This window comes from Pongo pygmaeus, chromosome 22 (genome assembly GCF_028885625.2).
Source record: "Pongo pygmaeus isolate AG05252 chromosome 22, NHGRI_mPonPyg2-v2.0_pri, whole genome shotgun sequence".
NCBI lineage: Eukaryota > Metazoa > Chordata > Mammalia > Primates > Hominidae > Pongo > Pongo pygmaeus.
In genome coordinates, this window is record NC_072395.2 from 21,668,743 (window position 1) to 21,812,921 (window position 144,179).

At 39.2% G+C, this 144,179-nt stretch overlaps 2 protein-coding genes and 2 pseudogenes across 2 annotated transcripts; 2 read left to right on the top strand and 2 right to left on the bottom strand.

Annotated features, from left to right (window-relative positions):
* Positions 1-11,955: 11,955 nt before the first annotated feature.
* Positions 11,956-51,427, bottom strand: LOC129027747 (zinc finger protein 285-like). The gene is given in 6 exon segments (XM_063659615.1): positions 11,956-13,008; positions 13,010-14,001; positions 18,761-18,875; positions 27,383-27,454; positions 39,421-39,461; positions 51,352-51,427. Coding segments are annotated over 6 exon segments (1,947 nt in total). The 3' UTR covers positions 11,956-12,357.
* Positions 51,428-60,840: 9,413 nt separating this feature from the next.
* On the top strand, positions 60,841-90,497 carry LOC134738978 (uncharacterized). Its single transcript, XM_063659902.1, has 2 exons — positions 60,841-61,217; positions 89,977-90,497. The coding sequence occupies exons 1-2, from the start codon at positions 60,847-60,849 to the stop codon at positions 90,218-90,220; spliced, it is 615 nt and encodes a 204-aa protein (XP_063515972.1). The 5' UTR covers positions 60,841-60,846; the 3' UTR covers positions 90,221-90,497.
* On the top strand, positions 67,507-68,304 carry LOC129027755 (uncharacterized; annotated as a pseudogene).
* A 3,590-nt stretch (positions 90,498-94,087) lies between the features above and the next one.
* LOC129027752 (protein FRG1-like) lies at positions 94,088-111,930 on the bottom strand (annotated as a pseudogene).
* Positions 111,931-144,179: the final 32,249 nt, after the last annotated feature.

Here is a 144,179-nt window from a genome sequence, read left to right on the forward strand (position 1 = left end):
CCATATTCTCTTCAACTAAAGTCAATACAAATCCTCAACAAGTTTCCCTCTGAAGAGAAAGACAAAAATAAATAGCAGAAAATATGCAAAAAGAGAGATTAAAATATGGAAACCATCATAAAAAATCAGATTCTAGACTGAGTACAATGGCTCATACCTGTAATCTCCAGCACTTTGGGAGGCTGAGATGGGAGGATTGTTTGAGCCATGGAGTTTGAGACCAGCCTGGGCAATGCTGTGAGACCTTGTCTCTGAAAAAAATCCATTAAGGTAAGCTAGGTATTTGAGACCACTTTCATCTCAAAAAAAGTTGAGGTGGAACTTGCCAATTCCTTAAGGTAAAAACCTGAGAAGCTGATAGTTGGAGTCTAGGACATGCTAAAGATGGGGTGGATAACCATGGTTTAAAAAATCACTTGGGGTACGGTGGCTCACGCCTGTAATCCCAGCACTTTGGGAGGCCAAGGTGGGCAGATCACAAGGTCAGGAGATTGAGACCATGCTGGCTAACACGGTGAAACCCTGTCTCTACTAAAAATACAAAAATTAGCCAGTTGTGTTGGTGCGCACCTGTAGTCCCAGCTACTCAGGAGGCTGAGGCAGGAGAATCACTTGAACCAAGGAAGCAGAGCTTTCAGTGAGCCGAGATCATACTACTGCACTCCAGACTGGGCTACAGAGGGAGACTCCGTTTCAAAAAAAAAAAAAAAAATCACTTGGGTTTTGTGTATGGAAAACCAAAGGGCTGCATCTTAGGTGTAAAGTTGAAAGGGAAGTAGGCCCAACCTGGCAGGTATTCAAACCCAAATCCAAGTCAACTCAATCCCTAACCCTGTATTGCTTGTAAATCTGGCAGAAATAAATAAAATCCTCTATAGAGATCCTAAGCATCCAATTATTTTTTAAACTTTTTATTTTAAAATATTCACAGATTCATATGAAATTGAAAAGATAGTAAAAAGAGGTCCCATGTACCCTTCACCCAGTTTCACCCAATGATTATACTGTCCTTAATTAAAATACAACATAAAAACCAGGGAATTATATTGACGCCATGAATATGTGTAGTTGTATGTTATCACTTGTAGACTGATATAGCTACTACCGCAATCAAGATAAATAACTATTCCATCACTGCAAAGCCCTCCTTCTTGCTACATCTTGATAGTCACACCCAGTCCCCTCCCTTCCACTATTCCTGATATCTAGAAACAACTAATCTGCTTTCCATCTCTACAATTTGGTCATTTCAAGAATGTTATACAACCAGAACCATAAAATAGATTCACATTTTTCACTTAGCATAATTATCTTAAGATCCCTCTAAGTTGTGTGTGTATCAATAGTCCATTCCTTTTTATTGCTGAGTAGTATTCCACGGTATGGATGTACCACGATTTGTTTAACATTTACCTATTAGGGAACATTTTGGTTGTTTCCAGTTTTTTGCCATTATGAATAAAGCTACTATGAACATTCATGTACAGGTTTGTGTGCATTTGTTTGTGTATGTAAGTTTTCATTTCTCTGGAGTACATGTCCAGGATTGAAGTTATGGGGTTGTATGGTAAGGATATGTTTAATTTTTTAAGGAACTGCCAAACTGTTTTCTGGAGTGGTTCTACTACTTTACATTCCCAACAGAAATTTATGAGACTTCCAGTCTCTTTACATCCTTGCCAGAGTTTGACATTGTTGCTATTTTTTATTTTAGCTGTTCGAATAGATGTGTAGTGATATTTCATTGTGGTCTTGATTTATATTTACCTAATGACTAATGACGTTGATTATCTTTGCATGTGCCCCTTTGTCATAGGCATATCTTTTTCAGTGAAGTGTTTGTTTAAATCTTTTAGCTTAAAAAATTGGATTGTTTTCCTATTGAGTTTTGAGAGTCTTTATGTGTTCTCTATACAAGACTTTTACACATATATGATTTGCAAATATTCTATCATTCTCTAGCTGGTCTTTTCATACCTGTGTAAGAATTATGATTTTATTTTTTGAAAATTATTTTTTTAAAAGTTTTGGGGGTCCCACAGAGATGCCAGATAGATTCATGTAACAAATCCAGTTAATGTTTGTCACCAGAAAAGTACACCTCAGTGATGGTCTTAAGCCCAGTTGCATTGTTTCTTGGCTCCCAGAGGTAAATACAAAGTGGCAATAGAAATTTGTTGATCCTCTGTTTTTCTCATTTTAATTTTCTTCTATTTTTGTCTTTCATTTTTGTTCTGTTTGTGTTCACTTATGGCTGATAAATTTTCACTATCGCTGGCAAAAATAATGGGGAATTTTTTATGATCTTCTTTTTAAAGTGACTATCAGTGCTGCTCCCAATGTTCTCAACTTTTTAAGAAACTGTCCTTGTCAAAAGGCTTACAGTCTTAGACAAATTTATATGATACATTTCTTCAGCTGCTGCAAAATATGATTCAACTAACTCATTATCAGTAAATAACTTTTCTTGCTTGACTAACAGATTAGCCACTCTAAAACTAACTTTGGTTATAGCCTCATTTTTATTTGTTATTTTATAGAAGTAATTCTGCTTTGATAAGATATTCCATTTTAATTTTTTTATTTTTGGCCATAATTGTCTGTGATTTGGAAATATTGGGATACATTTTTAATCTGGCAGTATTAATGCTATAATTTTTCTTCTTGTACAGCTGTCACTGCATAACAAACACAATAGTCAGCCTAGCAAAATAATCTACACTTTACTATACCTTAAAAGCATGACACTCAAAATTTGATTTTCTCTTCTTGTTTTGACACGATGTATATGCAAAATAAATAAAATATCATAGTAGAGTGATACATATGGCACTTAAAAATCTGCTAACTTGTAATAACTGTGTTACTGTGATTTATGATACCCTGAGTAGAAGTATGAAGTGATGAGAGCATTATATATGGTCTCTATCATAAGTACACAACTGTACCAATATAACATGAAAACAGCCATAGACAATATGTAAACAAATAAGCATGACTGTGTCTCAACCAAAATTTATGAATGCTGAAATTTGAATTTTGCATACTTATCATATGTCATAAAATATTCTTCTTTTGATTTTTTTGAATATTTTAAAATGTAGGCTGGGTGTGGTAGCTCACACCTGTAATCCCAGGACTTTGGCATGCTGAGGAGGGCAGAATGCTTGAGCTCAGGAGTTTGAGACCAGCCTGAACAACATGGTAAAACCCAATCTCTACAAAAATGCAAAAAATTAGCTGGACATGGTGGTGCATGCTTACAGTCCCAGCTACTCAGGAAATTAAGGTAAGAGGATTTTTTGACCCCAGGAGGTTGACACTGCAGTGAGCCAAGATCATGCCACCACACTCCAGCCTGGGCGATGGAGTGAGACCTTGTCTCAATAAAAAATGTAAAAGCCATTATTACTTCATGGGGGCATACAAAAACAGTCAATACACCATATTTAACCATTAGGCCAGAATTTCCCAGCCACTGGCTTACTCCATCTTTCCCAGAACCAGAATTCCAAATTGATCTATAAAGTCAACACAGTATCAATCAAATTTAGAGCAGGCTTTTTGCTGAAACTAATATTAAGACTTACATTGAAATGCAAAAAACTGCCAACTAAGAAAAACTAGAATAGTCAAAATTGTTTTGAAAAAGAAGAACATCATTAGAGGAATAAGAGTATCAGATTTCAAAACTTGTTCTAAAGCTCCTGTAGTCAAGACATAGTAATAGCTTAACAATATTTATATAAATCAGTGGAATAGAAGTGATTCCAGAAAATAGAGCCAAGTATATATGATCAGTTTATTTTCGGTGCAGCCACAAACATAATTCAATGGGGGAAAGTTGTTTCAAAAAATAGCACTGGAACAACTGGATGCCTATTCGAATATTATGAACCTCAACACTTACCTGACATCATACACAAAAAGAACTCAAAATAAGTAACAGACCTAAACAAAAAGCTAAAACTACAAATGTTATACAAGAAAATATAGGATAAAATTTTCAAAACCTTGGGATGGGCAAAAAAAGATTCCATAGGTGGGCAAAAAAAGATTCCATACGTGGGCAAAAAAAGATTTCATAGGTAGGCAAAAAAGAGAAAAAAATCTAATTTAAAAAGATAAATCAGAACTTCATCAAATTAACTTACTCTCTTAAAGACATTAACAAAATGAAGAGGCAAGCCAAGACTAGCAAAAAATATTCATAATGTATTTATCTGAGAATGGATTTGTATCTAGGCTATATTAAGAAATCTTACAACTCAACAATAAGTAAACAAACCACCAAAAAACAAGCAAAACTTTCAAAAGTTCTTTTCCAAAGAAGATATAAAATGACCAATCATCACATGATAAAACGACTGATAACCACATCATTACTTATCAGGGAAATGCTAATTAAACCACAGTGAGATGACACTACAAATAATCCCAATGACAAAAAATCCCAAGTGTTGCTTAGCATGTAGAACAATTGATCTTGCATTGACTGCTAATGGAAGTATAAAGTTGTATAGTTATTTTTAGAAATGGTAAAGTTAAACATACACTTAGCATATTCACTGTTACTTGCCTTGTACCAAAAGTATCATTCTTAAAGATATGAGATAGTGGTTTGAGAATAAACAGAAATGGGCCGGGTATGGTGGCTCATGTCTGTAATCCCAGCACTTTGGGAGGCCGAGGTGGGTGGATCCTGAGGTCAGGAGACCATCTTGACCAACATGATGAAACCTCCTCTCTACTACTAAAAATACAAAAATTAGCTGGGCATGGTGGCTGGCGCCTGTAATGCCACCTACTCAGGAGGCTGAGGCAGGAGAATCACTTGAACCCAGGAAGTGGAAGTTGCAGTGAGCCAAGATCGTGCCACTGCATTCCAGCCTGGTGAAAGAGCAAGCCTCTATCTCAAAAAAAAAAAAATGATCAGAGATTTCAGTAATAAACATAAAAGTTAGGAGACTCTAGGAATGGATATACCTAGTGTAGTATAAATGTGACCTTTAAGATCAGTAAATAAAAAAAGGACTCATCAATAAATGTTGAAAGCCTTGACTATCCAACTGGAAAAAATTAAAATTAGATTTGTGCCTGACACCACTTAAAAGATATTCTTCATGTTTTTAAAATAATTAGTGCCTGGGAGTGTGGGAAAGTTTTCTTTTAAAAAATCATTATACAAAAATTTCATAAACACATGGAAATTTTAACCACACAAATTTTTTTAGCTAAGATGCCCAGGCTAGAGTGCAGTGGCTATTCACAGGCACGATTGTAGCACCCAATAGCCTCAAACTCCTGCCCTCAAAAGATTCTTCTGCCTCCCAAGTAGCTGGGACTACAGGTATGTTACAGGTATGTGCCGCCCCACACAGCCCAAACACATAAAGATTTTAAGTGAACAATAAAATACCTCATTCTTTATGTTAATAGACAAGGACAGGCAATTCTTCATAAAGATAACATACACTTAGCTTATGACAGCAATTCAACTCCTAGGTATTTACCCAAGAGAAATCAAAGCATATGTCTGCAAAAACGTGAATACAAGAATATTCTTAGTAGCTTTATTCAAAATTTCCAAAACCTGGAAACGAATGTTCACCAACGTGAGAATGGGCAAACTGTGGTAATTTCCTGATTACTCTGAACATAAAAAGAAGACTGACAGCATAATAATATAAACGAACTTGAAAACATTATGTTAAATGGTGGCAGCTTCTATAGAAAACAAAATGGCAGATCCTGAAAAAATTGAAAATGCAATTACCATATGATCCAGCAATTCCACTTCTGGATATGTGTCCAAAAGAATTGAAAGCAAGGTCTTGAAGAGATATTTGTACTCCTACGTTCATAACAGCATTATTCACAGTAGCCAAAAAGTGGAAGAAACCCAAGTGTACAAAGGAAGAAAATTCTGACACATTCTACAACACAAATAAACCTTAAGGACATTATGGTAAGTTAAATAAGCCAGTCACAAAAAGGCAAATATCGGACAGGACGTGGTGGCTCACGCCTGTAATCCCAGCACTTTGGGGGGCCGAGGTGGGCGGATCACAAGGTCAGGAGATCAAGACCATCCTGGCTAACATGGGGAAACCCCGTCTCTACTAAAAATACAAAAAATTAGCTGGGCGTGGCGGAATGTGCCTGTAGTCCCAGATACTCAGGAGGCTGAGGCAGGAAGATGGATTGCGTGAACCCTGGAGGCGGAGCCTGCAGTGAGCCAAAATGGAACCACAGCACTCCAGCCAGGGCGACATAGGGAGACTCCGTCTCAAGAAAAAAAAAAAAAAAGTCAAATACTGTATGATTCCATTTATGTGACCCAGAGAAGTCAAATGCATAGAGACACAAAGTATAGTGGTTGCCAGTGGCTGGGAGCAGGGGAAAATTGAGGGTTGCTCTTGAATGGGATAGAGTTTTAGTTTTGCAAGATAAAATGAGTTTTGGAGATTGGTTTTGCAGCAATGTAAATGTACTTAACACTACTAAGCTATACATTTAAAAATGGTTGAGATGGTAAATTTCATGTTATGTATATTTCACCAGTAAAAAATTGTAAAAAGCTGAAAGCATTCCAGGTAGCTCTAGTTTGCATCTAAGATTAAGAGACATTTATTTGCATGAAAAACCAAGGATCTGAAAGTAACCAATTTATGAGCTCACAAGTTAGCCTGACAGTCTCACAGATGCTGGCACAAGACAAGAGACTCCTGGCTCTGAGACAAAGGACTTTATTAGTCACAACCACAGCAGTAGCCAGAGTGTCATTCTTTGTAATGGTTTTTGGCATTCTAATGCCATAGAGTGACATGGAAGGCCAGGTGCTGCAGGCCTAGCGGGCTGTGGAATAGAACCCTAAGCTTAGGAAACCTGAATCTTTTATGATAGCCCGTGGGAAAAAAACCACTGCCCTTCACCCTAGAGGGAGACACTGCCTTCACTAGAGTGGGCCATAAACAAATCTACTGCTCTAGAGGGAGACACTATATTTTTGTTCCCTAACATGCACCTTTGAAGAGACAGTGGGGAACAAAGGTGACCAGTGTCTCCACTGAAAGACATGCAGAAAAAGAGAAGTAGACACTTAAGTAACCATAGTGTCTGCAGAAAAATAAAAGAAAAAAATAGGGGAAGTAGATACAGAGAATGAGTGGGGAGTGAGGAATAATAACTAATGTTACATTCTAATTCAAAGCCAGTTGACTTCAGAGGAAAAAGGCCAATTCTGAGGTTACATCTCCTCTGTGAGTGGTATGCTAATAAATGTTTAATAAATGGCTCTCCAGAAAGAAAAGTGTGTACATTATAGAAGTTTACTATAAATTTTACTAACATAGAATGCTTTTAGAACACCATTTATAAACAATAATAAAATATGCAATAATCTTTATTATAAATTACTAATTTAGAAAACCATGTTGAATGAAAAAAAGCCAAATACAACAGTATATTACAGTATGATTTCATTTATATATAGTTCAAGAATAGGCAAAACCAACATATGGTTATAGAAAGCAAAACAGTGATTATATCCTGTTTTGGAAAGAAATGAAGGGAAAGGGGCAAAAGGGAAATTTGGAGGCAAAGAAAATGTTTAACATGTTGAATGGGCATTATTTACAAGGATATGTACATTTGTTAAAACAAATGTAGTTAAAGTCTGCACTTTATGTAAATTATACCTGAACAACATGAGTTAAAAAAAAAGAAAAGACAGATCAGACACCTTTGGTAGCTGTTACTATGTGCTTCTATGGGCAGTCTAGTGGAGGCATAGCCACTGATCCCAGTCTGCCAGCTGCATGTTATTTGTATTTATTGCCTACAATTGTATGAAGAACTAGTGTTAAGTAGCCAGTGAACCCAGCATCAGTTATTAAAATTACTATTATTTCTCCAACATATTTCAAGGCTGATAAACTGACTCACTGTATACATGTGGATCTGTTTTTGTGCTCCTTATTCTTTTCCATTGATCTATTCTTTCTCTCCTGAGATAATACTACACTGTATTAATTATAGAACATTTATAATAAATGTTGATCTCTGGTAGTGTAAGTCTACCAATGTTGCTCTTCATCAAATTTTATAATCACACATAAGGGACTTTTATTTTTTTTTTTTTTGGAGACAGAGTCTCTCACTGCCACCTGGGCTGGAGTGCAGTGTTGCGATCTCGGTTCATTGCAACCTCTACCTCCTGGGGTCAAGCCTCAGCCTCCGGAGTAGCTGGGATTACAGGTGCCTGCCACAATGCCCAGCTAATTTTTTGTATTTTTAGTAGACATGTGGTTTCACTATGTTGGCCAGGCTGGTCTCAAACTCCTGATCTCATGATTCACCCGCCTCAGCCCCCCAAAGTGCTGGGATTAGGACTAAGTTTTCTAGGGAAAACATATAAGCCACGGGTCTGGAAGAGAACGCACAGGACCATAATTTATCAAACCACTTGAAGAAACACCAGGGCCTGGGTGAAGCAGAAGGTAGACCACACCTCACCCCTATCTTTTTATCCTTCTTAAAGAGCAATTGTGAAGGCATCCATGTTGGTGAGGAAACAAATTGACTATGCAGGTAATCTGGAACACTTAACTAGAGCAGACAATCTGGCTTTAGTTGTCAGATCAAATGACTAATTGATCTGACAGATTGAGTAAAGCAGACAATCTGGCTTTAGTTGTCAGAGCTTCACAGAAGTTGCATGAGAAAGCCTGGTTCTAACAACTCCCATCAGAAAGAGAAAGCCGCTGGGAAGTTGAGCTCATGTAAAGCCCTTCCCACTGAGGAATGTGGGAGTCTGAGGCTCCAGAGAGCTCCTCATCTAGGCATCCCAAAGAGAACTCCCAGAATTACCTTTGTACAATTCTGGTCTTTGCACACAATTGTTATTGTGAATGAAACATTTTGGCTACATTTTATAAAAGACTCTTACATAGTAATGCTATGAATTTTCATGTGCCAATTTTGTGTGAAACCAATTTTTTGACCTGATAATTTTAAAACAGACTTCAATTGGTCAAATTTTACAGGCAGATTTGAATTTTATAAGTAAATAACATTATTCTCTAACATAAAAATAGTACCTTCTTTTTCCTTCCAACGATTACGTCTCAACATTTTTTATCTTGTCTTAATCCCACCGCATGAATCTGGGCCAGTGTTGTGACTTGCTTTAATCATTAGAATGTGGTGGAAGTATCATTGAGCCTGTTCTCTGACGAGGCCTTAAGAGATGACAGCTTTTGCTCTTGAAACCCTGGCACTATAGGACCAACACTAGATTGGTCTTCTGGAGGATGAGAAACCATGATGACAGAGAGAACTTCGTTGTCTCATCTATGACTATCATAAAACAGCCAGGACCAGATGAGCCATCAGCTGAATGCAGATGCATGTACAAAGCCCAGTGAAGATAATCTAGCATGTCCCACACCAGAACTGCCCAGCTAAGGCCAACTGAACTTGCCAGCTCACACATCATGAGCTAAATAAATTTGTATTTAGAGCTACTCAGTTCTTGTGTGTGTTATGAGGCAGAAGCTGATAAGCATATTTAGGATAAATTATACATGAGCAGAGTCTGTTATGCTTTTATCAAATCATTGGATTTGACATGCTCATATTTATTTAGGATCTCTGCATCTACATTTTTAAATGAGTTTGGCTCCCACTGATTGGGAGCTAGACTAATTTCTGCTTTTTCCATGCTACTTTGTTACAAGAGGAAAAGCAAACAATGTTATGAAGTAGGGAGACAATCCTGTTAGCATCATTTATTTAAAAACCTTAATGTGATATGCAAGGGCTGCTCCTGACCAAACTGGAGGATTGCCTGGGACACCTCCACCAAGACTGAGGGCTGATTCTGTCATGAGGGAATGTTGCACCCTTTGTAAACCCCAAAAGCTTCCTGGGAAAATGTGTATCCCAGATTTTTTCTCTAACCTACTGTTTGCAAGTAGGAAGACTGGAGTATGTGGTGGACATGGACAATAATATGTGGACATTTTTATAGATCTAGATCATTGTTGATGGAGCCATGTTATTCCATTATATGGGATGTCTTAATTTACTTAATCTCTTATACATGAAGCTTCAGGTTGTTTACAGTCTTCTCATTGCAAAATTCTTAGAATATATTTCTTTCTGAAACCACATTTTTCCACTCATGTAATTACATCCTAAAAATACATTCTGAGAAGCAGGATCATTGGCTCAAAGACAATGCAAATTGTACATCTGATACATATAGACAAGATCCTCTCCAGCAACTTTGTACCTGTATTTTTTCCCCACCAACTTATGTAAGAACACTCATTTCCTCATTTCTACTGACACAGAATTTTTAAAATACTTCACTCTTATCCCCCTTATCAGTAAGAAAATGATGCTTCAGGGATGGTTTTATTTGCACTTGAATGACTATTCTATTTACAAACTATAACTGGCAGGAAAATGTAATGAAGGAAAAACTAGGAATAAACCATGATCCAAATGAAGAAACCTATAAGTCAATTAAAACAAAAAAGGACATTGTTTTTGAAGAAAAAATAAAAGACATTGTGGTCTGAGTACAGTGGCCCACACTTGTAATCCCTGCACTTTGGGAAGCTGAGGTAGGAGGATCATTTGAAACCAGAATGAGACTAACCTGGGAAACAAAGCAAAACCCCATCTCTACAAGTAAATTTTTTAAAGAAAACATTAGCTGAAGATGGTGGTATATGCCTGTAGTCCCAGCTACCTAGGAGGCTGAGGCAGGAGGATCACTTGGGCCCAGGGGTTCAAGGCTATAGCAGCGAGTCATGATCAGGCCACTGCAGTCCAGCCACCTGGGTGACACAATAATACCCTGTTTCCAAAAAAAAAAAAAAAGCAAAGAGATCTCCTCTCGAATTCATCTATTATCTCCCATTAAATGACAATTTTGGGAGGAAGTTGACAGAAAGAGCATCCTTTAAAAACCCATTATTATACAAGTCTGCTGAGAAGAAGACTGCATCAGTCTGCAATGAACACTGTTGGTTTTTTACATGTTATTGCTCACTTTAGTAAATGTTAGTTTTATTCAATTAATTTTATTAAGACTAACCACAGAACACCTATTCTAGTTAATTTTTAATTGCATTTAAGGTGTAAGCTGACAAATTTATTCAGCTCCCACACTATAGGGTTTCTTTATTGTATGAGATTTCTTACATCTGTGGGTTGTACTTTTCAGTAAAGTTTTACCACAGTTATATCATCTTGAACATTTCTCTTTGGTGTACACATTAAAGAATGAAGGTTATCACTGGAGAAGTCCCATCCATACCATTTTAGATGGTTGCACTGCCACATCAAGCCTTAAAGACTTAAAAGCTTTGAACTCTGAATTACAGTGTTGCTTCTGTATGTGGACAATGAAACATATTGCTATAACAATATGTTTGACATTCTGTATGACAATGAAACATATTGCTATGAAATCCCTCCATGCTAGTCAGGATGGCCTAGGCAATGCTGCAGTAACAAATAAACCACCAAAAATCTCAGTGGTGAGACACAATGAATTTTTATTTCTTACTCTAAAAAGAAATACAACACAGATCAGATAGCAACCTTCTATCGACCCAGTCTGGAATAAGCAGCCTCCAAGTTCACCTTGGCAGGGATAGAGAAGCCTGAGTTTGTTTGTAATGGCTAGACCTGAAAGTGGTTTGTATCACTTTTGCTCACACTCCATTGGCTAGAACTCAAACATGGGCACACTCTTAACTGCAAGAGTTACTGAGAAATAGAGTTTTATTATTTGCAAGGAAATGGAACTAGTGTGATAAACACAGCACTGCCTTTGCCACACCCTTCAAATGCCACTTCTGTAGAGCTTCTCGCGTGTGCAGAGAATCTCATGGAAAACCTGAGTACTAATGTTCTTTCATAGTAAGAGCACCGGTTTCATTTCTGAGCACACTTTGGAAGGTTCTTCATACAGAGAGTATTGTTCTGTTGGGGACTAAAAAAAACTAAGGACTTTGGCTAAACTGAAGACCTTATCATAATCATCCCAATTAGAATTTTCTTTCTGGACACACCCTTTAATGGAAATTTGACCTCTAACTACAAACACTACCACAAACCACCCATTTGTCAGGAGTAACCTACTTTGCCATTGTAGCATACAGAAGTACTTGAAATCCACAAGCCTTGCCTGGCACACTCCAATGCTGTGGGCTGACATTATCGATGGCAGTGTCCCTGTCTTTTGCTCCCCCAGCCCTCCCACAGGCTGAGTAAGCTTCTATTATCTGGAATACAGTGTGGCTTCTGTTTTCCTAATTTAACTCTGGCTTACTATGTTTATAATGTTTCTCTCTGCTCATGTAGTCTTTGATGAGTCAGAAGGTCTTTGCCATGCTCACAATGTGTGTACTGTGTCTCATCTATATGCACTCTCTGTTGGGCAAGGAGGTGCGAATTACGACTGAAGCCCTTACCAGATGCCTTACACTTATAGGGCCTCTGTCCTGTGTGGACTCTGAGATGAACATGAAGATCTGAATTCCAGCTGAAGCCTTTACCACACTCATCACATTTATATGGTTTCTCTCTGGTGTGGTCACTTTGATGGAAGTGAAAATATGAACTGTAACTAAAGCAATTTCCACACACTTCACATTTATATGGTTATTCTCCAGTGTGAACTCTCTGATCAGTGTGAAGAACAGAGCTATAAGCAAAATCCTTTGCACACACATTGCATTTGTATGGTTTCACCCCTGTGTGGACTCTCTGGTGAATGTGAAGCTGTGTACTTTGGCTGAAGCCCTTTCCATGCTCACCACACCTATAAGGTTTCTCCCCTGTGTGAAACCTCCAGTGGAGTTGAAGAACGGAGCTTGAACTAAAGCACTTGCCACACTCACTGGATTTGTAAGGCTTCTCTCCAGTGTGGACTCTCTGATGGATAAGAAGGTTGGAGCTCTGTTCAAAGCCCTTCCCACACTCTTCACCATTTGTAGGGCTTTTTCCCTGTGTGTACTCCCTGATGAATACAAAAAAGTGACCTAAATCCAAACGCTTTCCCACATACATCGCATTTGTAGGGCATTTCACCTGTGTGGACTCGATGATGGTTGTGAAGGGAAGAGTTGCACCTGAAGCCCTTGCCACATTCTTTATATTTGTAGGGATTGTCTCCTGAGGGGAATTTCTGACATCTGGGAAGGTCTGAGCTCTGTTAGCAGCCTGTAGGCCATTCGTAGAATTCATAGGGAGTCTCTCCTGAGTGGGTTTTACAATGAACGATAAGATATTGGCTCTGACTTAAGTTCTTTCCGTGCTGGTCACATTTATAAGATTTTTCTCCTAGGTGAGTGCTGTGATGGACACGAGGATCTGTATCATCTGCAAAGGCCACCCCACAGTTATTACATGTGAAAGGCTGTGGTAAAACATGGGCCGCATGATGTTGTTCAACTGTTGATTTCATACTCAAGTTTTTCCCACAGTTGTGGTGTCTACCAGGGTCCTCCCCTTTACGTTCTTGGGACTCATGATGATCACGTGAGGTCCAATTGAGGCTGTCATTATGCCGAGCACGTCTGTACAATTTCTCTTCCACGTAAATTCCCTTATATCTTCCCTGAGATTTCTGGGGCTCGGTCATTATGTTGGCTTTCCTCCAAGTTTCTGGGGTAAGAACCTGTGTCAGGCTTTGCCGTGCTGTGATATCTTGATTTTTGATAATGGCATTTACTACATAGTTTCTGTTTTCAGAAATCTGAAGAGACATGCCTGCCCACTCTTCACAGAGGGAAACACCTTCTAAATGTGGGGAACACTGTTCTTTAAGGTTCATGATATAATCCTGACTCACTCTTAAATCCTGGATCCTTTGTTTCCAAATCTGCCAGCAATGAAGCGCTTCTGGAGAAAGGTAATTTAACCCCTTTTCCTGAAGATTCAAAATGTTGTTTTTAATCCCATCTCTCATGAGAAGAAAGAGAATTTGTGAATCACCTGTCCAGAGGTTTTGAGAAAATGAAATATGATGGGGTGGGAAGTTGTCCCTGGCTTCTATTGACATGAGAAATAGTTAGAGCCACAGTAATTCTAACCTGAGCTGCCAATTAGAAGTCAACTATTGTAGGGAAATTAAGAGAAATCTTGGCCAGGTGCAGTGGCTTATGCTTGTCATAGCAACACTTTCAGAGGCTGAGGTGGGAGGATCACTCAAGCTCAGGAGATCAAGACCAGGCTGGGCAGTATGGTGAGATCGCATCTCTACAAAAAATTTAAAAATTGGCTCGGTTTTGCCTATGATCCCAGCTACTTGGAAATCTGAGGTTGGAAGATTGCTTAATCCTGGGATGCAGAGGCTGCAGTGATCCAAGATTGTGCCACTGTATTCCAGCCTGGGTGACCGAGCAAGACCTTTCCAACCCCACGCAGCAAAAAAGAATAAAAGGAAATCTTAGGAAAAATTTATGAAGGAAGAAATTCACCTCTCAGCTATAAGAGTAGTCAATAAAAAGACTTTAATAATCTTGCTACAAAAGGTATGGGAAAGGCTCCCATTTTATGTAGTATATGTGTGTATAGAAATAATACATATTGATGGAGTGTTTTTTATATGTTGGGCAGAGTAAGGGACACAAAGTGTCACAAGAGGTTTCAGAAACATGCAAGTCCTGTCTCCTGATGGCTTCCCTTCTTTCACATCACTGTCATATGGAGGACTATCATGTATGTTTGTGTACAACTTGCACAACTGTACAGGGTGAGCCTTAAGGGGATGGGGATAAAAAGGCATTGGGGATTGAAATAGGGATAAACATTGTGAAACATGGTCCTGGCATTGTGCGGGGATGCATATGTAAACCTCTGAGACAAGCTTTAAGAGACATCCTTTTTATGTTCCCCGAGGTTCTTTGTCTTCATGAAAAGATAGAGAGCACTCAGATCCTATAATCCATTTCCTTAAGTTCTGACCTTTTAAATTATTGCAGAATCTCAAACAGCCATGACTATGAGAATGGGGAACAGATACTGTGGCTCTGTTAATGGCCTGGCACCCAGGGAAGCAAGACTGTGGTATATAACAAACAGGGGGCTGAGGCCGAAGAGGATGATCATATTTTTTGGACCCTATGATGGGTTTCAAAATGGCATGAATATCATGGTCAAGTCCCACTGGATACTGCTTCTGGTTTAAGGTCCTTTCTGGGTTGTTTTATTGAAAGTGACTTTAGTTTATAAGATAGTATCAGGGAAAGGGAGACCATGAGCTGACCCAAATGGGCTTTACGCAGTGGTTTCCCAATTGTTCTGATTGTAACCCACAATAAAGTCAGCATTGTGACTCAGTAGGAATAGGTACGAACATCAACACAGACTGCTCACTAAAACAGAAGTTTTATCAGCTGATACATACGATGTGCAATGCACTTTGATAAATTCTTTTGTTTTCTGTTCTATTAAACTATTTTTGCTTTTTAAAAATTGCTAGTTATGACACAGTAATTTGATTTCAGGACTCACCAAGAGGGTTTTATCCTGCAGTTTGAGAAACAACTGCAGGGATATGCAGATTTATGTAGAAGGTCCTGTGTCTACAGATTACACTTTGGTTTCACAAGGTTATTTATTAAAAACACAGGACCAACTAGTTCAACCCTTGTGGAAGTCAGTGTGGCAATTCCTCAGGGATCTAGAACTAGAAATTCCATTCGACCCAGCCATCCCATTACTGGGTATATACCCAAAGGACTATAAATCATGCTGCTATAAAGACACATGCACACGTATGTTTATTGCGGCATTATTCACAATAGCAAAGACTTGGAACCAACCCAAATGTCCAACAATGATAGACTGGATTAAGAAAATGTGGCACATATACACCATGGAATACTATGCAGCCATCAAAAATGATGAGTTCATGTCCTTTGTAGGGACATGGATGAAATTGGAAATCATCATTCTCAGTAAACTATCGCAAGAACAAAAAACCAAACACCGCATATTCTCACTCATAGGTGGGAATTGAACAATGAGAACACATGGACACAGGAAGGGGAACATCACACTTCGGGGACTGTTGTGGGGTGGGGGGAGGGGGGAGGGATAGCATTGGGAGATATACCTAATGTTAGATGACAAGTTAGTGGGTGCAGCACACCAGCATGGCACATGTATACATATGTAACTTACCTGCACATTGTGCACATGTACCATAAAACCTAAAGTATAATAATAATAATAAAATAAAAAATTAAAAAAAATAAAATAAAATTTAAAAAAACCACAGGACCTAGGGCAAGATTAGGAGAGCTCAAATCCTAGTTCTTCTTATAAGCTGTGTGATCATGGGAAAGTTATGAATTCTGTGACTCAGTTGTTTCATCCGTTGATATGGTTTGGCTGTGTCCCCACCCAAATCTCGTCTTGAATTGTAACTCCCATAATTCCCAGGTGTCATGTCCCATAATTCCCACATGTCACAGCCCCCACACAGATTCCCTACCAGGGAACTACGTAGTGGAGCTGTGAGAAGAGGACCACTGTCCTTCAGACACCAGAATGCTAGATCCGACAGCTTTCACCGTGTGCCTGGAAAAGCCACAAACACTCAACACCAGCCCACAAAAGCAGCCGGAAGGGAGACTATACTCTGCAGAGCCACAGGGATGGAGCTGCCCAAGACCAAGGAAACCTATCTCTTACATCAGCGTGACCAGGATGCAAGACATGGAGTCAAAGGAGATCACTATCGAGCTTTAAGATTTGACTGCCCCGTTGGATTTCAGACTTGCATGGGGCCTGTAGCCCCTTTGTTTTGGCCAATTTCTCCCATTTGGAACAGCTGCATTTACACAATGCCTGTACCTGCACTGTATCTAGGAAGTAAGTACATTATTTTTTTTATTTTGCAGGCTCATAGATGGAAGAGTCTTGGCTTGTCTCAGATGAGACACTGGACTGTGCAATTTTGAGTTAATGCTTAAATGAGTTAAGACTTTGTGGGACTGTTGGGAGGCATGATTGGTTTTGAAATGTAAGGACATAAGATTTGGGAGGGGCTGGGATGGGATAATATGGTTTGGCTGTGTCCCCACTCAAATCTCATCTTGAATTGTAACTCCCACAATTCCCATGTGTCATGGGAGGAACCCGCTAGGAGGCGATTGAATTATAGGGGCGGGTCTTTCCTGTGTTGTTCTCATGATAGTGAATGAGTCTCATGAGATCTGATGGTTTTTAAAAGGAGATTCTGAATGGGCGCAGTGGCTCACACCTGCAATCCCAGCACTTTGGGAGGCCAAAGTGGGTTGGTCAAGAGATTGAGACAATCCTGGCCAACATGGTGAAACTCCGTCTCTACTAAAAAATACAAAAATTAGCTGGGCATGGTGGCACATGCCTGTATTCCTAGATACTGGGTTGGCTAAGGCAGGAGAATTGCCGGAACTTGGTAGTTGTAGGTTGCAGTGAGCCAAGATAGCACCACTGTACTGCAGCCTGGCTACAAAGCCAGACTCTTTCAAAAAAAAATGGGGTGGGCGGTTTCCCTGCACAAACTCTTTTCTCTTGTCTGCCACCATGTGAGACGTGCCTTTCACCTTCCACCATGACTATGAGGCCTCCCCAGGGATGTGGAACTGTAAGTCCAATACATCTCTATCTTTTGTAAATTGCCCAGTCTCGGGTATGTCTTTATCAGCAGTGTGAAAACAGAGTAAAACGTCCATAAAAGGGGGATAATAACAGTAACTATCTGTATTAGTCCATTCTCATGTTGCTAATAAAGCCATACCCAAGACTGGGTAATTTATAAAGGAAAGAGGTTTAATTGACTCATAGTTCCATGTGGCTGTGGAGGCCTCACAATCATGGCAGAAGGTGAAGGAAGAGCAAAGGGACATCCTACATGGTGGCAGGCAAAGAGAAAGCCTGTGCAGGAGAACAACAATTTAAACAACCATCAAATCTCATGGGACTTAGTCACTCTCATAAGAACAGCACGAGAAAGACCCCTGCCCCATGATTCAGTTACCTCCTACCAGGCCCCTCCTACAACATGTGGGAATTATGGGAGCTACAATTCAAAATGAGACTTGGGTAGGGATATAGCCAAACCATATCTCTATCTCATAAACTAAACTTAGATAACCCATAACTGTATATGAACCTCTGAGAAATGAAAACGAGGTTAGATATTTATCAAAAAGTAATCAAATAAGCCAACACTTAGATTAAACTTACTACGTACCAGTAAGTGTTGGCTATTGTAACTGCCAACCAAACCAAAGTTCTCCCTTGGTTCCTTTCACACTAGTTTATCCAAAACATTGGATAAACATTGATTTTTCTGCAGAAGCAACCCATAGATCAAGGTTCTTGGTGATGTGTGAATTTTATAAGTCTCATTCTGAGAAATATGACGAAGGAATGAGAGCCTAAATATGTGATTAGGGGAGGGAGGGATTACTAACTGCAGTGAATGCCCACAGGCCAGGGGTATGAGATTTGTGGAGAGCTCCCTCACAAACCCATCACAAGGGGCCAGATCCTCACATTGATCTGTAAAAACTCATTAACTTCAGGGTTCTAACCTGCACATGTATCTCTTAGGAGTTTTCTTTCCAGTGGTTAAAGTTTCTCTTTGTGATCTAACTGGAGTTTTCTATCTGGTTTGAAATGATGATTTCATGACACAGGTCCAGTGGTCTGATGCTCAGTTACTCACCCACTGAGATGAGGTTCCTGAAGTTTTCCAGCATCACATCTTGGTACAGGTTTATCTGGGTTTTATCCAATAGAGCCAGCTCTTCCTTGGCGAAGACAACAGCCATGTCCTTGAATGTCACCCTTTCCTAAAACATCAACCACATGCCACATCAATCATCCACAAAAATGAGTGGTCTTAGTCTGTTTGGGCTGCCTTAATAAAATACCACAGTCTGATTAGGTTAAACAAAATAAACTAATTTCTTACTGTTCTGGAGGTTGGAAAGTCTAAGATCAAGTACCACCAAGATAGGTTTCATTCAGGTTTCTTCTCTTGGCTTGTAGACAGCTGTCCTCTCACTATGTCCTTACATGGCAGAGGGAGAATGAGAGCAAACTCTGTTGAGGCTCTCTCATAAGGACATTAATCCTATTGGATCAGGGATTCCCAAAGGACAATATTAATCAAATTATAAAATACGGCCCAGGAAATAGGCACAGATAAATCTATACTAAGGTTTTGTGCCGATACACAAGTCTAGTACTGTTCCATGATTTCATTTCTCATCACACACCAAGATTTGGTATTTTCACTTTATCATGGCAGATTAATCTATTTTTATCATGTTAAAAGGAACTAAGAAGACAGGGAAACTAAAAGCCTGGCTCCTAGATTCAAAAAGCATAATAGAGAAAAGGGAGATTATTAGGATAATTAAGAACACTTGGATATGCACTAGGTATTAAAAAATAGGGTATCAATGTGAAATTTCTTGAGTATGTTAGCAGTAATGTGGAAATGTAGGAAAATGCTCTTACTCTTAGGAGATACAAGCTGAAATATTTAGGGATGAATTATAATAATGTCTGAAATTTATCCCCAAGTGGGTCATCAAAATAAAATATAGATATGTGTGTTTATACGTATATTATGCATAGGTTTGTGGGTGATTGTTAACAACTAGTGAATCTAGGTGAAGATTACACATTACGCTATTATTTCATTTTCCTGATAAATTGAAATTTCTCAAAATAAAAGGATGTGGGGAATAATCTGATATTAATAACCCTCTCCTAATCAAGAAACCAATTTTTACATAAAATATTTCTATCGTTGCATATATCAGACTGCTCAGAGTTAAGTATTTACAGATATGTTCTCTCAATAGACTCTGCATCTCTAAATAACGCAGAGCTTTCAAACGAAAGTTGTAAGCAGTTACAAAGGACTTCACAAAGAATATGTTCCTAACAATTGTCCAATTACCAAAATCTGACAATGATTAAAAACAAAATCTAGGGGAGTCAGCACGGTTGTCCTAATAGCATCACTCTCTCAGTAACACTACTGTATGCCTTCTTCTGTGCGAGGCAACAAAATTGAATTGGAGTTAATCATTCAGGAAATACAGATACCCTGAAGTCTACTTGGGGTGTTCAAATGTAGGGAGAAGCGGTTAGGGATAGAGGTTCACCCAGCCTACACCCCATTCTCCCTTCTCTGCTTCAACTATAGAGCCTGGGAAAACAAAACACTCATTTCTCCACCACCCTTGTAGCTGGATGGATGCCTTGTAGGAAGCCTAGGCAGCGATTGTCATAGGATGCAGATACAAGGACAGCCCCAAAATATTAAGAAACCAATTTTTTCAACGAATAAACACTTGCAAAAATCTATAAATATTTTCCTCTCTGAAGCATTCTTGTATAACCATCTATGAAGTATTCTTGTAAAATCTCGAACCTGAATCTATTCAAGCATCTGGTGCTTCCACTTACAAGAAAAACTGTGGATAGAGTAACACATTGAAACACACAAAAAGGAAGCAAACAAATGCATTCCAAATGTAGGAGAGAACACAGGACACCAAACTTGGTTTCTACAACAAGTCAATAGCAGGAGAGAATAAAGTAGAGGGGCAGATTTCTCTAGATTAAAAGAGATTATGAGACACAACAACCAACTATAAGATAGTATAGACCTTGGTAAGATTCCATTTTAACAAACAAACTGTTAAAATTTTTTTGAGATAATCAGGGAAATTTTGTTATTGTCTGGGTATTAGATAATAACAAATAATTATTGATTATCTCATTAGTCAATTTTTACAGAAATATATACTGAAATGCATAGAAAATGTGGTAAATTAGATTTCTGTTTAGAAATATCCTCTTCCAGTCTATCATTGTTGGACATTTGGGTTTGTTCCAAGTCTTTGCTATTGTGAATAATGCCGCAATAAACATACGTGTGCATGTGTCTTTATAGCAGCATGATTTATAGTCCTTTGGGTAGATACCCAGTAATGGGATGGCTGGGTCGAATGGAATTTCTAGTTCTAGATCGAAAATGTGGCACATATACACCATGGAATACTATGCAGCCATAAAAAATGATGAGTTCATGTCCTTTGTAGGGAAATGGATGAAATTGGAAATCATCATTCTCAGTAAACTATCGCAAGAACAAAAAACCAAACACCACATATTCTCACTCATAGGTGGGAATTGAACAATGAGAACACATGGACACAGGAAGGGGAACATCACACTTCGGGGACTGTTGTGGGGTGGGGGGAGGGGGGAGGGATAGCATTGGGAGATATACCTAATGCTAGATGACGAGTTGGTGGGTGCAGCGCACCAGCATGGCACATGTATACATATGTAACTTACCTGCACATTGTACACATGTACCATAAAACCTAAAGTAAAATAATAATAATAATAATAATAATAATAATAATAATAATAATACTAAAAGAAAAAAAAAAAGAAATATCCTCTTCCATGCTCACCAATCCCACTAAAGGACCAGAGTGTGTTTTCTTACTCCTTTTAGTTTTGACTTGGCAATGTAACTTGCTCTGGCTACCAAAATGAAGCAGAAGTGAGAATGTGCCATTTCTAACCTGAGACTTGACAGATCTCATGCGTTCACTTGCTCTCTTGTCCCTCTGTCTTCACTATGAGGACACACCCAAGCTAACCAAAACCAGCAGAGTGCCACCAAATATTCATGGCATTGGCTTTAGGTCCAGGCCATAACCATTTAGGACAGTGTTATGGGGGCTGGAAAAATGGTGACCTGGGTGATGTAGTGGTGAACACTTGGTAAAATGTTGCTGTAATTTAGAAGATAGAAAATGTACCTAATGAATCTTGGACTTGGGCAAGATCGTTTCCAGCCAGAAGGATAAAAGTGTGAGCTCATTCATTTTAGTTGCATATATAATTAGGTACTATACAAAAGTGACATGCTCAGAGAAATACCAATACAGTGTAAAATAACCTGCCTCTTTAAAATACTCTGGGAAAGAAAAAACTGAAAAAGAGATTAAGCAAACCTCTTTGGCAAAAAGTTAATCGTTGAAACTGCATGATGGGTAGTGCAAATGGAGGCTCATAATACCATTTGTTCTTTTTGTGTACTTTCATAATTAATTTTTTTGTGATTAAAGGAAAATCCTTCCTCCACACTGTGATGGTCTTTTTAATGTGACAACTTGGCTAAGCTACAGTCCTCAGTTATTGAATCAAACAATAATCTAGGTATTGCTATGAAGATAATTTGTAGATGTGATTAAAGTCCATAATCAGTTGACTTTAAGGGAGATTATTCTAAGGAATCTGAGTATGTCTGATTCAAAAAACTGAAAGGTCTTATGAGCAGAGCTGAGGCTTCCCTGGGAGGGTGAGAAATTCCACCCATAGACAGCGGCTTCAGTCTGTGTCTAAGAGTTCTGGCCCACCCTTCCTGAGGGACTGCCCTGTGGATTTTGGACTTGCTTAGTTAGCCCCCATAATCATATAAATCAATTCCTTACGATAAATCTCTTAATATATATCTCTTACTGGTTCTGCCTTGCTGGTTGAACTCTGATCAATACATACCCATTCAAAGCTTGTTACTTTTCGAACGAGACCACTGACATTTAGAGTATAGTCATGTATACTCTGCCCATGCACTCAGATGCTGCGGCAACACCAAATTGCTATAAAAGTTTCTGAACTTACTGTTGATTCTTTTTTCCTTATGGGGCAGTGATAAGCAGTTCATGGACTGGTACTTGTGCATGAACCACACCTAGAGTAGCACCAAAGTAGACATCTTGAAATCTGTGAGTTTGTTTCTTCACTTCTATAAAGGGAGTCAAACCACCTGCCTCACAAAGTCATTATGAGCAAGATGAAGTACCTAATACATAGTAGTCACTCAAAAAATGCTGACCTCCTTTCAGAAAAGAGAAGTGTCTGGTTCCTCAGAATGAACAGTATATTTAAAGAGAAAGAAAACCTTAACTTCCCTGGAACTTAATCATACCATCTTCCCTTTCCAAAGGAAAGGGCAGGATTCTGGAAAAGCAGAACTGCAAAGAAGAAAGAATCCATGAGATCATGGATTCAACAAGTTATAAATGAACATTGGTTCCTTCCTTATCTGTACAAATTTCTTACAATTCCTTCTCTCCCTAGGTATCGTCTCTTCTTGTTCTGAAAAGACTGAACTCCCACCTCCTCAAGACTTCCCTAGATTTGTCCCCAGTCCCTCAATCTCAGACCACTGTGTAACTCCTATCTCTCTCCTCAAGCTTTTGGGTCAAAACCTGCACATTCCATTCCTTTTCTCAGACTTGTGAATGAACTGACATAATCTACATCTGAATTACGCTGGAAAAAAGGCTCCAGAATTGCTGAGTAAGGGAGCTATCTCAGGGCTGGGCACGGTGCCTCACGCCTGTAATCCCCAGCATTTTGGGAACCTGAGACGGGTGGATCACTTGAGGCCAGGAGTTCTAGACCAGCCTGGCCAACATGGTGAAACCCTGTCTCTACTAAAAATACAAAATTAGCTGGGCTTGGTGGCAGGCACCTGTAATTCCAGCTACTCTGGGGACTGAGGCAGGACAATCACTTGAACCTGGGAGGCAGAGTCTGCAGTGAGCTGTGTTTGCACCACTGCACTCCAGCCTGGACAACAGAGACAGACTTTGTCTCAAAAAAAAAAAAGGAAAAAAAAAAGAGAGCAATCTCAGGATGACAGGGGTCTTCTGCTATTTCCACTTTCACATGCAAGACTTGATCTTGTATGGCCAGGCCTGTGGCCTAAAGAACTTGTGATTAGCGAAGATATACAAATTAAATCCCAATTTTTATTATTATGTTAATCAATAATACAAATTTTTAAACATCTACATCTTGACTCTTGGCTTCCTGAACTATCTGTCCAGCACCCATTCTATCCATTGCTTTTGCAAATATTGATGACACACCTATGACATATAAGACACATCGTCTGCTCTGGAAATGCTCACGGTATACTGAACTATACATGTTCTCAGACTGCACGTAGACCAAAGTAGATAGACAGACCTTCTAAGCTTGCCACTTCATATACACTAAAGTCCCTGCCTGTTCTGCTTATATCAGTGGATTCCCTTGCCAATTAGCTTCCAGTTGGGTTTAGCCAATGGGGAAAGCCAGCAAGAGATCCAGGGAAGAGAGAAGAGTGAAGTCAGAATATTTATTCCCACAGGTTTTTCCCTAGAGGTTGCTGTGGAATGGCTATGTTCCATATCCATTGACCAAAGTTCATGGCCACCATCAGGCAGCTGTCATCCCATAAATCTTTCTTCACATTTTAGTGACTGCCTCCTCCCTTAGCTGTTCAGTCCTAAAGGCAGTAAGTTACCCTGCTATCACTAGCTCTGAAATATTGCAATACCCTTTGTTGATTACCACAGCCTGCCTACAACTTTATAGATTGTCCCTTTATTAAGCTCTTCTCAAATTACCCATTTTGAGTGTTCTGCTTATTTTTTGTTGAGATTCCATCTGATAAACCCTGTAAACACAATTGCCTCTCGCCTTTGTGGAGAAATTTACTGTATAAAATTGCCACTTTAAGCAGTGTGGAAACTCCAAAGATTAAAAAATAAAAGCCAAAAACCACGTTTCTGCCTTCTCAGATAGTCCTTCTCACACTATCTGTGATAAAGGGCTAGTTTTTATATTATTATTACCGTTACCTTCAGTCTGTCACAGACTGATATTTTGGTAAGATACAGTAAAAATAAATTACTGGAAAAAGGAAATTAAGAAGGTATGCAAATTAAAGCCCAATTGTTATTATTATATTAATCAATAAGACAAAATTTTAAACATCTACAATCAACTTCTCAAATTATCTAGTCACAGACCAATATCATTTATTGGCACTGGTCTGCTGGCTACCATTTGAATTGCAGCTCATAGGGTTATAGAAACAGGTTAATAGAATATGAAATGTCTCTTTGGTAAATCCTTGGACTCTTTTTCTCTCCTTTACTACCTTTAAGAGACAACATTAATCACTTCTTATCTTGGGCTCCAACAAAGGCCAAAATAAGGAATGTTCAACTTATTAATACAGCATGAATTACATCATTTCACAATAGTTAAAACCTACCAAGGAAACACTCCTCCTTTCCCCTGTCAAAAAACTACAAATCCTAAAAAAAAAAGAAAGAAAAAAAAAACTGTAGTCTTTTATCCACTGTACTTGCTAAGAATCTTATCATTTAACAAGCACTCAATCAATGTTTCTTAATATTAACAAATGCACAAATAGAATTGGCTTGGATATTATACATCAGATGCACGTGCAAAGACATAAACTCACCCCCTACTTCCAGTACCTGTTCTCACTTAAGAGCCAATAATGGGACAGCTTTATTTTCAAGCACACATCCACACACATGCAGTCACACATATATGGTTGAGGGATTGGTTTCCTGAATTTCTGGCTTCAGACACTCCCTGCCTGTATCAACTACGGGCCATGGCAGGAACCAGATGGCACATTCAAATTTGAGGGGAGTTTAATAAACAAACGGCTTACAATAGTGTTGGCTGGGGGTAAGGAAATCAGAGTGGATAAAGCTCTATCCTGGGAAGTGACAAGGAGGTGCCATTATGATACCTGGGCCTTAAGAGGTAAGGGGAGGGAGCAGTCCCTGGAGCCTGGAACTGAGAGGACTGTGTGGCCAGGGCCACCCAAACCATGACCTGTCTTTTAGAATGGCAGCTAATCTGTGACAATCCTGCAGAGAGAGAACTGGGGGACAAGATCCTCCAACTCACACTTCTTCTTCTCTCCAAACTTTCCTGTTGAGACTTCCCATTGGCCAAAGACAAGCAAGGCCAGAAGGCAATGGCGGCCTTTCAGGGCAGACAGCAGGGTGGAAAAGGTGGGGAGCCAAAGGCATGGGACACATGGCACCTCAGGATTCTTGTTTTTTCCCTATCTGCCAATGTCCCCACAGCTCTCTCACACAAATGCCTTTCTCATCCCTCAACCTGACAACTACTCTGATCTGAGGAATACATCACGAATGAGACCAGATGCCCATATCAACCTCTTCAGGGAATGAAGACCTAGAGGAAAAGTGCAGCTGAATCTGGAACTGCAATTGTCCAGAAACACGATCAGAAATGAAATAAATGCTGCTATTACACCTAAAATAATTAACACTAAATCTCTAACTTTATCAAATATACAGAGAGCGTTCAAGCTTCAAACTTGTTGAGTGTAATTTAACAACTTACATTTGCTCATGTGCTTTATAATACTCAAATTCCGTCCTCCCTGGCTCACAGCATGTGACGTGAGAATGGAGTTAATAATTTGGGGCAGTTCTTTTCTTTTCTTTCTTTTTTTTTTTTTTTTTTTGAGACGGAGTCTCGCTTGGTCGCCCAGGCTGGAGTGCAGTGGCGCCATCTCTGCTCACTGCAAACTCCGCCTCCCGGGTTCACACCATTCTCCTGCCTCAGCCTCCTGAGTAGCTGGGACTACAGGTGCCTGCCACCATGCCCGGCTAATTTTTTGTAATTTTTTTTTCAGTAGAGACGGGGTTTCACCGTGTTAGCCAGGATGGTCTCGATGTCCTGACCTCGTGATCCACCCACAGTGCTGGGATTACAGGAGTGAGACACCGCGCCAGGCCTGGGGCAGTTCTTTCCAATATGTATTCGGTGACATTAAACTCCAGAGTTATTACAGTCTGAGTTGTTTCTTTATTGCCAGAAGCCGGAAACTCTGCCCTGAAGTCAGAAATGCCCCAATGGAGTCGGAGCTGCCAAAATCCAGAGTTCAGACCCAAGACAACTCCCCATCCAAGAACCTAGGGGTGCTGAGCCAGAATCGCCCCCACCAAATTGAGCGAGAATAGCCCAAGCCATCTTCTCTCTCCAGAGACAAGCTGCTTAAGCAAATCCCTCATCCCATTCAGGGAGACACAGCCCCAGTCGTTACTCCCAAACCCTGAACCAGCAAACTTCTGCCGTCATCCAGAGATGCACTTTCCAAGACTGACCCTAAGACTCGACCCAAGGTGGCACAGCGCAAGTCGCTGTCACGAAACGTGAAGATGCACGTTTTGTCAAACCCAGGGCTGCTCCCCAAACCCAGCCCAAGCGCTTTCCATCCCATCCCGGGTAGGTAGGGGCCGCTGAACTTCCCCAGCCTACCCCATCCACGAGGCCATATCATTGGTCACTAGTCCCCTCTTCCACTCCTCCTACTTCAGTCCACAGGGACGGGTCAAAGCTGCACATCCTACACCCCTACTCCTGGCTACACTTCCGAGAGGGGCGCGGTCCCGGCGGAACTCACCCCAGCATCCCAAACAATGTCGCCCGCAGCTAGCGTCTGGTACCACGGCGCATGCGCAAGGAGGCCTATGGACTACAATCCCCAGAAAGCCCTGAGTGCAGCCGTGGCCATTCGCAAGGCTACCAGGGTGATGGTAGCCTTTGACTTCCGTGCATTTGGAAGTCCTTTGACTCCCGTGCATTCATCTAAAATAATGACAACCATAATAACGATAAAGTACTGAAATGTTAAATAAATCACTATCAACGACGAAAAGAAAAAGTTTCAATATTTTACTACTTGGAAATGAGCACTTTACCATTTTAGTGAAGACTTTTATATGTTCTTATTTTATAGGCATGTCTTTTAATGTTAAAACCACGAAATTTTTCAATTAAAATTCACTTAAATATTTCCATCCCCGCCCACCATCATGTTTTGCTTCTGTTGATGAAGACTCCGCATAATCTACACTTGCGATATAACATAGCCCTGTAATTTGTTTCCTAGTCTCAGAAGAAGCAGAATGAATTAACAACCATTGTCTGAATCCTTAACAGCGGAATTACAGGAGTACTCATTACAACATAACAAGAAAACGCGGGAAGTTTTCAGATTCTTTTTGAAAATTTCCCCTTGTTTGGACTTGGGCTTTATTTTACTTTATGTTATTGCATTTAAGATTTAAGATCATTAAAAAGTCAGGAAATAACAGGTGCTGGAGAGGATGTGGAGAAATAGGAACACTTTTACACTGTTGGTGGGACTGTAAACTAGTTCAACCATTGTGGAAGTCAGTGTGGAGTTTCCTCAGGGATCTAGAACTGGAAATACCATTTGACCCAGCCATCCAATTACTGGGTATATACCCAAAGGATTATAAATCATGCTGCTATAAAGACACATGCACACGTATGTTTATTGTGGCACTATTCACAATAGCAAAGACTTGGAACCAACTCCAATGTCCAACAATGATAGATTGGATTAAGAAAACGTGGCACATATGCACCATGGAATACTATGCAGCCACAATAAATGATGAGTTCATGTCTTTTTTAGGGACATGGATAAAGCTGGAAACCATCATTCTCAGCAAACTATAGCAAGGACAAAAAACCAAACACCGCATGTTCTCACTCATAGGTGGGAATTGAACAATGAGAACACATGGACACAGGAAGGGGAACATCACACACTGGGATCTGTTGTGGGGTGGGGGGAGGGGGGAGGGATAGTATTAGGAGATATACTTAATGCTAAATGCGTGCAGCACACCAAGATGGCACATGTATACATATGTAACAAACTTGCACGTTTTGCACATGTACCCTACAACTTAAAGTATAATAATAATAAAATTAAAAAACATTTAGGATTTCTATTAAAGAAAATTTTGTGTACCCTAATGGGGTAAGAAAATTGAATAAGAATTCTATTAGAGACTCACAGTTTTAGCCTGCAGGAAAGCCCTGATAATGGGTAAGAACAATCTCTCTCCTAGGAATGGTCGCCTGGTAATGCTGGCAGAGGCTCTGCTTGGAATATCTGGCTGGCATTCCGTTTTCCACGCACCCTCAAGCTGTAGGGGTCATGAGGCAGTTCCAGTCCTAGAATAGACAGGGAAGTGAAGACCCCCACCCCTAGGCAATGGGCAGGAAATGGTTGAATAATATCCAACTATAGCTTGACATTGCAACTTAGGGCACATAAAGGGACAGTGCAATTCTTTTGGCTTATCTCTGTCTTTTGATGTTTACATGTTTGATGTTCTTATATATTGCTCTAAGTTGAAGGATTACTTGATTTAATTTGACATACTTGAATTTTAAAAAACGAGTTCAGGAACATTTTTATTTTTGACCTAATACAAGGTTAATTTTTGTGACATCTGTGTCTCTTGGAAAACAATGTGTGTTCTCTATCAGAGGGATATGCATACATTTATATTTTCACCAGACTTGTTAATTGTTTCTATTTAAATTTCCTGCGTGCTTATTTGTGATTACTTAGATTTTTTCATTATGCATCTGTCAATGATTGAGAAGTTCATGTCAAAAAGGCTCCCAGGCTGGGCGTGGTGGCTTAAGCCTGTAATCCTAGTACTTTGGGAGGCCGAAGAGGGCAGATCACGTTGTGAGGCGTTCAAGACTAGCCTGGCCAGGATGGTGAAACCCCGTCTCTACTAAAACTACAAAAATTAGCCAGGCATGGTGGCAAGCACATGTAGTCTCAGCTACTTGGGAGGCTGAGACATGATAATCGCTTGAACCCGGGAGGTGGAGGTTTCAGTGAGCCAAGATCATGCCACTGCACTCCAGCCTGGGCGACAGAGCGAGACTCTGTCTCAAAAAAAAAAAAAAGAAAGAAAGAAAGAAAAAGAAAAAGAAAAAAATGTCTATAATGGTAAATTTGTCATTTTCCTCTCTATAGCATTAGCTTTATTTATTTATTTATTTATGTTTTTGAGACTGAGTCTCGCCCTGTTGCCCAGGCTGGAGTGCAGTGGCACCATCTCAACTCACTGCAAGCTCCACCTCCCAGGTTCACGCCATTCTCCTTCCTCAGCCTCCCGAGTAGCTGGGACTACAGGTGCCCGCCACCACGTCTGGCTAATTTTTTTTGTATTTTTAGTAGAGACAGGGTTTCACCGTGTTAGTCAGGATGGTCTCCACCTCCTGACCTTGTGATCTGCCCGCCTCGGCCTCTCAAAGTGCTGGGATTACAGTCATGAGCCACCGTGCCCAGCCTACTTCTTTTTTCAAAAGTCGTGTTATTAGGTACACAAGGGGCTTTACTTTTTAAAAGTGTTATTAGGTATGGAAGTGGTCTGTTCCTTATCTGAAACACTTGGGACCAGAAGTGTTTCAGATTTTTTATTTTTTTTCAGATTTTGCAATATTTGCGTATGCATAATGAGATATCTTGAGGATGAGACCCAAGTCTAAACGCAAAATTCATTTCTGTTTCCTATACAACTTATACACTTACCCTGAAATTAATTTTATAGAATTATATGATTAATTTTGTTCACAAGGTTTGTATACAATGTTTGGTGTGCATTGAACCATCAGAAGCAAAGATTGCCTTCATCAGATGACCAAAGAAAAATCAATTAATGAAAAGACGAGAAAGAAAGCAAATATTTCAGGTGTGGAAATTTCCTCTTGTGGTGTCATGTTCACATTCCAAAAGTTTCAGATTGTGGAACATTTTGGATTTTAAAATTTAGAGATGCTGAACCTGTAAGTTTCACAATGGTCATATCTTCTTGATGGACCAAAAATTTCATTAACATTTTAAGTACTTTGTATTTTCATCTTGAGTTTACTTTTCAGTGCCAACTGTACCTGCTTTCTTTTCATTAGATTTCATCTAGTATTTATTTTTTCACTTTGTCCTAAAATTAGCATTTTTTACCTTGTTATTTATATACTCTTTATTATTATAGTTATTTTTAAATGTTACTTTTACCTAATCTAAGAGCTTGTCTTTAGTCTGAAAATACACACTTAAATGGGTGTGTTAGGAACAAAAGAGACAGTGCTTGTATAATTGATCTAGGAGCTCCTCCTAATTCCCAACTACAGAACAGTGACTCTGGCCTGCAATTCTAGTTGATCAAGCAGCTGAGGTGGGAGGATGGCTTGAGCATGGAAGGTTCAGGGTGCAGTGGGCTATGATGGTGCCACTGTTCTCCAGCTTGGGTGACAGCATGAGATTTTATGTCTAAAAAAAGAAAACGAAAATGAAAGAGTAGAACAGTGACCCTCAAAGAGGAAGGAAATAGCCTCCCAAAGACTCTTTTGAATTGTGTGAGTGATCTTTGCTTGCTCCAGTGACTGGGGTATGAGTTTAGTATGAAGAGGTAAGGAATGCTAAACATATTGCATCTGTAAATTAATTCTCTCAACAAAGAAGTCATCCATTCAAAACACCCAACAGTAACCCCTTGAAAATCAGTGCTCTAAAGGAAATAAAATGAACAATAACAACCTCAATCAAATAAAAGGAGGTAAAGAAATGATTGAATCAATAAAGAGAAAGTCAGACTGCTGCTGTTTGCTGATGATATGATCATATACCTAGAAAACCCTAAAGACTCCTTCAAAAAGCTTCTAGAACTCAAAAATGAATTCAGCAAAGTTTCATGATACAAAATTAATGTACACAAATCATAAATCTGCTGTACACCAACAGCAACCAAGCTAAGAATGAAATCAAGAACTCAATCCCTTTTACAATAGCTGCAAAAAAAAAAATACTTAGGAATATTTCTAACCAAGGAGGTGAAAGACCTCTACAAGGAAAACAATAAAACACTGTTGAAAGAAATCATAGATGACACAAACAAATGGAAACACATCCCATGTTCATGAATGGGTAAATCAACATTGTAAAAATGACCATACTGCCAAAAGCTGTTTACAAATTCAATGCAAGTTCCATCAAAATACCAACATCATTGTTCCCAGAACTAGAAAAGACAATTCTAAAATTCATATGGAACCAAAGAAAAGCCCACAGAGCCAAAGCAAGACTAAGCAAAAAGAACAAATCTGGAGGCATCACATTACCTGACTTCAAACTATACCATAAGGCTATAGTCACCTGAACAGCATGGTACTGGCATAAAAATAGGCACAAAGACCAATGGAACAGAACACAGAACCAAGAAATAAATTCAAATACTTGAAGCCAACTGATATTTGACAAAACAAACAAAAACATAAAGTAAGGAAAGACCCCCTATTCAGGCCAGGCACGGTGGGTCACGCCTGTAATCTCAGCACTTTGGGAGGCCAAGGCGGGTAGATCACAAGGTCAGGAGATGGAGACCATCTGGGCTAACATGGTGAAACCCTGTCTCTACTAAAAATACAAAAAAATTAGACTGGCGTGGTGGCGAGTGACTGTAGTGCCGGCTACTCGGGAGGCTGAGGCAGGAGAATGAATTGAACCAAGGAGGCGGAGCATGCAGTGAGCAGAGATCCCGCCACTGCACTCCAGCCTGGGTGACAGAGCGAGACTCCGTCTCAAAAAAAAAAAAACAATTGTTGCTGGTGTAATTGGCAAGCCACATGTAGAAGAATGTGAATGGATCCTCATCTCTCACCTTATACAAAAATCAACTCAAGATGGATCAAAAACTTAAAACTTGAAACCATAAAAATTCTAGAAGATGACATCAGAAAAACCCTTCAAAACATTAGCTTAGGCAAAGGCTTGATGACCAAAAACCTAAAAGCAAATTCAATAGAAAAAATGATAAATAGGCGAGACTTAATCTAAGTAAAAAGTTTCTGCACAGCAAAAGAAACACTGAGCAGATTAAACTGGCAATCCACAAAGGGGGAGAAAATCTTCACAATCTATACTTCTGAAAAAGGATGAATATCCAGAATCTAGAAGGAACTCAAACAAATCAGCAAGAAAAATATGAAGAATCCCATCAAAAAATGGACGAAGGACATGAATAGACAATTCTACAAAGAAGATATACAAATAGCCGACAAACAAGAAAACATGCTCAACATCACGAATGATCAGGGAAATGCAAATCAGAAACACAATGCAATACCACCTTTCAGCTGCAAGAATGGCCATAATAAAAAATTTAAAAAATAATAGATGTTGGTGGAGATGTGCTGAAAAGAGAACACTTTTACATTTCTGCTGGGAATGTAAACTACTGCAACCACTATGGAAAACAGTGTGGTAATTCCTTAAAGAACTAAAAGTAGAACTACCATTTGATTCAACAATCCCACTACTGTGTATCTACCCAGAGGAAAAGAAGTCATTATATGAAAAAGATAGTTGCACAAACGTTTATAGCAACATAATATGATGTTTTATAAATATAAGTGATAAAATTCCTCAATTAAAAGTTTATTAGAGTTCATCAGTGTGGATATCATCTCTCCAAATTAAAAAAATATTTTCTGTTCGTTGCTTTGGTTTTTGTTTGTTTGTTTTGCTGCATGGTCTTGCTCTTTTGCTTACTGCAGCCTCAACTTCCTGGGCATGAGTAATCCTCTCACCTCAGTGACCCAGGTAATTGGAACTACAGGTGTGCACCACCATGCCTAACTGATTTTTAAAAATTTTCTTATAGAGTCTCACTGTGTTGCCTAGGGTGGTCTGAAACATCTGTGTTCAAACAATCCTCCCACCTTGGACTGAAAAAATGTTGACATTACAGGCACAAGCCGTCATGTCTGGCCAGAAATGTTTTTTTCTTATTTTTTCTTATTTTTTTTTTTTTTTGAGACAGAGTGTCTTGCTCTTTTGCCCAGGCTGGGGTGCAATGGCACGATCTTGGCTCACTGCAAGCTCCAACTCCCAGGATCATGTCATTCTTCTGTCTCAGCCTCCAGAGTAGCTGGGACTACAGGTGCCTGCCAACACGCCCGGCTAATGTTTTTTTTTTATTTTTAGTAGAGATGGGTTTTCACCATGTTAGCCTGGATGGTCTCGATCTCCTGACCTCGTGATCCACCCGCCCTCTCCTCCCAAAGTGCTGCGATTACAGGTGTGAGCCACCAGGCCTGGCCCAGAAAAATGTTTTTAATAAGCTTTCTTCCTTTCTTCCCCTCTCATCTCCCATATTTATGTCTTCTAGAATCTTAACACTAAATTTTCTTTTTTCCTCACATATTAACAATTATTTAGATTTAACCTTAAGATTTACTGTGTATTCTTGCTTGTTGTACATACTGTACATCTTCCTCTAACTTGAATTTATTTATTTTTCTGGACAGTATTCTTAAGATTTTTCAGACAGTCTGAAGTTGGTAAGTTCCTTGCGTCCTTTTGTCTTATGTCTTCATTCTTCCCTCACAGCAAATGTTGGCTTGCCTGGGCATATAATACTTAGTCACAAGTTACAGTTCTTCATAACTTTGAAACATTAGCTCTCTCTCTTTTAGTTTTTATTACTGATGAATACTATGATACCAAATTAATTCTTCAATCTCTAATAGGTTATATTTGGGTTTTACTTTTTTTCTTGAGACATTTAGGATTTTTTTCTTTATCAGCTGAAATTTTACCATAATTTAATTTGATGAGGTTTTTGCTTCTTCCTGTTAAACACTCAGCAGGATATTTCAATAAGAATCTCAAATCTCTCCTTCAGGTCTGGGATATTTTATTTTATTTTATTTTTTTTGAGGTTTTCCTCCCCATTATTGTATATTCCCTCCCTTTGTGATACTCTTATTATCCATATGTTGGTTCCTTCTTTCATGTCTCCTAATATCCATCATATACCCATCATATATCCTATTGTGCCATCTTCTTGCATTACTCTCTGGAATAATCCCTTGCCTAATCTTCCAGCTCACTAATTTGCACCTTCAGCAATATGCATCCATTATTATGCCCATCAATTCATATTTTTGTTTAAAATTCTGAAATAAAATTATTGTCAACTTAGACCCAGTAATAGTTATGCAAACTATAAATTGCCTAAATGGAAAAATACTGGGATTCAGAAAATGTACTTCCTATGTACTCTTTATGTACTCTTAAGTGCAGGAGAAGTAACCCTCATGCTGTTACTTGATTACGTGCTACAGCAAATGAGGTAATAATTTAAGAAAGAGGAAGACTTAGCATCTAGGGAGTGGGAAATTCAACCCCGGATTTTTTTGCTGGATCACAGCGAAAGGAAGTCCCAGGAGACTGAACCAGACTGTAATCAGGCCAAGATGGTAATCAGCCCTCAAGGAAGGATAAAGATGGGGGGATCCAGGAAGGGGGAATCTGGAAAAAGGAGACTCCATACATTATAGAGCATATTTGAAACACTGAAAACTTGGAGAAATAATAACTATATATAATGTACCAAAAAAGCATTTAGAAACACCAGGAAGACAAAAACTGTATGAGTGGTAGTAGAATCATAACCTCCCACATGGCTTTATAGTGGATAATATTAATATAATTTATATTAATGCATATTAATATAATTATACTAATTGGTACAATGCTGCATTATACTAATGGAGACAATCATCCGCACTAGTGATACAAGTGGTGTCATGTGCTATTGGTAGGTCAAGTAAGATGAGAGATGCTGAAAAGTGACTGCTGGATTTGGCGATGTAATCTTAACTAGAACAGCTGTGGGGAAACGTGTGTGCCAGACAAGATGATGTGGAGGTTGTAGGAAGCATGAATGGAGTGAGTTTTAAAAGAATTGGAGGAGAGAAACTGAGGCAGTGTCTCTTGACAACTTGTGGTCAAGAACAGAAGTGAAAGGAGAGAGGGTAGCTAGGAAGGCTAATGGAATCAAATACCATTCCATTCCTACCAAGACTGGAGATGTTAACCAAGTTCCTAAGTTGATGGAAATGCACTGAAAGAGAGTGATGCTTGTGATGCTGGAGAATTGAAGGGATAGCAGCAGGAACAGAGTACTTGACTAGGCAAGAAGAGATGGGATCTTGGGCACAAGCTGAGGGGATTACAGTTAGAATCAGGCACAGTCCAGCCATGGTGACATGAAGGCATAAGAGGATTCAGTGAAAGAAATTTGCTAGATTTCATGGTAGAAGGTGGCATACTTTTCCTGAATGATTTTATTTTCTCAGTGAAAGGAGAAGCAAGGTCATGAGCTAGAAGGGAAGAGGGAGGAAGAGGACAGGGAGAGATGTTTGGGAAGAGATGTAAAAGTGGGAAATGGTCATTCTGGTAAATGGGAGGCTGAATAGTCCAGAGAAATAGAGTAGGATTGCCTGGAAGCAGTGAGCACTGGCTCATTGTTCATGGCCTGAAATTTAGAGGAAGACCAGGTAGCACAATTGTGTGTTTTTTCCTCCAGCCACTGCTCAGGTAAGTTTGTGACACATTTTCTTGCTGTTGTTGTTTATTTTGATTTTTTGAGACAGAGTTTTGCTCTTGTTGCCCACGCTGGAGTGCAATGATGCGATCTCGGCTCACTGCAAGATCTGCCTCCTGGGTTCAAGCGATTCTCCTGTCTCAGCCTCCTGAGGAGCTGGGATTACAGGTTCCCACCACCATGCCTCGCTAATTTTTGTATTTTTAGTAGAGATGGGATTTCACCATGTTGGCCAGGCTGTTCTTGAACTCCTGATCTCAGGAGATCTACCCACCTCAGCCTTCAGAAGTGCTGGGATTACAGGCGTGAGCCACCATGCCCAACAAGTTTGTGATAAAAATTTGCATTTAATAAGGATAAGAGTTTGGCCACAAGAACAAGAGTGATAATGGAATGAGAACTCAGGATATATAAAAGGTTGTGGTTATAATGCACTATGGATTGGGTATGGAGGAAAAAATGGGAACATGAAATATGTGATAAAGTCATAGAAATTCATGGGCTTATGAATTGAAGTTTCCCTCAGGACAAGGTATTGCTGGAGTTGGGATACTAGAGGGAAGGATGCATAAACTTCAGGGATGGGGTTGCAGATAGATCATGGAAACTGAGGTTTTGATTTTTTTTAAAATAAGGACTAGTGAATGGCCATGGAGGAGGATGAATGCAATAGGATGAAGAACATCATTTGCCTTCCAAAAGTGACAGAGACATTGACATAAAATGAAAAGATACAAAGGTTTTGAAATACAAAATTCTGTAAATATTCATGTATACATAATTTTTTATCACAAAGACCAGAAAAAAATGCATGGCTTTTGTTGTGGGTTGAATCGTGTGCCCTCCCATCCCAAAAATATGTTCAAGTCCTGACACCCAGCACCTATGAACATGACTTTATTGACCAACAGGATCTTTGCAGATATAATCAAGTTAAGATGAGACCACATTAGCTTAGGGTGGACCTTAATGCAATGATTTCTGTCCTAAAAAACAGAAGAAACTTTGGACACAGACACACCCAGAGGGAAAACTGCCATGTTAGGGTGGAGGCAAAAACTGGAGTGATACAAGCCAGGGGATGCCAAAGATTGCTGGAAACTGAGGCTAGGAGGAGACAAGGAAGAATTCTTCTCTAGAGCTTTTAGGGAGAGCATGGCCCTGCTGACACCTTGATTTCAGATTTCTATTCTCCAGAACTGTGAGAGAATTAATCTCTGTTGTTTGAAGCCACCCAGTTTCTGGTACTTTGTTACAGCAGCCTGAGGAAACTAATATAGTTTTCAAACATGCATTAAAAAGCACTGAGAAAGTAAAATGAAGAACAAAATATAGACGACATATGACAGCTCAAGAATTATTTTCTGTGGGAGATTGCAGAAGTGACCAAATCCTTCACTCTTGACAATGTGACATTGTAGCCCCTTATTTCTTCAAGAGCTGAAGTCTATTCCCCCATTCCTTGAATGCTGGCATTGTGACTTGTTTTATCTGACAGAATGCACACCTCTGTTCAGTCTCTTGGACCATTGTGACTGCTATGACTTCGTGAGCATGTGACCTGCTGGAGAATAAGACAAAGTGGGGCAGAGTTCCAAGTTGAGGGTCCCACCCCACCTCAGGACCCAGCTGCTGCAGTTGACAACGATGCGTGAGTTCTATTTTATGCAGTGTTAACTTAGAAGTTGACTCAGCTGCATGCTTGAGCCTGGCTGAGGCACACTCAAACTACTGATTTATAGAATCATGAGTTAAACACATGGTAGGTTTTGTTTTGTTTTGTTTGTTTGTTTGTTTTTGAGACAAGGGATCTCCTGTCTCAGCCTCCTAAGAGGCTGGGATTACAGGTGCATGGCACCATATGCAGCTAATTTTTGTATTTTTTCTAGAGACAGGGTTTTGCCATGTTTCCAAGACCGGTCTCGAACTCCACTGCCTAAGCTTCCCAAACTGCTGGGATTAAAGGCCTGAGCCAACTCGCCTGGGTCAAATGGTAGTTTTTGAATGCAATAGATAACATTTGTCCCAGAACAGAAACCATGTAGGTCACTTTCATTGATCATAATGCAATTAAATTCACAAAAGGACATAAAGAGTGTTCTGTAAGTTATTTATTCACCTCAAGATTGAAAGGAACCCGAGGACACTCTTTAAATGCAGGCTTGGATTAAAGAGGAAATCAAAATAATAGTCACATACTATTTGAAAATAAATAAAAACAAAAGAAGTACATATCCAAAACAGTGGAAAATAGCTTAAAATCATACTCGGAGGAAAACTTGTAACATTGGTTAAACTTATGAAACACAAGAGTGAAAATAAATTAACTTAACTTCCATTTCAAGAAAGTGGTAATAACAGTGGTAGCTGATATGCATTGAGGGTTTGTGTGTTCTAAGTCTTTCATGTGTATTACTTCATTTAATTCTCATGTCACGCCATAAAATGGGCACTTATATATTGCTATGTTATGGATGAGGACACTGAGGTACAGAGAACAGCATGTCTAGTAAAAGGCAGACCAATTACTAAACAATCAAGTACAACAAACTGAGAGGAAGTTTCCAGAGCTCAAGCTTTTTTTTTTTTTTTTTTTTTGACAGAGTTTTGATCTTTTTGCCCAGGCTGGAGTGCAATGGCACTATCTCAGCTCACTGGAACTTTTGCCTCCTGGGTTCAAGCGATTCTCCTTTCTCAGCCTCCCAATTAGCTGTGATTATAGGCATGAGCCACCATGCCCCGCTAATTTTTTGATGTTAGTAGAGATGGGGTTTCACCAAGGTCGTCAAGCTGGTCTTGAACTCCTGACCTCATGTGATCCACCTGCCTCGGCCTCCCAAAGTGCTGGGATTAGAGGCATGAACCACTGCGCCTGGCCCCATGCTCTTAACACTGAACTATCTATGTCTCAGATATACAGATGCAAAACAAAACCAGAGAAAGTGGAAAGCAGATAATACAGAAGAAACAGAGGTGAAATGAAGAATATAATACTCAGGGAATATGTAGAGAATGCAAATATATTTAACAAGCAGTATAAATGCTAAATAAAACAACAACCTCAGAAGAAACCTAAGGTTCATAGCCAAATAGGAATTCCATTCTGAATGCTCTAAGAGAGAAATAACACAAACCTACAATGAGGTGATTATTAGAATAAACTTTTCCAGAGAGCAGAATGTGTTAGGAGCTTCTTAACTTATTACATTACTTCCACAAATCCTCGTATAATCTTGATAACCAAATTATACCCTAAAAGAGCAACAACAAAAACAACAATAACAACAAAAAAACAAAAAAGCCAGAAAACTAAAGGAAAATGTCTCAATGAATAGAACTGCAAAATTTTATGAAAGGCAGCAAACAAAATCCATCAACATATTAAAATTATTACAGTACAACAGTAATGCATGGAAATTCATCATTACTTCATTTAGCAATATAATTCATCTTATTAAGAAATATTACTTTCTAAAACATATCACCATGAAAACAAATGTCAATCAACAGGTTAAAACTAAATTTCTTGTTAATACATATAACAGAAGAAAAAAGATCAAAACCTAGAAAAAAATACACACAAAGAGTTCATAAATAAGATGAATACCTAAACAGAAAGAAACAAGGAGAAAATAGCAAGGGGAATACAAAGGAATAAGCTTATAAGAGGATGAAGAGGCAGGGAGAGATGGCTCACACCTGCAATCCCAGCACTTTGGAAGGCCAAGGCAGGAGGATAGCTTGAGCCCAGGAATTTGAGACAAGCCTGGGCAACATAGTGAGACCTCAACTCTACAAAAAATTTAAAAGAAAGTTATCAGGTGCAGTGGTGCACACCTGTAGTTCTAGTTACTCAAGAGACTGAGGATCGCCTGAGGCTCTAATTGTACCATTGCAGTCAAGCCTGGGAGACAGGGTGAGATCCTGTCTCAAAAAATAAGAGGATGGCCAATATCTCCTACCTGGAAAAATTAACATAATGTAATGCCATAACTGTTCACCTGATGGAAAAAGACTAAAAGGATTAATAACAGCCAGGTTTTTTTGTTTGTTTGTTTTTGTTTTGAGATGGAGTCTTGCTCTGTCACCCAGGCTGGAGGGCAGTGGCATGTGATCTTGGCTCACTGCAACTTCAACCTCCCAGGTTGAGGTAATTCTACTGCCTCAGTCTCCCAAGTAGCTGGGATGACAGGCGTCCACCACTTAAGCAAAAACAAACACACAAACCCCAAACTCTATTCCTAACTGTACACAAATATATGTGTAAATATATAGAAACCGATCTGAAACAACTAAGGTGAAATTGTTAATAACGGTGATTTTGGGAGGAAAATGAAAGTAACAAGATAGAGGAGGTTGATATAGCAATAGGGACTTTCATTTTAACTTAAAAAAATAAAACATAAGCAAATATTATTTTAAACATGCATGTAATTTGCATTAGCAAAAAGAGAAATGAAGTCCCAGAAATATGCCGACATTTAAGAAAACCCTAGTGATGTGAAGTCATTATCCTCAGCAAACTAATCCAGGAACAGAAAACCAAACACCACGTTCTCACTTACTGTGGGAGCTGAAAAATGAGAACACATAGACACAGGAAGGGGAACAACACACATTGAGGCCTGTCATGGGGTGGGGTTGGGGGAGGGAGAGCATTAAGAAAAATAGCTCATGCATGCTGGGCTTAATCCCTAGGTGATGGGTTGACAGGTGCAGCAAACCACCATGGCACACGTTTACCTATGTAACAAATCTGCACATCCTGCCCATATACCCCAGAACTTAAAAATAAAACAAAACAAAAACAAAACGCTAGCGGTAAAATAAAGTCTCAAAATGAAAAAGTGACAGACCAATTTTTGGTTCAAATAATGGTTTTCAACCCAGGTGTCATAAAGTAAAGACAAAGAATTTGATTACATATTGCAATTAAGACATACAGCAAATGACTAGAAAAATTATTCTCAACACATATGACGGTTAGTAGCTAATTTCCTTAAGAGGAAATGGTCACAAAACAATGAAGGGGGGAAAATGAACACATGAAAAATGGATGAACAGCTAGGCCTTGTGGTGTGTGCCTGGGGTCCCAGCTACTCAAGAGGCTGTTGCAGGGGAATTGTTTGAGCCCAGGGATTGGAGGCTGTAGTGAGCTGCGATTGGACCACTGCAGTTCAGCGTGGATGACACAGCAAGACCTTGTCTCTAATTTTTTTTTTTTTTTTTTTTTGAAACGGAGTCTAGCTTTGTAGCCAGGCTGGAGTGCAATGGCGCCATCTCGGCTCCCTCCAACCTCTGCCTACCGGGTTCAAGCGATTCTTCTGCCTCAGCCACTTGAGTAGCTGGGACTACAGGCGCCAGCCACCACGCAGGTAATTTTTGAATTTTTAGTAGAGACGGGGTTTCTCAATGTTGGCCAGGATGGTCTCGATGTCTTCACCTCGAGATCCGCCCGTCTCGGCCTCCCAAAGTGCTGGGATTGTAGGTGTGAGCCAGTGAGCCTGGCATAAAAAATTTTTTTCATTAAAAATTAAGTAATTAAAAAGTGGGTGAAAGACATGACAAGACAGTGAAAAGAAAAATGACAAAAAGACATCAACTATGATCACCTTGATTGTTAGCAATAAAATGAAAACCAACATCCTTTTTATATATCAAAGATTAAACATTTTTATTGTAAATCAAGTGAACCTCAATAGTGTGAGAAAATAGACCCGTTTACATTTTAGGCTGAGTGAAAAAAAACAAAAACTGTATTTCCTCCACTCTCATATCACAACAATTAACAAAGAAGATTTCTGTGTCAACAGGTCTGGGGATTTCTCTCGGTCAGTCAAGCACACAATGCATTCTGCTCTCGACATCAGTTGGGTGTCTTCTAATTCAATTATGAGGCTATCTACCTGGATATAGCGTTAGATTCCACAGGGCTAGGTTCCAAAAGACTGGCCTTCCACTCTAATACCAATGGCAAGTCCTAGGTTGTTTTACCTGTGCTTCTGACCAACAGGCTATAAATCAGGTTTCCACCACTCCTGATTTAGCTGAATTAATTTCCTCGAACAGCCCACAGCAAGCAGGAAAACACTTACATTTACCATTTTATTATAGCGGATATTGGAAAAAATTCAGAAAATGATTCATAGGGCTCGGCATGGGGGGAGGGGAACACTACATTCAAGGAAGTTTTACCTAGAAACTCTCTAAAGCCAGTCGTTTTCAGTTTTTATGGAGACTTCATTATACAGGCATCATGAGTTAAACCACAGGCTATTGGTGCTCAACTCACCATGAGGCTCTCAACCCTCCCTGGAAATTGGGATTGAGGCATTGACATTCTCAGTCTGAGTAAAAGAATTTACACAAACTGAATTTTAAAACAAATTAATATAACTGAAAACTTAATTAGATGATTGAATTATCAGGAGCCACATCTTGATATTCCTAACCCAAGCACACTCATCCAATGAATGCTCCACCCAACTGGCCCCGGAGTCTCTACGGGGTCCCAGAGTAGACGAATGTTTACACAATGTATATCTCCAATTTTTCTTCAAAGTCTTTTCACTTACAAGGGTAATTCTTAAGCTGCCATGCATCAGGGTTAGGGGGAGGACTTGTTACCACACAGACCTGTGGATCTCTGGGGTTTGAGGGTTGCAAGGATGCTTCTGGTCTCAAAACCACAATGCGAGAACCACAGAACCACTAGATGGTTTTCAGTGTTTCAGTGCATTTAATTCATAATGTAGTTGACCATCAAAGCTTGTAAATTCCTAGATTGTCCCAAATGTGTCACAAGACATCAAATCAAGAGAGCAGTTTCCTACTAGGTGTAGCCTGGGAAAGTGGGGATGACTCATGGAAAGGAGGAGTGAAGCTCCGCCCTTTCCGCTACCAGGCTGCGCCCGAGGCTATTTAAACCCACCCTGGCGGGCCTGTACTCAGATCTTCGCAGAGTGGAGCAGGGGCCGGAGCGTTTTGCCGGCTCTGCGTGGAGTTGGAGCTTACAGCGTCTTGCAACTTGGAAGCGGATTCAGAGGACAGGACAGAACACTTGGGTAAGTGTATCTCTGTCTGTCTGTCTGTCTGTCTGTCTCATTGGTTGGTTTATTTCCATTTTCTTGAGGAGCACATACCTCACAACACACACACACACACACACACACACACACACACAAACACACACACACACTCCTTCATTCTGCGGGTTAGAGAATTGGTAGGAGTCCCTGGGAGCTACAGGTTTCCTAATCATGTCTGCACCTAAGAACAGTAGGGTCTTGTCTGGTTCTTCTTATGAACGGTCCCCCAGCCCGGACTCCCCAAGATCCTCTACCAGCTTCTCCCTCTCCCCTCCCAGAAACTCAGACTTAAGAGGAAGCTCCACACCAGGGTTCCGGAGCTACCATTCACCAACCTCTAGGGCTTCACCACACTCACCTCTGTCATCACCAGAATCCCACAAGCTCCCATTTCCCTTTCCTCACCGTGATGGGCAATCAATGAAGCCTTTGGGCTCTCCCATGTCCTCCTCTGGGGATTCTTTAGAGTCACCAAGTTCATCAATAATATACCACATGTTCTTACTGCCATCACCCAGCAGCTCATCCCCAGCTCTCGGGGACTCTCCAGTGTCTCCCACCTACTCTCCAAACAACCGCAGATTTCAGCTGGACTCAGCCCCACACACCCAGAAATCACCGACAAACTCACGAGCCTCACTGTGCTCCTCCTCTATGTCTTTCATCTCTTCACCCCCAGGCCTCAAGGACTCTCCCGTGTCTCCCACTTACTCTCCAGCCATCCCCAGGTTTCTGCGGGAGTCAGCCCCATGCATGCAGGAGTCCCCCAGAGACTCACAGGTCTCGACAGATTATGAGAGGTCCCCCAGCCCTGACTCCCCAAGATTCATGCCCGCCTCACCTAGCTTCTCCCTCTACCCTCCCAGAAACTCAGACCCAAGGGGCAGCTCCTCACCAGGCATGTGGAAGTATTCTACATCAACCCGCAGGGCTTCACCACTCTTACATCCATCATCAACAGAATTTCACAGCTTTACATTTCCCTTTCCTAACCAATTAGGACAATCACTCATGTCATTGTGCTCTCCCGTGTCCTCCTCTGGAGATTCTTCACAGTCACCTCATTCATCAATAATATACCATATGTTCTTACTGCCATTATCCAGCAGCTCACCCCCAGCCATCACTGACTCTCCTGTCTGTCCCAGCTACTCTCCAACTACGCCCAGATTTCAGCGGGAGTCGGTCTCCCACACACCAGAAACAAGTACAAACCCAGAGAACTCAGTGAGATCCTCGCCTGTCTCTCTCACGTCTTCACCCCCAGCCCTTACAGACTCTCCTGTCTGTGCCTGCTACTCTCCAACCACGCCCACATTTCAGAGGGAGTCAGTTCCAGGAACCCAGGGATCACCACCAAGCTCACCACTTTCACTGAGTTACTCCCCAGTCTCTAGCACGTGTTTATCCCCAACCCTCAGGGACTCTCCTGTCTGTCCCAGCTACTCTCCAACCATGCACACATTTCAGTGGGAGTCAGTTGCAGACACCCAGAAATCACCACCAAACTCACCAATTTCACTCAATTACCCTCCAGTCTCTCTCATGTCTTCACCATCCCTCAGGAGCTCTCCTGTCTGTCCCAACTACTCTCCAACCACACCCACATTTCAGTTGGAGTCAGTTACAGGCACCCCGAAACACCACCAAACTCACCAATTTCACTCAATTACTCCCCAGTCCCTCTCATGTCTTCACCCCCAGACCTCAGGGACTCTCCTGTGTGCCCCGCTACTCTCCAACCACGCCCAGATTTCAGCGGGAGTCAGTTCCAGGCACCCAGGGATCACCTACAAACTCACCAGTTTCACTGAGTTACTCCCCAGTCTCTCTCATGTATTCACCCCCAGTCCCCTGGGACTCTCCTGTCTGTCCCAGCTGCTCTCCTGCCACGCCCAGATTCCAGCGGGAGTCAGCCTCCTACACTCCGGAGTCACCTAGAGACTCACAGACCTCACTGACATCCTCCCTGGTCTCTCTCAGGTCTTTGCCCTCAGCCCACAGGGACTCTTGTGTCTCTTTCAGCTACTCTCAAAACTTCTCTAGATTGCAGCTGGAGTCACTTCCAGGCAACCAGGACACACCACCAAACTCACCAATTTCACTGACTTACTCCCCAGTCTCGCTCATGTTGTCACCCCCAGCCCTCAGGGACTCTTCTGTCTCTCTCAGCTACTCTCCAACCATCTCCCGATTTCACCTGGAGTCAGCTTCCCACACCCAGGAACCACCTACAAACTCACGGACCTTACTGCAACCCTCCCCCATTTCTTTCACCTCGTCACACCCAGCCTTCAGGGACTCCCCTGTGTCTCCCAGCTTCTTTCCAGCCTTCCCCAGATTTCTGCTGCAGTCAGCCCAAGGCACGCAGGAGAACCCTAGACACTCACAGGCCTCACGAGACTATATCCCTATGACCTGTATCTGTACAGGGATGGCTCCCACGTGTCCCTCAGTGAACCCAAACACATCTCCACTTACACTCAGACACTCCCAGGGCCTGACAGCTACTCCCCGTTATTGTCCTTCAGTTTGAGGCCCTGGCCAATCTACTAGCAAACTTGATGCAGTTACCTGGCCGTTTCTCCACATTTCCGGTGCGGGCCCCACACCCAGCCGCAGAAGAGCCTCTCCTGCATTGCATCCTCACACACAAGGCTGTCCATCTACTTGCTACTCTCACACTCTTGCCAGCGGAAGAGGCCCCTCTATTGGCCGATATCACCACCCAGGCTATCCTCACCCCACAGCTGTGCAGCGGGACCCTCCTGCTGGCCCAAGTGGCTGCCAGAGCCCATGCTGACACGAAACTCCAGCATGTTGGCGTCCCTGCGGGCGACACTACCGGTGACATGGCTAGCATGACCCTCCTCCCTGGCAGTGACACTGTTGATGTGAGCCCCAGTTTCAGATCTGTCATTTGTATTTAAGACCATTTTCCCTTTTCTCTCTCTCTTCCATTCACAGGGCTTTTCATTCTTTCTGTTTCTGCCTCTGTTGCAGATATTTACTCACCTTTTTCTCTTTCACTATGTCTGCTGTGGTCTCGATGAGAGTGTGCCACATAAGATTCCCCCATTAAAGGTCATGAATTGAGTGGCTTTTACTATATTTGTGGTTGTGCACCTTCAATTTTAATTCGCAATCCATTTTAGAACATTTTATCACCCCCGACCAGAGAAAAACCCTGTAAACATTAGTCACTCCTCATTCTCTCTCAAACCCTCTCCCTGACCCTCAGCCCTAGGTAACAACTACATAGAGCGATGAACCCCATATCCATAGATTTCCATATTATGGGCAGTTCATATAAACACAATTGCACAATATGTGAGCTTTTGTGACTGACTTTGCACTTAGCACAATATTTTCAAGATTCATCCACATTGTAGCCCTACTCACAGTGGGAAAACATTTTTTTTTTTTTTGGTTTTAGTAACACCGGGTGTTTTCTCCTTCCTTCCGTCTGTCCTTCCTTCCTTCTTTCCTTCCTTCCTTCCTTCCTTCCTCCTATTTCTCTCTTACTCCTTCTGCCCTCTCTCTTTCTTATGCCTTAGGTGCATCCTACTTTCTGCGGTTTTTTTTTGGGAAATCCTCGACAGTTGCCAGAAAATTGTGTTATTGTTATTATTTACCACTATCTCTCTTTCATGAATCTCCATCAATTGTAAACATCTATTGTTTTTTTCCCATGTCACTAAGTATATTTTAATTAGGTACGCCTGTTTTTCTTTATACAGCGATTTCTGGAGTATAGTGTCACATACTCACAAACACTGTGTAACATTAGATGTTCAAAAACGCATCTAATATCCCAATAAACCCATCACAAACTTGAAAAATCATAAATCAAACCATCATAAGTCACGGTTTGTCTGTGGATATGGGCTTATCAATTCCATTGTTTTCAATAATGCTGTACACCATTAACAGTGGCAGACGGATGGGGAGTGGATTTTGATAGCGTTTTAAAAAACAGTTATTAGAGGGATACTTTAACCTGACTGTATTATCTGATCTAATTGTATTAGTACAGTGAATGATTATGTGAAATGTTTTGAGACAGAGTAGTACATTTGTGAATGAAATTTTATGGCTTTTTTCACTTAGTAGGAACCTTTGTGTGTGGAAAGTTGAGAAAATTGCTTTCTGCTGTAGAGTCTGGCATTCATTGTAGATTAAAGCTTATTTTTCTGTGAATAAATCTTATTCAATAAAATACTATTTTTAAAAATAAAAATGAACACTTGTGATGTGAAGTCATTATCCTCAGCAAACTAATCCGGAAAAGAAAACCAAACACCATATTCTCACTTATAATGGGAGCTGAAAAATGAGATCCCATGGACACAGGAAGGGGAACAACACACACTGGGGCCTTTCAGGAGGCAGAGCATTAAGAAAAACAGCTAATGCATGCCGGGCTTAATACCTAGGTGAGGGGTTGACAGGTGCAGCAAACCACCATGGCACACGTTTACCTTTGTAACAAATCTGCACATCCTGCACATATACCCCAGAACTTAGAAAGAAAACGAAACAAACGATGCGAAAAAACATTAACAAAAGGCTAGCGGCAAAATAAAGTTTCAAACTCAGAAAGTGACAGACACATTTTTGGTTCAAATCATGGTTCTCAACCCAGGTGCCATAAGGTCAGGATAAATAATTTGATTACGTAGTCTAAATAAGACATACAGCAAATGACTAGAAAATTTATTCTCAACATACGTGTGTCTTCTAATTCAATGATGACGCTATCTACCGGGACACAGCATTAGATTTCAAAGGGCTCAGTCCCGCAAGACTGGCCTCCCACTCTGATAACAACGGGAAGCCCAGCGTTGTTTTACCTCTGCTTCTTAGCAACTGGCTATAAATCAGGTTTCCACCACTCGCAGTTTTAGTTGCATTAATTTGCTGGAAGAGCTCACAGCACGCAGGGAAACACTTACATTTACCATTTTATTATAGCGGATATTGCCAAAAATTCGGAAAAAAGATTTTGGGCCCGGCATGTGGGGAGGGGCGCACTACCTTCCCTGAAGTGTTATCCAGAAGCCCTCTAAACCCAGTCCTTTTGGGTTTTTATGGAGACCTCATTCTATAGGTATGATGGGTTAAACAATAGGCTATTTGTGAGCAACTCAACCTGAGGCTCTCAACCCTCCCTGGAAATTGGGGTTGAGGCTTTGCCATTCTCAGTCAGAGTAAAAGAATTTACATAAAAGGAATTTTGAAACAGATTAGCATAGCTGGAAACTAAATTAGGTGATTGAATTATCCGGAGCCACACCTTGATGTTCCTAACCCGAGCACCCTCATCCAACGAATGCTCCACCCAACTGGCTCCCAAGTCTCTACGTGGTTCCAGAGCAAAAGAATGTTTATACGACGCATATCTCCACTTTTTCTTCAAAGTCTTTTCGCTTACACGGGTAATTCTTAAACTGCCATGCATCAGGGTCGGGGGAGGGCTCGTTACAACACAGATCTGTGGATCTCCGGGGTTTGAGGGTTGCAAGGATGCTGCTGGTGTCAAAACCACGATGTGAGAACCACAGAACCACTAGTTGGTTTTCAGTGTTTCAGTGCATTTAATTCATAATATATTTGGCCAAGAAAACTTGTAACTTCTTAGATTTTCCCAAATGTGGCGCATGAAATCAAATCAGGAGAAGAGTTTCCTAAGAGGTGTAGCCTGGGAAAGTTGAGGCTGACTGATGGAAAGGAGGAGTGCAGCTCCGCCCTTTCCGCTACCAGGCTGCTCCTGAGGCTATTTAAACCCACCCTGGCGGGCCTGTACTCAGATCTTCGCAGAGTGGAGCAGCGGCCGGAGCCTTTTGCGGGGGCTGCGTGGACTTGGAGCTTACAGCGTCTTGCGACTTGGAAGCAGATTCAGAGGACAGGACAGAATACTTGGGTAAGTGTATCTCTGTCTGTCTGTCCGTCTGTCTCATTGGTTGTTTTATTTCCATTGTCTTGAGGAGCACTTACTTCACAACACACACACACACACACACACACACACACACACACACACACTCCTTCATTCTGCGGGTTATAAAATTGGTAGGGGTCCCTGGGAGATACAGATTTCCTAATCATGTCTGCACCTAAGGACTGCGGGGTCTTGTCTGGCTCTTCTTATGAACCTTCCCCCTGCCTGGACTCCCCAAGATCCATGCTAGCCTCACCCAGCTTCTCCCTCTCCCCACTCAGAAACTCAGACTTAAGAGGAAGCTCCTCACCAGGGATCCGGAGCTACCATTCACCAACACCTAGGGCTTCACCACACTCACCTCTGTCATCACCAGAATCCCACAAGCTCCCATTTCCCTTTCCTCACCGTGATCGGCAATCAATGAAGCCTTTGAGCTCTCCCGTGTCCTCCTCTTGGGATTCTTTAGAATCACGATGTTCATCAATAATATACCACATGTTCTTACTGCCATTACCCAGCAGCTCATCCCCAGCTCTCGGTGAGTCTCCTGTGTCTCCCAGCTACTCTCCAAACAACCCCAGCTTTCAGCTGGAATCAGCCCCCCACACCAAGGAATCACCTACAAACTCACGAGCCTCACGGTGCTCCTCCCCTATGTCTTTCATCTCTTCACCCCCAGGCCTCAGGGACTCTCCTGTGTCTCCCACTTACTCTCCAGCCATCCCCAGGTTTGTGCGGGAGTCAGCCCCATGCACCCAGGAGTCTCCCAGAGACTCATAGGTCTCGGGAGATTATGAGTGGTCCCCCAGCCCTGACTCCTCAAGATTCATGCCTGCCTCACACAACTTCTCCCAGGAACCCAGAAATCACCACCAAACTCACCAATTTCACTCAATTACTCTCTAGTCTCTGTCATGTCTTCACCAGCCCTCAGGGACTTTCCTGTCTGTACCAGCTACTCTCCAACCACACCCAGATTTCCGGGGGAGTCCGTTGCATGCACCCCGGAATGACAACGGAACTCACCAATTTCACTGAGTTACTCCCCTGTCTCTGTAATGTCTTCACCAGCCCTCAGTGACTCTCCTGTGTTTCCCAGCTACTCTCCACACACACCCAGATTTGAGCGGGAATCAGTTCCATTCACCCAGGAATCACCTACAAACCCACCAGTTTCACAGAGTTACTCCCCAGTCTCTCTCTTGTCTTCACCCCTAGCCCCCTGGGACTCTCCTGTGTCTCCCAGCTACTCTCGTGCCATGCCCAGATTTCAGCAGGAGTCAGCCTCCTACACACCAGAATCACCTACAGACTCACAGACCTCACTGTTATCATCCCTGGTCTCTCTCAGTTCTTTGTCCTCAGCCCACGGGGACTCTTTTGTCTCTTTCAGGTACTCTCAAAACTTCTCTAGATTCCAGCAGAGTCAGTTCCAGGCACCCAGGACACACCACCAACCTCACCAATTTCACTGACTTACTCTCCAGTCTCTCTTATGTTTACACCCCCAGCCCTCAGGGACTCTTCTGTCTCTCTCAGCTACTCTCCAACTATCTCTAGATAGAAGCTGAAGTCAGCTTCCCACACCCACGAATCACCTAGAAACTCACAGACCTTACTGCATCCCTCCCCCATTTCTTTCTCCACTTCATCCCCAGCCTTCAGGAACTCTCCTGTGTCTCCCAGCTTCTTTCCAGCCATCCCCAGTTTTCTGCCGCAGTCAGCCACATGCACCCAGGATCACCCTGGAAACTTACTGGCCTCACACGACTATTTCCTTATGACCTGTATCTATACAGTGATGGTTCCCACGTATCCCTCAGTGACCGCAAACCCATCTCCACTTACAGTCAGACACACCCAGGGTCTATCAGCTACTCCCTGTTATTGTCCTTCAGTTCGAAGCCCTGGCCAATCTACTAGCCCCCATGACGCAGTTACCTGGCCATTTCTCCACATTTCTGTTGAGGACCCCACACTCAGTGGCTGTACGGCCCCTTCTGCATTCCATCCTCACACGCTGGCCTGTCCATCTACTTGCTACTGTCACACTCTTGCCAGCAGAAGAGTCTTCTCTAATGGCCAATATCACCACTCAGTGTATACTCACCCCACAGCTGTGCAGCGGGAGCCTCTTGCTTGCCGAAGTGGCTGCCAGAGCCCATGCTGACACGAACCTCCACCATGTCAGCATCCCTGTGGGCGACACTACCGGTGACATGGCTAGCATGACCCTCCTCCCTGGCAGTGACATTGTTGATGTGCGCCCTCAGTTTCAGATCGGTGATTTTTAAATAGGGCCATTTTCCCTTTTCTTTCTTTCTTCCATTCACAGGGCTTTTCTTTCTCTCTGTTTCTGTCTCCATTTCAGATATTTACTCACCCTTTTTCTCTTTTTCACTGTGTCTCCCGTGGTCTTAATGAGAGTGTGCCACATAAGATTCCCTCATTAAAAGTGATGAACTGAGTGGCTTTTCGTATACTTGTGCACATTCAATTTTAATTCACAATCCATTTTAGAACATTTTATCTCCATCTACCAGAGAAAAACCCTGTAAGCGTTAATCATTCCTCATTCTGTCTCAAACCCTCTCCCCGATGCTCAGCCCTAGGTAAAACCTACATAGAGCGCTCAACCCTGTCTCCATAGATTTGCATGTTCTGTACATTTCCTATAAATAGAATTTTACAATATGTGAGCTTTTATGACTTACATTGCACTTAGCACAATATTTTCAAGGTTCATCCACATTGTAGCATTATCCAGAGTGAGAAACCATTTTTTTTTGTTTTAGTAACACCAGGTGTTTTCTCCTGTCTTCCTTCCTTCCTTCCTCCTATTTCTCTCTTACTCCTTCTGCCCTCTCTCTTTTAGATTCCTTGGGTGCATCCTACATTCTGTGTTGTTTTGGGAAGTCCTCGACATTTGTAGGAAAATTGTGTTATTGTTTTTTTTTTTTTTACCGATATCTCTCTTTCATGGTTCTCCATCAATTGTAAACATCTATTGGTTTTTCCCAAGTCACTAAGTATATTTTAATTAGGTACACCTGTTTTTCTTTATACAGCTCTTTCTGAAGTATAGGGTTACATACTGATAAACCAGTGTAACTCAAAAACATATCTAATATCCCAATAAAACCATCGTAGTGTTGAAAAATCATAAATCAAACCATCAGAAGTCAGGGTTTGTCCGTGGTTATGAGTTTCATCTATACCGTTGTACTCAATAATGCTGTACACCTTTAAAAATGGCAAACTGGTAGGGAAGGAATAATACTAGCATTTTAAAATTTTAAAATTCAGTTGTTACAGGGATCCCACATAATATTTGGTCATTTATATGAGGGAGGATGAGGGCTGAAAGTTCGTCTTGGGTCTTGGAACAGATTCATGGGCACACATTTTAAAGCGATTGGTCCTCAGTTCTGCAGGTTAAGAAACTCCAATTTATTGATTTCCCAGGATAATGAGAAAATGCCTTGAGTGATATATAACATCCACCACATTCACAGGAAATGCTTTCCTGTATCAAAAACTGATCTGGTCATTGAATTATGACGGAGAACTCATAACAATTCCATGGAGAAAGTGATATTCAAGTTGGGTCATGAATTCTGAGTAAAAGTTTAAAAACAAAGGAGAGGATAGCCTTACAGACAGAACAATTTCAGCAAAGTCACAGACTTGTAGAAATGGAAGACCGGGCTGGAAATTAGGACAGTTCATATTCAAGCAAAAAGGGGTGGGTTTGTGAACAAATGCCTTGAAGCTTTGGATGCCGTGGAGCCCTTGACAGTTTTTGAGAATGTATCAAAACAATTAAATAGTCTATTTGGAAGTGAGAGTCCTGGAACTTCTAGGATGTAATTTTTGAACAATAGTGAGAATGGAGTAATAAAGAAACGTGTTATCACTCTAATTGACAACTCTTCTTATGGCACAGAAAAAGATATGTCTATCTTTTCAACAGGATTGTATCCCAGAAAATATCTATTATATAATATATAGAGTAATGTACTAAGTGATCAAAATAGTATTTCAATCTATATGGAAAGAATAAATTTTTCAGGAAATAATGTTGACATAACTCGACAAACATTTGGAGAATCAGAAAATAAGATCTTCCTTTCATACCACACACAGGGATTAAAAACAATAGAAGCATTAAAAGTGAATATAGACATGTGTTTATTGGGAGTCAGGGTAAGGAAATTCTTTATGATCCTACAGGAAAATACACAATCCAGAATAAAAAGACAGATAAATTTAGACAAATCAAGGTGTTTTTAATTTAAACTTCTTTACCGTATAACATTTCAAACTTGGGAAAAATTTATCATTTATAACAGAGTCAACACCATTAGTTTAGACAGAATTTAAAATAAATAAATGAAGAAAGTGGGCAAAGGATATAAACAGAAAATTCACCACCATTGATAGATCAACGTCTGTTCAACATTTCCATGATCAACGTAATGCAGTCAATAATAAGAAAGCATGATCAGTCTACCAAATCGTGATAAAATTAAGAAAATGATTATTTCTAGTTTAGCTACACTGTAATTGGAAGTATAAGTTTACTGGAGGACAAGGTAGTATGGGATCTAAAAACTAAATTATCCTAGGCAACCATTACAAATGATTTCATGATGTAGTGAAAATCTATCTACAATATACGATCTGTGATTGAAAAAAAATGGTTACAATCTATTATGGGTCATTTGCTAGAGGGGATTTAAAATATATATATATATAGACTCATGAACATCAGAAAATAAATAAGCCAAGATATTAATAGTGTGTTCACGTGAGCTAGGATTACAGAAGACTTTAAGTTCGTTAGTTTTTTTTATTTCTTCATGTTGAATATGCACACCTTTTGAAATAAACCTTTAAACGTAATTTACATCAAAACAACCAGTAATACTGCATATGCAATGGTGATGGATATGGATTTTTTTGAGAATATTGTAAGGTTTTCTTCAACACGAATATGTCAGGAGTGAGTAAAGACGTTCTAAAATACAAAAAATTAGCTGGGGTCGGTGGTTGGGGCCTGTAATCCCAGCTACTTGGGAGGCTAAGGCAGGAGAATCACTTGAACCCGGGAGGTGGAGGTTGCAGTGAGCCGAGATCGCGCCACTGCACTCTAGCCTGGTCCACAGAGCGAGACTCCATCTCAAAAAAAAAAAAAAAAAGAAAGAACGAGAGAAAGAGAGAAGAAAGAAAGGAAGGAAGGAAGGAAGGAAGGAAGGAAGGTGTGGTGGTTCCGAAACCCGAACATACGACCACAGTACAACATGGAGGGCCACCTCTCTTTTCTGAGTAGTGGGGGGAACTCGAGGGGGCACTCATTTATGGCTGTATGTTGACCCTAATTCAGACCTCCTGGTGGAGGGTTCTGGGAAATATCCGACCATCTGGAGTCACTCATTTCCGCTTCCGACAGGCACCCCACTGAGCTCATCTCAGACAATGCTGAAGCACTCTGGGAAACACTTACATTTACGAGTTTATTATAAAGGATATTGCAAAAATTTCAGAAAAAAAGATTCATGGGGCAAGGCATGCAAAGAGATGCTCTACCTTCCAGGAAGTTGTATCCAGAAGCTTTCTAAACCCAGTCTTTGGAGGATTTATGGAGGCTTCATTACATAGGCATGATGGGTTCAACCATAGGCTATTGGTGATCAAATCCACCTGCAGCCTCTCTCCCCTTCCTGGAAATTGGGGTTGAGGCTGAAAATCACAGCTCTCTAATCCTGCCTTGGCCTGTCTGGTGAACAGCCCTATCCTGAAGCTACGTAGGGGTGACCAGCCATCAGCAAACTCATTAGCATATACACAAAGGAAAAACACTTATCACTTTGAATATTGTTAAAACTTTAGGAGTTGTATGCCAGGAAACAAGGATGAAGACCAAATATATATGTCATATATACATACATAATATTGGTATAAAATCTTTTCAGAAAAGTCGGCAATATCGGCTACATTTAAAAATGTGCAAGACCTTGAAATGATTGCATATCTAGGAATTGATACAAAGACTCTTCCAAGTAAGCTTATAAAAATACATATAAGGGCCAGACGCGATGGCTCACACCTGTAATCTCGGCATTTTGGGAGGCCAAGGCACGTGGGTCACAAGGCCAAGAGATCGAGACCATCCGCGCCAACATGGTGAAACCCCGTCCCTACTAAAAATACAAAAATAGTGAAGCATGGTGGCGAACGCCTGTAATCCCAACTACTTGGGAGACTGAGGCAGCAGAATCACCTGAACCTGGGAGGCGGAGGTTGCAGTGAGCCAAGATCACAGGCCACTGCATTCCAGCCTGGGTGAAAGAGCAAGACTCCATCTCAAAACAAAAACAAACAAACAAAAAACCCTGGCTCTTATTAATCCTCTTAATTTTTTTCCATCAGGCGAACAATTATGGCATTATATTATGTGAATTTTTCCAGGTAGGACATATTGTCCATGCCCCCCCCCCCTTTTTTTTTGAGAGAGAGGATCTCACCCTGTCACTCAGGCTTTAGTGCAATGGTCGGATCAGAGCCTCAAGTGATCCTCAGCCTCTTGAGTAGCAGGATCTACAGCTGTGCACCACTGCACCTGATAATTTTCTTTTAAATTTTTTGTGGAGTTGAGGTCTCCCTATGTTGCCCAGGCTTGTCTCAAACTCCTGGGCTCAAGTGATCCTCCTGCCTTGGCCTTCCAAAGTGCTGGGATTACAGGTGTGAGCCATCTCTCCCTGCCTCCTCATCCTCTTATAAGCTTGTTCCTTTGTATTCCCCTTGCTATTTACTCCTTGTTTCTTTCCGTTTAGGTATTCATCTTATTTGTGAACTCTTTGTGTGTATTTTTTCTAGGTTTTGATCTTTTTTCTTCTGTTATATGTATTAACAAGAAATTTACTTTCAACCTGTTGATTGACATTTATTTTCATGGTGATATGTTTTAGAAAGTACTATTTCTTAATAATATGAATTATATTGCTAAATGTAGTAATGATGAATTTCCATACCTTACTGCTGTACTGTAATAATTTTATTGATGGATTTTATTTGCAGCTTTTCATAAAATTTTGCAGTTCTATTCATTTAGACATTTTCCTTTAGTTTTCTGGCTTTTGTTGTTGTTGTTGTTGTTCTGTTATGGTACAATTTTGTTGTCAAGATTATACTCCTCTCCAACCAGCCCCAGATTTTACAACAGCCGAACCTGCACAGCCAGACAACACACAGAAATTCAGAGTCCTCACTGCACTCCTCCCCTGTGTGTCCCATCTCTTCACTCCGAGCCCTCGAGGACACTCCCACGTTTCCCAGTTACTCTCCAGACCTCCCCACATTTCTCTGCCAGTCAGCCTCCCACACCCAGGAAACGCCTGGAAACTCAGGGTCCTTGCAGGGCTCCATCTCCATGTCTCCCAACTCTTTATTCCAGGCCCTCAGCTACTCTCCCATCATCCCAACATTTCTGCAACACTCAGCCCCTCACACCTGGGGGTCACAGACTAATTCAAAGATCTCAGTTCCCTCCTCAATCTGTGCTCCTCGGCCATGTCTCCCATCTATGCATCCCCATTCCTCCGAGACTCTCCAGTGTCTCCCTGATCCTCTCCAACCATAACCAGGTTTCTCCTAGGGCCAGCCCCTAACACAGAGGAGTCACCTGGAAACTCACAGACCTTACTGTGCTCTCTTCCTCCTATCTGACCTTTGGACCGCCATTCCTTAGGGTCTCTTCCATGTCTCCCAGCTACTCTCCAACCATTCCAATTTTTCTGCAAGAGTCAGACCCCAGCACTCAGGAGACCCCTAGAAATTCACAGAGCTCACCAGATTCTTCCCCAATGACCTCCGTCTCCATGGCAGCAGGCCCCAAATATGCCCTGGGGGGCCCACACCCATCTTCTTTTACACTCAGACCCTCCCAAGGCCTCACAGTCACTCCTGGTTATCATCATTCAGCTCGAAGTCCTTGCCAGCCTCCTAGCCAACTTGATGCAGTTACCAGGCCATTGGTTCACATTCCTGCCCAGGGCCGCACACCCAGACACAGAAGAGCCCTTCCTACATTCCAGCCTCACACACAGACCTGTCCTTCTTGCTACTGTCAGACACTTGCTGGCCAACATCACCACCCGGGCTATAGTCACCCCTCAGCTGTGCAGCGGGATCCTCCTGCCTGCCGACATGGCTGCTGGCGCCCATGCCAGCACGAACCCCCAGCCTGTCTGTGTCCCTGCGGGCGACACCACTGGCGACATCGCTCACATGACCCTCTTTCCTGGCAGTGACACGATTGGTGTGAACCCCCGTTCTCAGATCTCTCATGTATACATATGACCATTTTCCCTGTGCTCGGCTTCTTCCATTCACAGGCCTGATTGTCTCTCTTTCGGCCTCCACTTCAGACATGTACTCATCCTCTTTCCCTGTGTCTTCCCCTGTCTCCTTGTGGATGCTCTGGATAAGATTCACCCGTTTAAGGGGATGAATTGTATGGCCTTTAGTGTATTCATAATTGTGCACAGTCCATTTAAAATCACAATAATATTACAACATTTTCATCAACCCCCAAAGAAAATCCCTGTAAACATTAGTCATTCCTCTTTCTATCTCCAGGCCCCAACCCCAACCGGTCCTGGGGTGAGGTGGGCCCCTCAACTGGGATCTCTGCTCCACTTGGCCCTTTTTTTTTTTGAGACAGAGTGCAGATAGAGTGGAGCTCTGTATAGAGCTGTGACCTAGGTCCACAGGGACCTCAGAAGGTTCCAGTAGAGGTGAGTCCTGGGTTCCCTGTCCCATGGCTGGCCCCTGAGACTTGCTTCACCTGCCAGCTCTTTCCACAAAGACATCAGGATGGCAAACCCAACCGAACCCCCTCCCAGGGAAAGGGGATTAATGTCAGGGCCCATGCCCATCCTGGCCTTTTCAGTAACTGTTTAAGTAGTGAATAGGTTAGGCCAGAATGTGCTGTTGTGGCCCCTGGGATCACATCCCTGGAGGGAACTTGCCTGGGGTTGAGAACTGAAGGGTGAGGCTGGACAGCCCTCTTGGGGTTCAGTGAGCCGAGACTTAGTTTTCAGCTTAGTTCCCTCTGCCACTCCTGGGGGACTTGGGCTTGTCTAGAGCAGGCATTGAGGATGGCATACAGCATATATTCTGAGCTGTCAGGTGGGTGCCAAAGGGTGAGCTTGAGGCATCATGGGGGTTGGAGCCATTAGAAGGCCCTGAGGTCAGCCCAGAGCTAGCCCAGCCTCTGTACCTGGAGCTGCAGGTACACAGGCTGTACCTGGAGCTACAGGGTGGGCGCTGTGCAGTGGGCTGGTCACAGTGGACTGAGAAGCCAGTCAGGGAGGGGCTTTCATTGCCCAATTTCCTGTGGTGCAAATCAAGTCCCCAAGGCCACAAGCCAGGTGAGGCAGAAACAACGGGCTGAGGCATCACCTTCTCTCTTCTTTGGCTCACATAGGCCCCTGACTTTCCTGGGCTTGCTTGAAAGTGAGAGAAGATCCCTCTTCTTGTGAGGGTGGACACAGAAGTCACCAGTCACGTGTGGTGAGGAGGGCTGAGGCACCCCCAGAGTCTTTGCAGAGCAGCACCCACTAATTGCTGGCTGAACCAGGAGGCCAGGCTGGGACACTGTGGGAACTGAGGTAACCAGTCCCCGCTATGCCTCGAATCTGTCTCCATCCTGCAACATTGGGCCAGCTCAGGCTCTGCCACCAGCTCCCCACATCGTCGTCCCTCAGAGCCCTAGGGTGGGTTCCCCCTACCTAGTGTCTCTTGCCCCTGCTCTCCACTCTCAGGCCTGACAAGCACCCAACCCCCACACCTGTGTTTTCCTGAAGGTGTGGATGTTGGGACTGCTGGCACAGAAGTCACAGCTTAGCTACATGTGTGTCCCAGATTTGCTTAATCAATGGAGCAGTTAACCTGCAGCTTCTGGGGTACAGTCTGCTGCATTTCATGGGTCAGGTAGATAGGCTGCGTCCCCTTCACCCGCAGGTGTGCGCACACACAGTCATCTCCACCTGCAATCCAGTCCCACCTGAAGCTGCACGCTCTGCAACAGAGGCCTGTGCACGACCTCGCTGTGCACCCAGCAGGGGATGCCTTCCGTCCCTCCCCCTCCCTTAATGTCCCTGCCTCCCAGCCCCACGATCCACAGGAGGAGCCAGTCCCCTAGCCCAGGGAGCAAGGGTGGGTGCGGCCTGGGGACTGGGCGTGGCAAGCTGGCCCATAGGGTCGTCCCTAGCACCTACTAGAGCGCGTACAAGGGAGCGGAGGCTGCAGCGCCGGGTGAGCAGCGTGGATGAGCAGCGAGCTCCCTGGAGACCCATGCAGCGGGTCAGGTCACAGCGGCCGCCAGGTCGGGGCGCGGGGCCGGGCCACCAGGGTGCGGCTTCCCGCTCTGGAGATTTTATGTCCCCTGTCATCGGACGGCTTCGCAGCTGCCAGGGAGGGACTGGAGGGACCGCGGCTGGGACAGGCTGCTGCGCCAGGCGGCCCTGGACTGCCGCTTCCGCCCCTAAGCCGCCCTCCCAGCCCAGGTGACCGGTCGCCCTACCCGGGGAGCATCGCCCTCCTTCGCGGGGCCCGAGCCAGGCGTGGGGGTTGCAGGCCGGCGCCACAGCCTCAGGACACCGCGACCTCTGCTCCTGGGAGCGCGCCGAATGCCAGATGGGGCTGCTGTCGCAGGCCGTGCAGCCGCAGCCCCGCTGGAGGGCAGGGTCCGGCTGGGCGTTGGGGTCCTGGCAGAGACCGCGGCGAGGGCAGGAGCAGGTGCACTGGCCACTGCACACGCGCCGCCAGGCTGCCGGACTCCGCGGGGGCTCCCCCTGGTGGCAGCCGGCTCCGGAGCCGCGGGAGGGCGGTGCCCAGTCCCCAGCCAGGCGGCAGCGCCAAGCTCCTTCCCCGCTTGGGGGAGTGGACGTGGCCCAGCAGCCGGAGTGCCTTACTAGTGAAAAAGCTGGGCTTGGAGTTGCCACGGGGTGAGGTGTGGAAGCCTAGGGGGCTCTGCCTGGACCTTCTGGGTGTCCTCCTGTGACTTCAGGTTCCTCACCTGTCTCAGAGGTGAGGATGGGCTGCTATGGCAGGGTTGTTTGGAGTATTAAGCCAGATAGTCCCAGTAAAGCCCCATTAGCCCCCCCGGCCTCTGGATTTTTTTTTTTATTATTTTTCTGGCTTTCTTACGAAACTTTCCGGGATGTGTCCAGGTGTTCAATCCGGAAGGCTGGACACTCTCCCTTGGCGTTGCGGTTCCTTCCAGACGCCCCCTCTTCTTAGGCTCTTTTCAAGCGCACGCACGGCAACATGTGCTCTACCAAGAGCGCTTCACAGATTTTCCTGTGGGTCTAAAACCAGAACGCTTTCTTCCCTGACCCCTGCCCTTATATCACCCCAACCCCAAGTCTTTTGGCAGAGCCGGCTACAGACTCGAGTGTCAGTCTAATGTTTGTTCCCTAAGGTCTCCCCCAGCCTCTTAGGACGGCGTTAGGGTTAGGATTCGGGTTCGGGTGCGCCTGCGCCGGCGCTGCGCGCCCCTCTGCGCCTGCGCCGGCTCTGTGCCTTTACTAGGGCGGAGATGTGTTCTCTTAGGCACAGACCTGAAGAGCGACGCAAGGGCGGAGCTGAGTTTTCCTCTGCACAGACTTCGGAGATACAGCGAAGACGGAGCAGTGTTCTCCTCAGCACAGACCCGGGCTGGCGGGCGCCGGACGGGGGCACAGCGAGGGCGGAGCTGCGTTCTGCTCAGCACAGACCAGGAGAGCATCGCGAGGGCGGAGCTGAGTTTTCCTCTGCACAGACTTCGGAGATACAGCAAAGGCGGAGCAGTGTTCTCCTCAGCACAGACCCGGGAGGGCCCGGGGCACTTCGAGGGCGGAGTTGTGTTCTGCTCAGCACAGATCTTGGGGACACTGCCTCGCTTTGGGACAACTCGGGGCCACATCGATGGTGAGTAAAATCCTTCCTGTTTGCAGCCCTGAATAATCAGGGTCAGAGACCAGTAAGAAGGGTTCAGTGTGGAAAATGGGAAACCAAAAGCCCCTCTGAATCCTGCCCACCGAGGTTCTCCCCAGCCAAGGCGAGGCGGCTGCAGTGCGAGATCCACACCGCAGCCTCAGAAGACAAATGCAGCATTCCTAATGCAGACATGACACCCAAAATATGACACCCCCATTGCTCATGTAACAAGCACCTGTAATGCTAATGCACTGCCTCAATACAAAAATATTAATATAAGATCCGCAATTCCCTCGCTGCCGTGCAGTCCTAAGACAGCGATCACAACAATCAACGTTGACATAGTCAATACAAACGTAGTAACGAACCTAGGGTTAAGGTCGGTGTTAGGGTTAGGGGTTAGGGGTTAAGTTTAGGGTTAGGGGTTGGAGATAGGGGTTGGGGTCAGAGTTAGGGATTAGGAGTCAACGTTTAGAGTTAGAGGTTAAGAGAGGTTAGGGGTTAGGGATTAGGGGTTATGGTTGTGTTAGGGTGAGGGTGAGGGTTGTGGTTAGGGGTTAGGGTTAAGTGTTAGGGGTTAGGGGTTAGGGTTAGGGTCAGGGGTTAGGGGTCAGCGTCAGGTGTTAGGGGTCAGGGTCAGTGGTCCCACTCTGTGGGTTGTCTGTTTACTCTGCTGACTGTTCCCTTTGCCATGCAAAAGCTTTTTAGTTTAATTAAGTCCCAGCTATTTGTCTTTGTTTTTATTGCATTTGCATTTGGGTTTTTGGTCATGAAACACTTGTCTATGCCAATATCTAGAAGGGTTTATCCAGTGTTATCTTCTAGAATTTTTATAGTTCAGGAATTAGGTTTAAGTTCTTAATCCATCTTGAGTAGATTTTTGTATAAGGTGAGAGATGAGAATGCAGTTTTATTCCCCTACATGTGACTCGCCAATTATCCCGACATCATGTGTTGAAAAGGGTGTCCTTTCCCCACTTTATGTTTGGTTTACTTTGTCGAAGATCAGTTGGCTGTAAGTATTTGGGTTAATTTCTGGGTTCTCTCTTCTGTTCCATTGGTCTATGTGCCTATTTTTAAACCAGTACCATGCTGTTTTGGTAAATATGGCTTTATTGTACAGTTTGAAATCAAGTAGTGTGATGCCTCCGTTTGTTTTTTTTGCTTAGCCTTGGTTTGGCTACATGGCTCTCTTTTGGTTCCATATTAATTTTAGAATTGTTTTTGTAATTCTGTGAAGAATGACGGTGGTATTCAGATGGGGATTGCATTGAATTTGTTCGTTGCCTTTAACAGAATGGTAGTTTTCACAATATTGGTTGTACCCATCCGTGACCATGGGGATGGGTTTCCATTTGTTTGTGTCATCTATGATTTATTTTCTTTCTTGTTTTTTTTTTTTTTTTTTTTTTTATTCAGAGGGACTTTCGCTCTTTTCGCTGAGGTGGGAGTGCAATGGTATGATCTTGACTCACTACAACTTCTGCCTCCCGGGTTCAAGCGATTCTCCTGCTTCAACATCCCAAGTAGCTGGGATTATAGGCATGCGCCAGTGTGCTTGACTCCATCTATGATTTCTTTCAGCAGTGTTTTGTAATTTTTATTGTAGAGGTCTTTTGATTCCTTTGCGAGGTATATTCCTACGTTTTTTTTTGTTTGTTTGTTTGATTTTTTGCAGCTATTGTAAAAGGGGTTGAGTTCTTGATGTGATTCTCTGCTTGGTAGCTGTTGATGTATAGAAGAGCTACTGATTTGTGTCCATTAATCTTGTATCTGGAAACTTTGCTGAATTCTTTTATCAGTTCTAGCAGCTTTCTAGAGGAGTCCGTAGGGTTTTCAAGGCAAAAGATCATATCGTCAGCAACCAGTGACAGTTTGACTTCCTCTTTACCGATTTGGATTTCCTCTATTTCCTTCTTTTGTCTGATTGCTCTGGCTAGGAATTCCAGTACTATGTTGAAGAGGAGTCGTGAGAGTAGGCTCCTCATCTTGTTCCAGTTCTCAAAGGGAATGCTTTCACCTTTTCCGCAGTCAGTATTATGTTGGCTGTGGGTTTGCATAGATGGCTTTTATTACCTTAAGGTATGTCCCTTGTATGCCTATTTTGCAGAGAGCTTTAATCATAAAGCAATGCTAGATTTTGTCGAATGCTTTTTCTGCATCTGTTGATATAATCATGTAGTTTTTCTTTGAATTCTGTTTATTTGGTGTATCACATTTATTGGCTTGCATATGTTAAACCATTCCTGTATCACTTGTATGAAACCCACTTGATCATGGTGGATTATCTTTTTGATATGTTGTTGGATTCAGTTACATAGTATTTTGTTAAGGATTTTGGCATCTGCGTTCATCAAGGATATTTGTCTGTAGTTTTCTTTTTTGGTTATGTCCTTTCATGGTTTTGGTATTAGGGTGACGCTGGCTTCATAGAATGAATCAGGGAGGGTTTCTTCTTTCTGTCTTGTGGAATAGTGTGAAAGGATTGGTATCATTTCTTCTTTGAATGTAAGAAGACATTCTTTGAAAGTCTGGTAGAATTCTGTTGTGAATCTCTCTGGTCCTCGGCTTTTTTTGTTGGTAATTTTAAAATTACCATTTCAATCTTGCTGCTTGCTTTATTGGTCTGCTTGGGGTATCTAATTCTTCCTGATTTAAGCTAGGAGGGTTGTATTTTTCCAGGAATTTATCCAACTTTTCTAGGTTTTCCAGTTTATGTGTCAAAAGGTGTTAATGGTACCCTTGAATAATCTTTAATATTTCAGTGGTTTCATTTGTAATATCCCCTGTTTCATTTCTTAGTGAGGTTAGTTGGATTTCCTCTTTCCTTTTCTTGGTTAATCTTGCTAATGGTCTATCAATTTTATTTATCTTTTGAAATAACCAATTTTTTGTTTTATTTATGTTTGTATTTTTTTCTTGTTGTTGTTGTTGTGTTAATTTCATTTAGTTCTGCTCGATCTTGGTTATTTCCTTTGTTTGGTGGGATTGGGTTTGACTTGTACCTGCTTCTCTAGTTCCCTGAGATGTGAACTTAGATTGTCTGTTTGTGCTTTTTCAGACTTTTTGACGTAGGTGTTTAGGGCTAGAAACTTTCCTCTTAGCACTGCCTTTGCTGTATCCCAGAGGTCTTGATAGGTTGTGTCATCCAGTTCGAAGAAATTTTTACATTTTACATATCCATCTTGATTTCGTTTTTCACCCAATGCTCATTCTGTGAGGAACCACCAAATTGTTTTCCACATCAAGTGCATCATTTTCTATTCCTAGCAGCCAGTTCATGAGGGCTCCAATTTCTCCACTTCCTTAGCAACATTGATTTTCTGTGTCGTTGTTATGGAAGCCTTACTAGTGGATGAAAAGTGGCATCTCATTTGGGTTTTGTCTTGCATTTTATTAATGAATAACCGTGTTTAGCATCTTTTCTTGTCCTTCTTAGACATTTGTGTATCTTTGGAGAAATGTCTATTCAAGTCCTTTGCCTATTTTTTTATTGAGATGTTAGAAATTCTGTTGTTGAATTGTGGGATATTAAGCTTTTATCAGATACACATTTTGATTTTATCAGATACATATTTTCTCACATACTATGGGTAGACTTTTTACTCCCTTGATAGTATCCTTTGATGCATAAGGGTTTTTATTTTGATTAAATCTAATTTACATGTATTTTCTTTTGTTATCTGTGCTTTTCTGTAATATTTCAAAATACACTTAAAACTCAAAGATCATAAAGGTTTACCTTGTGTTTTCTTCTAAGAGTTACATATTTTTAGTCCTTACAGTTAAGTCTTTTATTAATTTAGAATTAATTTTTGTATATACTGCAAGGTAGGGGTCTAATTTCTTTCTTGTGCACTTACATTCAGCTGTTGAAGAGACTCTTCTTTCCTCCCTTGACTAGACTTGGCCACCTTGTTGAACAGTCATTGACCATATAAGTGAGGACTAATTTGTAGTATCTCAAATCTGTTCTGTTCTATTGGTCTAAAAGTCTATTGGTCTTATGCCGGTACCACATTCTCTTGATGACTGTAGATTTGTAGTAGGCTGTGAAACTGAAAAATGTGAGTTTTCCAATATTGTTTTTCAAGACTGTTTTGTCTGTCAGATCCTTTGAATTTTTGTATGAATTTTAGAACGAGTTTCTTTGTTTCTGCAAAAATGCCTTAGGAATTTTGATGGTATTGCATTGAATCTGTAGATTACTTTAGATGATACTGTCATCTTAACAATGTTATCTTACAACCCATGAACACAGAATGTCTTTCCAGTTATTTCCACTCTCTTTAGCTGTTATCAGCAACGTTTTGTGTATACCACCATGGTTAGATTTATGCCTGAATAACTTATTCTTTGATGCTATTATAAATGGAATTTTTAAAATGTTTTCATAGTTCTTTACAACTATATGGAAATATAGCTCATTTGCCTATGTTTGTTTTGCATCCTGCCTCTTTCATTAGTTATAATCGGTTTTGTGTTTTGTTTGGAGCTTTATACCCATAAGATCATGTGTAGATATAATTTTACTTCTATTTTTCATTTCTAATTTAGATGCCTTTTATTTCTTTGTCTTGCCTAATTGCTCTGGCTAGAACTGCCAGTGCTACAATTGAACACAAGTGGTGAATGCACCATCCTTGTCTTGTTCTACATGTTAGGAAAACAGCTTTCAGTGTTTCATCATTGATCATGATATTAACTGTTGGCTTTTTATACATCCCATTGTCATGTTGCAGAAGTTCCCTTCCATGCATAGTTTATTGAGTATTTTTATTATAAAAGGGTGTTGTATTTCATCAATGTTTTTTTCTGCATCAATGGAAATAATCACGTGCTTATTCATTTTCCTGTTACAGTTTATTACACTGATAGGTTTTTTATATGTTGAGCCATGCTTGCATTTTGGGGATAAATCTCACAGGGTGATAGTTTACAATCCTTTGATTATACAGTATTGCTGCTAGTATTTTGTTAGTATTGCTAGCATTTTGCTGAAATTTTTGCTTATATATTCATAAGGGATATTGTGCTGTAGTTCTCCTTTTTGTGCTCTCTTTGGCTTTGGGATAAGGATAATGCTGTTATCAAAAAATGAATTAGCAAGTATTCCTTCTTCATATATTTTGTTGGAAGAGTTTGAGAAGAAATGGTATTAATTCTTCTTTAAATGTTAGGTTGACTCAACAGTTAATGCAGCTATTTGGTCATAAATGTTTCCTTGTTAATCGCTTTTGATTACTAATTCAATCTCCTAGGTTATAGGTCTATTCAGATTTTCTCTTTCTTCTTGAGCCACTTTGGTACTTTGTGTCTTTCTAGCGATTCGTCCATTTCATCCAGGGCACCTAATTTTTTGTTAGACAGTTGTTCACACTATACTCCTGTAATCCTTTTGTATTTCTGTAAAGTTCGTAGTAATGGCTCTGCTTTCATTTATTGTTTTAAAAATTAGTCTTCCATGTTTTGCTCAGTCAACATAGTGAAAGGCTTGATCTTTCAAAGAATCTGTGTTCATTCTACTGCTCTCCAACCTTCTATTTTATTGATTTATGCTCTAATTATGCTCTTCATTATTTCTTTAATTCTGCTAGCTTTGCATTCAGTCCTTTTTTGTTTTCTTCCACTGCCTTTAGGTATAGAGTGAGGATATTGATTTGAGATTTTTTTCTTAAATGTAGTTGTTTATATCCATATATTTTCCACTTTCACTGCATTCAATAAGTTTCGGTATGTTTTGTGTTTATTTTAATTTGTCTCAAGATATTTTATAATGTTGCTTGTGATTTATTTTTTCACTCACTGGTAGTTGAAGGCTGTATTGTTTAATTTCCACATTTTTGTGAATTTTCCAGTTTTCACTTATTTATTTGTTGTTTCTTCCTTTGTGGTTGTAAATTATATTTTGTATGATTTCAAACTTTTAAAAGTGATTAGGACATATTTTGTGGACGAAGATATGGCCTATCCTAGAGAAAGTTCCATATACACTTGAAAAGAATGTATATTCTGCTGTTGTTGGATGGACTGTCCTGTATATGTGTATTATCTCTCAGTGGCTTCTACTGCTGTTTATGTCTTGTATTTCTCATGAACTTCTGTCTGGTTTTTCTATCCATTAAATAAAATGAGGTACTGAAGTGTCCAACTGTGACTATAGAACTGTGGGTTTATCCTCTCAATCCTGTTAATTATTTCAGCTTTACTGAGGTGTAATAGAGAAATAAAAATGGTACATGTGATGCGTTTATATGCACATTCTGAAGTGATTACCAAAATGGAGTCAGTGAACATGTTAATTACCTCACAGAATAGTTACCTTTCTGTGTGCATGTGTGGGATAAGAAAACTTAACTCTATCCCCTGTGACTGCAGAGTGGCCATTCCAGCTGCTCCAGGCTCCAGCAGAGGAAGACCGGGGCAGGTGGCACCACCAGGGGGGCCCTCAGGCCTGGCGCGCATGCATTCCAGAGGCCACCAAGACCATGCTCCGCTGCCTGGCTGCCCAAGCTGCAGTCGCCCTCTGTGTGCAGGCAGCAGCTGCCTGGCAACCCCCGAGCACGCTCGCGCTCCCAGTCTCGCAGAACCAGGGCCTGGTGTCCCAGTGGCTGCGGCCAAGCCAGGCATTCTGCCCGGCGGCAGCTGCACAGGAGCGAGAACTGAGAACCCGCAGCTCAACCCCACACATGGTGACTGCCGAGTGCCCATGGCAGCGACTCTGATCTCCCTCAGGTGGAGGAATGGTTGGGAGGCACGGCCTGGGGGCCCTCAGGTTGGGCACGCTGGTGATCCTGAGGCCGTCCAGGCCATGCACCTCTAGCCCGCCTGGGCACCCAAGATGCAGTCGCCTTCTGTGTGCAGGCAGCAGCCTCCAGGCAACTCCCGAGCCCACCCGCTCTCCCTACATCTCGGAAGCAGGGCCAGATGTCCCTGTGGCTGCGGCCAATCCAGGCGGTCTGCCCTGCAGCAGCTGCACGGGGTCAGGAATCGGCCCTCAGCCCCATCTCCGGTGGCTGCAGAGGGCCCCTGGCTAGAGGTCTCGAGCTCTGGCAGAGGAGGGGCCGGGCGGGGGTAGGGTCCGGCTTGACCATTTGGAATTACAATACACTTCACTCATCAACCACAGAACATACACTGGAGTATCATCTGCGTGCAGATGAGTATACTGCTCAAAGCAATTTACAGATTCAATACTTTTCCCATCAAACTACTAATGTCATTTTTCACAAAATAGAAAACATCAAAAATTTAAATAGAACCTAAAAGGAGTCTGAATAGACAAGCCAAAGCAATACTAAAGCTAGAGACATAGGCGAGAGACATCATATTATATCACTTCAAACAATACTAGAAGACTATAGTAATCAAAACAACATGGCACTGGTAGAAAAACAGACACATAGACCAATGGAACAGACTAGAGTACTAGAAACTAAGCCAACATGCCTGCAACCATCACAACTTTAACAAAGTTGACAAAAGTAAGCAATAGGAGAAAGACTTTTTATTTAATAAATAATCCGGGGATAACTGGCTAGTCATATGCAGAAGAATAAAACAAGACCCCCATATTTCACCAAATACAAAAATTAGCTTAAGATGGATTAAAGAGTTAAATGTAAAATCTCAAGCTATAAAACGCCTACAAAAAACCTAGGAAATACTTTTCTTGATAATGGTCTTGGCAAATAATTTATGGCTAAGTCCTCAAAAGCAATTGCAACTAAAACAAAAATTGACAAGAGAGATTTAATTAAACTGAAAAACTTTTGCACAACAAGAGAAACTATCAAACTACATCGCCTACCGGGAGGGACGTGCCCTCGCTCCCAGGTGAGTGGGAACCTGCACTCTGGGCGGGTTGCGCAGTGGCCTCTGGCACCTCTTGTTGGCAGCGTCGCCCTTTCAGGCAAAGGGCAGGCACGGGGGGACGGGCAGCGGGCCAGGCCCAGGCGATTCCTTTGCCAGGGGCTGGGCAGGTGCGGAGAGGGGCGGAGCGGTGCTGCCCTGGGTGAGGGAACCTCCCGCTCTGGACGGTTCGCCGCCCCTGCCCCAGGAGGGCGCTGCAGGAGCTGAGTGGGGAAGGGGAGGGACGAGGGGACGCAGGCCAGGCCAGGTGGCCCCTTAGACCTGGGTGATGTAGGAGGGTCTGTGGGAGACCAGAGAGGACCCGGAGCAGAAACCGGGAACTGATACCTCTTGCTGAATGTTTGTCCTCTTGCTGAAGTTTGAAAGTCAGTTATTTCATTAAAGTTTAATTTTATTATAAAAATAACAACTACTAAAAATTCCCTGTAGTCACTGGAATGATAAATTTTGGTGCAGTTTCAGCATAACAATCTTTGGAGTTTTTAGATATTCTAATTATTCAAATTGCGGCCATGTTTCAAAATATATGCCATATATTTTCATGACATCCACCTCTGCGTCCCTGTGTCCCGCATCCGCATCTGTGTCCCTGCTGGCTCAGGAAACGAGCTTCTTCCTCCTTCCGCAGACTCGGATCAGGCTGTCCTCCCTGCGGCGCCTGAAGCGGTCATGGAGACAACCTGCCTTGGAATAGCCCGAGAAAGCCTGGCCTATGCCCTGTGCTCAGCGTGGTGTCCGGGCTCGTGCCCCTCAGCCCCGCACAAAGCAGTGTGGCAGGTGTGGAAGGACCCAGCACCGGGCAGCGGTGAGCTGATGGATGCTCCAGGGATGTGGGGCTGCTGGCAGTCAAGAAGCCATTGCCAAATTCCATGGCATAATTTTGGATATTTTTCCCTTATATTTTTGTGTAAGGCTTTCAGACTTACACATTTGGAGTTTTTAAAAAAATATAGTATAAACTACAATTCTGACTTCTATATTTTACATGTTGATAGCAAGTCTTCATACCGTTTTTTGTTAAAGGGGGCTATTCGGTCTCCATAGGTTGGCCTTTGCACCCTTGTTGAAGATCATTTTGACCATATATACAAGGCTTTTGTGGAGAGGGGTGTCTCTATTATTTACTATGTCTACATGACTTGATTTAATACATTTCTTTTTAGATTTTCTCCTTTTTAGTTTTTGAGACAGGTTCTCTGTCATCCATGCTGGGGTGCACTGGTGCGACCATGGCTCACTGCAGCCTTGCTCTCCCAGGCTTAAACAATCCTCTCACCTCCGCCTCTGGAATAGCTGAGACTACAGGCTCATGTCACATTGCCAGGTTAATTTTAATTTTTTTTTTTTTTTTTTGTAGCGATAGGTGTTTTCACTATGATGCCCAGTGTGGTTTGAACTCCTGGGTTCAAGGAATCCTCCTACCTCAGCCTCACAAATTGCTGAGGTTACACGTGTAAGTCATAGAACCTGGCCTCAAAATACCACATTTGAAAAGAGTTCAACCGCACTGCAATTAGTTTTTGATTTAAAAAATGTGAGGGCTCCCCACTTGACATTCTTTTACCAGTTTAATTGACTATTTTCAGTCTTGAGATTTCATAGGTTTTAGAATTTTATATTTCTGCAAGTAAATATTGTTATGATTTATATAGCAATTGCATTTAATCTGTTGTTGATTTCATTAGTATAGACTTAAGAATATTGTTTTCTAATTTATGAATATGGGATATCTTTCAATTGTCTAATCTAAAAATATAGAATATCTTCACCATTGTTTGTGACTTTTCTTCAGCAGCATCTTGCAACTTCTAGTATACTAGTCTTACATCTCTTTGCTTGTTTATTCCAAAGTATATTCTTCTTAATTCTGTTTTCAATGGAATTTTAAAAACTTGGATTGTACATTGTAATGAAGAGAAACACAATTTTGTATTCTGCAATTTTGCTACACGCAACTATTAGTTCTAACAGGTACTGTTTTCAGCATATAGGATTTTTTGTATATAACATCATATCATAAGTAACAGGTAATTTTACTTCTTCCTTTAGAATGTGGATCTTTTCTGTCCTTCGTTGCCTAGTTGTTTTGCCAGGACCTTCACTGCTATTTTTGAATAGATGTGGCAACAGTGAATATCTTGCCTTATTATTAATCTTAGAGGATAAACTTTCCACACTTCAGGATTCAGTATAATATTAGTGATGATTGTTTTTGTTTTTTTGTTTTTGTTTTTGTTTTTTTTTTTTGAGATAGGATCTTGCTCTGTCACCCAGGTTGGAGTGCAGTGGTATGATCTGGGCTCACAGCAACCTCCACCTCCCGAGTTCAAGCTACTCTCATGCCTCAGCCTCCCTGATAGCTGGGACTGCAGGCACACACCACAAATTCCAGCTAATGTTAACAGTTTTTGTAGAGACAGGGATTCACCATGTTGGTCAGGCAGGTCTGGAACTCCTGACCTAAAATCATCCACCCACCACAGCCACCCAAACTGCTGGGACTATAGGCATGAGCTGTTTAACCCAGTTGGTGATGAGTTATTTACATATCTTTGTTATGTTAGTTTCCTTTTATTTCTAGTTTATTGAGTGTTTTTTATCTTGAAAAGATGACTAATATTGTCAGTTGACTTTTCTGCATTATTTGAGATGATTGTGTGGTTTATGTCTTTTACTCTGTTAATATGATATATTAAATTGATTGATTTAAACTCTCATTCCAATATGGCCAAATAGGAAGAGCTCTGGTCTGCAGCTCCCAGTGTGATCAATGCAAGATGGGTGATTTCTGCATTTCCAACTGAGGTACCTGATTCATCTCATTGGAACTGGTTGGACAGTGAGTTCATCCCATGGAGAGTGAGCTGAAGCAGGGGAGGGCATCAACTCACTCAGAAAGTGCAAGGGGTTTGGGGGATTTTCTTTTCCTAGCCAAGGGAAGGCATGACAGACTCTACCTGGAAAAACAGGACACTCTCACCCAAATACTGCACTTTTCACAGAGTCTTAGCACCTGGCAGACCAGGAGATTCTCTCCTGTGCCTGGTTCATTGGGTCCCACACCCATAGAGCCTTGCTCACTGCTAGCACAGCAGTCTGAGATTAACCTTCATGCTGCAGCTGAGCATGTGGAGCTGAATCCGCAATTTTTTAGGCTTGAGTAAGTAAACAAAGTGGCCAGGAAGCTTTAACAGGGTAGAACCACTCACAGCTCAGCAAAGCCTACTGCCTTTATAAACTCCACCTCTGAGGGCAGGGCATAGCTGAATAAAAGGCAGCAGAAACTTCTGCAGACTTAAACATCCCATCTGACAGCTCTGAAGAGAGCAGTGGTTCCCCTGGCATGGTGTTTGAGCTCTGAGAATGGACATACTGCCTCCTCAAGTGGGTCCCTGAACCCCATGTAGCCTAACTGGGAGACACCTCCTAGTAAGGGCCAACAGACACCTCATACAGGTGGGAGACCCTCTTCAATGAAAATTCCAGGGAAGGATCAAGCACCAATATTTGCTGTTCTGCAGCCTCCTCTGTTGATACCCAGGCAAACAGGGTCTGGAGTGGACCTTCAGCAAACTCCAACAGACCTGCAGCTGAGGGACATGACTGTTAGAAGGAAAACTAACAAACAGAAAGGAATAGCATCAGCATAAACAAAAAGGACTTCCACATCAAAACCCCATCTGTAGGTTACCATCATCAAAGACCAAAGGTAGATAAAACCACAAAGATGGGAATAAACCAGAGCAGAATAGCAGAAAATCTTAAAAACCTGAGCACCTCTTTTCCTCCAAAGGATTGCAGCTCCTCACCAGCAACAGAACAAAGCTGGAGGGAGAATGACTTTGATGAGTTGACAGAAGGAGGCTTCAGAAGGCTGGTAATAACAAATTCTCCGAGCTAAAGGAGCATGTTCGAATACATCGCAAGGAAGCTAAAAACCTTGAAAAAAGGTCAGACAATGGCTAACTAGAATAAGTGTAGAGAATACCTTAAGTATTCTCTTAAGGTATTCTTAAGAATACCTTAAGTGTAGAGAATACCTTAAATGACCTTATGGAGCTGATAACCATGGCACAATAACTTTGTGACACATGCACAATCTTCAATAGTTGATTCAATCCAGTGGAAGAAAGGATATCAGTGATTGAAGATCAAATTAATAAAATAAAATGAGAATAAAAGTTTAGAGTAAAAAGAGTGAAAAGAAACTAACAAAGCCACCAGGAAAAATGGGACTATGTGAAAACACCAAATCTAATTTTGCTTGGTGTACCTAAATGTGACAGAGAGAATGGAACCAAGTTGGAAAGCACTCCTTAAGATATTATTCAGGAGAATTTTCCCAACATAGCAAGGGAGGCCAACCTTCAAATTCAGGAAATACAGAGAGCACCACAAAGATACTTCTGGATAAGGGCAACCCCAAAATATTAATTGTTAGATTCACCAGGGTTGAAATGAAGGAAAAAATGTTAAGGGCAGCCAGAGAGAAAGGTCGGGTTCCCCACAAGTGGAAACCCATCGGACTAACAGCAGATCTCTCAGGAGAAACCCTAGAAGCCAGAAGAGTGTGGGGGCCAATATTCAACATTCTTAAAGAAAAGAATTTTCAGCCCAGAATTTCATATCCAGCTAAACTAAGTTTCATAAGTGAAGGAGAAATAAAATCCTTTACAGACAAGCAAGTTCTGAGAGATTTTGACACCATCTGGCCTGCCTTAAAAGAGCTCCTGAAGGAAGCACTAAACATGGAAAGGAACTACTGGTACCAGCCACTGCAAAAAGTATGCCAAATTGTAAATACCATAGATACTATGAAGAAGCTGCATCAATTAACAGGAAAAACAGTGAGCTAACATAACAATGACAGGATCAAATTCACACATAACATTATTGACCTTAAATGTAAATGGTCTAGATGCCTCAATAAAAAGACATAGACTGTCAAATTGGATAAACAGTCAAGACCCATCAGAGTGCTGTATTCAGGAAACCCATCTCACATGCAGAGACACACATAGGCTCAAAATAAAGGGATGGAGGAAGATCGACCAAGCAAATGGAAAGCAAAACAAATTAAAAATTTAAAAAAAGCATGGATTGCCATCTCAGTCTCTGATAAAACAGAATTTAAACCAACGAAGATCAAAAGACACAAAGAAGGCCATCACATAATGGTAAAAGGATCAATTCAGCAAGAAGAGCTAACTACCATAAATATATATGCACCCAGTATAGGAGCACCCAGATTCATAAAGTAAGTCCTTATATACCTACAAACAGACTTAGACTCCCACAAAATAATAATGGGAGACTTTAACACTCCACTGTCAATATTAGATAGATCAACAAGACAGAAGGTTAACAAGGATATCCAGGGCTTGAACTCAGCTCTGCACCAAGCAGACCTAAGGGAAATCTACAGAACTCTCCACCCCATATCAACAGAATAAACATTCTTCTCAGCACCACATCACACTTATTCTAAAATTGATCACATAATTGAAAGTAAGCACTCCTCATCAAATGTAAAAGAATAGATGTCAAAAAAAACTCTCTCAGATCACAGTGCAATCAAATTAGAACTTAGGATTAAGAAACTCACTCAAAACGGCACAAATACATGGAAACAGAACAACCTGCTCCTGAATGGCTACTGGGTAAATAACGAAATGAAGGCAAAAATAAAGATGTTCTTTGAAACCAGTGAGAACAAAGACAAAAAACACCAGAGTCACTGAGACACGTCTAAAGCAGTGTGTAGAGGGAAATTTATAGCATTAAATGTCCACAAGAGAAAGGAGGAAAGATCTAAAATCGACAGCCCCACATCACAATTAAAAGAACTAGAGAAACAAGAGCAAACACACTCAAAATTAAGCAAAAGGCAAGAAAGATCAGAGCCGAACTAAAGGAGATAGAGACACAAAAAACCCTTAAAAAAATCAATGAATTTAGAAGCTGATTTTTTGAAAAGATCAACAAAATTGTTAGACCACTAGCAAGACTAATAAAGAGGGAAAAAGACAAGAATCAAATAGCACAATAAAAAAAGATAAATGCTATATCATCACTGATCCCACAGAAATACAGACTACCATCAGAGAATACTATAAACTCTCTATACAAATAAACTAGAAAATCTAGAAGAAATGGATAAATTCCTGGACACATACACCCTCCCAAGACTAAACCAGGAAGAAGTTGAATCTCTGAATTCAGACCAATAACAGGCTCTGAAATTGAGGCAATAATTAATAGCATACCAACAAAAAAATATCCAGGACTAGATGGATTCACAGCTGAATCGTACCAGAGGTACAAAAAGGACCTGGTACCATACCATTCCTTCTGAAACTATTCCAATCATTAGAAAATGAGGAAATCCTCCCTAATTCATTTTATGGGACCAGTATCATCCTGATACCAAACCCTGGCAGACACAAAATAGAAAAAGAGAATTTTAGACCAATATCCTTGATGAACATCATTGTGAAAATCCTCAATAAAATACTGGCAAATGGAATCCAGCAGCACATCAAAAAGTTTATCCACTGTGATCAAGTAGTCTTCATCCCTGGAATGCAAGGCTGGTGCATCATACACAAAATAATAAATTTAATCCATCACACAAACAGAATCAATGACAAAAGTCACATGACTGTCTCCATAGATATAGAAAAGGCCTTCGACAAAATTCAAGAGTCTTTCCTGCTAAAAACTCTCAATAAACTACATATTGATGAAATGTATCTCAAAATAATAAGAGCTATTTACGACAAACCCACAGCCAATATCATACTAAATCAGTAAAACTGGAACCATTCTCTTTCAAAAAACGACACAAGACAAGAATGCCCTCTCTCATCTCTCCTATTCAAAATAGTGTTGGAAATTCTGACCAGGGCAATCAGGCAAGAGAAGGAAACAAAGGTATTAAATTAGGAAGTCAAATTATCTCTGTTTGCAGATGACATGGTTGTATATTTAGAAAACCTCATCATCTCAGCCCAAAATCACCTTAAGCTGATAAGCGACTTTAGCAAAGTCTCAGGATAAGAAATCAATATGCAAAAATCACAAGCATTTCTATACACCAATAACAGACAAACAGAGAGGCAAATCATGAGTGAACTCCCATTCACAAATGCTACAAAGAGAATAAAATACCTTGGGATACATCTTACAAGGGATGTGAAGGACCTCTTCAAGGAAAACTACAAATCACTACTCAACGAAATAAAAGAGGACACAAACAAACGGAAGAACATTCCATGCTCATGGATAGGAATAATCAATATTGTGAAAATGGTCATACTGCCCTAGGTAATTTACAGATTCAATGCCATCCCCATCAAGCTAACAATGACTTTTTCACAGAATTAGAAAATACTACTTTAAAGTTCATATGGAACGGAAAAAGAGCCCATATTGCCAGACAATCTAAGCAAAAAGAACAAAGCCGGAGGCATCACACTACCTGACTTCAATCTATACTTCAAGGCTACAGTAACCAAATAGCCTGGTACTGATATCAAAACAGATCTATAGACCAATGGAACAGAACAGAGGCCTCAGAAATAACACCACACATCTACAACCATCTGATCTTTGACAAACCTGACAAATACAAGCAATGGAGAAAGGATTCCCTATTTAATAAGTGGTGCTGTGAAAACTGGCTAGCCATATGTAGAAAGCTGAAACTGGATTCCTTCCTTACACCTTATACACAAATTAATTCAACAGGGATTAAAGACTTAAGTGTTAGGCCTAAAACCATAAAAACCCTAGAATAAATCCTAGGCTACACCATTCAGGACATAGGCATGGGCAAAGATTTCATGACTAAAACACCAAAAGCAATGGCAAAAAAAGCCAGAATAGAGAAATCAGATCTAATTAAACTAAAGCGCTTCTGCACAGCAAGAGAAACTACCAACAGCATGAACAGACAACCTACAGAATGGGAGAAAATTGTTGGCAATCTATCCATCTGACAAAGGGCTAATATCCAGAATCTTCAAAAAACTTAAACAAATTTACAAGAAAAAAACACCATCAAAAAGTGTGCAAAGGATATGGACAGACACTTCTCAAAAGAAGACATCTATGCAGCCAACAGACACATGAGAAAATGCTCATCATCACTGGTCATCAGAGAAATGCAAATCAAAACCACAATGAGATACAATCTCATGCCAGTTAGAATGGCGATTATTTGAAAGTCAGGAAACAACAGATGCTGGAGAGGATGTGGAAAAATAGGAAGGCTTTTACACTGTTGGTGGGATTGTAAATTAGTTCCACCATTGTGGAAGACAGTGTGGCCATTCCTCCAGGATCTAGAACTAGAAATACCATCTGACCCAGCGATCCCATCACTGGGTGTATACCCTAAGGAGTATAAATAATGCCACTATAAAGACACACGCACACGTATGTTTATTGCAGCACTATTCACAATAGCAAAGACTTAGAACCAACCCAAATGTCCATCAATGATAGAACTGATTAAGAAAATGCAGCAAGTATATACCATGGAATAGTATGCAGCCATAAAAACGGATGAGTTTTTGTCCTTTGCAGGGACTTGGATGAAGCCGGAAACCATCATTTTCAGCAAACTATCACAAGGACAGATAACCAAACAGCACATGTTCTCACTCATAGGTGGGAATTTACCAATGAGAACACTTGGACACAAGGCAGGTAACATCACACAACAGGGCCTGTCAGGGGCTGGAGGGCTAGAGGAGAGATAGCAGTAGGAGAAATATCTAATGTAAATGATGAGTTGATGGGTGCAGCAAAACAGCATGGCACATGTAAACCTATGTGACAAATGCGCACGTTGTCCACATGTACCCTAGAACTTAAAGTATAATAACAAAAAAAAAAACCAAATAGATTGATTTACATGTGTTGAGCAATACTTACATTGGAGAGATAACTCCTTCTTCGTCATGGTGTATAATGCTTGCAATATATAATTGAATTTGGTGTTCTAATGTTCCGAGGAGAATTTTTACATCAATAGTCAACAGGAAAATTGATTTGTAGTTGTATTTTTTTTCCTTAGTGTCTTTGTGGGGTTCGGTGTTGTGTTAATGCTGGGCTCATAAAATAAGGTGGAAATTGTTTTCTCTTTTTCATTTTTCTGAAGTAGTTTAAGAAGGGTTGGTGTTAACCCTGCTTTAACATTTTGAAAAACAATATTTAATGAAGTGATCCGTGCCTGGGCTTTTTGAGGGGAGGTTGTTGTTAATACTTATATGTATATTCAGATCTTTTTATGGTTTATTTTTAGTATAATCTATATTTCTAGACATTTGTGTATTTCTCTTAGCTTATCACATTTTTTGGCATATACTTGGAATTAAAACTTTATAATCTCTTCCTACTTCTGTGGCATCAGTAGTAATAGCTCCTCTTTTATTTCTGAATTTAATTATTTGAGATATCTTCTTTTTTCTTTTAATCTAACTGTTTGTCAGTTTTCTTAATCTTTTCAATAAAACGAAACTTTAATTGATTATTTTGTGGCTTTTAATTGTTATTTATTTATAACTGCTGAAATTTTTATTCTTTACTTATGTTTGGTTACTTTTACTAGTTGATTTATATAGATTTTTTAAATGTACACATTTACTACTACAATTGAATACAAGCTCTAGATGCATTCAATAATTTTGTTATGCTTTGTCTCCAGTTATGTTGAAATTTTCACTGTGATTTCTTCTTTAACCCATAATGTTGTTTACGAGCATGTTACTTGATTTTTATGTATTTGTAAATTTTTAAATTTTTCTTCTGGTATTCACTTCTAGTTCCATTCCATTTTAGTTGTAAATGATATTTTGTATGATTTTAATTTTCTTGAATTGATTTCTTTGTGGTCCGATTTGTGATATAGTCTCAAGAATGTTCCATGTGTGCACCAGAAGCATGTGCATTCTGTTGTTGAGAAGACCCTTTCTAAAAGTCTGTTGGATTTGGTTGAATCACTCCGTGCTCAATCCTCTGTCTTCTTTTGGTCTGCCAGGTTGTCCTCTCCGTTATTAAAATCTCCTATCATTTTGGTGGTGGTCTCTATTCCTCCCTTTATTTTTATTTATAATTTTGTTTTTTACACAGACGAAGTGTTGCTATCTTGTCCAGGTTAGTCTCAACTCCTGGGCTCAAGCCATCCTCCTGCTTCAGCTCCCGCCAAGATGCAGGGATTACAAGCAGGCGTGAGCCACTGTACTCAGGCTGTTTCTCCTTTTAATTCTGTCATTATTTGTGTTATGTGTTTGGAATAATTGCTGATACATGTGCATATTTTAATTATGATATCTTCTTGGAGATTTATTTTTATTATATAATGTCCTTGTTTGTCTTTTTGACAGTTTTTTGCTTAACGTCTAATCATCCCATGTAAGTGTGACCAACTTTTTTCTATTTTGGTTGCTATTTAGGATGATTTGGTTACCATATAGAATATAATTTTCCATCCCTGCTTTTTCAATCCATGTTTATGCTTAAATAAACAGAATTTATTTGATTTTATATTTTTAATTTTTCAGTGACCTTGTGTCTGTTATTGGAGAATTTAACATTGTTACTTATAAGGTTATTATTTGCAGTTAAGGAGTTACTACCACCATTTTTTTAATTGTATCGTATTTCTTTTGTAGTTCTTTTATTTATTTATTTTATTTCTTGCTGTCTTCCTTTTTGTCTAATTAATTTTTGTACTAATATGTTTTTATTTCTTTTTCTTTTGTGTACATTCTACATGTATTATCTTTGTGATTACTACGCAGATTACATGAAACGTCTCAAAGTTATAACAATCTAGTTTAATCTGATGTTATCTCCAGTAGCATATAAAAACTCCCGTCTTTTACATGACTGTCTTTCCCAACACACACATTCTTGATGTCACAAATTAGGCCTTTTTATATGATGTATTCTTTAACATACATATAAAATACTTCTGTGTATTTTGTGTCAAATTCTATAAGGGAATTAAAATTACTTACCAACATCACAATAATACAGGATGCTATATTTCTCTATATATTTGCTTTGCAACAGAGCTTTATAGTATTGTATGGCTTTTTTGGTACTCTCATTTTTTAATCTCAAAGGACTTTCTGGCATTTCTTGAAGAACAAACCTAGTGGACATAAACTCGTTTGGCTTCAGTTTATCTGAAAAAATCTTAATTTCACCTTCATGTTTCAATGAGAGTTTTGCCACATATAATGTTCTTGGTTGGTAATTTTTCTCTCTTTTTTTGAACTTGAATATATCGTCCCACACTCTGAACTGCAAAATATCTCTAAATACATCTGTTGATAGTATTAGTGGGCCTAAATTGTAGGTGTTTAATCTTTTTTCTCTTGAAATTTTTGAAGTTTTTTCTATGAGATATTTAACAGTTTTATATTGTGTCTCACTTTGGTTTTCTTTAAATTTATGCTGGTGAAAGTCCACTAAAGTTCTTGAGTGTGTTTGTCCATTTCTTTTTTCAAATTTGAGCAGCTTTTGTCCGTTAATTTTGTTTATTTATTTATTTTGAGATGGATTCTCACTCTGTTGCCCAGACTAGAGTGCAGTGGTGTGATCTCAGCTCATTGAAACCTCTGCCACACGGGCTAGAGTGATTCTCTTGCCTCAGCCTCCCAAGTAGCTGGGACCAAAGGTGAGTGCTACCAGGCTTCGCTAATTTTTGTATTTTTGTATTTTTTTTAGTAGAGATGGGGTTTCACTATATTGCCAGGTGGATTTGAACTCTTGACCTCAAGTGATCCACCTGCCTTGGCCTCCCAAACTGCTGGGATTACAGGTATGAGATACCATGCATGACCTGTCTTTTCTTTTTTAATAATACACTTGGGACCTGTTATTTATTTCTTCCTGCCTATTTCTCCCTTTTGAAACAGCAATGTCTGTCCTTTGCCTTTCCTGCCTTTATATTTCAAAAACACATAACATGTAGATTTCATAGATCCACGGCTAAAGAAAATCTTGCATTAGAATGAATTATACCTTGACTTTCACCCATATGAGGTTTGGACAAGACTTTGAAGTTAGATTTTAAAGTTGATTCTGGAGTGAGTTTAGAATTATGGAGTCTAGTAAATGGAATGATTGTATTTTGTGTGGAATTAAAAATGAATTGGGGACATGAGGTATGGTTTTCATGTTTTTGTTTCCCTTAAAACTTTATGTTGAAAATTAATCCCCAAAGCAGCAGTATTGGGAGGTGTGGTCTTTCGGGATGTGTTTAGGTCAGGAGTCCTCTATCCTCATAAATAGATTACTGCTCTTATTAAAACGTTTGATGAAGAAAGTTTGGTCAATTACACATTACAACTTCTCTCCACCTCATATTAATTCGTAGAGTGAAAAAAATGACCCATGGATTGTCTACTTATCTCCGGTCATTCACCTTTTTATAAAACTTAACCTAACACTGTACCAAGTGTGCAGATACAAATGTTCATATGTCATTGTCCATGATCTTGTGTAATTTAAGAGAAGATATAAAAATAAACTAAAAACTTCCAGGACACATGGCACTTATAACTGTTCAGGAAATGTGAAGATAATAAAAGCACAAAAGGAGGGGGCTTCAGTGGCATCATTGCATATTTGATGTTTATGGGAAGTGAAGGAAAGAGCAGGCTAGGAGGATGGTTCACATGGGGTTGCTGGGGATGATTCAGGACTTTTTTGTTGAGGTAACCGTGATGGTCGGCACTGAGGAGAGTGGTGGTCTTGGTTGACATAATCACAGAGATTTTCTAAGAAGAGACTTTGTGTCCTGTTTGTTTTTCCAGATATGCATTTACTTTTCTGATAAAGGACTTATCTTCAAATAATAGTGCCATAAAAGTGCTTTTTATTCCGTAGAATTGGAATCTCTGTCATGTTCCTTCCTGTCTTCTGGATTTTTGCCTGCTTTTTGGGTTGCAGGCCCAGGTCCTGTGACCAGAGCATCAGTAACTAGGCCTTCATCTACGTATTGATGCTCCTACCATGAGAAACTTGTTCTCTACAGACATAGATTGGCAAGATGTTCTCTAGAGTGGCCTCAAATAGAAGCCTACTGTCTATCTTAACATGATAATGAGCAGCTTCTTCCCATGCACCACCTGCTCTTTGAGCATACTACAAGCCATTGCCATTAATCCCAGAACGTACTGGTTGGTGAATTTCAAACTCACTCATTTTAGTTATACACTATGTGTTGTCTTCCTCTCATGGATTCTCAACTTCTGTATTAGTAGTGACTGGCTCTACACCACTAAAGCTAAATCAAATGTAACCTGGGCAAGAATTATTTTTCTTATTTACTAATCTATTACCAAATTTACTCTTTTATTTAATATAACACTTGGGATAACATTTTCTTCTTCCATAAATGTGCTTCATATGGATATATCACATATTGTGTATAGTTTGATACAGTGTTAATATAGTTTCGATCTATTTGGATGTTTGTACATTTATTTTATCTCAATATTTGTTCTCAGGAAGAGTATTTTTCTTCATAATCTAAATTTTCAGCAAATTTTAAATGCATTTTACTGAGGTAAATATACTCAGTTTACATTGCTTTTTTGTATTAAGGCACATTTTTCCTCAATCCTGAAAATAACTTTTGAAATATATGTAATTTTAAATTTATATGTCTTTCCCTCAGAACTTTGAAGACCATAATCTACTGGATTCTTGATCTTATTCACATATTGAGAAATAGGTTTGTTTTCATTGCTTTATAATTAATTCGAATTTTATCTTAGATGGCTTTATGTGATTTTCTCCATTTTGGTATTATGCTTTTAACTATTGTTTTTCTTTTAATAGGTATGCCTTTAAGCTATTATAATTAATTATTTTAATAATTATATATTTTTATTCCCTATTTGACATTCACTCCATTTTATTTATTTAAACTGGGACTTAAACTACATGACTTATTCTAGATTTTTAAGTATTTCAATTTTTCATATTGTTTATTTGTTTTAACCCTATTGGGACTTCTAAATATTCACTTCATCCTACATTCTAATTCATAATTCCTTTTTTCATTTATGTAATTTTTCTATGTATTCTATCCTTTACATTGAAAAATTTTTTTACATCTAACATTTTTACCTAATTATTTTCATAATATACTTTATTTTTCTCTTACTTTTAAACTTTTTCTCTACTATATTTACTCATTATAACTACTTATATTATTTCTACACTATATATGCAGTTTGGGGATTTACTAAGAGCTAATTGTACAGCCGTGTTTTGATTAGTATTTTGTTTCTGAATAACTTTGATCTTTATGACTTTTACTTGGTATATTTTAAAAAGAATAGTAGATTTCATTTTATTATAAATGACTGACCTCAAGTGGTGGGGTCATTGAAGATTCTTGGTTGAGGTATTTTATTCCAGTGAAAAGATATCTGTAATGTGAACAATGTTCCCTTTGCAGACACCTGAAATGATTAAGTCAATGTATTTATCTAAGTTGTCCTGATTAAAACACAGGGTGTACATATGAACCAGAAACTAATATGAGGATTCTTGTTAATTCCCAAATAAACCAAAGAGGAGAAATACCACCTCCACTAACTACTCTAACCTATTTTTTCTAAACTTTTGAAAATGTAAGGATTCTACCTTTAGATAGCATAGTGAGATCCAAATACTCCTGCATCTATGCTAATGTGACATTATATTCACCAATCAGACATGTTCAATTCTAACACCTGTGCTTCCATTATTAGCAATTACGAAAGGTAGCATCAACTTCTAGTCTAATTTTTATTCTACAGCTGTGCTTCTTTATTCTTTCCTGAAAAACTATTTGTGGAGGTACATGCCTTTGAAGTTTCTTTGCATATATGGTTATTTCAGGTTGAATAGATCAGATTATCTAAATTTTTGCCAGAAATTCTACCCATTTTATATCTTCGAAATCATTGGTTGTCACACTCCTGCTGACATGTGCATTTAGGAGAAGTATATAAATGTCAGTGCTTTGCAGTCTCTGAGTGGTTGAAATAAACAATATCGGACATCTTGGCCACTGAGGCTCGCATGTAGCTTTTCATTCCCAGTCCAGGCATCTAGATTCAGGGGCACCTTGCTGAGGGGCTTTTGGTCGAGGCCTTCTTCAGAAACTTTTGTCCAGATCCCTGTTTCTGGAGAAGAAATGGAACTTTGATAATAATTTTTATACATTCTTATTAATACTCCATGCTTTTTACTCTTGCTCATACATTCTCCTCTCCGCTCTCCTGCCCCCTTTTGTACAAAATTGCAGGCCTGTATTTAATGAGGGGGCCACCTCAGCAGTGAGACAGTGCCATGTTTGTGCTGATCCATCTGACCCTTTCCTGGTGCTTTTCCATGAGGAAAAAATGGAACAATGAGGAGTCGGTGCTTCATCTGATTTTGCCTGTTGCTTACCACAATCACAGAAAGGAAGACAAAAAGGCTTAACTATTACTTTGATGTGGGCCTCTTGCTTTAATTTCCAACTCTGATATCAAGCAGTTTAGGTCTTCCCAGCTCAGCTCAACTCTTGAAATTTCAAAGAAGAAATTCTGTTTTTATTGGTCTAAATTTTGTGTCATTTATATAGAAAAAAGGTAATAAAATTGCATCATATATTTAAAAATTGAATGCCTTCTGTTTTGCCATTTTACTGAGGAGAATATTTGTGTAGCCTATTGGAATTACGAACGGTGAAGCTCCAAGTACTAATATTCAGAAAAATTAAGGAATCAAAATATAACTATTTCTCATAGCATTTCTTTTTTTATAAAATTTATATTTTATTGTTTGTAATTTAAAAACTTTTTAGAAAATAGTTTAAAATTTTCAACGTTAATACAAAATTAATTTTAGAATTTCTGTTTGCATAACTGTTGTAAGTAGCTAATATTAACTAATTGTAATCATCAACTATTATCTAAGCTGTACATTAAAAAATGTGTTAATATTTGCTACTAAAATATAATACATATTTACATAATCTAAGTTATTAAAAATAATATAATTTTGCATAGTAACATAACACAGATAAATAATCAACATACACAGGTGTTTTTTAATTTTTATTATTATTATACATTAAGTTTTAGGGTACATGTGCACATTGTGCAGGTTAGTTACATATGTATACATGTGCCATTTAGCATTAGGTATATCTCCTAAAGCTAACCCTCCCGGGTACCCCACCCCACAACAGGCCCCAGAGTGTGATGTTCCCCTTCCTGTGTCCATGTGTTCTCATAGTTCAATTCCCACATATAAGTGAGAATATATGGTGTTTGGTTTTTTGTTCTTGCGATAGTTTACTGAGAATGATGATTTCCAATTTCACCCATGTCCTTACAAAGGACATGAACTCATCACATAGTATTCCATGGCGTATATGTGTCACATTTTCTTAATCCAGTCTATCATTGTTGGACATTTGGGTTGGTTCTAAGTCTTTGCTATTGTGGATAGTGCCGCAATAAACATACGTCTGCATGTGTCTTTATAGCAACATGATTTATAGTCCTTTGGGTATATACCCAGTAATGGGATGGCTGGGTCAAATGGTGTTTCTACTTCTAGATCCCTGAGGAATCGCCACACTGACTTTCACAATGGTTGAACTAGTTTACTGTCCCACCAACAGTGTAAAAGTGTTCCTATTTCTCCACATCCTCTCCAGCACCTGTTGTTTCCTGACATTTTAATGATCGCCATTCTAACTGGTGTGAGATGCTATCTCATTGTGGTTTTGATTTGCATTTCTCTGATGGCCAGTGATGGTGAGCATTTTTTCATGTGTTATTTGGCTACATAAATGTCTTCTTTTGAGAAGTGTCTGTTAATGTCCTTGGTCACTTTTTGATGGGGTTGTTTGTTTTTTTCTTGTAAATTTGTTGGAGTTCATTGTAGATTCTTGATATTAGCCCTTTGTCAGATGAGTAGGTTGCGAAAATTTTCTCCCATTTTGTAGGTTGCCTGTTCACTCTGATGGTAGTTTCTCTTGCTGTGCAGAAGCTGTTTAGTTTAATTAGATCCCATTTGTCAATTTTGGCTTTTGTTGCCATTGCTTTTGGTGTTTTAGACGTGAAGTCCTTGCCCATGCCTATGTCCTGAATGGTAATGCCTAGGTTTTCTTCCAGGGTTTTTATGGTTTTAGATCTAACGTTTAAGTCTTTAATCCATTTTGAATTAATTTTTGTATAAGGTGTAAGGAAGCCATCCAGTTTCAGCTTTCTACATATGGCTAGTTTGTGTTCCCAGCACCATTTCTTGAATAGGGAATCCTTTCCCCATTGCTTGTTTTTCTCAGGTTTGTCAAAGATCAGATAGTTGGAGATATGTGGCATCATTTCTGAGGGCTCTGTTCTGTTCCATTGATCTATATCTCTGTTTAGGTACCAGTACCATGCCGTTTTGGTTACTGTAGCCTTGTAGTATAGTTTGAAGTCAGGTAGCTTGATGCCTCCACCTTTGTTCTTTTGGCTTAGGATTGACTTGGCAATGCAGGCTCTTTTTTGGTGTCATATAAACTTTAAAGTAGTTTTTTCCAATTCTGTGAAGAAAGTCGTTGGTAGCTTGATGGGGATGGCATTGAATGTATAAATTACCTTGAGCAGTATGGCCATTTTCACGATATTGATTCTTCCTACCCATGAGCATGGAATGTTCTTCCGTTTGTTTGTATCCTCTTTTATTTCATTGAACAGTGGTTTGTAGTTCTCCTTGAAAAGGTCCTTCACATCCCTTGTAAGTTGGATTCCTAGGCATTTTATTCTCTTTGAAGCAATTGTGAATGGGAGTTCACTCATGATTTGGCTCTCTGTTTGTCTGTTATTGCTGTATGAGAATGCTTGTGATTTTTGTACATTGATTTTGTATCCTGAGACTTTGCTGAAGTTGCTTATCAGGTTAAGGAGATTTTGGGCTGAGATCATGGGTTTTCTATATATACAATCATGTCCTCTGCAAACAGGGACAATTTGACTTCCTCTTTTCCTAATTGAATACCCTTTATTTCCTTCTCCTGCCTAATTGCCCTGTCCAGAATTTCCAACACAATGTTGAATAGGAGTGGTGAGAGAGGGCATCCCTGTCTTGTGCCAGTTTTCAAAGGGAATACTTCCAGTTTTTGCCCATTCAGTATGATATTGGCTGTTGGTTTGTCATAGATAGCTCTTATTATTTTGAGATATGTCCCATCAATACCTGACTTATTGAGAATTTTAGCATGAAGCGTTGTTGAATTTTGTCAAAGGCTTTTTTGCATCTATTGAAATAACCATGTGGTTTTTGTCTTTGGTTCTCTTTTTATGCTGTATTACATTTATTGATTTGCGTACATTGAACCATCCTTGCATACCAGGAATGAAGCCTTCTTGATCATGGTGGATAAGCTTTTTGATGTGCTTCTGGATTTGGTTTGCCAGTATTTTATTGAGGATTTTTGCATCAATGTTCATCAAAGATATTAGTCTAAACTTCTCTTTTTTGGTTGTGGCTCTGCCCGGCTTTGGTGTCAGGATGATGCTTGCCTCATAAAATGAATTAGGGAGGATTCACTCTTTTTCTATTGATTGGAATAATTTCAGAAGGAAGTGTACCAGTTCCTCCTTGTACCTCTGGTACATTTCGGCTCTGAATCCCTCTGGTCCTGGACTCTTTCGTTGGTAAGCTATTGATTATTGTCACAATTCCAAAGCCTGTTATTTGTCTGTTCAGAGATACAACTTCTTCCTGGTTTCGTCTTGGCAGAGTTTATGTGTCGAGGAATTTATCCATTTTTTCTAGATTTTCTAGTTTATTTACATAGAGCTGTTTGTAGTATTCTCTGATGGTAGTTTGTATTTCTGTGGGATCGGTGGTGATATCCCCTTTATCATTTTTTATTGCATCTATTTGATTCTTCTCTGTTTTCTGCTTTTTTAGTCTTGCTAGCAGTCTATCAATTTTGTTGATCCTTTCAAAAAACCAGCTCCTGGATTCATTAATTTTTTGAAATGTTTTTTGTGTCTCTATTTCTTTCAGTTCTGCTCTGATTTTAGTTATTTTTTGCCTTCTGCTAGCTTTTCAATGTGTTTGCTGTTGGTTTTCTTGTTCTTTTAATTGTGACATTAGGGTGTCAATTTTGGATCTTTCCTGCTTTTTCTTGTAGTCATTTAGTGCTATAAATTTCCCTATACACGCCGCTTTGAATGTGTCCCAGAGATTCTGTTATGTTGTATATGTACTTTTTTTAAGGCAGAGTCTTGCTCTGTCGCCCAGGCTTGAGTACAGTGGCTCGATCTCAGTTCCCTGCAACCTCCATCTCCCAGGTTCAAGTGATTCTCCTGCCTCAGCCTCCTGCTTAGCTGGGATTACAGGCACCTGCTACAACACCCAGCTAATTTTTGTATTTTTAGTAGAGATGAGGTTTCATCATGTTGTCCAAGCTTGTCTCAAACTCCTGACCTCAAGTGATCCACCCGCCTCAGCCTCCCAAAGTGCTGGGATTATAGTTGTGAGCCACCGTGCCCTGCCTCTTTCTTGTATTTGATGATGATAATCTGTTATTGACAGGCACCTGGCCTGTTTCTCGTATTTTATAATGAAAATCTGTTATTGACAGTAAGAGGATTGGGGCTCAGGTTAACAACAGGGTGTTAGAAAAGCAGCAGTAAAATTTTGGTTCTCGAAACATTTGATGTCTTATTCCTTTATTTGAAGATGGGTTTTGCTAAAAAAGGCCAGCCATTTTGAAACTTTGATTTTATTGTCATGGTTTCATTTTGAAATTCATCTTGTTGTTTGTACGAATTGGCAGCCGTATGTGGGAAACTTCAGTTTTGCATATTTTCAGATTATTTTCATTTTTACATCAGAGATTTTGAACAGATGCTATACAAAAGTATTCATTTATTTATTCAACAAAATTTAGTGCTGGTTGTGTTGCAAGCACTTACTGAACTTCATGCTGTACGTGCCTCAGATACTTTTGTGAATGTAATGGCAACACCAAAAACTTTTCCCTTATACACCTTATAAACCTTTAATTTCAAGACATGTTAATGAGTGGGCATCTGCTATAACATACTTTCATAGTCATTTAATTAACCTTTATTTGGGTATACCTTATATTAAAGCTGATTTTCAAAAACTGGAAAATATTTAACACATCTTCATCTTGCCTTTTTCCTTAACATATGTAGATCAAGGGAGTCACTGAGAATCAATTTTAGGGATAGTTATAAAAATCTTAACTTTGCAAATATGACTTTGTCCTCAATGTTATAACTGGAAAAATAATTTACGTTTCAAAGGCTTTAATCTTTGTATTTCTTTGAAAAGGAAACCTGACTGAGATTCTTTAAAAATTCTTGCTCTGTCCTAGAGACTGATAGACTCATGTATATCGTCCTCTAATTGATCTGTACCACCTCAGTTCTCTGATTGTCGCCCTCCTGTGGTGAAAATTAAAGCCTATTTTCATTTCATGTGTAGGATGTAGTATGTTCTTGTTGAGAAAAATGATGTTTCTTGAGAAATAAGTGCCTTCAGTATCACTGTGTGTCACTTCACAGATATGACTAATATCTACTTTCGTCAATTGCTGCAATTTGATTCTTAAACAGCTATCTTTAAATTATACTTTTTCTATGGTTAAAGTAATTATAATAGACATTAATTATTTTTACATACTTTTCTTATGTGGACAGCCATTCTTAGAACTAAAACATTCAGATGTTTATATTAGAAGTACAATTATTATTTATTATTATTAATGTCAGTAGCCAAATGTAATCAACTCTCTTCCTTTTACTTCCTTTTTTGAATCAAAATGTTACACTTCTACAAGCAAGAGCAACAGCTCTACATCTGTATCACTGCAGTGCCTAGAAGATACAACAGGACAATTTACAAATCCAAATTTCCAGGAAGTCTTTGCACACACCTCTAGTACAAAAGATGCTTCAGAGACTAGAGGGTCAGAGGGCAAAGAGAGGAAATATTCAACTCCCAGTTCAGGTCAAAAGGGAAGAAAGCCTGGTGTTGAAAGAAATCCAAGAATGACTGTGTCTGCAACTCGCTCCTTTCTGTAAAGTTTTCATGGCATTTTACTTAAAATATTTGCTCTTATGATGGTCAATAATATGAATAGTTATGCTTTGTAAGAGAATTTATTCTTTACTTATAATTAATGGATCATTCTAAGTTATTGTATGTTTAGTTGCTAAAGTAAGATGATGTGAAAGATTTGTTGCCTCTTAAATGTTTCTGGGATCTTTGCTTTATTTTTATATTATGATCTGTGTTTCCAAAGTTGAGCTGTTATTTTATTGTTTATTCAAATGTAGAATAAAGCTTAAGTTTGGGGAGAAAAATAAAAGCTAGAGTTTTCCTTTCAGGTCTATAGAACAGTCATTTATTTCTATAAATGTTCTTTATGTAGCTTTCTTAGTTCCATATTTTAAAAGATAAATATGGGGATCTACACAGGTCTCAGTAAATAATAATTCTTGATCAATAATTCATTTATTATAAAGCTTGAAGTTTAAAGTAGAAGTTTGCTCAGCTTACATATCTTTTATGGTCAGGCTGCTAGAATTATGTAATACCCAGTTAAATTTCAATTTCAGATAAACAGGGAATAATATTTTAGTATAAGCATGTCCCAAATATTGCATGGGATATACTTACACTGAAAAAAGTATTTGTTTATCTGAAATTTAAAATTAACTGGGCATGATATATTTTCTGTGGCAAACTGTTTTATAGAGAACAGGGTAAGTCAGCTAAATTTTAGAATATTTAACCCTAACCTGGTGTTCTAAGTCTTTCCTTTTTGTAATTATTATTATTATTTGGAATCAGGGTCGTGCTCCATCACCCAGGCTGGAGTGCAGTGACACAATCACAATGCCCTGTAGCCTTGAGCTTCTGTTCTCAAGTGATTCTGGCACCTTGGCCTTTGCCCCCCAAGTAGCTAGTACCACAGGTACGTGGGCCCAGCTAATTTTTTTTTTTTTCTCATAGAGACAGGGTCTCAGGATGGTCTGGAACTCCTGGGCTCAAGCAATCCTCCCACCTCTGCCTTCACTTTCCAAATAGCTGAGACCACAGGCACACGCCACCACCATACGCAGCTTATTTTTTTTTATCAGGATGGTGCAAGAGTAATTGCGGGTTTTGCCATTGAAAGTAATGCCATTGAAAGTAATGCACCACCCTAATAATTTTTTTGTGGGGACAGTGTCTTGCGCTGTTGTCTAGGCTGGTTTCCAACTTCTGGGCTCCAGTGAACCTCCTGCCTTGGCCTCTAAAAGTTCTGGGATTACAGATGGGAGCCACTGCACCAAGCTACTTTGTATAATTTTTAACATAAACATAAATATTTTGAGAAATAGAAATGTTAAAATCATTGGAGGAAAATATATTGTAAAGTATACAATAGAAAAAAATCAAACAAAATACAACTAATACAACAAAAATTAACAAAATTTTCAGAGAAACAAAACAAAATCTTGTTTTACAGTCTTCAGAATTCAATCCCATTATATCAAACATATAAAGAAACATATTCAAAGAAAAAGGCAATCAATAGCGACTGACTTCGAGATGACCAAGATGTTGGAATTAGTGTGGATTTTTAAAGTAGTTATTGTAATTCTTATGAAAATCAAAACCCCAAAAACCCTTAAAATAAATGGATAGGAAATCACAGCAGAAGAAACTACAATAATAACAATGGCTCAAGTGGAAATTCGAGAAGTGAGAAAGTTTTCAAAATTAAAAAAAATAATCAATTGTGTTCAGGAGCAGCTTGGAGGTGGTAAACAGTCAATGAACCTTAAAATACAATTGAATTGATTCAATCTGAAAAATGTGAGCAGTCATAGTTTGGGGTGAGGGAGCTTTTCCTTTGGTTAGTGCTTTTAGGTAATCTTGGTTTTGATAAGATTACTAGACTGATCCATCATGGGCTGGCTAAGCCAGAGTTTATCTTGGTTTCAGTAGTGCTTTATACAAAACTCATATCATTTTTTACAAGATGGAAGAAGAGTGGACCAGAGGACAATATTTAGATGCAGTCATTCTTAACCTCTGTTGCTCTCCCAGTGGTCTAGCTGGGGTTTGTATAAAGTGGAATGGGAGGAATAGGGAAGGAGCCCCCACCTACCCTCTCCCCTGGTCCACTTGTCCTCCTTCATTAGTGGATAAAGTCCACGGGAACAGGCAAGTTATTTTAAATCTGTATCTTCTGTTGTCAAGATCTGCAATGAGTTCTGCTTGCTGGACTGGGGACAGGAACCAAGGGAACATAGGGGTGAACGAATTAACATGGAGTGCAGGAACACCCTGTGCCTACATGCAGAATGTTTGTGACAGGAAAGCCAGTCAGCAGGCAGATGGTCTCAGATACCAAGCTAGTGTTGGGAAGCAAGATTCAGTCTCTTGAAGGCGGTGTTCCTCATTGTGTGGTTTGCATCACTTGCTTCAGAATGACTGGAGTACTTGTTAAAATGCAAATTTTGAGCCCAATCCTAGACCTCCTAAGCCCGCATCTCTATGGATGGGTCTCAGTAGTCGATATTGGAAACGTGCAGGTCCCTAGGAGATGCTTATGCATATAGATTTGAACTGTTGTGTTTAAGGGTTAGGGAGCTGACAGAAGCAAGGAATAGACCAAGCCCATGGGTGGGAAGGCTCCATAAACTTGGCACTGTTAGCATTCTGGGCAGAACAGGATTCTGCCACATGCTTTGCAGCATCCCTAACCTCTACCTTCTAACACCATATTCCATTTTTGAAAACCAAAAATGTCCCCTGGGAGGCAAAATAGTCACGAGTTGGGAACCGGAACCTCTGCTTTGTGGGATCAGAATGGTTACTTTGTTCCCAATCCAAGGATCAGAACATACGATGAGAGAATGTCCAGCTATTGGAACTGGAGTGCCAAGTTGAAGCTAGACCTACAACAAAACTCCAAAAGCTCCTTTATAGGGCTGATCCCATGCCTCAGCTACCTAGCTTGTACAGATGCCATGTAACTCTAGATTTGCTGACAGAAGTTATTTAAAGGCTAGGACTAGATAGGGTCTTTCAGGTTAGGCCAGCACACAACGTGGACTTTTGACATCATCCAGATGCTTGAACCAACTTCGGTCCTGAGGCAGAATTTCCCATGGCATCTGATGCACAGCCTGGATTTGGAGCTCTCACTGGGATTAGACGCCATTGTAATATTGTGTTTAGGAACTCTGAAAGAGACAGGCTTCAACAAAGCAGACCTAAGCAACACGTAGCGTCTGAACTTCTTTATCAGCTTCCATTCCAGCCCACGAGGACAAAAGCATCACATACATATCCACTCTGGAAAACCTGTCCTCAGTAGGGAGTTTTCCCAGTACTAGTCTCGCCTCTGTTCTGAGCCTACCTGCTTCTTTGTAATGTTTCCACTTTCTGTCCCACTCCCTAATAGATGATTTGTCCTCACTGCCCAGCCCCCTAGTTCTGATATTTGGATTCTCTGTGACCTGGGTAGTACTTACGAGGTAGAATCAAAGCCTTGTTGATTGGAATGGGAGTTTCTAACTTCCTATTAAAGGCACTGATTAAGCATCTATTGTATAAAGTAAAGTAAGCTTATGATCCAGTAAGAAAGATTCCACAAGTAGCGCAGGAAGAATTGGTTTCTAGTACACTTCATGCTTCAGGACAGGAAATCCAGAAAATAATTATTTGGTACGTTAAGTGTGTACTGTAAGTTTCATTTCCATATGAAAAACTGTAGTTAGCTAAAAAGTACATGCATGAATAATCCTGATTAAACTTGCTTAATCCTGGTTAAACTAGCTACTAGCTAAACAACAATTTCACAACAACTCAAGAACTCTGTAAAAGCATTTCCTCTGAATATTTTATTCAGAAAAAAACACAAAGAGATAAGGCAGAAACAAAAATCCCAGTCATTTGCAGTATCTGTCGGTTTCAACTTCGCTCTCCTGTTAAAACAAAGAAAAATAGTAAAATTAATCTATGTAAAACATGCCATATATATTAAACTGCTAATAAATATAAAAGCTTTAAAAATGTGTGCTCAATTTTGGTTACTGTATTACCACAACACTTATATTAAAATATGTATACTTTTAAATATGGTTTGTATAAAAAATGGATTCTAATCTTATAAAAGTTATTTCCTAATATTTAATAAATGTTGTCTAAGGGCTTTTTCAATCCAAATAGCAATTTTAATTATTCCAGAATTTAAGGGTGCTCTAAATTTCCATTTAACAGGGTGAGAATGCTGTATTATTACAAGTGATAAAAGTTACAGGACATAGAGTTTATTCTGTTTTACAGTCCACATCCTGATTATATTTTATAACCTCTTCTTGATTTCTTACAACTAGATACATATTCATTTGCAAAGCTGGAAAAAAATTCCTAACATTATTTACTGACTTTAGGTATGAATTCTGCCAGCTAGTTAACAGGAAATATGTAATTAAACATTGTCTTTATCAAGTAATGTAAAAAAAAGGGTAAGAGTAAATTTGCAACATAGGACTTGAATGAGCGGCTGGTGATTATCATAATCTGGCACTTAACTGATTTATACTTGTACACTCACAGCTAAACGTCTGTTTTTCTATGTTGTAAATCTAGGACATTGCTATCTACATAGGAAGAGTAATAAATATTAATAATGTGCTATGATAAACATCCTGCACTCTTCCAAATCTTACAATAAAACTGCTTCTATTTCACTTGTTTAGCTTTTATACTTAGTTTTTTAGTTGATCTATGCTTATTTTAAGGATCCTGAACTACTCTAACAGAATCCACATACTTTTTATATTAGTCAAACTGCTTCTTTCTAACTCTGGTTCTAATAATTATAAAAAGATAATGATAAATTTATGAAGTAGATACAGTCAAACCTGAATTTCTTTAAGTATATACTTAGAATCGGTTATAATTTTTAGATATTCTTTCTTGACAGTCTTTTCCCAAACTCATGATGTCCTCTCTAGGTAATATTGCCACACTCATAAATTAGAAATAAAGACAAAAATGTGAAAACTACAGTAATTTAAGAGAATATAGGTTTTCTACATGCCATTTCTATTCGCTACTGAAAATAGTGGAAATAAGTAAATAAATAGCTACCTGTCCAGAAGCACCTCATGCAAAAATCCATCTTTCTGAGCCTTTTTAAGAATTTTACTGTCTTCTTTACGTATTTTAACTTTGTGGTCTTGGAAGCTCTGAAATTTCTTTCTGCAAAGAAAATATCTTCATTGAAAAATACCTCAAACTCTGATTATACATATTTACTATTAAATTTATTAATACTCTTAATTTCTTTTTCACTTATTAAAAAAGTCTAATTATAGGCCAGGCACAGTGGGTCATGCCTGCAATCCCAGCACATTGGCAGGTCAAGGCAGGCAGATCACTCGAGGTCAGGATTTCGAGAACAGCCTGGCCAACATGGTGAAACACTGTCTCCACTAAAAATACAAAAATTAGCCGAGCATAGTGGCGTGCGCCTGTAGTCCCAGCTACCGGGGAGGCTGAGAAAGGAGAATCACATGAACCTGGGAGGTGGAGGTTATGACGAGCTGAGATCGTGGCACTGCACTCCAGTCTGGGGGACAGAGCGAGACTCCATCTTGAGGGAGAAAAAAAGTCTAATTGTATTTTTTTTAATAAGCTGGAGATTTTGAACAACAAAGATGACCTTCGTGACCTCTCAAGAGGAGGGCCACTCATTGACTGGGAGCACAAGGCCCCACTTCCATTAGGGCATGCTGGCTGGAGTCCCCTGTGTCCTGGCCATAGCACAGCCTTTGACTGGCATCACACCCATTCTATGAATGAATAGAGAGATTGACTAACCCGAGTGACTAGCTTTGGGAGCTGGTAGGATGATTTGGAAAACTGAACCCTCAAGAAAAGAAAAGCATTTAGCTCAGTGCTCTGTCCTAGAGGCTACATTATGTTGCCTCTTCTTGTCCATCAGTTTTCATTTTTTCAGACAGGGTCTTGCTCTATCACCCCAGGCTGGAATGCAGTGATGATCAGAGCTTACTGCAGCCTTGAACTCCTGGGCTCAAACAATCCTCCTGTCTCAGCCTCCCGAGTAGCTGGGCCTAAGGCATGCACCACCATCCCCAGCTAATTAGGTAATTTATTTTGAAAGCACTTTGAGAAGCACTTCACTGTCAAATCTGTAGGTCTAAAAGGAAATGCATACATACACATAATTGATTCCACATTGTTTTACATTTCCTTTGTCTTCTTCTGGAATGTCATCTTTTTTCTTGGTTTCTCTTTCAGCACAGAATCTAATCTAGATATTGGAAAAGAGAATCCAATGGGTTATATGTTTATCTTCCACCTTCCCACTTTACATATCACATAAGAATATTCGAGATGATTTCTTATGCAGAAGAAAAAATTAACTGAGCAACTATATTCAGAAAAAGACAGGTTCTGGCTATGTGTTTTTACTTCATATATATAATCTATATGAGTAAGTGCTATCACATGCTTCCTCCTCAGCCCTTGTGTCAGAAACACTACAGACAAAATTATTTCAGAAACATTTTATACATCAGATCCTGCTAGGCAATAAAGCAATCATTAATTTAATTTTGTCCTCCAAGTGAATACACTAGGATCAAATTATCCCTAGTAGACAAGTGTCATTTGATCAGATTGAAAGCTCAGTAGCTATTTTACATTGCACAGACTATTACCAAACTATTAAAATTTTAACATTACACAACTTGTTTTTAATTAATTGGAACCCACCTCTTTTAGTAGCTTCTTATATACTCCTAAGTTGGATAGATGTTTACTATCACATGTCATAAGTTAATTAATCTGCATTCAACAATTAGGATCACCCACAGAACAGGCAATGGGCAATGGTAAGGATTCATGTCTCCTAAGGGATCTCTGTGGTCAGAGTCCAGTTCCAGGGCTACTTAGAAAGTGATGACAAATAACGTGTTTGTGCCAATGACATTTTTGTGACAGTTTTGATTAGAGGGTTCCCAGACCTCAAAACATTCCCTGCTAGGGTCTGTAACACAATGCTACCTTTAGTAAGAGGATCTGTGTTCTGATAGCTGAGGCAAGGTCCTAAAGGTGAAGGGCTGACAGAGATTAATTAGGGCAGCCTGCAATTAAATGGTATGAAAAGAGTCCTAAATAATCACTGTTCAGAGCTTCCAAGTACTTGACTAACCAAAGAGACCCAGAAAACTTTGTATTTCATCCGAAAATTGCTTTAAATAGTGAAAAATGAAATCTTTGTGTATCTTTGTGTCTTTGTATAAGTGCAAAGCACTGCACATATATTTGCAATTGTTGCCTTCAGTAACACTTTTGTGATGATACCCAGATGAAAAAAATGTAAACATGATACAATAAAATATAAATAAATTAAATTAAATGTAAGTCACAAACCCATCTGCATTTCCTCAATGACCTGTTTCCTGAGAAGCAATGTGCTATGAAATACTGAGAGTGGCCTCTGGAGTCAACTGAGTCTGGGTACACATCCTGTCTTACCACACCTTGAAATCACTGTGATTTCCATGAACCGACTGACAAAAATGATGAGGATGTAAGGAGGGTCAGAGGCTGTCTTCCTGTCTGTAAGGCTGAGCTCACATCTACCTCACAGGAGCATTATGGAAATTCAAGACTACAACGCATGTGCCGGATGCATGCAATGAAAAAACATAGCATTTCACTTCTCTAACTGTAAGAAAATATCTACATTTTAGATTGAAATTGTTTGAGCTTTAGATTTGAAATTATCTGAAATCAAGAGTATTCTAAAAAGAAAATGAAACATATGACCGGAAATCTAACATGAAGCATGTACAGAGAATTGAGAGATGCTTTTAAATTACACTGGCAGTAGAGAAAAATGTAACATAAATTTTTATGCTCTAATTATAAGAATGAAGGGCATTTTAGAAAAGACATTTGCCCCCTCTCTTAGAGCCTTCCACTCTGGCCCCCACAATGCCAGCAAATCTGGGTCACACTGGATGCAACGTGTGATTCCCAACAGAGACAAACAAAGCAAGGTTCACGATGCTCAGTACTGCGTTGGAATGCCAAGACACAGAAAAACCACGTGTCAAGAAGTGGGGAGTTATTCCTTAGACACATCCTGGTATATGTTTATGATTAAAGATCAGTGCCTTGCTCAGTACTGGGATGGAATGCCAAGACTCAGAAAAGCCATGTGTCAAGAAGGGGGAGTTATTCTTTAGACACATCCTGGAACATGTTTGTCATTAAGGATCAGTGGCTTTTGTGAGTCTAAGAAATTAAGCCTTAAATGTTTTCATCAAATTCCAGTTAACTACCTGATTTATCTAGGTTATATTAACAGTATTATTTAGAATTTCACCTTGATATGAAGATGTCTGTTTAACTTTTACAATGATGTAAAACAAACAGTAGGATTAGGGAGGGCACAGGCCACTGGTGGAATGGATAACGTGTCTGACTATGGATGAGGGAATTTAGCCTGTAATAAGGAACTTTTATTTCCAGCTTAGTGAGGCAAACATATTTTAAAAATAAAATAAAAATTATGTTTTATGTGATTCATGTTTCTCCTAATGCAAAGAAGACGGGTACTAGTAATAAAAATATTTTTAAAATGTAAGGGCTAAGGCCCCAGAAATTCTGCTATGATTTTTTATGTTTCATAGAGTGATTATCATCACAGAAGCTCAAGCATTACATAAATACAAACGCGTATACCCCGACCTGGTAATTCTGCTTCTGGAAATTTATCTTCAGGTCCACCTGCACATCTACAAATTGATGCATATTCAATGTTATGTACTGCAGCACTGTTTATAAGAGCAAAAGAATGGAAACAGCCTAAATTTCCATCTATAAAAGACTACATAAATTAAGGTACATCCCTAAAATGGAATATTATGTGGCTGTTAAAAGAGAGAGAGAGAGAAAGAGAAGAAAAGCAAGAAAAAGATAAAATTTTGTGCATTCAAACTAAGAGTAGAAAACTCTCCAAGATACAATTTTAAGGAAAAAAAAAATCAAAAGTTGAGAAGACTAGAGAGGAGGCTGCCTTTAGTGTAAAACAGTTGAAAATTATAAATGTATTCATATGTTTATAAAGAAATTTTAGGAGGCCATAAAAAAAACAAAGGGAAAGAGGAACAGGAGCTGGGACACAGGTGAGTAAGATGCATGGCAGACATACGTCTTCATCTTCATATGCTTTTATTTAAAAATGTTGGATCACGTGTACATGTTATCTATTTTAAAAATTAGATTTTAAAATACAAGCAAGAAAACAAGAAAATGAAAGCTTAAAAAGAGCATGTGGAACTACCAGGAAAAGATACTAATCCTTGGAGATGATGGCAACGTAGCTCCTAGATACACTGATTTCTCTACCACATTGTATAAACAAGCCATCAACTATGGGATTTATAATAAAAAATGAGTCTATTTGAAACACCACATTATAAAAAGCTATTAACTAAATCTTTAAAGTGACAGTAAATGATGATTTAACATTTTAAAGAGATACAGTCACATCGCATGTATGAATGCAGTCATCCGTATAAAATGTCATCATTACCTTGATCATTTCTTCTTCTCCTGCTGTTTTACTTTTTGCTTCTATGTCTCCTGCTTCATTGCATCTAATAAAGCAGCTGTCTGAGGCCAATAAAGCCATTTTCCCCTAAGTGAAACAAAATAACAGAATAGCCATGAGGATACTTCTTGTAGAAGAAACATTAAGTGTTTAGACTGAATCAATTTTTCCTATCTGATTTAAAAATCACAGAAAAGAACTTAAGAGAAGAACGTGAAAAATATAATACAAGAACATATAGAAAAGGAAACCAAATTTACCTTTCATTTTACTATTCAAAGATTACCACAATAAATATTTGTAGTGTATCTTCCTAGTAGGACTAAATTCTAATTAGATGAGGTAGGATTGCTTCCTTTCTAAAAGATCTACTGAAGATAAAACTCTTTAGTTCTGTTTGAAAAATTAACTTTAAAGACAAGAACATAATTATGAATGCATACTTTATTCAAATATTAGCATTTTAAGTAAAATTTATTTTCTTCAGAATTAGAAAACATGAAAAGGTATATACAATGTCTTTGGTGTTTTGAATTTTAGAATTCATGTCTGAGGGAGTTTTGTGTGTGAAAATAAATATTCATATACATTTTTAGTTGTTTAATGTTTGATTTATTACACTGCTTTCTATTAAAACTATAAAAACTGATTTTCTTGTGTATCTAAATCTGGGTTATAAATTTGGTTAGCTTAACTCCCATAACAAATAAAATGTTTATTTATAACTTGTATTTGGTTGATTCTTTTGGAAAACTTGGAATACCATAACATTTAGAAAAAATATTTATAAATACAATGATTACAAAATATGTTAACTTTATATCACATCCAGTTAAAAACGTGGAGATAACATGGATTTAATATCTTAGTCAAGTCACAAGGGCTGGGTGGTCTTTCATCGGGATGGCTGGTGGTTCACATCGCGTGGTGGTCATAAGAAATACTATGAAGATCTCACATATCCTTTACTCGCTTTGTCTCAATGATGACATCTTGCATAAGTATCGTACATTGTTAGAATCAGGAAACTGACATTCATATAATCCATGAAGCTTATTCAGATTTCACCAGTTTTACATGTACTTGTTTGCATGTATGTGCACAGATTCATGCGACTACCAGCACAGTCAGAATTAGGTTTTTAAAATACAAAATAGCAACATACAGCCAGGCATGGGGGTGCATGCCTGTAATCCCAGCTACTCGGGGAGCTGGGAAAGAGAATCACTTGAGCCCAGGAGTTCAAGGTTATAGTGAGCTATGATCATGCCATTGCACTCTAGCCTGAGTGACAGAGCAAGGTCCTGTCTCAAAAAAAGACCAAAACAAAACAAAAGACAACATGTAAGATACAAATTGATATATGGAGAACGGTCTCTCTCATGAAAGACCCCAGCCATCTATTCATGCCTGCTTTCCAGAGGCAATGCCTATCATAATATTTCTTAAAAATACCTCTACAGGAAGACTTTCTAGCATAGTAATCTTTTTTTTTTTTTTTTTTTTTTTGAGACGGAGTCTCGCTGTTTCGCCCAGGCTGGAGTGCAGAGACGCGATCTTGGCTTACTGCGACCTCTGCCTCCCGGGTTCAAACCATTCTCTGCCTCAGCTTCCCGAGTAGCTGGGGTTACAAGTGCCTGCCACCATGCCCGAATAATTTTTTGTGTGTTTTCAGTAGAGACGGGGTTTCACCATATTGGCCAGGCTGGTCTTGACCTCCTGAGCTCGTGATCCACCCGCCTCTGCTTCCAAAAGTGCTGGGATTACAGTTGTGAGCCACGGCGCCCGGCCAGTAATCTTAACTATGATTTTAGATTGAAAGCAAAACGAGCAGAATCTGTGTCTATGTATACTAATTTCCTATTTGCCAATAGAAATGTTAGACTCTAGCAAAAATTATTTTAAAAGTTGTTATAAAGGTTTATTTCTTAATGTTAAAAAATATCCTCAAACCTACTCCTAAATTGTACTTTAACTAGAGTGGAAATGAGTCAATCATCAACTGGATATGACATATTAAGGAATTCTTGCTAATGTTACCAGGTCTGATAATGACATAGTATAATGTATAAAAATAAAGAACAAAACAGGTGATGAGAGAAATACATACCACGTTAAGAAATGTACATTTATGTACTTATGGGTAAAATGACATAATATCTGTGATTTTACTTAAAATTTTCTAGGAAAAAATGTGTGTGTGGGTGAGTAAGTAAATGAAACGAGATTGGGAAAATATTGATAATTAATGCTGGGGCCTGGGCACATGGGGACTCATTATATTCTTCTATGTATGGATTAGTTTGGATATTTCCATAAAAAAAAAGGTTTTAAAGATTCAGTTAATTCCACTGCACAAAATTTTCTTTCAACTAAACATTTCATGCTTTTCATAATCAATTTTAAAATACATAAAATTTTAGCTAAAATGAAGTTGGACCCTTATCTAACACCAAATACAAAAAGTAACATAAAATAGACCAAAGACCTAAATGTAAGAGCTAAAGTTAGAAAACTTTTAGAAGAAAATGGGAAAAGCTGCACTACAATGAATTTGGCAATGATTTCTTATATAGAACATCAAAGGCACAGGCAACAAAAGAAAACATAGACAAACTGGACTTCATCAGAATTAAAAACTTTTGTGCATCAAGAACCACTGTCAACAGAGTAAAAGGCAACCCAGAGAATGGAGAAAATATTTGTAAACTACATACATTATAAGGAATTAATATCCAGACTATATAGAGAACTCCAAAAAGACAAACACCACAATTCAAAACTGGGCAAAGAATATACACGGACATTGCTTCAAAGATGATATACAAATGGCCAATAAGCACTCGAAAAGACGCTCAACATCACTAGTCACTAGGGAAATATAAATCAAAACCATAATGCAATACCACTTCACACCCATTATAATGCTATTATCAAAACAAACAAAAAACAAAAAACAGAAACCAAGAAAACCAGAAAAACAAATGTTGGGCAGGATGTGGAGAAACTGAAACCCTCTGTAATGCTGGAGGGAAGGTAAAATGGTGCATTCATTTAAATGCCACTGAAGTGTACACGTAAAAATAGAAAAACTGGCAAATTCTATATTCTGTGTATTTTACCTCCGCACACACACAAAACCAATGGAGAAAAAGAAAATTAATAAAAATTAAAATTTCAGCTAAAGACGAGTAGAAAGCAATAAAACTAATGACAATTTAGATGATTGAGTTATAGCTACAATTGTTTTCAGTAAAAGAAATAATGCTTTATTCAGAATCATTATGAACAGTGTTATGATTAGCAATTCTTATAAACGTAATAGTTAATAATTTTAAATTAGTTTTATTTTGTATGTCCTATGCCACATTCACCAAGTACACTTATTATTAAATAAAATCATTTAAATATAATATCTCATTAATGTTTTGCAAATGAAGAAGTAATTTCTGGCAGACAAGTTCCTCAAAATTTTCACACTCTGTCCAAGTAGGGAAATGATACAATAACATTACTTATAATATTGTCAAGTGAAAAAGAAATTACTTTGAACAGATGCCAGTATTTTTTCTCAATGAGATTTCAAAGAACAAGAAAGCTAAACACAGTATCATCAAGAATTAAACGCGAGCATTCTGCCTACTTTCTGCAAGTGGCCTACATTCAACCTTTTGGAGGTATGTTTATATGTTTAACGACTAAAGTAACATATCATAATACTTAACAGTGCCACTCGGGGGTTTTAGCTGTGAAAAATCAGTGGATCCTAAGAACAGTGGGCACTGAAGTTGCCTGTCTCTACGTCAGGTTACAGCTCAAGCTGTGTATATGCTGCAGATGCCCAAGCTGAATTTAAGAGAATCCGCTCTAAAACATTACTTGCTATTTAGACATATGCTTAAAGTTATTTCCTTTAAAACTTAGGCAGATGGTGAAATATTACCGCTGTGTTGTCTCACAATGCATAATAAAGCTTTTCACATAGTTTAGAATGTTTACATATGTCTGGCATGCCTGTCATCTAGCATTTTGAGAGGTGGAAGCAGGAGAATCACTTAAGCCCAGGAGTTCAAAATCAGCCTAGGTAACAAAAGGAGACCCCCATCTTTACAAAAAAAATAAGAAATTAGCTGGGTATGGTGGTCCCAGCTACTCAGGAGTCCGAGGTGAGAGGACTGCTTGAGCCTATGAGGTCGAGCGTGCACTGAGTCATGATCATGTCACTGCACTCCAGCCTGAGCAACAAAGCAAGAGCCTGTCCCAAAAAAAAAAAAAAAAAAAAATGGCCTGATGCACCAGTGTCATGGCTGATAAGATACTACCAGGGCACCCTCATTCTAGCATCAAGGCTGTGTGACAGCTCACCTCGCCTTCTCACTAACCCAGTGCTTCTGTGCTAAGGGCCCCTTTAAATCTCTGCCTTCATTATTTGCTTGGCACAAAGGAATGATATATCTTAGATTTGGAAATGGAATTTTCTTCCCCAATCTTACTGTAGTCTAAGTACCCTTCACAGACCTTCTATTAACCCATAGCTTACTTATCTTTAGTTCCTGGGTAAATCAAATCTGTGTTTTGCAAACTACGATGTTGTAAGTTCAATTGCTTCTGAATCTAGCAGAGCTCAGTGAAACTCTTTGCTTACAGACATGCTCATTTTTATTAATGTCACACATGGTATTCTCCATGTGAAAGACATAATTTCTTTCTTCCTATTTACCAATCCCTTTAGATCCTTGTGAGGAACCAACAGAACAGCTTTAAAAAATTAAAAGTTTTTTTTCTTTCCCTTCACAAATAGACACATGCTTACTTACACGGCAAATTTAGAAAATCCACAATGCAAAAGAAGGTGGAAGGACAAAGAGAAAAAGACACAGAAGGACTTCCTCTTCCAGCCGAGATGGACTTGCGCTCCCACGATGACCAATGAGAAAACTGATACTGGATAGAATATTTGAGAAAACTGTTTTCGGGGATTGGAACACAGGTAGAACAGGACTGTGATATTTGAGAACAGGAAAACACAGGAAGCAAATCTCACACACACTTCTGTTTTCTGCCCAATGACAGTTTCTTGACCACACAGAGAGAGGTAGAGACCTCCAAAAATGAGGCAATGTCACTGTCACTAAGCTGAGAGTTTTGCAGTGCTAACATGTTTGGAGTTTATAGAATAAGGTACAGTAGAAGAGGGAAATACATACAGGTGAGGCCTCAAAAGAGTATGCCAAAGTTCTCTGCAGGTCTGGGGCCAAGGGCTGGGAGTAGTGCGTATAGCAGGCAGGCTCCACAAGGCCTATGCAGAGTGGCTGCCACTTCTGAGGGCTGACTGGAGATGCCAGATATCACACAAATTTGGGACATAGCAGAGTGGAGAGAACTCACCAAGTATACCTAGAGTCCATGAGGATGAGCCTTTCCTAGAGTAAGAGTCACTGTCTAAGTCTACAGGCAAAAACCTAATAAATAAGCACAAACTAACAAAGGCCCAGGCTTGACAGGAGCAAAAGGGTGGTCAAATAATTTAACTAGGCATCAAGACATTTAACAGAAATAAAGATTAAAATGTTATAAAAATGAAAGACTGAATTTATAAGGAAGACTTAACAATCCTAAATGTGTACACATGACAGCTTCAAAATACTTTAAGCAAAAATTGCTCAAGTAGGCAGATCTAGAATTACAGCTGGAGATTTTAACATAACTCTCAATACATTGTAGGATGAGTAAAAAATCAGTAAGGACACAGAAGATGCGCATAGTCACAAGCTCCACCAGTTGATCTAACCAACATCTAAAGAACACTGAACCGCCGGCGCCACGGCTCACCTCTGTAATCCCAGCACTTTGGGAGGCCGAGGTTGGTGGGTTGCCTGAGGTCAGGAGTTTGAGACCAGCTTGGCCAACGTGGTGAACCCCCGCCTCTATTAAAAATATAAAAAAATTTAGCTAGGCGTGGTGGCAGGTGCCTGTAATTCCAGCTACTACAGAGGCTGAGGCAGGAGAATCACTTGAACCTGGGATGTGGAGGCTGCAGTGAGCCGATATTGCACCAGTACACTCCAGCCTGCTGGGCAACAGAGAGAGACATCATCTCCAAAAAAAAAAAAAAAAACCCTGAACCAACATCTGCAGAATACACATTCTTTTCAAGTGTACATGGAAATTCACTAAGAAAGTATATTCTCCAACTATACTAAAAATGAATTAGAAATCAGCAAAAATAACATACCTATAATATCTCTATGTAGTAGAAATTAAAAACAATACACTTTTAAATAACTCAAGTGTCCATGAAAAGAAAAATCACAAGTAAAACTAGATAATATTTCGAATGGAATGAAAATGAAAGCAAAATGTGTTGACTGTAACTAAAACTAAAGTGGAATGAAGAGATCAAACTTTCTTCTTAAGAAGCAATAAAACAAGAGCAAAGTAAACTGAAAATAAGTTAAAGGGAGGAAAAAAAAATACTGAAAATAAATGAAATAGAAAATGAAAAAAAGAGAAAATAAGTAATACTGAAACAGGCTTGTCCAACCCGAGGGCTGCATGTGGCCCAGGCCAGCTTTGAATGCAGCCCAACAAAAATTCATAAACTTTCTTGAAACATCGTGAGATTTTTTCTTTTTCTTTTTTTTTTTTTTTGGCTCATCAGCTTATCATTAGTGTATTCTATGTGTGGCCCAAGACAATTCTTCTCCTTCAATTGTGGTCCAGGGAAGGTAAAAGATTGAATATCCCTGTACTAAAAGATCATTAATTATCTAAAATAAATGATCTTATAAAGAATTGATAAACCTACAGCTAGACTGACTGATCCAGGAAAAAATAGAAAAAACACAAATTACCAATATGAAGAGACTGCAATACAGATTAGATTCTACAGACATTAAAAGGATATTAAAGGAATATTCTGAATAATTTTATGCCAATAAATCCAACAACTTGGATGAAAGGAAATTTTCCTAAAAGACACAAATTACCAAAACTGACAACAGAAAAATCTGAAAATATCTCTTAAAAAATCTTAATTCTCCCATAAAAAACTAAAACCAAACCAATCCAAACCCTCTAGGTTCAGATGACTTCACTGGTAAATCCTATCAAACATGTAAAGAAGAAATCATACCCACCTTACACAGCTATTTCCAAAAACAGGGAAGGAGACAGCACTTCCCATCTAATTTTATGATACCAAATATCACCTTGACACAAAAATCAAATAAAGACATTACAAGAAAAGGATACAAACGTCCAATATCTCCCATCAGCACCAATATAGACATCTTAAAAAAAAAAAAAAAAACACCTAGAAATCAACTCTAGCAATATCCCAAAGGACAATGCACCACAACCAAGTGGGGTTTATCTCAGGGATGTAAAGTTAGCTTAAAAGTTGAAAATGAAACCAATGTAATTCATAGGCAGAATGAAGAAAATTGTATAATCATCTCAACAGATACAGAAAGAGGCATTTGACAGCATTAAACATCGTTATGATAAAAACTCCCAAGAAACAAAGTTTAAAAGGAATGTCCTCATTTTGATAAAGGTTTTTCTCTGCAGACCCTATAGACATCATACCATATGGTGGACTACTGAAAGCTTTCTGCCTAAGCTTGGAAGCAATGCAATTATGCTGATTCTCGTGACTTCTGTTCAACACTATGGAAGTCCTGGACAGTATAATAAACCAATAAAAAGCAAGACAAGACATTAGGAATAGAAAGAAAGAAGTCAAACGACAGTCATGGGAAACATAATTGCAAATTTCTCAGTTTTCTACATAAAGTACTAGAAGTAATAAGTGAAACAGACTTATCAGACTACAAAGTCACTATACAAAAATCAATTGTATACCTACATACTGACAGCAAAAAACTGGAAAATCAAATTCAAAATTTCTATTGACAGTAGTGTAAAATTATAAAACTCTTAAGAATAAATTTTTAAACAGGCATGCAAGATTGCCACATTGAAAATTATTAAATACTGAGGCCCAATATTAAGATGTTCATTCTCCCTCAAGTGATCTGGACTCGATACAATTCTCTGAGAAAATCCAACATGCTTCACTGTAGAAATTAATAAACTAATAGTAAGTACAAAGTTGGAGGACACACACTACCTGAACTCAAGACTTCATGAAATTATAGCAATCAAGAGGTATACCAACAGAAAAACAGACAATCAATAGAACAGAGTCCAGAAATAGACCAATACATAGAAAGTTAACTGATTTTTTATGAAGATACGAAACTGGATTAATGGAAAAAGGAAACACCAGTGGTGCTGGCACAAATGGCTATCAAGATGTTAAAAAAAAAAAAAAAGGTAAATCTTGAAACCAAACTCACACCATGCCAAAAATTAATTTGAGATTAATGACTGATTTGATGTAAAAACTGAAACTATGATGCCTCTAAAAGACAATGTACAATATTTTCCTGACTTTGGGGTAAGCAAAGATCTCTTAGATCAAAGAGATAAGGCAGTAACCATAAAAGAAAAAAATAAATTAGGCTTTATAAAAATTAAAAGCTTCTGACCATCCTGGCTAACATGGTGAAACCCCATCACTACTAAAAACACAAAAAATTAGCTGGGCGTGGTGGCGGGTGCCTGTAGTCCCAGCTACTTGGGAGGCTGATGCAGAAGAATGGCATGAACCTGGGAGGTGGAGCTTGCAGTGAACCGAGATCGCGCCACAGTCCTCCAGCCTGGGCGACAGAGCGAGACTCCATCTCAAAAAAAAAAAAAATCAAAAAAACAAACAAACAAACAAAAAAAAGCTGTCCATCCGAAAACCACCATTAAGAAACTGAAAAGGTAAAACTCAGACTGGGAAAAAAGACTGATAACACCATCAACTCTTGGCAAGGATGTAACTGGAGCACTAATTCATTCTTGGTGAGAGGGTAAAATGGCACAACCACTTTAGAAAATTTTTGACAGTTTCTTACATAGTTAAACATTCACCTATCCTTTGACACAGCAATTCCACATCTACATATCTACCCTAGATATTTACCCTAATTTTAGAATTGTTGATTTGCCATTTCAAAAGCGGTGATTCTTCCAGAACATTAGCTTTATAACATTCCATATTTTATATATTTTTTAAGCTACCATAATTTATGAAGATTCAAAATGCAACTTGCCAAGTTTTAAAAGAGAAAAAAAAAGTATGGAAATAACTAAACAGAAAACAGGCTGGTTAAGTGTGTTTGGGTTAGTTTATTTCTAGTATCATTTACAGGGTACCCTGATACTGTATTTAAAATTTTCATTCATTTCAGAGTTCACAAAATAATGATTTTTCCTGTGAAGATACTTCGTTTAAGAGACAACTGACTTCCATAACTAAAATGTATACATGTTCAAAGAAAATAACTTGTAAAATATATTTGGTTGAATAACACTTACATTAAGCCTTTAAAATTATGTATCAGAATCTCCGGCTATTAAGCAGTCTAAGGGTGGCTATTAAGTCAGAGAGTTGTAATTCTTCTCTCGTGTGCTCTGTTCTGACAATGAAGTAAAGGCATCAGTAGCATCTACTGTGCTAAAGAATAAATGGAATTTACAACTGTAGGTAATATTTAAGCACTTTAACACAAATATGAATACATCATAAATTTCTAACTAGGAAAATATTTTCAATGGGACCTCAAGAAATGTTAACTTTTTTCAGAATACAGCACTGAAAACTAACTCACCAACAATATCAAGCTGGGTTTCCTCATCTTCCTCTCTTTTTCTCTTCTTATCTTTGCTCTTTTTCTTCTTACTACAGGACATAATTTATGTAGATGAGTTTAGGTATATTGATTTCTGTGATAAATAAATATCATAAGATTGAAACTTGGAAGTCTTTTAAGCTGTTTCATTTATAAATTATTGATTTAGGAAGACTTATATTGCTATGCCCTCTTAAATACAGTACTGAGAATTTGCTACAGGCTTTGTACATATTATGTTAAAGTTCAAAGCAGATTGTAGAGCCATACTGCCAGATTTTAAATCCTGATTCTGTCACTTCTTAGCTCTGAGATTTTTGGAAAAGGTACTGAATCTGTCTGTGAGTAAGTTTCCCCACATAAAAATTAGGATAATAACTTAACTCTGAAAGCTATTGTGAGGATTAAGAGGTAATATGTATCTTCACACATTGCTGGTGGAAATGTCAAATGGTGCAGCATCTACAGGAAACAGTTTGGGGTTCCTCGAAAAGTTAAAGAGTTACCATATGACCCAGCAATTTTACTCCTAAGTATGTATACCCAAGGGAAATGAAAACATACGCCCACAAAAATACTTACGTAAGATTATTCACACTAGCATTACTCACAACAGTCAAAAAGGGGAAACAACCTAAATGTTCATCAACTGATGAATGGATGAACAAAATGTTACATCCATACAATGGAATACTACGCAGCCATAAAAAGGAACGGGTGCTACAACAATGATGGACCTCAAGAATGTTATAGGTGAAAGAAGCCAGAAACAAAAGGCCACATGTTGCATGATTTCTTAGGAAATATTCACAATAGGCAATTTCACATAGATAGCAGACTAGTAGTTGCCAAGGACTAGGAGAGGGGGAGGATGGGATGTGACTGCTTTAATGGGTAGGAAGAGATTTCCTTCTGAGATGATGAAAATGCTGAGCAACTAGACAGTGGTGAAACTCTTGAATATATACTAAAAACCACTGACTGTACAAAAAGGTGAATTTTATAATTATGAATTACATCGCAATAAAAAAATAAAAAAACAAGAGTGATTTGAAAAAAGTTAACGGGCAAAGTGCCTAGAACAATTTCTTGGTGCACTGAAAGTACTATATAAGCATTAATTATGATTATTACGATAATCTTATGACACTCTTGTCTGCATTTTCATCATAAAGTTTTCAGAAGATAACTCACCACTCCTCACAGGAAATGCACTGAATAAAAATCTCAAATTCATTCAGGATATACGTGCCACTTATTCTGGCATCTTCATGAGCCCAGACTCCTCGAGAGGGTTCTCAAAGGCAGTGGCTTCAGCTCACTCCTTGATACTTTCTTTCCATCTCACCTAAAAATATCAAAACCTCTGTTTATCACGGAGACCAGGAAGAAATACTCAATATTTGTATGTACAGTCAACTTTGGGCAAATCTGCCAGTTAAAAAAGAAGCGGGGATATGATTGCACAGGTATTTTTCTCCTAAAGAGCTAATAAATTACCACTACGACCTCCTCCTCACATTTGGCTCAATTTATTTATTGCATATATGTTCTCTCATTTAATCCTCACAGTCTTCTAAAGGTATAAAAAATGGTCTGAAAGTATAAATGTGTAAACGGAGGTTCAAAGATATTTGATCAAAGATATTTGATCTCTTAATGAGTAAGTGGAAGTTCAGACATATTAACCAATTTGCCACAAATTACAAAATTAGTAAATGACAGAGTGCAGGTTCGAGCCCACATCCTTATCAAAGCCCATATACACCTCAACCACTGTGTGATTCATCCTGGTTTCACTCTACATATTAGCTTAGAAAAAATTAATCAATAATTTTTCCAGGAAGAGACAATGGAGAAAAGAATAATCCCTAATAAAGGAAGTTATTATCATGAACAACGAGATCAGACTAACGCAGACCCACCAGGCAGAGGCCTGGAGAGTTGCCTCAGGGGACCCAAACTCGTGGGTATGGGGCCACCGGTCCCTGTCCAGCCCGGACAGGGGCCAGGGCGAAGCCTGGGAGGCCACAAAGCCGGCTCTCCGCGCCACGACTTCTACCGGATTCGCGAGGGGTGGAGTGCGTCCGAAAAGAACTGAGGAGGCTCCCGCCGGAGCTGCAGGACCCACCTCTTCGCCTTGGTTCCCTTGAGCACAAGCTTGGTAGACTTCACATAAGAGTGCTCGGCCATGGACCCGGGAGACTCCTGCGCAGAGAGGCTGAAGCCGGCTCAGGACGAGTATGTGACCCAGAGCAGCACCAGGGCGGGGAGGAACAGAAGTGGAGGCGAAGTAAACACTCTCTGACAGCGTACGTCTGTCCAGAACCCGCCTTCCTCTTGACCCAAACGCTGAATGGCTGAGATTTCCACTTCCGCGCTTCTGCTGGGGAGCTACGGCGGCCGCAGAGGGCCAAAAGGTGTCCTTACACAGCTGCTCCCTGGCTCCCTCTCAAGGGGCCCCTGAGGATTCGCGCCTACCCAAGGGGAGGAAAACCCGCCAGAGGCGCTGGTGCTGGCGGTGGTGGGGCTGCCATGCGCGCTGTGGAACCGCCTCCCGCTAGAGCTGCTGGCTGGCGACGGTCCCCGCGGGGGCGGGAAGCAGCTCAGGCTGCCTTCGCTGGCCTGTTGCGGCGCGGCTGGAAGCGCGGGCCACTCTGGGCTGTGTGTGCGGGAAAGAAGCAGGAAATACCCTAAAATAGAATGAAGCGCCATGTTGAGGGCCGCGGACGTCTAGAGTGCTGTGGGAATGTGGGCTGAGGTGGAGAGTTATGGTGGCGCGTGTTACAGGCTCAGGGATCAAGAAGAAGCCTAATCGTGGAGGCGGCATCTGAGGAGGGTCTTGAACGCTGGGCAGGCTTTTGCCTGATAGAGATGGAGGAAGCTCGCCCTGTCTGATGGAGGAAACAGGGCAGAGGCTTGGAGGGAGCCGTGCAGCGCTGGTGTGAGGAGCCGGGAGCAGGCCAGTCCTGTAAAGCAGAGTGATGGGAACCAGGATAGAGAAGGCAAGTCGGTGTCCTGTGGTCGCTGAAGAATTTGAATGAAATCAATAAACAGGTGAGAGGGATCCATCGCAAGAGCATGGGATGAAACGAGGAGTAGTCCACGGTGATTCCTCTGCAGTGGCAGATATTATTGATCTCGTATGTGACACCAAAACGGTGGGTACTATTGATCGCGTATGTGACACCAAAACCACCCCACTCAAGCTGTGGCTCTTTACCTAAAGTAGAAAACAGAGACCAGTTGGGTTCCAAGCATCCACGAAGATCTTATTAAATTCGAGATCCCTGGTGGCACCATGGAGTCAGGATTGGCTCGTCTCAAACCTGACTCAGAAACAAAACCATCTCAATGTGCAGAGATGAGAGGCCTTACCCGCTATCATAACGTATTTTCTGGTGTTTTCACAGTGCTGCGCTTCCTAATCCCCATTCCACGGCAATCCACATGCCATGATGCCAGAGGCATTAACAAAGGAGACACACAGAGGCTCCTCACGTTTGCTTTCCATGGTTTTGATGAAAATCTGCTTCCTCATCTCATACAGTGTGGTTAGTAATAGTATCATTTAGGTTTGAAGAATTAAATGGTACAAATTATATAGGGTGCTTATTATAACCTACATGGAAAATGACTAGGATATGTTAGCTATGCTCATCACCAACATTGTTGTATGATGATAATAATCAGATAGTCAAGAAGGCCGACACCAAGAAAATGGATACATGCTCTGAGGGAATGAATGTGGAGAGATCAGAAGGTCAAGAACAAAGCCGTACAACATGTCCGCAGTAAAGGGATGGACAAAAGAAATGCTACAAAAGAAGGAATGAAACAGAGTTAGAGTAAAATTATAAGATGAAAGCTAAGGAGAATTTCCAGAATGGGTAATATCTTTTAATATCATAGAAGTTTAGGAGCACAAGATGGAAAAAAGGCCTCTGGGTAACTGACATTGAGGCAGTCTTTAGGGAAGCTCCATTTCCAACAGAGAAGTAGACAGAAAATCAGCTTGGAGCAGGGACTAGGTGAAGAATCTGTTGGCTGGTCGCATGGGGAAATAAATCAGCGATGGCATATGCCATATTTCTTTCTTTCTTTCTTTCTTGCCCAGCCTCTATATATGCATAGAGTTTGGTGAAAACTTTCAAAAAATAAAAATGAAACCAATTTTGTTTGTAGACTCAAATACAATGCTTTGTGTTAGAATCAAGATAAATTCATGCCTCTCCCTTCTATTGTCACCATCAGTTTTGAAATTAAACATCAGCTTTTCTTCTTCATTAAAATCATTTTCAATTCCTCCCAGGTGTTGGTGGTTTGGCGGAGTTACATAAGCAGTCAGGTCTTGATGAGTAGAGGAAGAAGGAACAACCACTTTCAGCAAAGGCAGAATTCTGAAATTCTGCTCGCATTTTTCTCCAGTAACTTTCCTATGTTTGTGAGGATATTCAGTCATAAAGAGCCTAGTGAAATTTTTTTCAAGCTTGACTAATCGTAATAACTGTGGATGTTTGTTTAAAATGTGTATTCCCAGGCCTCTCACCTGCTGATTCTGATTCAGGAGATCACGGATGGGACTCAGAATACATGTGTTTGACAAATATTACAAGTGGTTCTTATGGTCAGGCAAATTTGAAAATCTAACCAGGAATTTAAGTTTTTATTACTGGCAGCCAGAAAATATTCCTAGAGTCTTTGCTTTTTGAAAATAAAATATTTCTTTTTTAAAAGGAAAATTGTATGACTAGATACAACATTTATACATGTGGCACATGTACTATACTGTTTACTTTTGTCATATTTACAGTTAAAGATGTGTAAGAACACTCTGAGAAAAATTATATATTAAATGCAAAGAGGGGTAAGTCGGGGTGGGGGAGACATGGGAAGGGTGTGCTTATTGTTGCTAAAAGGTAGAAAAGCCCGAATGATAGCCGTCTAAGGTTGCAAATAGCACATTGTAATTTGAGAGAGCTTCGTAATCATGTCTGAAAGCTTCTTTGATATACTGAGTTGAAAACAGTGGCTTTGGACAAGATTTGAGGGAGAAACCAACTATGCTTTAAAGTGTTCATTTAAAAGACTTTAATTAAAGGAAATTCTTTGCATTTACTTGAGCTAAATTAACTTCAGGACTTTAACAAATTACTAGCCCTTAACCTCTTAAAAATTGTCTTTCATTTCAAATGAAAGTTTAAGGTGGCCTTTATGTTCGATTGGTATACTTCCGCGAAGACTTAACAGCAAGGTACTGTACATTTCTAAACGTTTACTTCTTAATTTTGCTGGAAGAAATATACTAATCAATTGGTTATTTTTAAAGCAAAGTAAAACAATTTATTTTGACAAGCAACACTGTATTTTCCCAGTATTCTGGTGGCAAGGGTTAGGCTTAAATCACTAATCAGAGAAACACAAATCAAAACCAAAACGAGATACCATCCTACACCAGTCAGAATAGCTACTATTAAAAAATTGAAAAACAACAGATCTTGGGAGGCTGTGGAGAAAAGGGAACATTTACGCATAATTGGTGTGAATGTAAATTAGTTCAGCCATTGTTGAAAGCAGTTTGGAAATTTCTCAAAGAATTTAAAATAGAATTACCATTCAAGCCAACAATTCCATTACTGGTATATGACCCAAAGAAAATCAGTTATTCTACCAAAAAGACATACGCACTTGCATGTCCATCGCAGCACTATTCACAGTAGCAAAGACATGGAGTCAGCCTAGGTGCCCATCAACAGTGGATTCCATCAATAAAATGTGGTACATCTACACTCTATTATTAGGCCATTCTTGCATTGCTATGAAGAAATACCTGAGGCTGGGTAATTTATAAGGAAAAGAGATTTAATTGGCTCATAGCTCTGCAGGCTGTACAGGAAGCATGGTGACGGCATCTGCATGGTGCCTGTGGAGTCTCCAGGAGCTTTTACTCATGATGGAAGGTGAAGAGGGAGTAGGCACATCACATGGCCAGAGCAGGAGCAAGAGAGAATGGGAGTGGGGTAAGTACCACACACCCTTATACAACCAGATCTTGAAAGAATTCACTATCACAACGACAGCATCAGGCCATGAGAGATCCACCCCCATGACACAAACACCTCCTACCAGGCCCCACCTCCAACACTGAGGATCACATTTCACCACGAGATTTATAGGGGCCACCTTCCAAACCATTTCACACACCATGGAATACTATGCCACCATAAATATAATAAAATCATGTCCTTTGAAGCAACATGGATGTAGCTGAAGGCCATTATCCTAAATGAATTAATGCAGGAATACAAAACGAAATACCACATGATTTCACTTATAAGTGGGAGCTAAACACTGGGTACTCATGAACATAAAGATGGAAAGAATAAACACCGGGACTACTAGAGGGGAGAAAGAGGAAGGCAAGGTTTGACAAAGTAACTGTTGAGTACTATGCTCATTTATTAATCTGTTCTCACACTGCTATATAGAACTACGCGAGACTGGGCAATTTATAAAGAAAAGAGGTTTAACTGACTCACAGTTCCACAGGCTGTACAGGAAGCATGGCTGGGAGGCTTCAGGAAACTTATAATCATGGCAGAAGGTGAAGGGGGAAGCAAGGCACGTTCTACCATGGCGGCAGGAGAGCAAGTGAGCCAGGGTAGATGTGCCATATATTTAAACCATCAGATCTCATGAGAACTCACTTACCATCTAAGAAGAGCAAGGGGGAAATCTGCCCTCATGAGCTAATCACCTCCCACCAGGTCATTCCCCCTACATTGGGAATTACAATTCAACAAGATTTGGGAGGGGGCACAGAGTCAAACCATACCAAATCAGCATCTGGATGATGGGATCATTCATACCCCAAAACTCAGCATTATGAGATATACCCATGTAACAAACTGGCACATGTACCCCTGAATGTAAAATACAAGTTAAAATTATTTTCAAAATAAATAAATTAATGAATAAATAAATATGATTAAATGAAATTAAAATTTTGAATTAAAAAAATTTGAGAGTGATTTCAGATTGACAGTTATGTAGGTTATGTAAATGGAAACAGTGAGTTCTGTAGGGTTCGGATCAATTGCACTATCTGTACTAAGTTGATGTCCAGTTGTTCAGATGAAAAGAAAGCAGGAGAAACATATAGATCTAACAGGAAAAAAATGTACAAGTTTTTTATGATAGCAAAAAGAATAATGGAGGAAATAGGACTGAGGTTATAGTGATTGACAGATATTAATAGACGACTAAGTCAAAAGACACTGGTTGCAGAAAATATTGATTAATTTTGTTTTATTCCAGTCAGAGAAAAAAAATCCTGTAACCTGCCTCTAGAGAAAACCCTTTTAGCCCTGTAATTATCTTTATTCCAAACACCATTCCATTTATTAAGTAGAGTATAGGGAAATTAATAAGTGAATTATTCACAGAATTAAGACAGAAGTTTTGAGTATTTCAGGATATTAATAGTGTACTCAATGAACTAAAATAAAATTTGACTAGAGGTGTGATCACCATGAATGCCATGTTGGTATCTTGTTAGATTTGGCAACCTAAAGTTGACAAATTTATTAATAAAATAAACGTTCCTTGATGATTAATTTACATTTAGTAGACATGTTCTTTCTTCTTCCTTCCCTTTCTTATTCATTCATTCATTCATTCCTACAGAGCAGTGACTTTCATTCTAAGATTCCCAGAATCCTAAGGAATTCTTGAATGTCATCATAGGGAGCCAGATGTGAGGATTCCCCAAAGTTGTATTTAATACTTGAAAAATCTCAAAAAGTTGTATATTTACACCAGAAAAAGCTATACAGATTTTTAAGTTATATATATATATGGTTGAATACTTTTTATTTCTATCCAGAACTGAGTCATTAGGGTTAATAATGTTGATTATTTCATACTGACCTAATGGGTAGCCTTTATATATCATTGATTACTTATTAGTAAAATAAGAACACCACCAAAATTACAAAATAAACATATTTTGTGGGTTTTTCTTAAGGCTTTTGAAACAAAATCAGAGGAGAGGATTAAGAGTAAACCTTGATTGTTAAAAAGGCAGGGAACTACTAACTTAGAAAATTGTATGAAAACAGCAAGATATATACATGGCCCTCAGACCATCTGCCTGTTTTAATAAAGTTTTATTGGAGCACATCCATGGATCTATGGTACTTTCCTGCTACAATGGTAGAGTTGAATGGTTGCTATAGACACCGTATGGTTTGCAAAGCCTAAAATATTTATCATCTGGTCCTTTATAGCAAAAGGGAACCCAGTTTTAGAATATTCACTTTACAAATTAAGATACAGTGGATGCTGCCTTAACTGACCTCCACTTAACTGATTTGCAATCAGCACTTTCTGGAACCCCTGTACAACTTATTGACTGATGTCCACTGCAAACTGAAAGTCTTTGAACTACTTTTAATGCCTATACATTTCTCCTTCCATCACAGAAATTGTATAGTTTCTAAGAGGAAGCTGTGTTCATTCCTAAATATGTTTACGCCATTTGTTCTTGCTCTTGTAGTTATGCAATTTAATTAAATATTATTGAGAGGCTCAGACGGGCGTATCACTAGGTCAGGAGATCGAGACCATCCTGGCTCACGCGGTGAAACCCTGTCTCTACTGAAAATACAAAAAAATTAGCTGTGCGTGGTGGCGGGCGCCTGTACTCCCAGCTACTGGGGAGGCTGAGGAGGGAGAATGGCATGAACCCGGGAGGTGGAGCTTGCAGTGAGCAGAGATCGCACCACTGAACTCCAGCCTGGGTGACAGAGCGAGACTCCGTCTCAAAGTAAATAAATAAATAAATATTATGTAAACTGATAAAATGAGTATAACAAGAGCAGTATTGTTGTTTCTCTGAGAAATAAACTAAATATGTTGGAAAAATGAGAAACTCAAACAGTTTCTGTCACCTTAACTGTTGGCAAGACAACTAGAAACAAATGGGAAAAATTGTGTCAACTAGGATTTCAGATTGCTTTACCCCAGTTGCCTTCACAGAAAGTGAACAAGAAATCAATGACAACATATCATTGGCATAGTTTCCACAAGAAAGTCCACTCTGAATCCATGCAAGGCTTTGACCTTGTCATCAAAATTCTGGCAAGTTGATTTACACGTCTTTTAAATTAAAGTTAAGTTTTAAGGACTTACATTTAACACTTCTTATGATTCCTCCATTTAACTTAAATTTGTGATTAATCTCTTTATTACTGGTCCCAATCTGATTGAATAAGGGGGTTTCTACCGTTTTTGCTAACCAAAAGTTTACTTTGATGAAGATGGAATTATAAATACAGTAATTCAAGTTTAAAGAATTAGAATGGTAATGGTTAATACAATTTAGTATGCCTAAAAATCACTTGAAAAGCTTACTAACAATGTAAATTCTAGTGTCTTAGGCCTGAGATTTTGATTCAATAGGTCTAGCTTGGGGCATAGGAATCTGTATTTTTAGGAATGATAAAGGAAAATTGCTTAAAATAGGGTAAATTATGACTTAAATATAAAATGAACACTTGTCTAAGATTTTTGTTTAACTCAATGATATAATGAGGGAGCCAGGAAGATGTTATACTGAGTTTTATGGAAAATTAAAAGAGCCACACATATCTAGGCACTAAGGAACACTGAAAAAATCTGCTTGATAAGTTCAAAACTGACTTCTTGATGGAAGGTGGAAAAAGAAAAATTAATTATACTTTCACCAAAATCAATCATTTGCCTGTCTATAGACAAGAATATTTGCATTACTATCAGTAATCTACAACTAACAGAATTGCAAATAACAAGGAAAACAAAAGGCACAGAGACCCCATAGAAACAGATAACCCAGTTATTCTAGACAAGGCTGAGATTTCCATTAAAGACACTCAGTGGTAATTTTGTTGGTCCATTTAAAATCTTTCCATTTTCTCCTGAAACACATTGCTCAAGCAATTCAAATACAATGAATGTGGTCATTGGGTCACACCTGGAGCAATCATTTTCTAACCTATAATAAAGACTGTTGAATTACTCCCTTCACTGGAAAGTATAAAATATTACCACATAAATTCGTATTATGATAATGGCCCACTATGAATGCTTTGGTGTTCTTAATTTTCTTAAGATTTATTAATATTTCTGAAGTAACTACTAAATGCCAAGCAATATATTTTCTAATTTAATCTTTCATTGACTTTTACTCTCACTTCAATTGCGCTTCTCACTTTCATGGCTATAAACTTAACTTTTCAATAACTTAAAAATTGATTTCTAATGTTATAAACTTTAATGTTCCACTCTGTGACCTGCTCTTTCAGACTGTCTTCCTTACTGCCAATTCACCTTCTTTTCTGTCTCTTCCAGTGCCCCAGTATTTTGACTCTTCCATTTTCTTTTTTCTTTTCTTTTATTAAGTGGATACCTGATAATTTCACATGTTGATGGGATACACTGTGGTATTTGGATACATTAAACATCGTTAAAAATCTCTCCTGCCTATCTTTCCCAGTCTGGTAACCACTCTTGTAGTCTCTATTAGATCAGTGTTTTTAGATTTCACATATGAATGAGATCATGTGATATTTGTCTTTCCGTGGTTAGCTTATTTCACTTAACACAATGTCCTCTATGCTCATTCATATTGTCACAAGTGACACGATTTTACCCTTTTTTTTTTGGCCAAATGTGCATATGATATAGTTTGGATATTTGTCCTGACCCATATCTCATGTTGTATTGTAATCCCCACTGTTAGAGGTGGGGTCTGGTAGGGGGTGTTTGGGTCATGGAGGTGGATCCCTCATGGCTTGGTGCTATCCTCATGATAGTGAATGAGTTCTCAAGCTTCCTGACTAGTCAAGCAGATGTTGGCACTATGCTCCCTGTACAGCCCATGGAGCCAATTAAGTCTCTTTTCTTATAAATTATCCAATCTCAGGTATTTCTTTATAGCAATGCAAGAATGGCCAAATACAGCATATATGCCATATTTTCTTCATTCATTCATTGATGGACACTTAGGTTGATTCTAGGCTATTGTGAATAGTGCTGTAATAAGCATGAGAGTCCAGAAATGTCTTTGACATAATGATTTAATATTCTTTGAATATATACCCAGTAGTGGGATTGCTGGAGTATGTGGTAAGTCTATTTTTAATGTTTTTGGAAATTATATTGTTTTCCATAACAATTGCTCCAATTTACATTTCCACCAACAGTGATTGCACATTCCCCTTTCTTCACATCCTTGCCAGCATTTGTTATTTTTTGACTTTTTCATAAAAAACATTCTAAATAGGGTGAGATGATATCTCACTGTGGGTTTGACTTGCATTTCTCTGATTATTAGTGATGGTGAGCAATTTTTCATATACCTGTTGGTGATTTTTTTGTCTTATTTGGAGAAATGTCCATTCAGCTCTCTTGACTATTTTCTAATCCAATTATTTATATTTTTGCTAATGTGTTGTTAGAGTTTTCTCTATATTTGAGATATTTACCCCTTACCAAGTGAATAGTTTGCAGATATTTTCTTCCATTTTGTAGATTGTCTCTTCACTCTTGTGATTGTTTCCTATGCAGTGCAGAAGTTTTTATTTGGTGTAATCCCATTTGTTTATTTTTGCTCTTGTTGTGCATGTCTTTTGGTGTCTTTTCTAAAAAGTCCTTGCCCAGACCAATGACATATAACATTTTACCTATGTTTTCTTCTAATAGTTTCATAGTTTGGGGTCTTATATGTAAATATTTAATTTATTTTAAGTTGACTTTTGTGTATGATGAGAGATAAGGGTCTACTTTCCTTCTTTTGTATGTGGATATGCACTTTTCCCAGCACCATTTGTTGAAAAGACTGTCTTTTCTCCATTGAATGTTTGCACCTTTGTCAAAAATAAGTTGCATGTAAATGTGTGGATTTATGCCTGGGTTCTCTATTTTAGTTCCACTGGTCTACATGCCTGTTTTTATGCCAATACCATGCTGTTTCATTTAGGATAGCTTTGTAATTTATTTTGAAATTAGATAGAGTAATACCTCCAGCATTGCTCTTTTTGCTTAAGATTTATTTGGCTATTTGGGGTGTTTTGTAGTTTCACATGGATTTTAAGATCTTTTTTAATATCTATAAAGAATGAAATTGGAAATTTTATAGAGATTATATTGGATTTATAGATTGATTTGGGTAGTATGGTCATTTCAACAATATTAATTCTTCTAGTCCATGAACAAGGGATATCTTTCTATTTATTTTAATTTTAATTGCTTTTATCAATGTTTAATAATTTTCATCTTTCCATGGCTTAATTTACTTGTAGGTATTTTGTTTTTTTAATAGCTATTTTAAATGGGATTACTTTCTTGATTCCTTTTTCTGATAGTCTGCTATTTGTGTATAGATATGTTACTGATTTTTTATGTTGCTTTTGTGTCCTGAAACCTTATTGTATTCATTTACCATTTGTGATTCTCAGTGGTGTATTTAGGATTTTTTACATATATGATCATGTCATCTGCAAAGAGGAACAATTTGCCTTTTTTTTGCAATTTGTATGCCTTTTATTTCTTTCTCTTACCTAATCGTTCTGACTAGGACTTCCAGTACTATGTTGAAAAAAGTGATTAAAGTGAACATCCTTGTCTTGTTCCAGATCCTAGAGGCAAAGATTTCAGGTTTTCACCATTCAGTATAATGTTGCCTGTGGATTATCACATATGGTCTTTATTTTATTATGTTCTTTTATAACTTATTTGTTGAAAGGTTTGATCATAAAAGGATGTCTAATTTTGTCAAGTGTTTTTTCTTCATCTATTGAAATGATTATGTTTTTTATCCTTCATTGTTTAATGTGATGTATCACATTTTATTGATTTACATGTATTAGACTATCCTTACCTCCCCGGGTAAATACCACTTGATTATGGTGAATAATCTTTTTAATGTGTTTTTGAATTATCGTTGCTAGAACAGCTGATTTTGAATGTTTGCATCTATGTTTATCAGTGATATTGGCCTGGAGTTTTCTTTTATTTGCTGTTCTTGCATCATTTTGGAATCAGGAAATACTGTCTTCATAGAATGAGTTTGGAAGAGTCCTCTCCTTTTCATTTTTTTGAAATAGTTTCTAAGTAATTTGTATAAGTTTTTTAAATGTTTTGTAGAAATTTTCAGCGAAAACTACCAAGTTGTGAACTTTTCTTTCTTCCTCTATTATTTTACAGACAGGGTCTCACTCTATCACTGAGGCTGGCATACAGTGGTGCAGTCATAGCTGACTGAAGCCTCAAACTCCTGCTCTTAAGTGATCCTCCTGCCTCAGCCTCCCCAGTACAAGTACACACCACTATACCTGGGGAATTTTTATTTTTATTTTTAGAGATGGAGTCTCTTTGTGTTGCCCAGGCTAATCTTGAACTCCTAGCCTCTAGTGATTCTCCTGCCTTGGGCTCCTAAACTGTGAGATTACAAGTGTGAGCTACTGTGTGAAGTCTTTTGAATTTTCCTTAACTGAGAGCCTAAATCGTTCATTCAATCTCATTATTTGTCATTGGTGTGTTCACATTTTCTATTTCTTCTTTCTTCAATTTTGATGGGTTATATGTGTCCAGAGCATATGTATTTCTTCTAAGTTTTTCAATTTATTGGCGTATAAATGTTTGTAGTACTTACTCATGATTCCTTATATTTCTCTAGAGTCTATCATGGTATATCCTTTTCATCTCTGATTTTATGTGAATTTTTTCTTTTTTTCTTAGTCTGACAAAACATTTGTCAATTTTACCTTTTCAAAAAAGATTCCTTCATTTAATTAGTCATTTGTATTTTTTATCTTCATTTTGTATATTTGTGCTCTCATCTTTATATTCTTTTGCTAATTTGGGTCTTAGATTGTTCTTGATTTTATAGTTCCTTGAAATACATTGTTAGATTGTTTATTTATTATCTTTCTTCTTAATTGATGTGGAAATGTATTGCTATAAACTTCCCTCTAAGAACTGTTTTGCTGTATTTCATAAGTTTTCATATGTTCTGATTTCATTTTTATTTGTCTTAAGACATTTTTAAAATTAATTTTATTTTCATTGACCCATTGGATGTTTAGGGATATGTTGTTTAATTTGAATGTATTTGCACACTTTCTGAAGTTTCTCCTGTTGTTTTGTTCTGGCTTTATTCCATATGATCAAAAAAAAAACACGTGATATGATTTCATTTTTTGATTAGCTAAGACTTGTTTTGTGGTCTAACATATCTATCATGGACAATATTCCATATGCAGGTGAAAAGACAGTGAATTATGCAATTGTTGGATGAAATGTTATGTAAATAACTGTTAAATTCTTTTGATCTAGAGTGCAGTTTAAATGTTTCTTTGTTGAGATTCTCTCTCAATGATCTGTTCACTGCTGAAAATGGGATGTCGAGGTTTCTTACTATTGTACAGTTTTTTGTCTCTCCTTTTAGATCTATTAATGTTTGCTTTATATATTTAGGTTCTCCAATGTTGAATGCATTATATATTTACAATTATTGTATTCTCTTGTTGTACTGACCCCTTTATTAATACATAACGGCTTTGTTTGCCTGTGTTTACAGTTTTTTTAATTGAAGTCTATTTTATTTGATATAAATATACCTACTTCTGCATTCTTTTGATTTCCATTGTCATAAAATATATTTTTCCATCTGATCACTTTCAATTTATGTGTGTATTTACAGGTGATGGGAGTCTGTTGTAGAAAGAATATAGTTAGGCCTTGTTTTTAATCCATTTACCCATTCTCTGTCTCCTTACTGGATAATTTGATCTATTTACATTCAAGGTAATTATTGATAGATAAGGACTTGTACTGCCATATACTGTTTTCTTGTTGTCTTTTAGAATTTTTGTACCTTTTTGTCCCTTTATTGTCTTCCTTTGTATTTAAGTGATTTTCTCTGTGTGTTTTTGTTTCTTGTTCTTTTATTTTTATTGTATCTAATAAAAATGTTTACCTTTTGGTTACTATGAGGTATGTGAAGAATATTTTATAGTTTCAGTAGGTAATTTTGAATGGATAACAACTTAATTTTGATAACAAGAAATGGGGAAAAGCAATCACTCTGCTCTTTAACTCAATCACTCCCCCACATTTTGCATTTTGATGTCTTAATTTACATCTTTTATACCACTTATCCTTTAACAAATTATTGTAGTTGTTATTATTTTTGTTTTGTATTTTAACCTTCTTACTAAAAACATATAAGTGGTTTACATTCCATTATTACTATATTAGAACATCCTGAATTTGTCTGAATATTTATTTTTACCTGCGGATTTATACCTTCCAATTTTTTGTATTACATATTAGTGCCCTTTTCTTTCAGTTTGAAGACTGTTCTTTAACATTTCTTTTAAGGCAGGTAGGGTTACAATGAATTACTTCATCTTTTGTTTGTCTTAGAATGTTTTAACCTCTCCTTCATTTCTAAATGAGAGCTGTGCTGGATATTGTATTCATGGTCGACAGTTTTGTTCTTCAGCACTTGATTCTATTATCTTACTCCCTCCTGTCCTATATTGTTTCTGTTGAGAAGTCTGCTGCCAGGCACATTGGAATTCTCTTGTGTGTTATATGCTTCCTTTTTCTTAGTGCTTTGAGGAACTACTCTTTGTTTTTGACTTTTTAAAGTTTAATTATAATATGTCTTGTGGTTGTCTTATTCAGATTAAATCAGATTAGTGAGCTTTGGCCATCCTAAACATCTTAACCCTTCTCCAAGTTTAAAAAGTTGTCTGTTATTTTTCTGAATACGCTTCTAACACTTTTTCATTCTTAGTTCCACTTGAACACTGTAGATTTGTTTTTTTGATGGTGTCCCAAGGATCTCATAAGTTTTCTTTGTTTCATCTCATTTTTTTCTCTTTTCTACTCTGACAGTGTATTTTCAAAGAGCCTGTCTTTGAGCTCACTGTTTTTTTTTCTTCTACTTGATCAGTTCTTCTCTTGATGCCCTCTAGTGCATTTTTCAGTTTGTTTACTGAACTTTCCACCTCCAGGATTTCCATTTGATTTTTTCCCATTATTTTAAATTCTTTGTTGAATTTCTCCTAAATTTCCATAGGGTTTCTCTGTACTTTGTTGAAGTTCACAGATTTTTTTTTTTAAAAAGCAGCTATTTGAATTTTTTTGTCTGCCACATCATTCATTTGCATGTCTTTAGGTTCAGTTGTTGACACCTTGTTTTCTCCATTTGGGGAGGCAGTTTTTCCTAGGCTATTTTTATTTTTTGTAGATGTACATCTCTGTCTACACATTGATGAATTAAATATTTATTTCAATCTTCTCAGTCTGGGTTTGTTTTTGACTGTTTCTCAGTGGGCTTGTTTAGAAATTCTGTGTGGATTTCCATTATATTCCATTTTAGCATTAGGAGGTGCCCAAAGCAAAGGTTAGACATAAGTCTTGCAATGGGGCTTCACCACTGATGCAATGTAACTGGATAGGCCCATGGGTGATCCACAGAAAGGCGGCTGTCTGTAGGGGGAGAACAAGTCAGGCCATCAAATCTGGATAGTCTGTGTATCATGTTTCCCACAGTGTGGTGCCCATAAACAACCTGTCTGGTATAATGTTTCCCCTGGTAGGAATGGCTAGCCACTGCTAACTTTCATATAGTAAGTATTGCTAACCTAATCCCTTCTCTATGTCCCTAGCATGCCTCTGGTGGTTCAGCTCTGTTGACACTCATGGTGCTGCTTGTTAGCTGATGTAGGAGTTAGTCTACTGTGAAGGCACTCAAGTATGGTGAAAAAAATATTCAAATTCTGCTCACTTTATTCAGTGTAAGAACTGTGAGTTCAGGAGGACTTTCTGCATAAGACACCATAATGGCCTGGGGGAGGAGTATCACAGTCACAGAGTACTGGTTCCTTACTGTCCAAGCATGGTTTTACTCCTCTTTGCAGTCCAAAGGGGCTTCATAGACTCACTCATGAATTCAGGGTTCATTAGCTCTTGTAAAGGTAATTTCATATGTGGATAGTTGTTCATATAGATGTGTCTGTAGGGGTATGATTACTGGAGAGATCTACTCCACTACCTTGCTCTGCCCAAATCCTTCCCCTTTCCAGCAAGAATTTGCCACCTCCTAGTTTTCTTTTTTCTTAACCAAACTAAGTTTAGACTTTTAATCCTTCACCCTCCTCGACTTCTAATGCCATTGCTTCTTTGTATGCTTATTGTATTTTCCACGCTATATGACTTTCAGCTGGTTATTTACAGTATGTAAGTTTTAATATCCTGTAAAAGGGGGATAATAATAGCATCCATTTGACAGGGATGTTAAAGATATTAAATGACACTGTCCATGTTAAATAACTTTTTGAGATATATTGAGATGTTTCTGTACTTCCTTGTTCTGGCCTTCTTGTTGAACGAGAGGAATCTATTGCCATGAAAAGCAATAAAACTATGATAGTAGAAATTAAAAGTGAGTAGGAACTTATTTAAAAATCATCATTCTCCTATTCAATGCAAAAATAAGAACTAGAAACTTTTAATAAGGCAATACTCCAAAGAAATAACTTATGGAAGAGAACATGGATTTTTTAATCCTAAAGATTTCTTTTATATATTCAAGGGTCGAGATTGGCTGCCTTGAATCCTACTAAAATTTCAATGTAAGTTTTAGAGAGGGAGGAAAGAGTCAAAGAAAATATTGCACTGGAAGAAGTTAAATAAGTAAGGAAGATATTATTCAAGCTATTGCAATAGTGGAGAGAGGCCATACCTAGTCTGAACTCAGCTCCCCTGATACAAAGGGCAGTGGAGATTTTCAAATTGAGGGAAAGGGGGCGATCATAGGCCACCTGTTTTGCTAACTGTCTTTTCTCAAAGGAAAAATAAACTTCCTTTTATCTTTATGATATAAGGTAATTTTTACAACTTGGAGCAAGATTAGGCTCTTACTCTCTAATAGAGACTGGGAAATAAGGTATTATCTTTCTGGAGGATTACATTTGAAAGGATGGCTCCCAGATCCTTGAAAAAGGAAGTTTTCTCCTTACAACTTACACATGCCACTTCTACCTGCATTTCACTGGCCAAACAGGTCACATGTCTAAATCTGACCCTTCCTTCAATAGAACAGAAATGTATAATATTCTAGGAGATAGGGCCACTGCAGTAGGAAGACCAGATAATGGGAGAATGGTAATATAATCTACCACAATGACCACAGTGAAAACGTTAGTAATCCTTAGGGTTAAACCAAATCTTCTTGGACACTTAGGTTGATTCTAGGCTATTGTGAATAGTGGAATAATAAAAAATAAAGAGAATAGCCCATTTATTTTTTGCAGAGAAGCTAGACAATTCACAGTAACTTATGGCCTAGACAATTTTATTTCTTGATCAACACAACTCTTTATAGATGCCTGTGGTCCAAAACTGCGGATTCCTCATCAGCCCCAAAAAGAAGGGATCCTCTGCAAGGCAACGTGGGAGGGAGTTTAGGATTTTTCTGAGGCAGTGAGAGCCATTGAGATTCACATGTAAGAGGATAGAGAAAGGTAATCTACATGTTTTGATCCCTCCATGTGCTGGATATAACTTGGTCTTCATTACATTGCACCACCTTTGGTGTCAGAGAGAACTGGATTTGAATCCCAGTTCCATCAATCATTATGATTTTAAGGTTGAATGTGTTTTTAACTTGTCTGAGCCTCAGTTTGCTCATCTATAAAAGATGGGATTGTTATGAAACTTGCATAAGGTAAGTATGTAAAAATCTTGGAATAATCCCTGTAATTTAAAAAACAGGGTTGTGATGAGGCTTCAATAAGGTAAGTGTGTAAAAGTCTGGACATAATGTTACCAATTTTGTAGGTTTTCAATATATAGAGAAGGAGGATTATTTGTCTCTCATTTAATTTTTAGAACACGTTTATAAAATTGGTATTGTTCATATTTTTGAGATAATCAAAGGATCAGTAAGTTTAAATAAATCACCATAGTCACAAAGCAGTTCACAGTCTATTGACTGGATAATTGCTTGTGAAAAGTAGCAATGATGATCACATTGAAAATCTTGTGTTAGGTGGTGGTTTTCTCTTGCATAAGCCTCTTCATTTGTTGAAACCATAGAATCTAAGTTTGCTCTATCAAAGTGATCATTAGAAAAATATAATGTTCTTAGTGTATAAATTTTAGAAAATTTCCTTTTTAGTCCTGTTAATTTGATTGAATATGTGCGTATTGTATTATGAATATAAATATGAATCTGTATGACATATGAAATATGACTTGACATCACAGAATAAGCTTACATCGTGGCAATGTTTTCTTCTGAAAGCACCTGCAGAAACGTATCTTCTTTCTTGTTTCCAAAAGACTCAGAAGCCATAGGGGAAGAGGAGACTTTGGCTGTCATATAGTGCATGAGGTACATTAGGATACAGTAATTTCATCATAATTCATATTCATAATTCACAGTGAGGAAACCTGAAAGTTGCTACCAGCTACCAATAAATGAAAGGTGGGGCGGGGTCGCTGGGGGTCGCGGCTTTGTGAGCCAGAGCCTGGACTCCCATGTCACAAATGGAAGGCCAGTGCGTGGAGGGAACTCAAAGCCTGATTGGTTCTTCCTAAGTAGTACACGATCTGGTTGGCAGGGCAACCGGCCTTCAGTTGGTAGCCTTCAGTGGGTGCCTTATGTTGGTGGCATTTCGCTGCCTTTCCTGGGGAGAGGCGGCAGGTGCTCACCTCTGCAGACGTGGGGGCAAGCAAAGGCCCAAGCTGCCTCGAGAAGAGCAGAGGTGCCCCATGGGGACCACGATGACCGGTCGCATGTGCACCAAAACCAGCCCCCGGCAGGGCCAGCGCAGTGGTTCTGTGGGGCCGTCCTGTGGCTCTGACATCTATGAGTGTGTGGCCAGCAAAGGCACAGACACGAGCAGAGAGGAGCAGAGATGACCAGAACATGCTGTCCCCCAATGCCAGCTCCCAGCCGGGCCAGCTTAGGGAGCAGTGGGCAGAGCCATCCTGCAGCTCTGAGATCCACGAGGTGGAGGTGGGAGTAGCGCCAGGCTCCACTGTGTTGGAGCTCGCGCAATTTGAGCCCAATTTGATTCTGAAGCCCTGACCTGCAGCACATTGGCGACCAGAAGACACCCAAAGGTAGGGAGGCGACAGATACCGCTTGGCCTCAGGAGCTCCTCTGGCCGTTGCTGAACCAAGGTTTCCCCAGAGACATCCACAGCCTGCGGCTCCTCCCTTCTTCACCTAGTTCCTTTCCTAGGCCCAGGCCCCAATAATGAGGACTGACTCTGCCTGGCGTCTCTATCCCTTCGTCTTTCCCTGTTACATCCAGCCGGTTTCTTTCCCCCTCCCTACCCATATGCCCAGTTCTGGGCCCTCTTCTTCTTCCTAGAGGCTGGCCAAAAACTAAGTTTTCAAAGTGCAAAATGGACGCTACAGATTTCGTTGCTGTAGAGGAAATGTCTGACAGCTCTTGTATTTAAACTTAAGTAGCTACACTGGGACTCACAATTTCATATCTTGAGTTCTAGACCAGACCTCTCTACCCCAAAGCAATGACAAGGAGTTAGAGGTACTCTTCTTGATTCTAATAATAAAAAATGATTTTTTGTAGGGACGAGGTCTCACTATGTTGCCCATGCTGGTCTGAAACCCCTGGCCTCAAGTGATTCACCCATTTTGTCCTCCCACACTGCTGGGATGACAGGCAAGAGCCACCACACCTTGTCAATGGAGGTGCTCTTGCTTTGTGTGTTTCGGCTAGTCTTCAGGTGCAGCTGTCAGTAAGATGCTCCTGCAGTATAGTTCTAAGTCTTTCTGCACAGATTCAGTGGATCCTGTGATTTTTTACATGGAATAGCCCCTTTATTTTTTGCAGAGAAGCTAGAAAATTCACAGTAACCTATGGCCTAGAAAATTTTATTTCTTGATCAACACAACTCTTTATAGATGCTTGTGGTCCAAAAATGCAGATTCCTAATCATCCCTACGAATAAGGGGGCCATTGCAAGTCAACCTGGGAGGGAGTTTAGGATTGCTCTGAGGCAGTGAAAGCTATTAAAATTCCCACATGAGGGGGCAGAAAAGGGAATCCACATGTTTTGATCCCTCCATGTTCTGGGTGTAACTTGGTCCTCGTTAAATTGCACAATTTTTGGCATCAGAGAGAACCAGATTTGAATCCCAGTTCCATCCCTCATTAGGATTTGATGGTGAATGTGTTTTTAACTCGTCTTAGCCTCAGTTTGCTGATCTATAAAAGATGTGATTGTTATGGGGCTTCCATAACGTACATGTGTAAAAATCATGGCAAAGTGCTTGTAATTTAAAAGAGAGGATTGTTAGGAGAATTCTATCAGGTAAGTATGTAAAAACCTGGACACAATGTCTGTAATTTTGTAACTGGTCAATATATGGAGAACGAGGATTATTTTTCTTTCATTTAATTTTTAGAGCAACTTTATAAAATTGGTGCTACTCATATATTTGAGATAATCAAACCAAGGATCAGAAAGACTAAATAAATCACCATAGTCACAAAGCAGTTCACAATACATTTACTGGATAATTTCTAGTTAAATGTAGCAATGATGATCACAATGAAAATCTTGTATTATCTGGTGGTTTTCTCTTACGTAAATTTCTTGGAATTTAGTAAGATAAATTGGAGCTCAAAAAACAGATCCATAGAGTATTTTATTCCAGCGATTGTAGTGGGCGCCAAAGTATTGCATGAGTTTGTTGGGAAAAAAGTGTAGGCTGAGAATCTAAGCGAACTTCCGTTGGTGGTTTTCAGTTTGTGGGCAGTGGCAGAAGGAGGAGGAGCTCCGTCTGTGCTCTCTCTTCCCCCAGTCAAAACCCTCAGGCTTGTTGCATCCAGGCCCTTCTAAGTTAAACCAGTCAGGTTGACAGTTTTATTTAGCATTTAGCAGACAAGTCACCTCAGGGTAGGCGGGTGAGGTGGGCTGTGGGCTGCTAGTACCGTGCAGCCCTTTGACCCAGGGCTGCCCATGACCTTGGGGCTATTCCGTATATTATATAATATATATATAATATTTATATATATATGTATATAAGCCTTTTCTTTTGTTAAAACCATGGATTCTAAGTTGCTCTATCAACGTGATCATTAGAAAAATGTGATGTACTTAGTGTGTAAATTTTAGAACATTTCTTCTGTTAGTCTTGTTAATACTCAATTCTTTTCTAAATCACCTAGCCCAAATCTCCATAGGGTTTAATCGAATTATATTATAATATGGATTTTCTGGTCTGCCTATCTTCCAAATAATAAAGTCCTTAAAATTAATTTTCTATTGCTGCCATAACAAATTACCACAACTTTGTGGCTTAAACCAAAGACCTATGACCCTATAGTTCTGTAGGGCAAACCTCTGACTGTGGTCTTACTGGGCTTAAGTCAAGGTGTTGTCAGGGCTGTATTGCTTTCTGGAGGCTCTATAGAGAATCCACTTCCTTTTCTAACTTTTAGATGCTGTCCCTATTCCTTGGATCATGGGACCATCCCTCCATCTTCAAAACCAGTAATGTGGGATGTCTGTGACCATTGTTCTGTAGTCATATCACCTTCTGACTGTAGCTAGGAATGATTCTCTGATTTTATAGACACATGCAATTAGATTGGCCCCCAAGATAATCAAGGATAATCCCCCTAACTCAAGGGTTAATCACATCTCCAAAGTCCCTTTTGCCCCATGTAAAGTAATATGGTCACAGATTCCAGGGACTAGAACATCTTTATGGGGTCATTATTTTGACTGTCACAAAGGCAAAGTCTTGGACTTATGCATATCTAGATTTTCTTTGCTTAATTTCAGAGCCTAGAACGCATTAGACTCTAAATAAATGTGAGTGAGTGATAAATATTATATTTACAGATTGCTGCCACATTGCAATTCTGTCCTCCCACTGGTGGTGGAATCCTATGTAATTTTTACCATCTCCATTTTGCATTCAGACTGAACATGGCTATGTTATTCCTTTCACCTGGGTGATTTGAAACTATCTCTCTATTTCTATTTCTAGAGATCTTATCTATCAAGCCCTTCTCAAATGCCACTTCAAAAAACTTTTTCTAATCCCCAATTGTCTTAGTCAATTTATGCTCTTACAACAAAATAACACAGACTAGGCAATTTATTAAGACCAGACGTTTATCTGTCACAGTTCTGGAGACTAGGAAGTCCAAGATCAAGGTGTTGGCAGGTCTGATGTCTGGTAAGGGCTGTTCTCTCCCTTCAAGATGGTGTCTTGATGCTGCATCTTCCAGAGACAAGGAACACAGTGTCCTCACATGGTGGAAGGCGGGAGGGCAAGAGGGATGATCTCCCTCCATGGATCCCTTTCATGAGGACTCCTAAACCCATTCCTGAGGTAGGAGTCCTGATGGCCTAATCACTTCCTGTAGGCTCCACCTCAACACTATCACATTGTCAATGCTGAATCTCGGAGCAGGCACAGTGAAACCACAGCACCCATGAATTATTATCTTTCTCTCCTCAGAAACCCCCTCATATGTTTAGACCTCCCATGCACCTTTATACATTTTGTCTCATGGCTTCTTCCTGTACAAATAAGGTGCTATAAATGGATAACTATAGTTTTGGGTTTCATTTCAACAAAACGTCATTCCTAGGTTTTGAACACCAAGCGAAATATGAGGACAGACCCCACCTTCCATTAGAAAAGCTGAAAGGGAGTACATGATCCTTTTTCCAGTTTCTTGGCCACTCACGTGTGGGCACATATCTAGGCCCATCCAACTGATGTCTTTTTATTAGAACTTGGAAACTGATGAAATGATGCAAAGGACCTGAAAGAATCAGAGATGATTCTGAGAGATTGAGCAGAGATGCAGGTCCAGGAATGTGGCAGCAAGTGCCTTGGTTCTGCAGAGCCCAGCTACATGGTGACAAGTGTTAAATGGTAACATCCTAGTGGTGGCATCTCAAGATCTGCTTCCGTCGATTGAACTTGGCTGTGCTGAGTTTCCCTCAGTTCTTTCCTTCCTTCTTCAACATCTTCAATGATTTTGTGGACTATTCAATATACTTTCATTGAATTCTTATTTTGCTTAAGTTGTCCAGAATTTGTTATTTTCAGCGAAAAATATAAACCAATTATCCCCTCACATTTAAACGCACTCCACTGAGGCATCTCCTGTGATCTCACTGGAGAAAAGTGTGGACGTTATTTTTAATTTGACTCAGACTGAAAGTATTAGTTTGGTACTAGTAACAATGGAGATAAGCAACTAACTTTTTGTGAAACTTCTTCCTGAGGTGAATCATAATCTATTGTGGAAATTCTTTCCAATCATCTCTGGAAATTTATTAAGTGACCTAGTATATAATGATAATTTACCATGATATTTGATAAAATAGTTTTGTGTGTTCAGAATAATTTCTTTTTTCTTTACCTTTGAAAATAATGCATCGATAGTTAATTTTCTCCTAAATTGTCTGTTTTTATTTCCATAAAAGGCATTTATTGAATGTCTCCTTACTTTTAATGTAACTAGGCATTGTGTGATCAAAGTAAAATAAATATGTTCTTGTTTCTGGAATTACTAAAGCTTTAAAAATGGACTTATCGACCTCAAACCAATGGGTCATATTCCCATGTGACTTGCTCTCCAGTTAGGGTTCCCAGGGTAAGTGGTGATTCCTTTTCTGTCTTTTTAAAGATTTTAGAAATGCAACTTCTGTTGTGGGCCACTAGGCGGAGTACTTCAGAGCAGGGTTTGTGGGAGTACAAAGCTAACTTCTGCTGTTTTTGCTTGATGCTTCTGCAGCTTCCTTGACTACTGTGGATGATAAGTAACCATTTTCTTCCCCTCTTTCTTTTTTCCTCTCACTCTTTGGAGTGATCTTGAAACATTTAGGAAGTTTGTTGATCAACATATACCTTGTTTATGAAAATCCAGCTAAGATAATATGGTAGGACTCCTTTTGTTATAAATAATAGAATTCAAACTCAAACTGCTGTAAGCCAAAAAAATATTAATTTGTGGACTCGTATAATGGAAAAATCCAGGGTATAGCTTCAGAATGGCTTAAAGTAGGGACTCAGGACTTGGCTCCTCTCAGCTTCCTTGCTTTTTTCTTCCCCATTGATTTTATTCTCAGACAAGTTTTCTCTTTGTGCTAAAATGTGGCCATCATCACTCCTCCAGTTTACATTTCCTTAGTTCCACAGCCCCAGAATAAAGTGAAAAGAGAAACACTTCTAATATTTTCAATAAGAGACTACAGATTGACTTTGGGTGTGAGGCTTGGATTTCATGTCCATCTCTAGTTTCATCTGTGCCAGGATTAGAAGTATATTCATTGGCCAGGTCTGTGTCACAAGCTCATACAGGGTTTCCACTGTCCACACAGTGCCTTTGCAAGTATTAGAAAATGGCTCCCCTTTCTCCAGTTAGATGCAGCCCTGTATCGGGGCATGAGGTTTGGAGAAGAGCATGCAGGCTGGATTTCAGCCCTCCTTTCTCCCTCAGCTGGGTTTCTTCCTTGAGTGAACAACTTACTTGTTATTAGCTGTCCTGTGCTCATTCCTGAAACTGTGGGTGAAATCAGCCCACACGCCAAAACTGAAGGACAGAAGGTGGCTTCATCTGGGGTATCAGATAATGGCAAAGAACAAAGGGAGGGGACAGTGGGTGCTGCGTGGGCAAAAGGAGCAAAAAAGAATCCTAACCTGTCTAGACTTCATCTCAGAAGCCATATGCAACCTTCTTCAATGGAAATATTTAACACTTCAAGAGTGCCAAGAAGGCTATAAGGAGCATATCTCTTAAGGACCTAAGTTAGGGCATTCTAGAATGTATGCTTTATGGATTTACCTTATAAACATATAACATTGACTAATACACACAGAAAATATATTGCAGAGTAACATAGATGACAGAAGTTGAAATACATGACATTCTACCGCAGTCTATCATTACTTTCTAACTTATCAAAAGACTCAGAGGATCTTTTTTTCGTGTTGATATATTTCTAGCCAGAGCCCTATTTACTCGTGTCTTGAAAAACAGAGTATTTGCAAATATATCTGAAGAGGGAAGAGAAAGAAAATGATTCCAAAAAAGCTGATAACATTAAGACAGCTTTTTATAGAAGATGTAAATTTGCAACCACAAATTAAAAACTTATAGGGGATACGCAAAATTTGAAGAAAAATAAATGAAATGAAACCACTGCAAGAAATAACCAAACTAAGAAGACAGCAAGAGAGGAAAGAAAAGAACTGCAAAACATATGAAAAACAATTAACAAAATGCAAGTTACTCCTTACCTATCAACAATGACTTTAAATGTGAAAGGATTAAACTATCTAATTAAAAGACATAGAGTAACACAATGCGTAAAAGATACTCATCAGTACATATTTATAAGGGAGTCACTTTAGATATAAAGATTCATAAAGGCTCAAAGTCAAGGGATGAGAAAAGATACTCTACGCAAATGGTAACCAAAAAAAGAGCAAGGGTATCTATACTTAGATTAGAAAAAATAGACTTGAAATAAAAAACTGTCCCTAGAGAGTAAGAAGGTCATTATACAATGATAAAAGTTCACTTCAATGGGACGATTGTAAATATATATCCACCCAACATTAGAACACCTAAATATATGTAAAGTTTGGCAACTTCTACCAAACATTCAAAGAACTAACACCAAAACTTCTTAAACTCTTTAGAAAAAATAGAAGGAGAATACTCCCAAACTCATTTCATGAGGCCGATGTTACCATGACTTAAAAGCTAGACGAAGACAATACAAGAAAAAATAATTACAGACCAGTATCCTTAATGAATATACATGCAAAAATTCTCAATAAAATACTAACTAGCAATCTGATTTCAAAAGCACATTGAAAAGGTCATACACCATGACCAATTAGAATTTATCTATGGGATACAAGGATGGTTGAATGTGTAAAAATTAGTAATGTGATATACCACATTAACAAAATGAAAAGCAAAAATAACATTCCAATAGATCCAGAAAACACATTTGACAAAATTCAACATGCAATCATGATAAAACTCTCAACCAAATAAGTATGTAAGAAACTTACCTCAACACTATAAAGGCTGTATATGGAAAACTTATATCTAATATTATAATCAATGGGGAAAAACCGAAGGCTTTTCCTTTAATATCTGGAACAAGACAAGGATGTCTACTCTCATCACTCCTATTCAGCATAATACTGGAAGTCCTAGCCAGAGCAATCAGGCAAGAGAAATAAAAGGCATCAAAATTGAAAGGAAAGATGTAGTTACCTCTCTTAACAGAAGACATGATTGTTATTCATTGAAAACTCTAAAGACTCCACAGAAAATGGTTAGAAATAATACAATCAGTCTTTCATATCTGCTGGGGATTTGTTTCAGGACCCCCTCAGATAATAAATTCTGTGATGATCAACTTCCTCATGTAAAATCATGTACAGTTGGCCCTATGCATCCATGGGTCCACATCTGTGGATTCAAACCACCGCAGATGGAAAATATGTACAAGTTAGGTTCATGGTTGATTGAATTCATGGTTGCAGAACCCATGGATAGGAAGGACTGACTATACAATAAATTTACTAAAGTTGTAAGATACACAAGTGACATACAAAAATCATTGCTATTTCTAAACACTAACAATGAATTGTCTGAAAGGGAAATTTAAAAAATAGTATCAAATAAACTACTTTGGAACTAACCAACCAAAGAAGTGAAAGACTTAAACACTACAAACTACAAAAGATTGATGACAGAAATTTAAACCAAAGTAGATTGAAAGACAACCCATGAATTGAAAGAGTTAGTGCCATATTATTAAAGTGTCCATATTACTCAAAGCAATCTACACATTTAATGTAATCCATATCAAAACCCCAAGGGTATCTCTCACAGAAATAGAAAAAAAATCCTAAAATTCATATAGAATCACAAAAATCCCTGAGGGGCTGAAGCAATTTTGAGTAAGAAAAAAGCTACAGGTATCACACTTCCTGAATTCAAATTAAATTACAAAGCTCTAGAAAGAAAAACACTGTGGTACTGGCATAAAAACAGACGCATAAACCATTGAAACAAAATAGAGAACCTAGGCATAACCCAAACATTTGCAGCAATTGATCACCCTGGAAGGTGACGAGGAGACACTATAGGGAGAGGATATGCTCTTGACCAAATGGTGTTAGGAAAGCTGGATGTCTACATGTAAAAGAATGAAATCGGATCCTTAGCTCACGCCTTATGTAAAAATTAACTCAAAATGGATTAAACATTTAAATGTAATAACTGAAACCATAAAACTCCTGGAATAAGACAGGAGAAAACCTTCCTGACATTGGTCTTGGCAATAATTTGTTTAGATATGATGCCAAAAGCACAGGCAACAAAGGCAAAATAGATAAATGAATTACATCGTACTAAAAAGCTTCTGCACAGCAAAGAAAACAACTAATGAAATGATAAGACAACCTATGAAATGGGGAAAATGTTTGTAAAACATATCTCTTATAAGGAGTTCAAAAAATAAGAAGGACACATACACAGCAATTCCAAAATTATAAATAACCTAATTTTATTTTAATGTAAAGAACCTAAATAAATGCATCTCAAAAGAATAAATTCAAATGGCTAACAGGTATATGAAAATGTGCTTAACATCTCTAAACTTCAGAGTAATGCAAATCAAAACCACAATGAGATATCATGTCACACCTGTTAAAATAGCTATTATCAAAAAGAGAAAAGATAAGTGTTGGTAAGAATGTGGAGAAAAGGAAACCATTATACACTATTGATGGGAATGCAAATTAGTAAAGAACAGAAAACAGTATTGAGTTTCCTCCAAAGAAAATTTAAAATAGCACTTGTCTGGTGTGGTGGCTCACACCTGTAATCCCAGGATTTGGGAAGCCAAGGCAGAAGGCCAGGAGCTCAGGACCAGCCTGGGTAACATAACAAGACCTCATCTCTGAAGAAAATTAAAATTAGCCAGACATGGTGTTGTACACCTGTAGTCCCAGCTACTCAGGGGGCTGAGGTAGGAGGATCGCTTGAGCCCAGGAGTTCAAGGCTGCAGTGAGCTATGATCTTGCCACTGGACTTTACCCTGGACGGCAAAGTGAGACCTGGTTTCAAAAATAAAAAAAAAAAGAACTACCACATAATGCAACAATTTCACTTCTGGATATATGTCCAGTGAAATTGACATAAGAGTCTTAGAGAGGTGCCTGTCATCCCCTGTTCATTGCAGCATGACACACAAGACCAAAATATGAAAATAACCTAAATGTCCTTTGGCAGAGGAACAGATGAATGGGTAAAGAAAATGTGGTGTGTATACATAAAGTGAAATATTATACAACCTTTAAAAAGAAGTAAATCATTCTATTTGTGAAAACATCGATGGAGCTGGAAGATATTGCGCCAAGCAAAAATGCAAGACACAGAGACAAATACTTCATGATCTCACTTACATGTGGAATGTACAACAGTCAAATTCATAAATAGAGAGAATAGGACAGTGGTTGCCAGGGGCTCAGGGAGGGGAAATGGGGTGATGTTAACTAAATTGTGCAATGTTCAAGTTATAATAATTTCTGGAGATATTATGTACAACATGGAACAACACAGTATCATATTCTTGTGTTCTGCTAAAGGACTAGATCATAAATTATTATCAACACACACACAATGGTGAATATGTAGAGATAATATGCTAATTTGCTTGATTGTGGTGGTCATTTCAAAAACTATAGAAATATCAAAACATTAAGTTACCTTAAATTTATACAATTTGTATATGTCATGTTACCATCATAAAGCTGTTAAGAAAGATTTAGTAAATCATGTCTACAACCTGGGAACTGTCTCATGAGAGGGAGGGCTGGAGTAGGAAAATGGAATTTTGCAACAAGGATTGGGTGAGGGACATGGGAAATGATTGATCAAGTATTTCAGAAATGACCTGGGTGGAAGCAAACTTTTTGGTTTCAGGAACACTTTACATTTTTAAAAGTTATCGAGGACACAAAGAGCTTTTATTTATTTGGATTATATCTATTTATATTTATCATAGTAAACATTAAAACTGAGAAATTACAAAAAATAAAATAATATACTTATATGTTTACATAAATCACATTTTTATTTAAAATTATCATTTTTAAGCAGTAAAGTTGATGAGAACAGTGACATTGTTTTATATTTTTAGTTATGTCTTTAATGTCTGGTTTAATAGAAGAAAACTTGGTTCTCCTTTCTGCTTCTATGTTTAATTTCTTGTGACATCCCATGTCAGGTAGCCTCTGGGCAACTCCAATTATACTTGTGAGAGAATGAAAGTGGAAAAGGTAAACAAAACCTGTGTATTTTTATGAAAAGACTTTTGACCTTACAGAGCCCCTGGAAGGGACTCAGGGACTTCTCAGGGTTCTCTGGCTTATATGTTCACAGAGTAGAGGGTAAGTCCGCAAGAGAAAGCAGTGATTGGCTGTGGGAGGACTTCCTGAGAGGTGGTAGAGAAGAGGTTGGAAGTGTTGAAAGTATGGTCGTTGTTTTCATTTCTTTTCCCTTTCCTTTGGCCTCTTGTTGCTGGGATTTCCTCTTTAGATGATCGTATCATAAATTAGAAATGGCATTAATGAACATTCTTGATACTGCCTAATGAAAGTTTTTGTTTTGTCTTCCTGAGTCTTGCTTCTATCTCATTTATTTTTCCCACCCAAATTTGGAATTTAGGAAGGGTCGATATAGCTATATTTAGATGATTTATCTCCCTGAAGACATTTTGGGATCATTTATAAATCTCTATAAACAATGCTCTGATGTCCCTTTATTTTGTTTAGAGACTGGGTCTTGCCGTGTTGTCTGGAGTGGAGTGGCTTGATCGTAGCTCACAATACACAATACAATCAAACTTCTGGGCTCAAAATGTTCCTTCCACTCAGCCTCCACAGTAGCTAGGTCTGCAGGTGTGTGCCAGCACGCCTAGCTTTTGATTACTATTATTATTTTTGTAGAAATGGGGGTTTCATTATGCTGCCTAGGCTGGTCTTCCAAATCCTGGCCTCAAGCGATCCTCCTGCCTTCCGCCGTCTGAGGAGCTGAGATTACAGGTGTAAGCCACCATGCTGGTCCTGATGTCATTTAAATACAAACATGATACTATATTCCTTGTAGAAAGTGCTACATAAATATAATTTTTTTGAGATAGGGTCTTTTTGTGTCACCTAGGCTGGAATGAAGTGGTATGATCACACTCACTGCAGCCTTGACCTCCTGGGCTTAAGCGATCCTCCCACCTCAGCCTTCCAAGTAGCTGGGACCTGAGGTATGAGCCACCAAGCCCAGCGAATTTTTCAATTTTTCATAAAGATCAGCGTGTCGCTGTGTTGCCCAGGCTGGTCTTGAACTCTTGGGCTCAAGGTACCCTCTACCCAGGTCTCCGGAAGTGCTGGGATTACAGTCATGAACCACTGCACCGTGTCCTAAAAATTAATTCACTTTCTTTGTTTGTCCACAAGGTGCTGCTGTTTCCCTTCTAATAACGTGAGACAGCTCACTCGAGAACATGAAGAACATGACATTCTCAAAAAAAATCACAGTAGTTCCTTTTCCATAACTATTAAGTTTTCAAGGTGTTATCATGTGTATCTCATAGAAAGAATGTGTAAAATTTTTCATGTAGAAACATAATCTTTTAACAATGAATTAGTTAAAAAAAATTGGCATTCTCAGAATGAAGATTTCCTTTTCCCTATAATTTTATTTATTATAATTGTATTTTTAGTAATATCAATTGTTTTATAAAAACTCATTACATTATATACCCAATGACTGTGAAATCGTCTGCTTTGAGGCACAGTGAAATCATCATTCAGCATACTGGGTCTAACGCGGTTCCTTCCATTTTAAGAAAGCTATTTGCACTCCAATTTGCAAGTTGGACTTTACAAAAATTAAAACATTTAGAAAATATGCTAACTATGATTGTTTTAAAAAGTAATTGTTTTTTATGGTAAGGAAATAAGTTGAAGCTCTGTGTTGGAAAGTGCAGAAAACAAATCAGCATTCTTTTTAAATAGATTTTACTGCTGGTTTAGAATTACCTTATGTGGTTTATAGATGATGGAAAATGAAATCAGCTGCAGTTAGCAGTGTGCATGCATCGTATTTGTTGTGTCACTTTCAGAAAGATTATGGAATGTTGACAGGTCAGGATTCTCAAAATGATAAGTTCTAAGAAGAGACTAAATGAAAAAGAATTTTAAAAGCAAGGCTATTTGTTTAATATATACATGGATGGGTTATGGGGAAATTCTGGACTGGGAGCTAGCAGATCTATGTTCTGACTTTTACTAAGTCATTGGCTGCTACAGCAGGCCAAGCAGACATAACTGCCAAGGCTGCCTGGGAGTTGGGTTGATTGGCAATTGGCACAGGGAGAGAGGACAATTGCCAGAGTAATGGCCAAATATTCAGGGTTTCATGTTCAGTGAAGCAGGACGTGCATTTGTATCCCAAGGGCAAAACTGATGCTAGAATCTGGGCCTCCTGGCTGAATCTGAGTCCACAGCCTGATGAGTAGGATGAAGTAGTCTCAGAAATCCAAGCCAGCCAGAACCCATGAGGTGTGCTCTGCAGATATTGACTGGCGAGCTGCATTAAGATGTTTCATTCCATTGAGCAAACATTCCTTGATTGGTTAGGTTAGCATCCCACAAGAGCAGAGACAAATTCTTCAGAATTTGTCCATGAAGCTATGGTCCTAGAGCTTATATTTCAAGGGAGGAGGGAGGAAACAGCATCTCAGGATGGTAGGTGATTACAGCTAAACCGAATTCTGAAAATAAAAGAACCCTATGACTTTGTCTGCTCAGGCTGCTTCTACAAACAACTGTAGACTGAGTGGCTTAAACATCACATACTTGTTTCTCACAGTTGTGAGAATTCAAAGATTAAAATCTAGGCCAGCAGAGCCAGTCTCTGGTGAAGGCCCTCTTACTGGTTTGCAGGTGTTCTTGTTGTATCTTTACATGGCTGAGAGAAGAGGGCTCTAGTCTCCTCCTCTTCTTATTAGGATGCTAACCTCATTGTGGGAACTCCATCCTCATCGAAACCAAATTACTTCCCAAAGGTCCTCCTTCCAAAGCCATTCTATTGTTAGAGTTTCAACATGTGCATTTGTTGATGCAAACATGCAGTGCACAACATCTTATCTAATCAAATCAGTTGTCCCTTGAATAAAATTCTAGCTCCTATAACAAGACTTACAATTATGACTTGGTTGTTGCCAAAACTGTCTATCTGGATTTGCTAGAAATCAAACATACTTGAATATTTCCTCTAAAGATTTTCTCATTCCTACCCTATTGTGTATATTTACAGAATTCTTAAATAATTACATACCCAAGGCTTCTATTAGTTCTGATGAGAGCTTTTATTAGCTTTGACTATTGCAAGCAGTTTTATAGCACTGTAGGTAAAAGCATGTGCTTTGAAATCATACAATAAATTTATTAAATGCTAAGCACTTTATATTCACTATTTAATTTTATCATCTTAATCACCTTCATTATTACCTCCATTAAATCCTATTTGTTGGTTACTTATATTATTCTGATTTTGCAAACCTAAATTTGAGAGGCTTTCCCAATGTCACATAAGTTAATAAGTGGCATAGCTGGGGTTTGAATTAAAGTCTACCTGATTCCAAGATCTATTTACCATTGTTCTACTATATGTACTTTTTAGGTCCCTGAGAATGCTAACAGCCTTTTTTTTGAAATCTGCCTTCTTTCTGGATAGTAGATTTACTAATATGTGATTAGGGCACCATATTTCAGGCAACAAATTATTTGAAATCTTTCATTTCCATAGCGAGATAAGGATCAATTCTGTGGCATTGTCAGCCAGGAAACATCATTTGGAGACTATCTTGTACAAGAAGTAGAAGACACAGCTGGGGACCTGCGGAGGACAGAAAGCTCACAGCTTCTGTCCATACCCCTTTCACTTCCTTCTCAAGGAGATGGACCTCTGTGGTTGGTCAAGCTTAAGGATCTTTTATGGGCCACAGCTAATGGTGAAATCTTCCTAATTCTAGGTGAAGATTAATGGGTAAGTTGGAGAGTTAAGGTAGCTTGTGGCTGCTCCTTTTAGAAGAAAGTCTTATCATTACTCTCTTATTTGTGGAACCCCTCTGTTCCCCCAAATGCTTGGTAAGACACACCTGAAGACCAATCCTGTGTCAGTAGACTTCATATCTACTCTCTTCTACCAATCACACAACTACAGACAAATAAGAAAAATAAAACAAAGCTGAGACACACTCCCCTGGCACGGAGGCCACTGTCTGGCTGGCTGCTTTTCTCTAACCTGGCGCCTCCTGGGCATTTGTCTCTTTCTTAGATCAAACCGAGACATGGGTTTTGGACTAAAGAGAAGTAGGTGAAAGGGGTCTCTGGCCTGTTTTGGCATTAGACCAAGTAAATAGCGGAGTTCTGGCTTAAGCTCAGCTCTGTAGAGCTTTCTCTGTGTTTGGGGAAAATCTC

What these genes read in the sequence shown, in the direction of transcription:
- LOC134738978 (XM_063659902.1), top strand. Translation starts at nt 60,847, where the DNA reads ATGTGTTCTCTTAGGCACAGACCTGAAGAGCGACGCAAGGGCGGAGCT. An exon ending in AACTCGGGGCCACATCGATG is followed by an intron (nt 61,218 to 89,976) that starts GTGAGTAAAATC and finishes CACTTCTACAAG; the next exon opens with CAAGAGCAACAGCTCTACAT.